The sequence below is a fragment of the Nerophis ophidion genome, linkage group LG20 (assembly GCF_033978795.1).
Source record: "Nerophis ophidion isolate RoL-2023_Sa linkage group LG20, RoL_Noph_v1.0, whole genome shotgun sequence".
Taxonomy (NCBI): domain Eukaryota; kingdom Metazoa; phylum Chordata; class Actinopteri; order Syngnathiformes; family Syngnathidae; genus Nerophis; species Nerophis ophidion.
This window is the reverse complement of record NC_084630.1, coordinates 27,082,556-27,217,523: the sequence shown is the minus strand read 5'-3', so window position 1 is coordinate 27,217,523 and position 134,968 is coordinate 27,082,556. Positions and strand designations below refer to the sequence as shown.

At 39.5% G+C, this 134,968-nt stretch overlaps 4 protein-coding genes across 13 annotated transcripts in view; 2 read left to right on the top strand and 2 right to left on the bottom strand.

The window, feature by feature from the left end:
• Positions 1 to 16,270: 16,270 nt before the first annotated feature.
• On the bottom strand, positions 16,271 to 32,957 carry fbxo8 (F-box protein 8). The gene is made up of 8 exons (XM_061880879.1): positions 32,709 to 32,957; positions 30,093 to 30,195; positions 29,866 to 29,949; positions 23,137 to 23,281; positions 22,865 to 22,991; positions 22,617 to 22,735; positions 21,667 to 21,863; positions 16,271 to 19,559 (listed from the first exon to the last, which is right to left on the bottom strand). The coding sequence occupies exons 2-8, from the start codon at positions 30,193 to 30,195 to the stop codon at positions 19,372 to 19,374; spliced, it is 963 nt and encodes a 320-aa protein (XP_061736863.1). The 5' UTR covers positions 32,709 to 32,957; the 3' UTR covers positions 16,271 to 19,371.
• Positions 32,958 to 32,993: 36 nt separating this feature from the next.
• On the top strand, positions 32,994 to 54,805 carry cep44 (centrosomal protein 44). Of its 5 annotated transcripts, XM_061880876.1 has the most exons (13): positions 32,994 to 33,129; positions 33,240 to 33,344; positions 35,471 to 35,579; positions 42,719 to 42,866; positions 44,167 to 44,304; positions 44,582 to 44,665; positions 46,605 to 46,783; positions 46,826 to 46,838; positions 48,191 to 48,319; positions 48,525 to 48,626; positions 51,686 to 51,742; positions 53,691 to 53,728; positions 53,801 to 54,805. In XM_061880876.1, exons 2-13 carry the CDS (start codon positions 33,329 to 33,331, stop codon positions 53,850 to 53,852), a joined length of 1,065 nt encoding a protein of 354 aa, XP_061736860.1. In that variant the 5' UTR covers positions 32,994 to 33,129; positions 33,240 to 33,328; the 3' UTR covers positions 53,853 to 54,805. The 5 variants fall into 5 exon arrangements, with proteins under 5 accessions (XP_061736860.1, XP_061736861.1, XP_061736857.1 ...); XM_061880877.1 differs by lacking the exon at positions 35,471 to 35,579 and adding an exon at positions 42,226 to 42,274 and having other exon boundaries at positions 46,605 to 46,838; XM_061880873.1 differs by having other exon boundaries at positions 46,605 to 46,838.
• Positions 54,806 to 56,978: 2,173 nt separating this feature from the next.
• On the top strand, positions 56,979 to 86,861 carry dctd (dCMP deaminase). The gene is made up of 7 exons (XM_061880872.1): positions 56,979 to 57,040; positions 57,124 to 57,194; positions 57,324 to 57,429; positions 72,241 to 72,376; positions 72,691 to 72,807; positions 79,597 to 79,693; positions 83,712 to 86,861. Exons 1-7 carry the CDS (start codon positions 57,017 to 57,019, stop codon positions 83,818 to 83,820), a joined length of 660 nt encoding a protein of 219 aa, XP_061736856.1. The 5' UTR covers positions 56,979 to 57,016; the 3' UTR covers positions 83,821 to 86,861.
• Positions 86,862 to 103,582: 16,721 nt separating this feature from the next.
• tenm3 (teneurin transmembrane protein 3) overlaps positions 103,583 to 134,968 on the bottom strand; it is a 779,964-nt gene continuing 748,578 nt past the window's right edge. For all 6 annotated transcript variants that reach the window (XM_061880866.1, XM_061880868.1, XM_061880869.1 and 3 more), the window contains 11 exons: positions 132,734 to 132,931; positions 132,371 to 132,430; positions 124,784 to 125,128; positions 122,624 to 122,868; positions 122,351 to 122,532; positions 120,511 to 120,713; positions 118,467 to 118,577; positions 118,229 to 118,371; positions 117,991 to 118,115; positions 109,191 to 109,321; positions 103,583 to 106,084 (listed from right to left, as the gene is read on the bottom strand). In XM_061880866.1, coding sequence (XP_061736850.1) covers positions 105,329 to 106,084; positions 109,191 to 109,321; positions 117,991 to 118,115; positions 118,229 to 118,371; positions 118,467 to 118,577; positions 120,511 to 120,713; positions 122,351 to 122,532; positions 122,624 to 122,868; positions 124,784 to 125,128; positions 132,371 to 132,430; positions 132,734 to 132,931 — 2,499 coding nt within the window. In that variant the 3' untranslated portion in view covers positions 103,583 to 105,328. The remainder of the gene's footprint in view (positions 106,085 to 109,190; positions 109,322 to 117,990; positions 118,116 to 118,228; positions 118,372 to 118,466; positions 118,578 to 120,510; positions 120,714 to 122,350; positions 122,533 to 122,623; positions 122,869 to 124,783; positions 125,129 to 132,370; positions 132,431 to 132,733; positions 132,932 to 134,968) is intronic.

Sequence of the window (134,968 nt, the reverse complement as noted above, 5' to 3'; positions counted from 1 at the left end):
ATATTCAAACACAGTGTTACTGATCAAACTCTGCGTAATGTTACAGGGGCCAAAAATTGTAAATATACTGTGTGTATGTAATACCTCTGTTACGGTGGGGTTAAAGCTAACTGCCAGATTTGTTCCCCCGGGATGCAAACGGACGACTCCGGACAGGACTTGCAGGTAGGAACATGATTTAATCTTCGTCAATCAAACATGTACCAAAAACAGAAAACAAGCAAAAGGTGCCGATCGCACAGGAAGCTAAAGTAACCACTTAGTGCAGGAATCATAAATTAGGAGTCGAGAAATACAAACCTACCGGTAACCTTTTGCATACAGCAAACAAGGAAGCCAGACTGAGCGTGGCGAGCAAGGTGAAAAAAAAGCTCTCTGATTAGTGGTAGAGTACAGGTGAGTGTGCCGAACACTAACCAGAGGCAGGTGAACCCAATGAATCCCCATAGAAACCAAAACAAACCCAGAGGTGCACAAAACAGGAACTAAGGGAGTCCAGAAATAACATAAAAAAAACATGATCCGGATCATGGACCATTACAACCTCTGTCTTAATTTTAATGAATATTCAGGCCTACTACGCTACTGTAATTAAATATTGGTCATTATGTCGGTACATGGAAAGGCCTAGTGTTTTCCGAGGTGGTACTTGATGAAAACATTTAAGCGCCACTGTCTTACACTATGTTAAATCTTGATTAATGTTCCGTCAATTACAGTAAAAGCGTTGGGATGAGTGAATGCCTACATCCGGCCTGGGTAAATATTGTGACTCGGGGGGCAAATTTAGAAAAAAAAGGGTCTGGGGGCCGGTATATCTATTTTTAGGAACACTAATACAAAACCTCACAATGTCTGAGTGAAAGCTAAAAACGTTACGACAATCTGCCTGAAAAAACAAAACGGAATTCAATTTTTCTTAACTGAATAAGACACCCAGAATTTACATGAAAATAAAGCATGTGGGATTTACAATATTAGCTATGAACAGTAAAACACTGAATATTAACAACATATAAACGTCACAACCCCTCTCCATCCACATATTTTACAATCTAACACAGGAGTCGGCAACCCGCGGCTCTAGAGCCGCATGCGGCTCTTTAGCACTGCCTTAGTGGCTCTCTGGAGCTTTTTCAAAAATATATGAAAAATGGAAAAAGATGAGAGGAAAAAAACATATTTTTTGTTTTAAAATGGTTTTCTATAGGAGGACAAACATGACACAAACCTCCCTACTTGTTATAAAGCACACTGTTTTTATTAAATATGCCTCACTGATTCGAGTATTTGGCGAGCGCCGTTTTGTCCTACTAATTTTGGCGGTCCTTGAACTCACCGCAGTTTGTTTACATGTATAACTTTCTCCGACTTTCTAAGACGTGTTTTATGTCACTTCTTTTTCTGTCTCATTTTGTCTACCAAACTTTTAACGTTGTGCATAAATGCACAAAGGTGAGTTTTGTTGATGTTATCGAGTTGTGTGGAGTGCTAATCAGACATATTTGGTCAATGCATGACTGCAAGCTAATCGATGCTAACATGCTATTTAGGCTAGCTGTATGTACATTTTGCATCATTATGTCCCATTTGGAGGTATATTTGAGCTCATTTGGTTTCCTTTAAGTCCTCTTAATTCAATTTACATCCCTTGACACACTATCTGTATGTAATATGGCTTTTATTTTTTTGCGGCTCCAGACGGAATTGTTTTTGTATTTTTAGTCCAATATGGCTCTTTCAACATTTTGGGTTGTCGACCCATGATCTAGCGAAACGCAACAGAAATGCAACAAACACAGCAAAATATGAATGTGAAGGGTAAAAAAAACCCCACCTACAATCTGATATATGTGATATATCACTAAGCTTTCGAACTTTGTTGTGAAAATTTCCTTCCACGTCTGTCCCCGACAGCCGCATTTCAGGCTGGTCGCTATGGAAACACTCTGTGGAAACACTTCCCACCCAGACTGCTTGGTGACTCGTCTGCGCTTCTGTGACTTAGATTACCATAGTAACTAATTAGATTACCATAGTAACTAATTAGATTACCATAGTAACTAGTATATCATGCAAAAGCGCAGATTCCAACCATTGAAATACTTTGTAGAGTTGAAGACTTACGGTCATTAGAAAACATCACTGCACATCACCATGGCAGTGTGGAGGGAAGTGCGTCAGCACACCTGCAGGAGCAAAGGTCACCGCCTCTGGCAATGTTGTCGAGAGCGGAGCACCATCAGCTAGGTGATTAGATTGCACAGGTACATCATCTGTTCTCTTTAACAGTGAGCGGCCAGCAGAGGAGCATGAGGATGAGACTGGAGAAAAGCGACATGCAAAGGTTGTATTGGAAAAATCTGCATGGAAAAAAATATAACTCGGGTAAAATGGCACGCCTGGCTCTGTGACGTGATGTATGTGAAAGGGTAGGGATCGACTTCCACAGGCAGCTACAGATTCCATCTTAAAGATATATAAAAATGATTCCTGGGCCTTAATTTGCCTAGGCGTACATGGTTCCTGGAGCTTTAATATGCAACTCGTTCACTAGTTTCTCTGACAACAAATGGTAAGTTACCATTTTGTTTTTGGTAATGTGGAGGGGGGGGGCAATGACTGTTTGTCCTAGGCCCCCAAACGACTAAATACCCCTCTGCTGTTTTGCAGACTGTGTTAGGAGAATTGAACTGCCGTTGTGTCCTTGGGCAAGACACTTTACCCACCTGGTCTCCCGTCCAAAGGCAAAACCTAGTAACTCACTTCTAGCTGATTTTGAGAAAACAAAGGAAAACCAATCTATCTTGATGCTGTCTTACAAAGATCTACAAAGTCATCTAACGTATAGATGTTTTCTTGAGCTTTCATTTTCTTGCCGATTGAGCCATGGATTGAATCTGCTCTCATGAACGTGTGCCCTTTCTCCAGATATTTTATCACAATCTCGGGTGGGCCCCATTCTGCGTTTGCACATTGGGCAAGAGCCGTGTACAGCGTCCAGTTTTTATTTTGAGCTCCACAGTTATCTGCCCAAAAGAGTATGCAAGGGGAAGAATCAAGAACAATACATTTAATGAAGGTGCTTGCAACATCCTGGGCCAATCTTCCAAATATCCCCTCGTGCCATAACATCACATAATCAGGTTGACCGTCGGCCCCCATTCGTGCAAATGTCTCATTAAAGACAATAAGGCGACTGACAAAGAAGCTCCGATTGGTCCCTTGAGATACTAGGTTTTTCTGTTGTATCTACACGGATATGTGGTAGTTGCTAGGTCCTGCCGTGCGCGTAACAGCTTACTTACGGAACAAATTACAATATCGCATACACTAATGTAAAGCATATCACCTAGGAACTCCAAAATTATTATCAGCTCAGTTTTGACCAAAATTGAGTTACTGGGTTTTGCCTTTGGACGGGAGTGCTCCCAGTGCTACCCACACTGGTTTAAATGTAACTTAGATATTGGGTTTCACTATGTAAAGCGCTTTGAGTCACTTGAGAAAAAGCGCTTTATACCGGTAAATATAAATTCACTTCACTTCAAAATCACAGTTATCAATCGACAAAACATGTTCAACTTCTTAAACTGGATGACGTTCTTGACGTGACCTTTTTAGGGACTCATGCCCAAAGCCAGGGATCGGCAACCCAAAATGTTGAAAGAGCCATATTGGACCAAAAAAATAAAAAAATTAATCCGTCTGGAGCCGCAAAAAATGAAAAGCCTTATATAAGTGTTATAATGAAGGCAACACATGATGTAAGTGTCTATATTAGTTATCTTAGCCCAGTGGTTCTCAAATGGGGGTACGCGTACCCCTGGGGGTACTTGAAGGTATGCCAAAGGGTACGAGAGATTTTTGTAAAATATTCTAAAAAATAGCAACTATTGAAAATTGCTTTATAAATATATTTATTGAATAATACTTCAACAAAATATGAATGTAAGTTCATAAACTGTGAAAAAAAAATACAATGATGCAATATTCAGCTAGACTTTTTGTAAACATGTTCCGTAAATATTGATGTTAAATATTTCTTTTTTGTGAAGAAATGTTTAGAATTAAGTTGATGAATCCAGATGGATCTCTATTACAATCCCCAAAGAGGGCACTTTAAGTTGATGATTACTTCTATGTGTAGAAATCTTTATTTATATTTGAATCACTTGTTTATTTTTCAACAAGTTTTTAATTATTTTTATATCTTTCTTTCCAAATAGTTCAAGAAAGACCACTACAAATGAGCAATATTTTGCACTGTTATACAATTTAATAAATCAGAAACTCATGACATAGTGCTGTATTTTACTTCTTTATCTCCTTTTTTCAACCAGAAATGCTTTGTTCTGATTAGGAGGTACTTGAATTAAAAAAATGTTCACAGGGGGTACATCACTAAAAAAAGGTTGAGAACCACTGTATTAGCCTATAATCAAAGACTGATGCAAATCGTCGTTGACAGAAATGTTGTACTTTACATTTTATTCTACACATTTCTGCAACCTTGGAAATCATTAGTAAAATGGAGGCTTTTCACAGGATGAGATAAATTCTGGAAATGACTGTCTTTTAAGGCGAAAGGTATAGATGTGTGTGTCCAAGTTTAAGGAAACGGCAGGCTGTCTTCTTCTAATGAATTTATTACAATCTTTGGCAAGCTGGGTAATGTTTGCTGTGGTTTGGAACAACATGGCACACACAGAACTATCAGAAATGCAGCCAATATTACATACAGATAATGTGTCATGAGACATGCAAATATGAATTTAATTACAGAGGACAAATATACCTATAAATGAGGCATAATGATGCAATATGTACATACAGCCAGCCTAAGTAGCAAAATAGCATGTTAGCATCGATTAATTTGCGGTCGTGGATTGGTCAAATATGCCAGATTAGCACTCCAGCATATCAATAAAATCAACAAAGCTCACCTTTGCGCATTCACGCACAGAATAAAATGTTTGGTGGACAAAATGAGACAAAGGCATAAAATACGTCTTTCTATGGCAGCGTCGGAGAAAAAACTACGGTTCAAGGATCGCTGAAATTAGGACAAAACGGTGCTTGCCAAATACTCTCATACAAACAGTGGGATTTCTAACAATTAGGAATGTTTGTGTCATGTTTGTCCTCCTACAGAAAATATAATAATACAAAAAATATATATTTTTCTTCATCTTTTTCCATTTTCACACATCTCTAAAAGAGGTCCAGGGAGCAACTAGGGCGGCACTAAAGAGCCGCGGTCGCTGACCCCCGCCCCATGCCATGAAAAGCAGAAACATGTACTGTTGCATCAGCAGCGATTTGTGAAGTGAGCCCCCCCCCCACCTTATATGCAGAAGGAGAACGTAAACTCTATCGAGAAGGTTCAAGCCGAGACCCAGAGACTTCTACTGCACAATGATTCGGATAAACAACCCACTGTTCCATCGTGCCAGCACCATGACACCGACGCATTAATGATGAGAATTAGGCAACGTACGAATGGCGTAGCAGGAGAAGTATGTGTGGTGTGTCAAGGACTCAAGGTGTGTGTGTGTGTGTGTGTGTGTGTGTGTGTGTGTGTGTGTCAGCAGCATTGACTTCCGTACTGATGAAGTGCAGAGACGGAGCTCGGGAGGCCATCCATCATCTCCTTCAAGCTTAAGTGTGCCTCTCCGTGCAGGGACGCCACCAGACGACGACCCGGGCTCGCCGCTACGGGCCGGACTAAATAAACACCAGGCCTTCATCCTCCTCATCATCATCATCATCATCATCGCCACCCGACCTCGATTGGGTCAGCGTCATTATCATCAGCAGCAGCAGCGGAGAGTGAAGTGAGTAGAATTGACAGTAAACAAACTGGTGTGTTCATTGAATTTCATATTTCGGCATTTTAGTCAATATAGAAAGAAATTAACTTTTTAATATTACATTAACACCTCAACTTACAAGCTTGTGATGGAACTCCTAACTGAAAACACAACGTTGCAAAAAAGCACAATTTAAACATGGAAAACGCCTTTTTAAAATGCAAAAAAACAACTATTAGTTAACAATCCAATCCAATCCACTTTATTTATATAGCAAATTTAAACAACAATAACGTTTCCAAAGTGCTGCACAGCCATGTTAAAAACAATATTAAAGAAAAAAAAACAATATTATGCTCCACCAATGACTGAATAAAAACAAAAAATAAATAAATATAAAACCAATTTGAAAAAAAAAAAACTATATAAAAACAAATATGATTAAAAACTATTTTAAAGGGTAAAATCAATTAAAACAGTAAAATAGAAATCAAAGTGTATAAAAAACACAGAGGACAGCAGAGGACAGAGGACCACACAACTCACGTAGTGTTAAAAGCCAAAGAATAAAAGTGGGTCTTAAGACGAGACTTAAAACACTCCACTGTGGGAGCAGTTTGAACATGGAGGGGCAGAGTGTTCCAGAGCTTAGGGCCGACCACAGAGAAGGCCCTGTCTCCCCTGGTCTTAAGTCTGGTCTTGGGCACTACGAGCTGGAACTGGCTAACAAATATTGGTAACACTTTAATATGGGGAACATAGTGTCACAGTTATTTGGTGTCGAACCCCAAGATGTAGAGAAGGAGGCAGGCATTTGGTAAGTAAACATGATTTAATTAAATACTAAGACAAAAACAAAACCAAAAGGGTACAAACAAAAAGTGCGCACATGGGCGGAATAACAAACTAAGGGTCTTTAGCATAGAAGCTAACAAGAAACAAAAAAGGACCTAGCGTGGAAACTAACGGGTAGCAAACAGGAAAAACTGGAAATGGCTAAATGCTAACAGAAACAGCTTACCGCTACGACGACCAGGACAAAATGTAGCACGACAGGTAGTAGCTGTAACAAAACAACACGACAAGAGCGACATGTGGCAACGACAATACAAATGACAATACGATGATCCAGCAACTGACACAAGACAAAGCAGGTACAAATAGGAGCGGGCTGATCGGCAACTGGTGTGGCCAGGCGCCGATCAGCCGCAGCTGAGGAGGAACACAGCACCAAGGGAACAAGACAGGAAGCTGAAAAAACAAGGGCACTAGACAGGAACTAAGGACAGGAAACACCAAACACAGAAGAAACTGACAAATGCAGAGGAAAAAACTAAAATGTAGACAAACTGTCAGGGGAAAGCCTGACACATAGAGTGTCTGCCCTGAGATCGGTAGGTCGTGAGTTAAAACCAAAGACTACAAAAATAGGAGCCATTACCTCCCTGCTTGGCACTCAGCATCATGGGTTGGAATTGGGGGTTAAATCACCAAAAATATATCCCGGGCGCGGCCAGTGCAGCTGCTCACTGCTCCCCTCACCTCTAAGGGGGGTGATCAAAGGTGATGGGTCAAATGCAGAGAATAATTTCACCACACCTAGTGTGTGTGAGACAATAATTGGTACTTTAACTTAATATTCACTATTAATAGTTGCTTATTAACACGCAAATTAGTAACATATTGGCTCCTAATTAGTGATTATTAAGTATTTATTAATGCCTTATTCTGCATGACCTCATTATACAACCAGTAAGCCATTAACTAAGAGTCTTCCCTCAAAAAAAACTCAGAATTATTGCTTATTAGTAACCCTAACCCTAACCTTTATATGTTCCTCTAGTGTCCAAATATCTCTAAAATAGGTCTTTGTTACTAGAATATGTTCCCCATGCTAAAGTGTTACCCAAATATTGTATAAAAACAATACAATATAATGTACCACAAACAACTACATACGTTTTATGAAGTAATATAGTCATATATCAATCAATCAATCAATGTTTACTTATATAGCCCTAAATCACTAGTGTCTCAAAGTGTATATATATAGTAAAATAACTTTCTGCTGGATCTACTCTCTATTTTATGTTGCGTTTTTCTTTTTGCTGCAGCTATTACATATACTGTAATATTGTACACTATATATTGTATATATTATTAAAAAAAATAATATAATAACATAATATATCAGTATAGAGTATATACTGTAAGTATAATATGTAAATATTACACGTGTTATAATTTATATTGCTACTATGGTACATTTTTAGTCTACTTAATACCTGCATTATCCTTTCCATCCTTACTCTTTCCATCCTTTTTAACTGAGCTACTGTGTGGAGCAATTTCCCCTGTGGATCAATAAAGTTTGTCTAAGTCTAAGTCTCATAAAGTACAGCATTCAACTTGAAGAGCGGACTGGAAACGGTATCTCCTTTTCCTTAAAGCTGTTTCTCTGTCAAACACACCATCAGCAGCTTTCCCACAGATAAAATGTTCAGATACATTCTTGGCTGGGCTTCTCATTCTGCTTCAGTATGGCGCAGACCAGCAATGGTACGCTCACATTTTTTCAGGACAGTTGGAGACACGCTCTGTCAGGTTTTTAACAATTTTTTCTATTTTGAAAATACCCCAAGGGCCAATAAAAAACACAAGCTGTGGGTTCTCCTGAGAGATTATTTCCCCCATGTACATGAGCAGGACAGTTGTTTTTATTCGTCATTATTATCTATTTTAATTTTTTTGGGGGGGGAGTGTAAATTTTCAAATTATTTTTCAAAAAAGGATTGAAATGTATATATTTTAATTTAAATGTGTATATTATTTATTTCAATTAAGACATGCACACACACACACACACACACGCACATACACACACATTCTCTCAGAGGTCAGGTGTCAGAGGTTATATTGTGTCTGGAGAGGATTTACTTTTAGGATTTTTTTTGCTGCTTGATCGAAAACACGCACACACACACACAGGCACGCACACACACACATGCACGCACATGCACACACACACACACATTCTTGTATTTACCTTCTTGAGACCTCCAAAAAATGCCTACTTCTTTGGGACCACCCTCTCTAGATGTATTTACAACAATAATAATATATACATACCATGCAAACATAAAAAAGCTTGTTGTGAAGGATTTGTTCGAATTTCACAAGAAAAACTTGAAATTTTGGCAGTATTATAATAAAAGTCGTAATTCTACGCAACGCAATTCAAAACGTTACAAGAAAAACTGAACAATTTGTGCAATACGATGATAAACGTTTGAATTTTACTCAATAACGGTCGCAGTTTTAGAGGAAAAGCTTAAAAATTTGGCAATTGTTTGAAAAGAGTAGTCATTTTACATGACTAAAGTCGCCATTTTATAAGAAAATGTTGGCTATATTAGAATAATAATCGGATTTTTACTTGGCAAAATGACAAAATTCATAATTTTACTACAAAAATTGCAGCATTATACAAGAACAAAAAAACAAATGGCAATATTGTGATAAAAGTCAGAGTTTTTTATGACGAATGTCACCATTTTACATGAAAAAGTAACAATTTTACGAGAAATTATTGCAGTATTACAAAAGCAGAAAGAATATGAGAAATTGTTCCCAATTTTATAAGAAAGTCGACACATTAATGTTAAATTTTTTTGTAGTTGTTGAATTTTTTCTTTGTAATTGATTTTTAATATTCATTATTTACTTACAGTTATTACAGTATGTCTCTGTATCCATATTTATTTTCATTAGTTTTATTAATTTTGGCCAGAGGCGGCGCATTTCACTTTCTTACACACACACTTGTTATGACATATGTTGGCCAAAGAGGGAGCACTTCTAATTTTTTAAAACTTGTTATTTCATATGTTTACTAGAGGGTGTGCATTTTTAAAACCGACACTTAGTCAATTTGAATAAATCCCTCCTTTTCTGGACCACCCTCATTTTAAAATATTTCACCACCAGTGGTGCAAATGAGACATTTTCTATTAGATGCAATGCTTTTCCGTATTGGGACCTGATTTATGTCCTAACTTGTTCACCGCTCCTCATATGGACGCTACTTTTCCTTTGTTATGTCTCAAGAAGACACACACACACACACACACACACACACACACACACACACATTAATGTACAGTATACTGTATATGCGGTCATACAATGTTTGGATGATAAAGCCCCATTTATTTTATTAAATGTAGAAATAATGAATAACGGGTGCTAGAATAAACATCCAAACCTTCCTTACCTGTCTTACAATCTCTTTTTTGTAATGATTTATATCTTTCACGGTTATTTACAGATATTTTAAGCATACATTTGCACAATTTATTGATGGATGAACAAATACATGTATTTCTGTTAGGGCCCACTTTTACTTTAACTTTAGTATGTTCCCCCCACCTTCAAAAGGGTACTTTTATTCTGATACATTTCCTGCAAGAAGTACTGTGATGCCGCTCGCCAACCAATGCAAAGAAGAAGAAGACAAGGTAGAATGATTGGTTGTTTGTGTGAGGCGCCAATATAAACAGGAAGTCAGGGCCTGGCTTGCATCATTGTCATGTTTTTTACTTTGAAAAAATCTACGATAAGGGACTCACAATAGCTCAAACACTCAAAGTGATACATATATTCTCTATTACTTCTGCACAAGTATACCGTATTTTTCAGACTATAGGGCACACTTAAAATCCTTTTTTTTCACTCAAAACTTGACAATGCACCTAATAACCCGGGGTGGAATAATTCTGGTTTTGCTTACCGAACTCAAAGCAATTTTATGTGGCACATGGCGTAATGACAAGTGTGACCAGTAGATGGCAGTCAAATGTGCAGACTGCACTATGGTGGCGGTGTGACTCAAGTAAACAACACCAACATTTTATATGTTCCTGTGGAGAGGCGGAGCCGACGGGCCGACAGCGGGATAGGACAAATCATGGTCCTACCCAAGATGGCGGCTAGGAGGCGGAGTATTACGCGGAACGGAGAGGTGGGGCGCGCATGGAGTGCTGCTGCAGCGATCAGAGCCAGATGCGTAATTCACACACCTGCTCTCAATCTGTGTATCTTCTCCTGCTGTATAAAAGGGGAGAAGAAGGAGCAATCGGGGCAGAAGTAGAAGGAGACAGACGAACAACCAGACGGCAGACCAGACAAGCGAGAACCACAGAGAGCCACGGAGCGACCGAGACCAGCACAGGAAAGACGCGGACGACTGACAAGGAGGCCGTCGCGAGCAGCGGAGGTGGAGCTGAAAGAGCGACCAACCGACACTGCGAGCGACTTTATTGAAATAATAAAGAGTCAAACCTGTGCAAAGCGATGTCCAGTTCCAATGTTTAGATTTGGAGAGCAGTGCAAAAAAGAGGCAACAAGGAAGTTAAGACAAGACAAAACAAAGAAGCAAGCAGGAGAGATAAGGGAGAGGAAAGGGGAGCGTCCACCCTCGGTGAGTGCCAGAGAGAAAACCTGTACCTGTTAAGTGTGTGTGCATTGAACTAGAAAATCAGACTGGACTGCGAGGACAACTTCAAAGCTGTATACAAGAAGGGCATGAGCAGACTCTTTTTCCTGATAAAGCTTATGTCCTTTAATATGTGCAGCAAGCTGTTGGAGATCTTTTTTTAAAATCTGTTGTGGCCAGTGCCCTGTACTTTGCAGTGGTTTGTTGGGGGAGCAGCACCAGCAAAAGGGACTTAAACCGTATTGAAAAACTGATCCGGAAAGCCGGCCAAACTATTGGCACGCACTTGGAGGCGTTTGTGTCAGTGAGGAACAGGAGGCAACAGGACAACCTGCTCACCATCATGGACAATCCTGCCCACCCACTCCACCAACAGGCTCCTTCAGCTTAATTCCCACAGTGTTCCATTCAAGAACTCCTTCATTCCACACTCCATCCAGCTGTATAATCACTCGCCATACAGCAATAGATGATATCTGTCTATTACCTCACATCTTCTATGTTAGTTACCTCTCTTTGTTTATAATATATATTTTCTGCTGGATCTACTCTCTGTTATGCTGCAGCTGTTACATATACTGTAATATTCCATCCATCCATCCATCCATTTTCTACCGTTTGTCCCTTTTGGGGTCGCAGGGTGTGCTGGAGCCTATCTCAGTTGCATTCGGGCGGAAGGCGGCGTACACCCTGGACAAGTCGCCACCTCATCACAGGGCCAACACAGATAGACAGACAACATTCACACTCACATTCACACACTAGGGACCATTTAGTGTTGCCAATCAACCTATAATATTGTACATGGTAATTGGGTTTTGTCATATATTGTACAGTATTTTAAGGCCTATAAGTCACATTTTTTTTCATAGTTTGGCCGGGGGTGCGACTTATACTCAGCAGCGACTTATGTGTGAAATTATTAACGCATTACCGATAAATATCAAATATTATTTAGCTCATTCACGTAAGAGACAAGACGTATAAGATTTCATGGGATTTAGCAATTAAGAGTGACATATTGTTTGGTAAACGTATAGCATGTTCTATATGTTAAAGTTATTTGAATGACTCTTACCATAATATGTTACGTTAACATACCAGGCACCTTCTCAGTTGGTTATTTATGCCTCATATAAGGTACACTTATTCAGCCTGTTGTTCACTATTCTTTATTTATTTTAAATTGCCTTTCAAATGTCTATTCTTGGTGTTGGGTTTTATCAAATAAATTTCCCCCAAAAATGCGACTTATACTCCAGTGCGACTATGTTTTTTGCCTTCTTTATCATGCATTTTCGGCAGGTGCGGCTTATACTCCGGAGAGACTTATATTCCGAAAAATATGGTACATATTATATAAAAATATAATATAATAATATATTATATCAGTATATATTATATACTCTATATACAATATGTAAATATTACATATATGTTATATTTTATATTGCTAATACAGTACGTTTTTAGTCTATTTTATACCTGCATTATCCTTTCCATCCTCTGTAACTGAGCTACTGTGTGGAACAATTTCCCTTGTGGATCAATAAAGTTTGTCTAAGTCTAATACAGGGCATGGCTCAGTGGGGACGGAGAGTGGCAGTCTTGTAAATGGAGGATTATGGGTTTGATTCCGGCCTGATGAGCTCCGTGATAAGGATACTGAACTTCTAACTGGGTCAAAAACATCCATCTATGTGTTTTTTTTTACTGCATGTCCCTCTCGTGGTTGCGGAGGGAATATTAATATTTGAAAAATTGTCATGCAAAAACTAAAAAGTATTGGCCTCCATTGCCACAAATAAAACAAATTGTAATTCCGTTGTTTGTATTGTATTCTTCTAATGTTTGCCTTAGTTCCTGGTTTGTTCGGTTACCATAGTTTCTAATTTGTTTCACCTGCTTCTTGTTTCCGGACGCACACCTGTTTGTAATTACTGTCCCTTTAAGATGGCCTTTTCCGTTGACTCGTCCTCGCTTACTAGTTTTTATTGCACGCAACAAGTGACGACGCTGATACCCGATTCTGGTAAACCTGCCTTGTACATGCTAGCTTCCGCGCTATACTTTTGTGTTTTTTAGCTCCCATGCTAGCTCTTTGTTTGCCTTTTGTTCCTAGTGCAAGTTTTCTGTTTATAGTCTGTTCTTTAGTTGAAATAAATCTTTATTTCTTACCAAGCCCAAACTGCATCATTAATGTTTGAAACGACCAGAAAAAGGTTCTTTCGCTGCGGGCTTAATGGAGGTCGACGACGATGGAACGTGGGCTGTGTTACGAGCGATGGAGGCTGAGACGCTCTGCTGTGCGCCAGGTGAGGAGATGACCTGGGGACCGGGTGGTTTCCTGGTCCTGCTCGACTCCACCTGGTCTGGTGATGTTCCCTCCCAACCCGCTCGCACTCGTCAGGAAGGCGGAAGTCACAGAAGAAGGCTTCGCCTCGCGACAGACATTCCAACCCCGCTAACCTCCCCTCCGGTACACAGCCAGCTACAACCCGTCCAGGACTCCCCTCACATGTCTGGTAATTCCTTTGTTTATCCTTCTAAAGACTCCTCCGGCCCACCTGTCTATCACGATGACGTCATTCCGTTAACGCCCCCCGGTGACGTCATTCCGTCCACCGTTGATGACATCATCAACGAAATTTTTTTTTAAATCTATCTCTCAGCCATTTTTTGATGACAGTAGTGATGAGGATTTTTTTTTTCAATTCTTTCCCTCACTCATCAGCAAAGGACTTGTATGCTGGAATTAAACTCTACCAAGACAATTTTATTAATTGCAGGTCTAGTCAATCCCAGTCCCCTGCATTACGGACCCCGCCCCTTAGAACTCAAGCCCCGCCCAAGTCAGTGGCCTTTTCCTCCCTTCCTCCCAGTAAACTTCAGGTGGGGGTTGAGAGAGGAATTTTTGGACAATCAAGAGGGGAGGAGTCTATCCCCCTCCTGACCTCCCTCCGCCCACCCTTAGGGACAGTCCCAGACCACAGGGAGCGCGTCTGGAATCCAAATCTTGAGGGGGGGGGGCTAGTGCTGGGAGCTGTGCTGCGGCGGTAGCTGTGCTGCGGCGGTAGCACAGCTGCGCCCAGCCAAGCCGCAACCTCCAGTGAGGCCACCACCTCCGGTCTTTTGGCCCGCCAAGCCGCAATCTCCGGCGCAGCCATCCACCGCAGCCATCACCACCGGTATTTCGGCCCGCCAAGCCGCAACCTCCGGCGCGGCCTTTACCACCGGTATTTTGGCCTGCCAGGCCGCAGTCCCCAGCTAGGCCACCTCAAACTGCACCACGGCTAGCTGCATCACGGGTTACACCTGTAGCTAGTCCAAGTCCAAGCCCTAATCATAGTCCAAGTTCAAGTCATAGCCATAGCCCTAGTCCAAGCCATAGTCATAGTCCTAGCCCCTTGTCCAAGTCATAGTCTTAGTCCGAGTCCTAGCCCGAGCCATAGTCCTAGTCCAAGTCCTATTCAGAGTCATCGTCCAAGTCCTATTCCTAGTCCAAGTCCGGATCCAACTCCAGCACCTGACCCTAAGCTGGAACCCACTCCGGCACCTGACTCTAGGCTGGATCCCACTCCAGCACCAGACCCTAAGCTGGATCACACTCCAGCACCTCACCCTAGGATTGATCCCAATTCAGCACCTGTCTCTGGGCTGGATCCCACTCCAGCACCTGACCCTAGGCTGGATCCCACTCCAGCACCTGATCCTAGGCTGGATCCCACTCCAGCACTTGATCCAAGGCTGGATCACACTCCAGCACCTGACCCAAGGCTGGATCACACTCCAGCACCTGACCCTAGGCTGGATAACACTCCAGCACCTGACACTAGGCTGGCTCACACTCCAGCACCTGTTTCCACGACGACGACAATTCCGCCAGTTCTCACGACGACGACGCCGCTGCCTGTTTTCACGACGACGACGATGCCGCCTGCTTTGTCTGCTGTACCCGCACCTGCCTCGTCTGCACCACCCGAGCCTGCTTCTTCTGCTGCATCAGCGCCTGACTCGTTCGCTGATGCGTCCACGCTTGACTCGTCCGCTGCTACCAAGTGCGCCACAACGACGGCGCCGACGCGCCCACCTCGCCGGCCGTGCCCTGGTCGTCCTACTCGCCAAGCACATCCACATTGCCGTCGGCCACGGATTTGGCCTTTTCGAGGTCGCCCACCTAGACATTTGCGGCAGTGGTGTTCCATTCGCCGATGCCATCTGACTTGTCCCCGGTGGATTCAGGGACACACGACCTGGCGACACTCCGCCATGTCCTCCCTCCGCCCTCCCTTCACTCTCGATCATTCTTATTGTGGGGGGGTGTTCAAGTTGTTTTTGGGACATCTGGAATCTGTCACTTAAGGGGGGGATTATGCTATGATCCGCTGCCCGGATCATACCATATTCTGGTTTTGTTCCGTTTTTGTAATATATTCTGCTAATGTTTGCCTTAGTTCCTGGTTTGTTCTGTTACCATAGTTTCTTATTTGCTTCACCTGCTTTTTGTTTCCTGATGCACACCTGTTTGTAATTACTGTCCTTATTTAAGCCTGCCTTTTCCGTTGACTCGTCCTCGATTCCTAGTTTTTGTTGCACGCAACAAGTGACGACGCTGATTCCCAATTCTGATAAACCTGCTTTGTACTTGCTAGCTTCCGCGCTATGCTTTTGTGTTTTCGTGCTCCCATGCTAGCTCTTTGTTTGCCTTTTGTGCCTAGTGCAAGTTTTTTGTTTAGTTTGTTCTTTAGTTTAAATAAATCATTATTTCTTACCTTCACGCTGTGTCCAAGCCCAAACTGCATCATTGAAAGAACGACCCGCACCACTATACCCAGCAAACGTCACAGATGTAAGGCCTTAACATGGTAGCAATGTCTGAATGAGTCAACGGTTTTACAAGCCAGACATGAGTGACAAAGTGTACTTACAAAGCATTCAAAACACCAAAGAAACTTTCAAAAACTTGTGTTCATAATTTATTCAACCTATCCTTCATCGGTGTGAGAAAGGGACAAAACTAATAGGATTTACATTCCAAAAAAGCAACCTTTAGTGTCATGACAGCAGCTAAATATAAATATATATATATATAACGACATTCAAAGAAAAATGTTAAATAACTTTGGAACAACATTAAGTGTGTTTATTGATAATTCACTAGTAGCCTCATAATAATTGCCCTTTATCAGGGGTGTCCAAAGAGTTGCCTGCTTATTTTTTTACTACCGAAAAATAATCCGCTCAACAATTGGGTGGGGGGGAGGGGGGGAATAAAAAGGTTTAATGTCAAAAGGAAAAGTGGAAATGTTAAACACAAAGCTGACATGCACCTTGTTTGAATAACACAATGGCGAATTTAATGGCATGCTTATAGTTTCATATATGCAAAACTTTGGACACCTTTGATTTACATGAACAGAAGCTACAGTTGACTAATTTGTTCCAACTCTCTTAGTTATTAAGAAGTCCATTTCTAATCTATGGCGTTCCTTAAACAATTAATATATTATGTTAACTAAGTATATTGCTGCTGCTATGCAATGTAGTGTTGCCTTAATAAAGAGGCCATCTCCTTAACAAAAAAATGACACACTGCATTGTAAAAATGGTGAAATATTTAAGTCTCCTTGACTTTGCCAGTTCATGGTGAATGTTTGCAATGAAACTGAACAACATTTGAACCGGATTAAGGAAACAATATTATTCTTCGTTATGGTCAAAAAGTGCATTTATAACCACTGGGAATTGTCAGTATAATTTCTAACAAATGACGTCTTCTCGATGAAGCAGATTAACATCCATCACCAAATTGTACAATTTAGTGTTCACTTTTTCCTCGTGAACTGTGTCACAAAAATGCATCCAAAGTATTCAACTAGCAGCTATAACTAGCTCGTATATGTTATATAAATAGCTTTTCAGTTGATAGTCATTAATATAAATGTGTCTTGTTGGGTTTCATCCGATTGTTACACTCAAGGTTGATTAGAGTAATTAACTATATCACAGTTTAACTTTGAGACAATAGCTATCTTTTATAAACCACTTAGTGGGAAGAGAAGTTCAAGCCATGCTTACTCACAAGAGTGTATTTGTATCACAGTATATCTTCTCTAGGAACTATACTAACAAATTGAACATGAATAATTTTAGAGTAGTCAATGTACAGCTTGTGTACTCGTCTAGTAAGTACAACGATCATTTAGTCTTGCCTACAATCAGATAATTGTGGTGGATAGCTACAGTTCTTTATGGGAAAAAGTACAAAAAAAATATTTCATCAAGTTCTGATATTTTTGTCAGATGTTTCTTGCAGTTGGTCAGCATGCAAACATCTCAGGAGGGATTTTGGCCAAAGAAACATTCCCGAGGCAAATGTATCCACCTCCATGTCACTGGTTCATATTCAGCATTTTTCTGCCTCCAAACATTTTTGAGTGCCCTTGTTTACAAGGAGCTCCATTTTGGTGTCATGTGACCACATCACATTCTCCCGAGCCGAGTCTGTATCATCCAGGTGTCTAACTTCCCAAACCTTCCTCCTGATTGTTTTGCAGTCAATTCCAGTCTTGAGCAGGTTTATAATATATTCCATTCAGTTATTTGACAGTTCTTTAGTCCTGCCCATGGTGGGAGAGAGGTTGAGCGGAACATACTTTTTTTGGACTATTTTTTGTCTATTTGGAGCAGGCGTCGGGAACCTTTTTGGTTGAGGGAGCCATTAAAGCCAAATATTTTAAAATGTATTTCCGTGAGACGTAAAATATTTTATAACAGTAAATACAACTAAATGTGTGCATTTTTAAGTAAGACCAACATTTTTAGAGTAGAACAAGTCATTTATTCTTTTTAATAACATTGTTATTCTGAAGTTAACCAATAATAAATAAAATACTTCTTACCATAAATGAACAGGTGCGGAAAAAAAACGGATTCACGGATTAAGGTGCATTAGAATTGTTTATATTCTTAATGTTATTTTTAACACTGACTACCAGCAGTATTATTCATTACTTATCGTGTTAAGCAATATTGAAGCTAATATTTATCTGAGAGCCAGATGCAGGTATCAAAAAAGCCACATCTGGCTCTAGAGCCATAGGTTCCCTACCCCTAGTATAGAGGGTTGGGATAAGGACTACTTTCCTAATTTGTGTGTTCCATGGACACAATTGGTCTACGGAGGTCAGAATGTTTGGTGGTTGGCATTTAGGATCCAATACTTGTTTACCCACTCTATATAGTACTGCATAAAGTATATTAGTATATTGCCCCCGTGGATAATGATATTAGTAACAACCAGTGGTCATTCTATGCCCAAGAGGTTTAAGGCAGGGATAGGTACCAACTCTAAATAACACTTGTGGCTGTGTGTTGTTATTTCATCCATCCATCCATCCATTTTCTACCGCTTATTCCCTTTCGGGGTCGCGGGGGGTGCTGGCGCCTATCTCAGCTACAATCGGGAGGAAGGCGGGGTACACCCTGGACAAGTCGCCACCTCATCACAGGGCCAACACAGATAGACAGACAACATTCACACTCACATTCACACACTAGGGCCAGAGGATAGTAAATCCGTAACGTGATACAAGCTGTACACGGACTACCCAACGACTTATCCTAGTTCAACAACTTTGAGAAGAGATCCTAAAACGGTCGCTGATACATTGACATTCTGCTTGAACGTAAATGTCCTGTTAGTGATTCTGAACGGTCATTGGGAAAAGGTTGTGAGGATTCATCCTTCCACCACTTTAGTAGTACTTGGGCATCAGTGCAGTGCCAGAGCGTGTCGTAATGGTTTGAATTTAAACCATCCTCCTCTGCCTTAGCTTAGTAGAAACATTTCAAATATTACATAAATCATTTTGGTAGCATCGTCTCTCCCACAGTGCCGCGGTAAATGATCTAATAAAGTCATTTGTTCGTATGCTCCTGGAAGGACTTGAAGGCATGTGTTTTCTTCAAACATTCCAGAGACGTGGAGGAACCCAGTCATTGGTTCATACTCTTGGGTGCAGTGTGAGGATTTTTTTTGTACCAGACAGCTGCTGGGTGGAGCTACGCCGCTACGTGGCCGATCAGGTAAATGTTGTCGTAAAGATGGCCCACAAAGTCATCCGAGACATTATGTGCCGCCCGCCGAGTGTTCCTGATGAACTCCCTCTTTGACATTTTGTTTTTGACGTGAGGACTGGTTAGATCGATGGACAGCAGGATCAGACTGTAGCACAGCACGTACACGGCGTCTGCAAGCACAAAGCGGGACATGTGATCAGAGAACTTGATGGCAGAGATGTCGACAATGATCAGAAATGAAGATCCTTTTTAAATGTGTCAGCTTTGCGCTTGACTTGAGCTCACAAAGTCCCTGAGAAACATAAAGAAAACATTTTGTCATGTGACAATACCTGTGAGCTTACAAGAAAAAAAGTTGTTCTTACTTTGTCTCTGCACCTAATGTCCAACCAACCACCCATTGTCACATAAATATTGCGGTAAAACTCCGGGATACGTTGAAGGAGACACATTTTAAATTTCCCTTCCCAAAAGACATGAAAAAGAGGTTCAGAGGCAGCAGCCATTCATCCGTGGTCTACAAGCCATTACACTAAGTCCACTAATCACACAAGTAAGTATTACAGATGGCTTCAGCATGGCCTGGTGAGGAAGACAGTTTAGTTAGAGATGTTGGGATTTGTTGATAATGCTACCTCCTTTTTGCCGGCATTTCCCTCCCTATTTGCTGAATGACAGTGACACATGTTGGACAACTGAAGAAAAAGGGGCCTTGTGATATGAAAGAGGTTCCAAGCATACAAAAAGAAAACTTAAGGATGCAATGGTCTCAATAACTCATATTGTTCATGCCTTGTTTAGTAAATACGATAAAAGCAATCCAATGTACAGCAAGTTTTTTGTTATGTCCCTTTTAAAAATAGAAATTAAAAACTATTATTTTGTAAATAAACAAAGATTAAGGCTGTCAAACTCATTTTACAATTATGGCTGCCTTCAGAGGGCCATTTGAAAAAGATAATATTATATGGATATATATGTATAAGGATTTGCCTCATCAATTAACAATGCATCTGATTATCATATTTTTTTACTTACACAGTAAATAAAAAATCAGGCAGGTCAATTGCCTGAATTTTACCGTAAAATTTACAATGATTTTATAGCACATTGCTTTAAATGGAAAAATGGTACCACAATTTTTTTTAGTAAACTCTACCAATGTTGTTTTATGGTGTTTTGCTGTAAATTGGGGGAAAAAAACAGTACCACTGTTTTTAGAACAGAAAAACTTTTACCGTATAATTTATTGTCAATTTGATGGGTAACTTACTTTTAAGATCATGTATCAAGCAGATAAGTATTTATTTTTATTCTAACAAAAACTGTCTGCAATGTATGAAAATGAAATATTTGGTGCATTATAAGATCATATTAAAGTATAAAATATATACAATTGCAGGCAGTACATGTATTTTTTTCTCTCAAAATGTAAAGATTGAGAACATATAGTCAGAAAAGTACAACGCTTACTATACGCTTATTGTTTCCAGGGTTTGGTGGGTCATATAAGATGATACGGCTTGTGAACAAGTAGTCCTTTTTTCACACATAATAATCGACTAAGTTCATATTTTATACAGCCTACTTTGGCTTTGACAACATTGATGCTTAGGAATACATCTTACTGAATAAAATTAATAGTGTGTATAAAATTTTTCCAGTTTTAAATTTAAAAAAAAATCAACAACAATAATAGCTGAAGCATTATAACATAATTCTGGTAGAGTAAAAAAGTGATTTTTGATAATAATTGTGGAATAAAACTATGCAATTATTTTTCCCCTGGTAACCTATTCTTTTCAGAGTGACCCTAAACATTTTTAAGATAGCAATTGCAGAGAAATGGGTAAGGGGTAGTATTAAATAAGCTCAAGTTCTTCCTATTCCTTTTTGGAAATGCCTTAATTATTGATCTATTGATTCTATACTTACCGGCAATCCTTTTATCTTTTACCTGGGATATTGTGACAACATTTTTATAAATAAATGAATTCCGGGAGCATAACATTGTTTTCACATTTTTCATTAAAATGTCTATATCGTAACAATTAACTTTAATTCCTGTCTGTCATTTTTTGCAACTATACACTGAGTGAAACAGACTTATTATGTTAAATATAAAATACATATGTATTTGAAAAAACAAAAATAAGAATAATATTACAACTATATGAATTTAATATATTTGGTAACAAATAGTTAAAAAAAATAGAATAAAATAAAATACTGAAGTAGTTTGGTGTTCTGTTTGTGTGGTAGCAGCTGTGCACTAACCAGGGCTCAGACCCAGATCACGAACAAGACCGGGGTTGCAGATACAAAACCGGTGGCTAAATTTGGTGATGAGCGTTTCCAGATACTCTCCCCTCTCCTCAGGCGCATGAATGTGTCTGAAGAAATCCCTCAGAGCGTTGGGAAGGAACTGATTGCTGAAGTTATGAAGGGTCACGAGCTCATCCAAAACGTCACGCCTGCACACACAAGAAGATGCAATGTTAAGTTTTCGGCTTTTCAACCGAGTCGCTAGAAAATATACTGTGTAATTACATACACACACAGTATTTACACATATATATATAAATATATACATACATATATATTTGCATGTGTATAAATATATATACATACACACACATACATATGTGTGTGTTTAAATATATGTGTGTGAGTATATATATATATATATATATATATATAAAATATATATATATATTAATATATATATATATATATATTTACACACATATATACGTACGCACATGTACATATATACACACACACACACGCACGCACGCACGCACGCACGCACACACACACACACACACACACACACACACACACACACACACAATTTAGAGACAACAGATCTGATAAGTTCATTATTTGAAAATCACACAAACAACATTTATTTTTGTTTGAACACTTAATATACATTTTTAATCAATGATCATTGTGTTATTATCATTCATCTTTAACTTGCCTCTCCTCCCTTTTGAAATTACTGTGTATGACTGTATGTAAATAATATTACTTTACAATTTTATGTGCATATATGTCTTTTTCATACATTATTGTCAGAAATTATATAATTCTACTATGTATGATAGAGGGGTTTATTTTTTACATTTAAATATATCCATTAAAAAATTAAGAAATGTCCTAATGTAAACTATGGCGCCAATTAGGTTTTTTTTAAGCATGTGTGTGTGTATCTCTGTGCAAACCTTTCGTCCAGATAAATCCTCAGCATCTTCCAGTTGAGCCGTCGGGTGTAGAAGATGAACTTAGCCAGCTCTGTAGGGTGATCCACGAGTATGCCTTTAGACATGAAGTAACTGATACCCTATAGGGGAAGAGACACAGACAGATCATACATCATGCAGCCTTACAAGGGGCCTCAGTGCATCGGACGATCCAGACACAGGAGCATAGGCTGGGGCACGAGTGATCTTTGATGTTTGGCATGTGTTACCTCCTGTGGGTTTGCGTTGAATGTAAGGCTGCCTTCATCTAGTTGTAGATACAGTCTTCTATATGAGAAACCAGCAGGCAGCCTTCTGTTGTAGATGGAGCAGTGACCCCATGTGGACTTACAGAGCCTGGGAGATCCACACACAAGAGTTGTCAAAAAGACTCATTTAGAAAAGATGGGGGGAACGGACATTTACTACAAACATGTGGTAAAAAGCCAAAGCTGTTTAGTAACACAAATAAGGAACAGAAACCAGACTTAAATCTCCTTACCCCTGCCAGAGATATTCATCATTTCCTAGGTCCTGCCACACACACCCGGCCAGACACAGATCAGTAGCATTCAGGTACGACAATATGGTTATGCCTAATTCTGGTGGAAGCATCTCCAGATCTATAAAACCATGTTGCTCTCTACCTACAAAAACAAAAAATCAAAACCCACAGTGACAAAAAAAAAGTTAGATAAACAGTTGTGGTCAAAAGTTAACATTCGCTTATCACTGGATGTCATAGTCCTTTTGACATTTTAATTAATGCTTTGTATCTTTTTTCAGAGGGAAAACATTTACACAACTTTCACCTCATATAATAATAACACAATGTAATTAATGAATCTGTCCCGATACAGCCTCTACATGTAAATATAAATATATATAACTTAAAAAAATTAACAAATAATAATAAAAAAAAAACATCATATATAAAAATGTAAAAATAGAGATAAAGGCATCATCTAATGACAAAATGTTGACAAGTTTATATCATTAAAGAATGAAAAAAAATAATATTTGTCTTTAGATATATGGATAAAGTTTATCATGAAACTTTTTATTAGACATTACAAAGTACATGATGGTATTACGTTCACACCCCAACACTGCTTTATCTAACAATCAGTAATCATGACTTCAATATTCCATCCATCTATTTTCTACCGCTTGTACCTATTGGGTTGGAAGGGGGTCGCTGGAACCTATCTCAGCTGCATTTGGGCGGAAGGTAATTTACACCCTGGACAAGTCGCCACCTCATCGCAGGGGCAACACAGATAGACAGATAACATTCACCCTCACATGCACACACTAGGGCTAATTTAGTGTTGCCAATCAACCTATCCCCAGGTGCATGTTTTTGGAGGTGGGAGGAAGCCGGAGTACTCGGATGGAACCCACGCAGTCACGGGGAGAACATGCAAACTCCATACAGAAAGATCCCGAGCCCGGGATTGAACCCAGGACTACTAAATCTTTGTATTGTGAGGCAGATGCACTAACTCCTCTTCCACCGTGCTGCCGACTTCAATATTGATAACAATAACCTTAATTATTACTTTGGTCATAATTGCCAGCCCTAGAGCTCATACATGAACTTAATTCTAATATATATGGACAACAAGTGCCGTTACAACAAGAAAGCAGCTCACACTCCAGTACAAAGGAGCAGACTCAAAGAATGCATGAGTTTGCAGCGATTACTTTGTTAAAAGTTTGTTTGACATACTTTTATTGGTTATTATTTCCCATTGAAGTTTTATCTTTGTGTTACTTTTATTTCTTAAACACATGTTTGCTACGTGTTTCAAAAAAGCACCAACTTGGCAAGTCTAAATAAAAGAAAGCAAAAAATTTCAGCAAAACCTAAAAGAGTTTTAAAATTTTAACACAGGCAGCAATAATAATTGAAGCTTCAAGCACATACACAATGTTGACATATATAGTTATATTTTGATAAAGACAGAGGGAAACCATGCTACCCGTAAACGGCACGTGCAACAGCAACAAACATCAGTAGATGCAAAGTTACATCAGGGAATGCAATCTTACCCGATGATGCAGGAGAGTACTGATACCAATTTTTTCTTAAACCCAGCCACACACAAAGACGTTTTAGACCTCCATGCTTTTCCGAGTTTCCATCGGTTTTGTCGTGTAGAGTGGCGGCTGGAGCACACTAGTTTGATATGTCTGAGAACGCGACCAACATATAATACTGGACAAATCCTTTTTTGATAATGTACAGGGATCTATTCCATTGCATAGTTTGCATCTGCTTTTTGGAGTAAGACATACGCCTATTTAGTACTTGAATAGATTGCACGGTGCTTGGTGGTCAACCAAGCCATCTTGGCTTGGGGGTGAGCAGCCTCACCCAGTTTCTGCATCCAGTGGCCCCCAGGTAAATTGAGTTTGAGACCCCTGGTCTAAACTAATGCCCATTTCAAGCTCAACAATTCAAACTAATTAGCTTGAATTTAGGTTTGAATGTCTCAACAGTTTCCAAGGTCTGGAGGTCTGGAAAGAATATAACATTAAATTGTCAGGAAATTGGTTAGGATATTCAGGAACAACACAGGAACCGCCAAAGCCCGAGCCTGCCATGAACTGTAAACTGATGGAACACCTGTGTCACTGTCCACAGTGAACACATCAAGTTTTACATCACCAAGGACTGAGGGTGCCAGCCAAGAAAGAAGTGCCTGTTATAAAATTGACAGCTTCAGGCTTGACTGAAATTTGCAGCTGCCCACAAGGGCTAGCCAAGTGCTTTCTGAATAAAAGTTTTACAGTCAGACATATTTTGGGGCATTTTTTTCTGCAAGTGGCACCGGTGCACTACACAAACTGGATAGAACCACAAAGAAGGACTACTTCCAATTCTAATTCTCCTCAAACGAAGACAGCTGGAACTTGGATACAGTTTGGTGTTCCAACAGGGAAATTAACCCAAAAACACATAATAGCTGTTTTTCGATGAGTTTAATCACAATAATGTTCTGGAAACCCCTTCCCAATGCGCCCACTTCAACCCTATAGAAACATTTTAGGGCTATGCATAAAAGTTGGGGGGGACGGCGTGGCAAAGTTGGGAGAGTGGCTGTGCCAGCAATCTGAGGGTTACTGGTTCAATCCCCACCTTCTACCATCCTAGTCACGTCCGTTGTGTCCCTGAGCAAGACACTTCACCCTTGCTCCTGATGGGTCCTGGTTAGCGCCTTGCATGGCAGCTCCCGCCATCAGTGTGTGAATGTATGTGTGAATGGGTAAATGTGGGGGGGAAAAACAAAAAAAAGGCTTCACGGTGGCAGAGAGGTTAGTGTGTCTGCCTCACAATACGAAGGTCCCGAGTATTCATGGGTTCAATCCCGGGCTCGGGATCTTTCTGTATGGAGTTTGCATGTTCTCCCCGTGAATAGGTGGGTTCCCTCCGGGTACTCCGGCTTCCTCCCACTTCCAAAGACATGCACCTGGGGATAGGTTGATTGGCAACACTAAATTGGCCCTAGTGTGTGAATGTTGTCTATCTGTGTTGAACATGCGATGAGATGGCGACTTTTCCAGGGTGTACGACGCCTTCCGCCCGATTGTAGCTGAGATAGGCAGCAGCGCCCCCTGCTACACCAAAGGGAATAAGCGGTAGTAAATGGATGGATAGATGGATAACGGTTGGGTTTGTGGCAGGAAATCAACACATTTACAAAGCTGGCAGAAAATGGTTTCAACTCAATGAGTTGTTTTTCATCTTTATGCATTCATCAAAACACGTTTTGTTGAAGGATTTTTTTTATAATTTAGAGTCAATAATAACATTTGACTCTATATATACATATATATGTGTGTGTATTTATATATATATATATATATATATATATATATACACACACATATATATATATACACATATATATATACACACACTATAGATATATTATATATACATAAATATATATGTATATATATATATATATACACAAACATATAAAAAATATACATACACTTGCTTGTGTGTGTATATAAATATATATATATATATATATATATATATATACTGTATTACGACCTCTTCGCCGCTGTACTGTCCTTCATCCTCACTTTCTTCAGACCCCGGGTTGGAAAAACTACCGTAAATTATGGACTATACGTTGTATTTGGACATGTGACTTTTGAACAGAAGTGAACAAAGTGGTGGTGCACCAAACAACATAGCTACTGTGCAGCAAACAGACTACGACCTCTGAGTATGCAAAAGGGCCTCGATCTTACCACTGAAAGCAGATACGAGCAAAAATGGCAAACTATGCAATATGATATATCCCTATACGTTATCAAGTTGTGATTTGTCCAGGGTGAACTCTGCCTTCCGCCATAATGCAGCTGGTATAGTAGTGGGCGTTTTTCTTCGAGTAAAGCAAAATGCTGCCTAGAACACTATGACAACAGACGCTCACTGGCCCACCACTTCGAGCCTTGGATAGTAAACGAGCCGGACGTGATGTCAAGTGAATACAACCTATAAAACAGAGTGGCTAATTAATGGATTTTTCTTCGCTGGCAGTTATAATAAAAAACATAAAAAAAACACAGAGGGTGTTTTATTGTTCGTGCTATGGCGCCATTTTTTGGACGAGTTCGCTCACTGCAGGTGCTGCAGTGTCCTTCCATTTACCGGCAGTGATTTTTTTCCCCTCAACCTTAGTGTCAGTCCTCTCACCAACCATAGTGGTTCTACTTGTTTGAATTCTTCATTCATCACTCCAAGCAACATTTGTAAGTTTTACAGTATAACTAAAACTCTTTATACTTACTTGAACCGTCCCATGTATGATGCCAGTAGGACTGTTTTCACGCATATGTATTAACTAACATGGTAACACAACACTAAATTGGCCCTAGTGTGTGAATGTGAGTGTGAATGTTGTCTATCTGTGTTGGCCCTGCGATGAGGTGGCGACTTGTCCAGGGTGTACCCACCTTCCGCCCGATTGTAGCTGAGATAGGCGCCAGCGCCCCCCGCGACCCCCAAAAAGGAATAAGCGGTAGAAAATGGATGGGTAACACGTTTACAAATGTCAGTGTAAGTATTATTAACTTACAACGGCGTGTGTATTGTTTTCAGTTTTCACAAATTCCTCAGTTTTACTGCCGTGTTACTGGCACTGTTTGGAAACACTTTGGAAACACTTAAGGTATGGAAATAAACATCCATCCATCCATTTTCTACCGCTTATTCCCTTTCGGGGTCACGGGGGGCGCTGGCGCCTATCCCAGCTACAATCGGGCGGAAGGCAGGGTACACCCTGGACAAGTCGCCACCTCATCGCAGGGCCAACACAGATAGACAGACAACATTCACACTCACATTCACACATTACATTTATAACTAATTTAAAAACGTATATCTGCGGCTTTCTAGTCTGGTGTGGCTAATCGATGGAAAAACTTTATTTTCAAATTTAGTGGGTGCACCTTATATCCCGGTGCCCTCTATAGCCCGGGAAATATGGCAAGTTTTGTTTGTCAACCTATAAATCTACTATTAGCTAATGCTATCAAGTGAGACTCTGCATGTTGGGTGGATTTTACGAAACTCACTGAGACATTCACGCCAGTGGTTCTCAATTATTTTCCCTTACACCCTGCCAAGTGACAAAAAAGTGGGGGTGGTTGGAGCCTATCCCAGCTAAATTCAGTCGGAAAGTGGGAATGACACTTGGGGAAACTGCTGCACAGTGTATATAGTAAGACACAGTTAACTCACATGTGCTTTTGTCAGTCGAGTGACGAATAATAAATAAAGTATTGTCCAAAGGTGATCAGCATTGAAAGGCATTAATCGGCGGTGGCTTATCACATTATTTTTCTCGAAAACCGGCCGAACCTATTCAGTGTCTGATCAATCGGCAAGTTTCTAGTCATTACCTGTCGTATTTACGTTAAACCAGAGGCTATGTATATTTCGGTATATTCCCTGGTCAGCCTGTGTAATTAATAGCTTGAGTGCTGTATATATTTCAAGCATTTAGAAAGAGAAACACTTTGCTACGCCAACTAGAGGTGCAGATATCTGACACTGGCTAATATCAAATTATTTTGGTTGCCACTGATTGTCAATTATCGCAGTATCGCCACATCGAGAAATCATGATCGTGCTCCATGTATTGCATATACCGTATTTTTCGGACTATAAGACGCAGTTTTTTTCAATAGTTTGGCCAGGGGTGCGACTTATACTCAGGAGCGACTTATGTGTGAAATTATTAACACATTACCGTTAAATATCAAATAATATTATTTAGCTCATTCACGTAAGAGACTATATGTATAAGATTTCATGGGATTTAGCGATTAGGAGTGACAGATTGTTTGGGAAACGTATAGCATGTTCTATATGTTAGTTATTTGATTGACTCTTACCATAATATGTTACGTTAACATACCAGGAACGTTCTCAGTCGGTTATTTATGCGTCATATAACGTACACTTATTCAGCCTGTTGTTCACTATTCTTTATTTATTTTAAATTGCCTTTCAAATGTCTATTCTTGGTGTTGGGTTTTATCAAAAAAAATTCCCCAAAAATTTCGACTTATACCTTTTTTCCCTTCTTTATTATGCATTTTCGGCTGGTGCAACTTATACTCCGGACCGACTTATACTCCGAAAAATACAGTAGTATTGTATCATATCATGAGTTACCCAGAGAGCTCTATTCTATATATTTGATATTCTGTGTATAATTTTTACTCTCTGTGGATTGGAGAACATTTAAAATAAATGTAAACTCATGTGCTCAATTCTTGTTTTTAAAAATCACTGAAGATGTACTGTACATTGGGTAAATATTCCACCCTGAACTAAGAACAGTTTGGATAACTCATTAAGGACCCACAATCAATATAAAATTAATCCCTGAAATAAGGGGTTTTAATACAGGAAATACACAGTATATAATACAGTAAAATACAGTTGTTATTTTTATATAAATCTTGAGATTAACAGTCATTAACTTATTTTTCCACTTGTACTAATGTTAAATGATACTTAATTGCTTGTGGAATTTATTTTCATGTATCTCCCAGTAATACATGAATGCAAACACTATGAAGAAAAAAAGCAACAAATAAATCCATAAAGCAAAGCAAATAATAATAATGAAAAAACAAAAACAAAACAGGAATCAGCAACATAACAAGAAAAAATATAAAAATATTTTGATCTTACCTCCTCTGCGAGTTTTCAGCAGATGGTATATGTCAGGGCCATAACATTGCGGGGGAACTCTTCTAATTGGCTGCCCATCCCTAGCTGTGAAAAAAAAAAAAGAGTATTTTTCTTTGAACTACTAAAATGAATGACATTCATGCACATGATGAACACATGTAAATATCGGTATAACTGTATTTGATGACAACGGTAGTTAAAATAAGAGACACGACAGCTAGGATCACCTTGCTCTCGTCTTACTCCTCCACTGTCAGCAAGTCGGCCGGCAAGTTCTTCCTGAAGCTGCTGCTGTTGTCTGGGTGGCAACCTCCATAGTGCCTGACCCATCTGTGTGACAGGCCAATGGAAATTACAAGCCAGTCGGTTAGAGTTCATGATGCACAATGATCTATACTCATAACGTTTATCTTTTTAACTGAAAAATTAACTAAACTAATCAATGCATGTTCTCATTCATCTAGATCATTGTATTCTTGGGGCATTCAATCGATTGCAAGTATCCATCCATCCAGTTTTTACCAATTGTCCCTTTTTGCGGTCGCAGGGGGTGCTGGAGCCTATCTCAGCTGCATTTGGGCGGAAGGCGGTGTGCACCCTGGACAAGTCGCCCCCTCATTGCAGGGACAACACAGATAGACAGACAACATTCACACACTAGGGCCAATTTAGTGTTGCCAATCAACCTATCTCCAGGTGCATGTCTTTGGAGTTGGGAGGAAGCCGGAGTACCCGGAGGGAACCTACACAGTCACGGGAAGAACATGCAAACCCCACACAGAAAGATCCTAAGCCCGGGATTGAACTCAGGACTACTCAGGACCTTCGTATTGTGAGGCACATGCACTAACCCCTGGTCCACCGTGCATTTTTCTTTACTAAAATAAGGACTTTTGTCGAGATTGGACCCAATTATTCATGTTTACATTGTTTCTTATAAGGAACTATATGCGTCACAATACAAACTTTTCGATTTACAAACTATGTTCAAGAAGCAAATTGAGTTCATAAATCGACATAAATCGACATGTGTGTATACAGTATATACACACATATATAGTCTTGTGATTTTTTCCCACACCTACATATATGTATATATATATATATATATATATATATATATATATATATATATATATATATATATAGATATACACACACACATATATATACATTTATATATATACATAAATATATATATATAATATATATATAGTATATACAGTTCTGATTTATTTATTCCTTTGTATAAGCGAACAAAATATGTATCATGTGTATAATACAAAGAGTAAGCGTCCCATGTTCTGCACAGCCTTCTACTGATTTTTTATACAACAATGTAAATCAATAAAATATGGAAAATATTATAATGAAAATACATGCCTATTTAAAAAGGCAACTGAATGTTAACAAACTGACTGTTAACAGAGTCACAATGCTGTACAAGCCAAGAAAAGTTAAATGTGTATGCATATGTTAATACTGTATACAGTAAGTGTTCACAATAATGTAGTTGGTATTTATTTTTTCATTTACTGAGGAAATATGGTGATGAAAACTTACTGTTTACATAAACTATCACAACTAAAAATCGATTGTTGTCTTATCCTAAGTAGATCCGTTTTCTTCTGCTGATTAGCTGGGGTGGTATTCCGTTTTCTTGTGCTGGTTAGCTGGGGTGGTATAGCTCCTTTTGTAAAGTGGCCGTGCCTGCAACTTTATAGGGGTTCCAGGTTCGATCCCCGCTTCTGCCACCCTAGTCACTGATGTTGTGTACTTGGGCAAAACGCTTTACCCACCTGCTCCCAGTGCCACCCAAACTGGTTTAAAAATGTAACTAAGATATTGGGTTACACAATGTAAAGCGCTTTGAGTAACTAGAGAAAGGTCCATTCATCCATCCATTTTCTACCACTAATTCGAGATAGGGTGAGAAGCTATGTCATCCGCGAGGAAATCAAAGTAAAGCCTCTGCTCCTCCACATTGAGAAGAGCCAGATGAGGTGGTTCAGGCATCTGGTCAGGATGCCACCCGAACGCCTCCCTAGGGAGGTGTTTAGGGCATGTCCCACAGGTAGGAGGCCACGGGGAAGACCAAGGACATGTTGGGAAGACTAGGTCTCGCAGCTGGCCTGGGAACGCCTCAGGATCCCCCTGGAGGAGCTAGACGAAGTGGCTGGGGAGAAGGAAGTCTGGGCTTCCCAGCTTAGGCTGCTGCCTCCGCGACCCGACCTCGGATAAGCGGAAGAAGATGGATGGATGGATGGATATTCCCTTTTGGGATCGCGGGGGGCGCTGGCGCCTATCTCAGCTACAATCGGGCGGAAGGCGGGGTACACCCTGGACAAATCGCCACTAGAGAAAGGTGCTATATAAAAAAAATAATTCACAGTTCTTATTGATTAAAATAACTAAGCACAGTTGTACAAATTGTCGTAATAAAAAAATACAAATAGAGCCATAAATAAAACAACCAGACAAGGTCATTACGACCAAAATGTTGGCACTTTTGTGGGCAGGTCAGTCAGCTGTGTTGTAAACAATCCGTGCCTGTCGTCAACATCAACGCTGGAACTTCCAGACCGATGGGTAGGTTGACGCGTAGTCCCGCCCCTCCGCCAATGAGATTTAACCTTCAGGCCCCAACTAATTTCGATTCGCCACGCAATTGGTCGAAAAGGCTTTCCCTTCGCCACCAACCACCAGTTTGATGACTTAGCACTGCAAGCTATTTTTGTGTTGACAAAGAATGTGTTGACTTCAAATGTGATTTAAGACTGAAAAATAAGTGTGTAAACCGTGTTTGACAAAGTTTTCACATGAATGAAACACGAGCGTCCTACCTGAGTTGAAAGATTCCAGTGACAGCTCAACCTGTACACAAGGACAGCTCCAAATGTAGTTTCCCTGAAGTGAGATGGACTCTGCTGTCATTCCATTTAGCTACGTAGAATGTATAAACAATGTATCTTGGAGTATTAAAACCAAGGTAATTGCTCCTTTGGTTCTGGAGGAGTCGTCCATACTGTCGATAACACAATTATCATATGTTAAGCCCTCCTCTTCTGCCTGTCATATTCGCCCCTCCCCCTCTCACCTACGTCATCTCAGATACTCAACCGACGTCACGTGACGTTGGCTACGTTGGTCACATCCGGATCACGTGACCAGATGAGCCAATCCCGTGTCGATGTGTCGTTAACCCGGTAGAGACAAAAATGTCCGCTCATCCAGTTTAACTTCCTTCGACGGAGTCTTGTCAAGGTAAGCAAATGCGTAATTGACGACATTGTCGTACAGGTTTCTTGTTTTGAAGTTGAAAGACAGAGTTGCAGAAAAGTACATCCTTTTTGTTTGTATTTGTGTGTTCAAAGCGGCAAAATGCTGTCTTCTGGAGACTTGCAACTTCAAGGCTGTCTGCGTAAACTGGAAACTCTTTTGCGGGCAGTAAAGTACCCTGGAAATGTTGACTACTGCGGGTAAGTGGCTAATGTCGTCGGTCGTTTCCGTCACAACATCTAAAAAAGCATGTTACTAATAAAAAAAAATATATATATATGCATATATATCCATCCATTCTCTACCGCTTATTCCCTTTTGGGGTCGCGGGGGGCGCTGGCGCCTAACTCAGCTACATATATACAGTGGGGCAAAAAAGTATTTAGTCAGCCACCGATTGTGCAAGTTCTCCCACTTAAAATAATGACAGAGATTTTTCATCATAGGTACACTTCAACTGTGAGAGACAGAATGTGAAAAAAAAATCCAGGAATTCACATTGTAGGAATTTTAAAGAATTTATTTGTAAATTATGGTGGAAAATAAGCATTCGGTCAACCATTCAAAGCTCTCACTGATGGAAGGAGGTTTTGGCTCAAAATCTCACGATACATGGCCCCATTCATTCTTTCCTTAAAGGCCTGCTGAAACCCACTACTACCCACCACGCAGTCTGATAGTTTATATATCAATGATAAAATATTAACATTGCAACACATAACAATACGGCCTTTTTAGTTTACTAAATTACAATTTTAAATTTCCCGGGAGTTTCGTCTTCAAAACATCGTGTAATGATGACGTGTACGCAAGACGTCACGGGTTTTTAGGAAGTATGAGCGCTGCGCACACACACAGCTAAATGTCGTCTGCTTTAACGGCATAATTATACAGTTTTTTGGACATCTGTGTTGCTGAATCTTTTGCAATTTGTTCAATTGATATTGGAGAAGTCACAGTCGAAAGATGGAGTTGGGAAGCTTTAGCCTTTAATCACACAAACACATGGTAATTCCTTGTTTAAAATTCCTGGTGGTGAAACTTTCCTATGGATCAGAGCGCGGTCAAGAGAACATGGATACCAACCACATGTCAACCAGCAGGTTTTGGTGAGAAAATTGTGGTTAAAAATTCAGTTCTTACCGGAGAAAAGCTGAGCTTGTGCCGTCCATAGCTGCCGTCGACTCCCCTGAGACACTGCGCGTCAAGACACCCGTGGAGACACCCTTCCGACTATCAGGTACTATTTAACTCACTAAAACACTAGCAACACAATAGAAAGATAAGGGATTACCCAGAATTAACCTAGTAAATGTGTCTAAAAACATCGGAATCCGTCCCATTGCAATCGCATTTTTATTTTTTATTTTTATTTTTTTCTAGTCCGTCGCTATCAATATCCTCAAACACGAATATTTCATCCTCGCTCAAATTAATGGGGAAATTGTTGTTTTCTCGGTCCGTATAGCACTTTTTGTTGGAGGCTCCCATTAAAAACAATGTGAATATGTGAGGAGCCATCAAACATGTGACGTCATCGTCTGTTACTTCCGGTAGAGGCAGGGCATTTCTCTTAGCATCGATAGTTGCGAACTTTATCGTGGATGTTCTCTACTAAATCCTTTCAGCAAAACTATGGCAATATCGCGAAATGATCAATTATGACACATAGAATGGACCTGCTATCCCCGTTTAAATAAGAAAATCTCATTTCAGTAGGCCTTTAACACGGATCAATCGTCCTGTCCCCTTAGCAGAAAAACAGCCCCAAAGCATGATGTTTCCACCCCCATGCTTCACAGTAGGTTTGGTGTTCTTGGGATGCAACTCAGTATTCTTCTTTCTCCAAACACGACGAGTTGAGTTTATACCAAAAAGTTCTATTTTGGTTTCATCTAACCCATCCATATATCCATTTTGGTATAAACTCAATTTGTCGTGTTTGGAGGAAGAATACTGAGTTGCATCCCAAGAACACCATACCTACTGTGAAGCATGGGGGAAGAATGAATGGGGCCATGTATCGTGAGATTTTGAGTCAAAACCTCCTTCCATCTGTGAGAGCTTTGAATGGTTGACCAAATACTTGTTTTTTCCACCATAATTTACATATAAATTCTTAAAAATTCCTGCAATGTGAATTCATGGATTTTTTTTTCACATTCTGTCCCTCACAGTTGAAGTGTACCTATGATGTCCTCATTTTAAGTGGGAGAACTTGCACAATAGTTGGCTGACTAAATACTTTTTCGCCCCACTGTATATATAATTATATATATATATATATATATATATATATTACTTCTTGTCCCCTTTGGAATCGCAGTGGTGCTGGAGCCTATCTCAGCTGCATTCGGGCGGAAGGCGGCGTACACCCTGGACAAGTCGCCATCTCATCGCAGGGCCAACATACATACATACAGTCAAGAAAATAGGTATTTGAACACCGTGCTATTTTGCAAGTTCTCCCACTTAGAAATCATGCTGGGGTCTGAAATTTTCACAGTAGGTGCATGTGCACTGTATGAGAGATAACCTAAGAAGAAAAAATCCAGAAATCACGATCTATGATTTTTTTAAACAATTTATTTGTGTGATACAGCTGAAAATAAGTATTTGAACACCTGTCTATCAGCTAGAATTCTGACCCTCAAAGACCTGTTAGTCCGCCTTTAAAAGTCCTCCTCCACTCCACTGTATTATCCTGAATCAGATGCAGGCATGTGATTTTTCCGTCTAAAGTCTGAATTCCGTCGTTTTTAATCTCGGGGGGGAAAAAAGTGTCGACCAATGAACTACGGCGTAATACAATATTACGCCGTAGTCGATTGGTTGATATGTTCCTTGTGACCAATCAGGACATCTGATATGAATGATGACGTTATTACCGCCTTTTTCCAAATGTAAACGATGTCGGTTCTTGAGAGAAAGGACGCTTCACGAGTAAAAAAAAAATGATAAACATTTCAAAAATACGTTTCGATGGGACTGGCTGGAAAGGGAAATCACTGATAGTGTTGGGAAGAAGGAAGTTATGACTTTGTTCCACGATTTTATTTGGAAAATCGATCGTCCCAGAAAAGTTTTGTGCACGTGGTGTCATGATAGTATTGACTATGGATCACAAGGTTTCAAGGCTTTGGAAGTACATGCGAAACGCCAAAAACAAATGAAACAACTTGAAGCAGGGAAAACGAACTTTTCACTAGCTGGTACTTTTGGATGTCAACCAAAAGTGAGCAAACCTTACGGACTTCATCCTTTGTTTACATCGACAACTGCCGTAGACATCGAGAGGAAAGATCCACCCAAACAGCCCACTTCAGTTGCAGACAGGGTAGTTAATAATGAGGTAAGGTTAAAAATATTTGCTTGCGAAATACGCATGTTTTTCTTAAATATTAACCAATTATTGCTTTGTGAAATATAAATGTTTTTTTCTAAAAATAAAAAGCCACGTGAAAATATATTACGAAATTACAGAAATTAAAAGAGTTGCATTATTGATTCCAGTTAACAATTTATTTGAAATAGATTTGCATGTAATACTAGATAATTACTAGATAAACTAGATAAAATACTAATTTTCCTGAAGGAACTCTCCTGACGGAATAAATAAAGTACTATCTAATCTAAACTAATCTAATCTAGAGGGAGAAGTTTGCAGTCAAATCCAAAAAAGAAGCTACAAAAGCAGAGACCAAAAGGAAAATGCAGGCTGCTCAGAAATTTGCAAGCAAAGCTCATGTTGGGGCTCTCCGAGCAAGTAAATGTGTGAAGTGAGCTGAAGTAATGTGGTAATACTGTAAATAAACTGTAGATAATAACACTGATCAATGTGACACCTGTGGATGTCAAATGAACACAATATGTAAATATTAGTGACTAAATACTGTTGGGACTGAACCATATACAGTGATTCGTTAGTATAACTCGGGTATGTATGTTTTATTAATGATGTTTTCGTGTCTTTAAACACTAAAATATTATCTTCAAATGGTGCTGTCTTTGTTCATTTTAGCATGTTAAATTGGTGAAAAACCAGGAGCTTCGGGGGGCGTTGGACCCCTTATCCCCTCACCTGGACCTGGCTGGGGGCCTTCGTCCCCCAGACCCCCGGAAATTTTTTCAGTCTTTTTCATTGTGGTCAAATCACATGCCTGCAAATGCACCTGTGTGAGGTCGTTAGCTGCAGTAAGACACCTGTCCACCCCATACAATCAGTAAGACCCAAACATTCAGCATGGCTAAGAGCAAAGTGCTGTCCAAAGACACCAGAGACAAAATTGTACAACTCCACAAGGATGGAAAGGGCTACGGAGAAATTGCCAAGCAGCTTGGTGAAAAAAGGTCCACTGTTGGAGCAATCATTAGAAAATGGAAGAAGCTAAACATGACGGTCAATCTCAATCGGAGTGGAGCGCCATGCAAGATATCATTTGGTGGGGTTTCAATAATGCTAAGAAAGGCGAGGAATCAGTCCAGGAATACACGGCAGGACTTGGTCAATGACCTGACAAGAGCTGGGACCACTGTTTCCATGGTCACTGTTGGTAATACACTAAGACGTCATGGTTTGAAATTACGCTTGGCACGGAAGGTTCCCCTGCTTAAACCAGCACATGTTAAGGCCTGTCTCCAGAGGAGTCATGGGAGAAAGTTTTGTGGACAGATGAGACCAAAATTGACCTTTTTGGTCATAATTCCACTATGCGTGTTTGGAGGAAGAAGAATGATGCGTACCATCCCAAGAACACCATCCCTACTGTGAAGCATGGGGGTGGTAGCATCATGCTTTGGGGGTGTTTTTCTGCTCATGGGACAGGACGACTGTACTGTATTAAGGAGAGGATGACTGCAGCCATGTATTGTGAGATTTTGGTCAAAAACCTCCTTCCCTCAGTCAGATCATTGAAGATGAGTCGTGGCTGCATCTTCCAACATGACAATGACCCAAAGCACACAGCCAGGAAAACCAAGAAGTATCTTTGTAAGAACCATATCAAGGTTCTGGAGTGGCCTATCCAGTCTCCAGACCTAAATCCAATTGAAAATCTTTGGAGGGAGCTGAAAGTCTGTGTTACTCAGCGACAGCCCAGAAACCTTACTGATCTAGAGAAGATCTGTGTGGAGGAATGGGCCAAAATCCCTCCTGCGGTCTGTGCAAACCTGGTGAAGAACTACAGGAAACGTTTGACCTCTGTAATTGCAAACAAAGGCTACTCTACCAAATATTAATGTTGGTGTTCAAATACTTATTTTCAGTTGTATCACACAAATAAATTGTTAACAAATCATAGATTGTGATTTCTGGATTTTTCTTTTGAGGTTATCTCTCATACACTGGAAATGAAACTACTGTGAAAATTTCAGACCCCTCCATGATTTCTAAGTGGGAGAACTTGGAAAATAGCAGGGTGTTCAAATACTTATTTTCTTGACTGTATATATCAGTGTTGTCCCGACACCAATATTTTGGTAGCGGTACCAAAATTATTTCGATATTTCGGTACTGTTTGGTACTTTTCTAAATAAAGGGGACCACAAAAAAATTAATTATTGGGTTTAGTTTAACAAAAAAATCTTACGGTACATTAAACATGTTTCTTATTACAAGTTTGTCCTTAAACAAAATAGTGAACATACAAGACAACTTGTCTTTTATTAGTAAGTAAGCAAACAAAGGCTCCTAATTTAGCTGCAGACATATGCAGTAACATATTGTGTCATTTATCATTCTATTATTTTGTCAATTATTAAGGACAAGTGGTAGAAAATTAATTATTAATCTACTTGTTCATTTACTGTTAATATCTGTTTACTTTTTCTCTTAATATGTTCTATCTACGCTTCATAATAAGCACTTATTCTTTTGTTGTTGGATACTTTGCGTTAGTTTTGGATTGATATCATGAATTTGGGTATCAATCCAATACCAAGTAGTTACAGGATCATACATTGGTCATATTCAAAGTCCTCATGTGTCCATGGACGTATTTTCTGAGTTTGTAAACAAAATATAAATAAAAATAAAACCAAAAGAAGATGTTGTGATGCTAAAATATATCGACATAATCATAGTAGTATCGACCAGATACTAGATAGTGGCAGACCGGTACTTTTCAGAGGTGGTATAGTACCGAAAATGATTCATTAGTATCGCGGTACTATACTAATACAGGTATACCGTACAACCCTATTATATATATATATATATATATCCATCCATCCATTTTCTACTTTTTGTTCCTTATGGGGTGCTGGAGCCTATCTCAGCTGCATTCGGGCGGAAGGCGGAGTACACCCTGGACAAGTCGCCACCTCATCACAGGGCCAACACAGACAGACATTGTATATATTATATAAAAATATAATATACAAACCACGTTTCCATATGAGTTGGGAAATTGTGTTAGATGTAAATATAAACGGAACACAATGATTTGCAAATCCTTTTCAACCCATATTCAATTGAATGCACTACAAAGACAAGATATTTGATGTTCAAACTCAGAAACTTTATTTTTTTTGCAAATAATAATTAGCTTAGAATTTCATGGCTGCAACACGTGCCAAAGTATCTGGGGAAGGGCATGTTCACCACTGTGTTACATCACTTTTTCTTTTAACAACACTTTGGGAACTGAGGAAACTAATTGTTGAAGCTTTGAAAGTGGAATTCTTTCCCATTCTTGTTCTATGTAGAACTTCAGTTGTTCAACAGTCCGGGGTCTCTGCTGTCATATTTTACGCTTCATAATGCGCCACACATTTTCAATAAGGGACAGGTCTGGACTGCAGGCGGGCCAGGAAAGTACCCGCACTCTTTTACTACAAAACCGCACTGTAGTAACACGTGGCTTGGCATTGTCTTGCTGAAATAAGCAGGGGCGTCCATGATAACGTTGCTTGGCTGACAACATATGTTGCTCCAAAACCTGTATGGACCTTTCAGCATTAATGGTGCCTTCACAGATGTGTAAGTTACCCATGCCTGGGACACTAATACACCCCCATACCATCACAGATGCTGGTTTTTGAACTTTGCACCTTGAACAGTCCTGATGGTTCTTTTCCTCTTTGGTCCGGATGACACAACGTTCATTGTTTCTCCCCAAAAAATTGAAATTTGGACTCATCAGACTACAGAACACTTTTCCATTTTGCATCAGTTCATCTTAGCTGATCTCGGGCCCAGAAAAGCCAGCGGCGTTTCTGGGTGTCGTTGATAAATGGCCTTGGCTTTGTATAGTAGAGTTTTAACTTGCACTAACAGATGTAGCGACAAACTGTACTTACTGACAGTGGTTTTCTGAAGTGTTCCTGAGCCCATGTGGTGATATCCTTTACACACGGATGTCACTTTTTGTTGCACTACCGCATGAGGGAACGAAAGTCGGTTATATCATCGCTTATGTTCAGTGAATTCTCCAGATTCTCTGAACCTTTTAATGGTATTACATACCGAGGATGGTGAAATTCCTAAATACCTTGCAATAGACCGTTGAGAAATGTTGTTCTTAAACTGTTCGACAATTTGCTCACACATTTGTTCACAAAGTGGTGACCTTCGCTCCGTCTTTGTTTGTGAATGACTGTGCATTTCACAGAAGCTGTTTTTATACCCAGTCATGGCACCCACTTGTTCCCAATTAGCCTGCACACCTGTGGGATGTTCCAAAGAAGTGTTTGATGAGAATTCCTCAACTTTATCAGTATTTATTGCCTGCCACCTTTCCCAACTTCTTTGTCATGTGTTGCTGGTATCAAATTCTAAAGTTAATGACTATTTGCAAAAAATAAAATGTTTATCATTTTGAACATCAAATATGTTGTCTTTGTAGCATATTCAACTGGATATGGGTTGAAAATGTACGTCTAAGTCTAAATATCCTCTGAGATGGAGTCTATCCAAGTTGACTTTGAGTAAAAGGTTGGGGTACACTCTGTATTGGTCACCACCAGTTAATCACAGGATACGGTCTGTATACAAGCCTGACTCTAACTGAATACTAATAACCAATCACACTCATAGAGCCAGAGTCTCCAATTAGCCTAACATTCATGCTTTTGGAGTGTAGGAGACTGCATCCTCCCTCTTATTCTTCTCTTCTATTTAATAGTAATTTGCAGCCACCAGACATTTGGATCGCCCAATAAAATACTTTCCAGCATTTACCCCCACTTATCAGTTTTACATTATCATTTTATTATGGTTTGTTACTTTTTTTTCTTTTATTGAATAAAACATGTATAAATGACATGTTTCAATACTTATGAAAGGGGGCCCCCTAAAGAGCACCAGCTAGATCTGCCACTGGTGCACTAACTTAATATATAAAAAATTCCAATTACCATGTAAAATATTACAGTATATGTAACAGCTGCAGCCAAAAAAAAGGGCAGCATAAAATAGAGAGTAGATCCAACAAGAGCTTGTTGGAGTATGAGCTTTGTCGTCCCTCAGTTGTTTGGTGGAGTGGGTGGGCAGGACTGTCCATGATGGTGAGCAGTTTGTTCAGTGTCCTCCTGTCCCTCACTGACACAAACAACTCTTATCGCGTGCCACTAGCCTCACAATACAAAGGTCTTGAGTAGTCCTGGGATCAGTCCCGGGCTCAGGATCTTTCTGTGTGGAGTTTGCATGTCCTCCCCGTGACTGCGTGGGTTCCCTCCGGGTACTCCGGCTTCTTCCCACCTCCAAAGACATGCACCTGGAGATAGGTTGATTGGCAACACTAAATTGGCCCTAGTGTGTGAATGTTGTCTGTCTATCTGTGTTGTCTCTGCAATGAGGTGGCGACTTGTCCAGGGTGTACGACGCCTTCCGCCCGATTGTAGCTGAGATAGGCACCAGCGACCCCAAAAGGGAATAAGCAGTAGACAATGGATGGATGGATAATTTGGCCGGCTTTCCGGATCAGTTTATCAATCCGGTTTAAGTCCCTTTTGCTGGTGCTGCTCCCCCAACAAACCACTGCAAAGTACAGGGCACTGGCCACAACAGACTGTGCTGCACACATTAAAGGACCTAAACTTTCTCAGGGAAAAAGAGTCTGCTCATGTCCTTCTTGTATACAGCTTTGCTGTTGTCCTTCCAGTCCAGTCTGCTGTTCAAGTGGACTCCCAGGTACTTGTACTGCCCCACTACTGCCACCTCCCGGCCCTGGATGTTGATTGGCTCCACAGACTCATTTGTGTTTGAAAATTAATGAATGAAAAGAAAACATTGTGAGGAGAAAAAAGTAATGTTCCAAACCATTACATTAGTACTAATAACTTGTAAGGAAAAGTTAAAATATCCCATATATCGACTAACTGCCAAAGCAATTAACTTCTGAGTTATACCTGATAAAAATCAAAATAATTATAATAATAACTATATTGCATGGTTGACTACTTTTCAGTATTATTCAGATGTAAAAGCAACAAATCTACTTGCCTGTAGAATGTAATTGTTACTCTCTCTCTCTCTCTCTCTCTCTAAATATCTGAACTTTTTATTGTCTGTCATTAACTTGTGCTGCATGTCATATTCCTTGCCTCGTTTTACTCTTCTTTGATTTTGTATCAGCCTGTCCAAAGGAGACCCCTCAGCTTTTCTGCCAATTTTGAGCTTCACGCTCACCATCTTCTCTCCACCTTTTGCTGAGCAACTTCTGACAGCTGGACTGGAGCTGACCGGCAAGACTGACCTGCGGTTCACTGACTCACTCTATAAGGTACACTACTTCACACTGACATGTTGCATATGCAGTACATTTAAGGAGCCTCTCTTCTCCCACATGTTTATGTATGTTGCTTTGAATTTTTGTCTGCAGCAATTTTCCGAACTAATTAGATTTTGTTTTGGTGGTAAATTGTTGGGGGTTAAATCACCCAAAATGATTCCCGGGCGCGTCCACAAGTGTTGCTTACTGCTCCCTTCACCTCCGAGGGGGTGATCAAAGGTGATGGGTCAAATGCAGAGAATATTTTCACCACACCGACTATGTGTGTGACAATCATTGGTACTTTAACTTTAACTTCTTCCACTCCTGTCCTTGCAAGCTACACCGCTACAACAGAGATGACGGGGAGAATACGCCGAACGTGAGCCACAAAAATAAGACCGCCCAACAAACGACGCATCCTGAAGAGACTGTCAGAAAGTGGCTTGACGATTATCTGTAAAACATAATCTATGCAACAGTTTGACCAAATAACCACCATTACATGTAATGTAGACCAAAGGGAAGTGTTTTAAATATAGAAGAAAAAAAATAACATGACTCCTTAATGAGCCTTATAATCCTGTGCGCCTAATATATGAAAACAGATCAAGACTAGACCATTCATCTGCAGTGTGACTTATAGTCCGGTCTGCCCTATGATCCGGAAAATACGGTATGGCGGAGATTTTTATAGAATAATTTTGCCTTCCTTCATACTTCCTCCAAATGAGTCGTTTGGAATTTGCCCCATTGGTGACATCAGAGGATATCTTCTTATACGGTGACATTTTACTCAAGGAGCTTTAGAGTCAATAAGCTCCTTCGGTTTTTCTACCCCTTGTGTTGAGGGGCAGACTGGCTCTTACATGCACATGCATCCTCCGCTGTTGCCATTTCTAATACAAAGTAGTGTATACTGTAGTATAAAACTACACAACATGGCTGGCGGGCAGAATACACAGTCAAAGTGTGTCAAAAACCACCCACACAATTCCTGCATCCTAAAGAGATGGTCAGCAAGTGGCTTGATGACAGTCTATAAAACATAATCAATGCAAAATTTTGACTGAAGAACCATGATTACATGATATGTAGACCACAAGGAAGAGTTTTAAATGTAGAGAAAAAAATCATAATATGACCCCTTTTAAGGTTGAGGGGAGAATACCGCGCAGCCAGAATCCGCAGTTGCGCAACTTTTTTCCACTTAAGCACATGGGAGAATAGGGGCATAGTGCATTGGGCAGTAGACCATTTTTTTCAAAATGATCGTATTCATTCTTTTCAACCTCTTTGTTTACTTTTTAAGATTCTGCGAGACATATTCCACTATAAACCTGTCCTCTCTAAGCAACAATTCCTGCAGAAGGGTTTCTGTCAAAAAAAGATTTCTACAGTTTGTGACATCATTGACTTGGTCCTGAAGAGGCACACCGAGCTGAAAAAGGTACATAAAATTCTAAACGTATATTTTCTTATCAAACTGTTAAAATGATGAATGTTTATATTTGTATTAGCAATGGACTTATATGGTTGCATCAAAGCATACTTGCTTATTACCCAGCTTTGACTGTTTCTCCTGACCACACTCTGAAAAACCCTACAAGAAAATACCCTTCCATTAAAATTCCTCTGCAAGGTGCTGTTTTCTTCATTAGCTTGTGTTCCCTCAATTTTTCATCTGCTTTTTGAGGTAATTTTACTTTTTTGTGTGTATTCTCTAGCCGAGAGTCAGAAATCCTGTGTCACACAAGCACACCAGAGGAGAAGATCATCCATCACTTACCAAGCGGGAGATTGTTAATATAGTAAGTAGGCATGTAACTTATGCCATCATCATCATAAATCAGTTCAGAACTTAGTGTCAGAGCTTAGTCGGGGAACAAAATGTAAAATATTTTGTATAAGTAGCTTTACTCATTAAAAAAAAAAAACATTATACACTGCTAGAAAAAACAATGAAGTTGTCATGTTGTGTAATCCGTAAATAAAAACAGTGCAATGATTTGCAAATCCTTTTCATCTTATATTCAATTGAATTGACTGCAAAGGCAAGATAATTAATGTTCGAACTGAGAAACTTTTTTTTTTGTTGCAAATAATCATTATCTTTTAATTTAATGGCAGCAACACATTGCGGAAAAGTTGTCACAGGGGCATTTTTACCACCGTGTTACATGGCCTTTCCTTTTAACAACACTCAGTAAACGTTTGGGAACTGAGGAGACCGATTTTTGAAGCTTTTCAGGTGGAATTCTTTCCCATTCTTGCTTGATGTACAGCTTAAGTTGTTCAACAGTCTGGGGTCTCCGTTGTGGTTTTTTAAGCTTCATATTGCGCAACAAATTTTCTATGGGAGACAGGTCTGGACTTCAGGCAGGCCAGTCTAGTTCCTGCCCTCTGTTGCTATGAAGCCACAGTGTTGTAACAGGAGGCTTAGCATTGTCTTGCTGAAATAAGCAGGGGCGCCCATGATAATGTTGCTTGGATGTGCCTTCACAGATGTGTAAGTTACCCATACCACGGGCACTAATACACCCCAATACCATCACAGATGCTGGCTTTTGAACTTTGCGTCTATAACACTCCAAATGGGTCTTTTCCTCTTTGTTCCGGAGGACACAGGGTCCACAATTTCCAAAAACAATTTGAAATGTGGACTCGTCAGACCACAGAACACTTTTCCACTTTGCATCAGTCAATCTTAGATGGGCTCAGGCCCAGCGAAACCGGCAGCATTTCTGGGTGTTGTTGATAAATGGCTTTCGCTTTGCATAGTAGAGTTTTAACTTGCACTTACAGATGTAGTGACCAACTATAGTTACTAACAGTGGTTTTCTGAAATTTTCCTGAGCCCCTGTGATGATATCCTTTGCACACTGTCCCTTTTTCATGCAGTGCCGCATGAGGGATCAAAAGTTTGTGATATCATCGCATACGTGCAGTGATTTCTCCAGATTATTTTAACCTTTTGATGATATTACAGATCGTAGATGATGAAATCCCTAAAATCCTTGCAATAGCTCGTTGACAAATGTTGTTCAACAATTGTTTGACAATTTGCTCACGGATTTGTTTACAAAGTGGTGACCCTTGCCCCATCCTTGTTTGACTGAGAATTTCATAGAAGCGGCTTTTATACCCAATCATGGTACCCACCTGTTCCCAATTAGCCTGTTCACCTGTGGGATTTTCCAAATAAGTGTTTGATGAGCATTTCTCAACTTTCTATCTTTTTTTGTCACTCGTGCCAGCTTTTTTGAAACCTGTTGCATCCATGAAATTACAAATGAGCTAATATTTGCAAAAATTAACAAAGTTTTCCAGTTCAGATGTTAAGTATATTGTCTTTGCAGTCTATTCAATTGAATACAGGTTGAAAAGTATTTGCAAATCATTGTATTCAGTTTTTATTTACGATTTACACAACGTGCTAACTTAACTGGTTTTGGAGTTTGTACATTCAATTTGACAATAATGCTTCATATAACTTTCATAAAACAATTTAATTTGTGTTCAGTAATTTAGTTCTAATAACTAATAGACCTAAATACATTTGTAGATCAAAATTATTGTAGATTGTAAAATATACATATAAATACAATAATTGTTTACGTTTGATTAGAGTTTCTATACTCATAAAGCTTCTGGAAGGTGCAGTGTGCACTGGAGGGAAGCAGTTGCTGCAATGCTTTATCTTGGGAATGAATCTGATAAATAATGATTTCACTTCCACTCTTGTCTTAGGTCTCTGTCCGCCCTCATGTTGTTAATCACATGCAAAAAGAGGAATCACCACCACATCACAGTGAAATGCTGCCCTTGAATGATGACGTGTTTTCATCCGATTCTCCTAAAAACGTGAACGCCCAGCTTGATGAACATGAGCAGCAGGAGGAGGAAGAGGAGGAGGAAGAGGAGGAGGAGGAGGAAGAGGAGGAGGAGGAGGAAGAGGAGGAGGAAGAGGAAGAGGCGGTCTTTGTAAGGATTCCCTAAAGCTTTTCATTGCATTGCAAATACAAGTAAAGTTAGAACTCATGCTATATCATATGTTGTCTGACAAATATAATCTGGCACATTTTGGACGAAAAAAAACAACTTACTGTTGTCTTCACTCTTTAGGCCACACTTTACAGTACTTGAAGCTTGTTAGGACAGTGGTTCTCAACCTTTTTTCAGTGATGTACCACCTGTGAACATTTTTTTAATTCAAGTACCCCCTAATCAGAGCAAAGCATTTTTGGTTGAAAAAAAGAGGTAAAGAAGCACTATGTCCTCAGTTTCTTCAGTTTCTGATTTATTAAATTGTATAACAGTGTAAAATATTGAAAAAAAAAAGATATGAAAATAACAAAAAACTTGTTGAAAAATAAACAAGTGATTCAATTATAAATAAAGATTTCTACACATAGAAGTAATCATCAACTTAAAGTGCCCTCTTTGGGGATTGTAATAGAGATCCATCTGGATTCATGAACCTAATTCTAAACATTTCTTTACAAAAAAAGAAATATTTAACAATATTTATGAAACATGTCCACACAAAAAATCTAGCCGTCAATTTTGTAAGCATTTCACCAATCTCGCGCACTTTGCAAATTTGGACGCGATCTAACAGCAAAACAGTCTCCCAACACTGCGTAGATGGCATCAAAGCCTATTTATCCAAGCGTGAGGGTTGGGAAACGAAGGTGTTTGGCGAGGGCAGTGTGGATTCAGGCCGGGTGGCCTAATTCAAGTTCCAGGTAACCCTACATTATTATATTTTATAAATAGTAAACCAAGTTGTGGTAGTAGTTTAGTTGTGGATGAATCCAATAAACATTTGATTTGATTTGACTTGGATTTGACATTAAATTTGTAAAATGCGGTTGCGCGTTTTGCAAATTGCGCCCATTGGTATTGTGCTTACATCTACACTGAATATTGCATTGTTGCATTTCTTTTCAGTTTATGAACTTACATTCATATTTTGTTGAAGTATTATTCAATAAATATATTTATAAAGGATTTTTGAATTGTTGCTATTTTTAGAATGTTTAAAAAAAATCTCACGTACCCCTTGGCATACCTTCAAGTACCCCCAGCGGTACGCGTACCCCCATTTGAGAACCACTGTGTTAGGATGCCTTAAAAAAGCTTTGGTAGAAATATACATGTTTGGTCGTTTGTCTGAGCCAAATTAAACCGATCAAATAAAGCACACAATAATTAGAAACCGAAGGGTTCCTGCATGCATTCTATTTGTCACAGAGCATACAAATGCTGTACATTTTAAAACATTACATTCATGCCCAGTAGTCATTTATGCACAATGTCATTGTGTCTTTCAGTCTTCCAATGTTGAGGAAAGGCTTTCTGCTATGGAAGTTAAAATTGAAAGTCTTCTTTGTGGTCTTCAAAGGCTCAGTGCTCTGGAGGAACATCTGGAGGAGCTAGAGAACCGAAATAACCATGAGAAAGTGATTATGACACATTTTATTATTTTATTCATTTATGATCAAAATTTGTTTGCAGACAAGCTTAAGCTACTTTTTGGGACAATACTATTCTGATGCTAAAATCCAGTTTAGTTTATAGGAAGGCTAATCCAGTTTTACCAAAAATAGAAACATGAGGTCAGAAGTACACATACTGTGTATATTCAGTGCTTTTGTACTGTTACAGAAGGAGGAAGGAGAAGTCATCACAATACCTCGAGAGAGCTGGGAAAATCTTATTCATAGAGTATTTTTGCTGGAAACCAAAATGGAACTGGGCTTTGTAAAGGTAGGAAACATGCAGCCAGACCGCCACTTTTTCTCTAGTTTTTTTTTTTTTTTTTAATACCTGACAAATCAAGTACACAGAAAAAATCCTAATAATTATTGGTTGAAACATTGTAGATGGCAAAAGATTAGAGAGCTATTTTCTAATGTCTGCGGCACAATCTAAACGTACTAATGTTAAAATAAAAATTGTAGAAAATGGAATACATTTGCAAACTTACTGTCTCTAATTTCCTTAAATCTATATGTAGTTTTTTTAGAAAATTAAAAATATCAAAATTGCCCACACTGTACTTTTTATTTTTAGTGTGCGACTCTCAGTGGATATGTTTGGTCATCGATGCTTTATGAAAATGAAGACTTGTTTCCAGCTGTGTTTGTGCTACTGCTCAAAACAAATCAACATGCTTCCATTACCGTGTATATGCAGTGGTCTGTGCAGAAAACAGAAATGCGGATACAGAAGTGAGTACGGAACTCTCATTTCAGCAACAATTATTATGATTGTATGTCAAAGGACAATACCGGAAAAGATAGTAAACGTTATACTTTAAAGTATTCAGTGTACAGCTTATTTAGTAAAAAAAAAAAAAAATGGTACCGTATTTTCCGAACTATAGGGAGCTCCGGATTATAAGGTGCACTGCCGATGAATGGTCTATTTTTTATCTTTTTTCATATCTTAGGCGCACTGGATTATATGGCGCATTAAAGGAGTTATATTATTTATTTATTTGAGTTATTTATTTTCTAAATGGAAAACCCTTCCTTGTGGTCTACATAACATGTAATGGTGGTGCTTTGTTCAACATGGTCAAAATGTAGCATCTATTATGTTTTACAGACCATCTTTAAGCCGCTTTCTGACATTCGCTTCCGGATGCGCCGTTTTGTGGGCGGTCTTATTTACGTGGCTCACCTTTCACAGCGTCTTCTCCCCGTCATCTTTGTTGTAGCGGTGTAGCGTGCAAGGACGGGAGTGGAAGAAGTGTCAAAAGATGGAGTTAACTGTTTTAATGACATTCAGACTGGACTTAAATCAATAACGGAGCAACCACACCGAAAATGTGTCACATGAAAAAACGTCCGACCGGAACTCTTAATAACTAAAGTTCCTTGGGTGAATAATGTAGACTCACTACACCGGTATGTTGTAGCGCTTTCATAGCGAGTTTACTGACAGATATAAGTAAGAACTTTACACTACTTTATATTAGAAATGGCAAGAGCAGAGGATGTGTAAATGTTCTGTTTTTGCATTGTGCATTTTTATGGTACTTACGATTCAGCGACTCTTTTAGTGTATTTAAGGTACCTCCCAGTATGAATTGCTCTATGCGCGGGCTCCGGTTGGGAGTCTGTTAAAGTGAACGGCGGTGGCCAGTTTATTATGGTGTTCCTTGAATTTACACTTAGTAAAATATACTTATACAAAGAAGAAGGTTGTCGTCATTGAATTAACAGATGAATGTCCCATGACAAGAAGATAGAGAAAAAGAAGAAGCTTATCAAATACGGTGTATCACACGGACTACAAAGGCGAATGCGCACAATTTTTCAGGATTTATGCAGATCCAAAATACAGATCAGCAGGTATCAGAAGGTAATAACAGTTGATTTTGCATAATATTGCGAAACAAAACACCAGATAACACCAGTAATAATACTTGTATGCTTAATGCGCCACCAGTCCTTCAAGCGGTGCGGGTTCTTAGCTTACCAAAGTCGTACTAAACATTTTGATAGATGTTTGAGCGCGGTGTGTAATGTTCTATATTTATAATGAAACATTTAAAATGTAAAATGTGGGCTTCACGGTGGCAGAGGGGTTAGTGTGTCTGCCTCACAATACGAAGTTCCTGCAGTCCTGGGTTCAAATCCAGGCTCGGGATCTTTCTGTGTGGAGTTTGCATGTTCTCCCCGTGAATGCGTGGGTTCCCTCCGGGTACTCCGGCTTCCTCCCACTTCCAAAGACATGCACCTGGGGATAGGTTGATTGGCAACACTAAATTGGCCCTAGTGTGTGAATGTTGTCTGTCTTATCTGTTTTGGCCCTGTGATGAGGTGGCGACTTGTCCAGGGTGTACCCTGCCTTCCGCCCGATTGTAGCTGAGATAGGCGCCAGCGCCCCCCGTGACCCCAAAAGGGAATACGCGGTAGAAAATGGATGGATGGATGCATTTAAAATGTTGGTGTTTACTTGAGACCCATCATAGTGCAGCCTACACTTATCTCTTATGTTTGATTGCCATCTAGTGGTCACATTGATCATTACAGTATGTACCATATACGCTATATTCGCGGTGGGCAGGCTTAACCAAACTTGTTGCTTAGAAGAGTCGCACGGGGTTATAAGGCGCACTGTCAAGTTTTGAGAAAAAATGAAAAAATTCAGTGCACCTTTTATTCCTGAAAATACGCTATGCAAATAATTTTTACTCATATTTCTTTTAATGCTGTTTTGTAGTAATTTCGAACTGTATTTTTTGTTTTAGCTACTCTCTAGTTGACATTCAACCATCCTAGTAGACGTTGCTGGCATTACAGTTTTTCTCTCTGGACCATTAGACACAAAGTATTATGCTACACAAAGTCTGAAATAACTAAATACATGTAATTTTATGTGTGTTTTTTTAATAAAACAAAAATGAGTTGTGCTTTGTGGTGTTTGGGACATTGAGTTAGAAGAAAACAAACATTGATACAATATAGTGCAGGTAGTATGATTGCATTACATCCGGAGATGCTTTCTTCTTCATTCACCTTAGGTGTTGTGCAGCATCATGTAAATGCCATGACATGGGGCGGTTTAGCTTGGTTGGTAGAGTGGCCGTGCCAGCAACTTGAGGGTTGCAGGTTCAATTCCCGCTTCTGCCAACCTAGTCACAGCCGTTGTGTCCTTGGGCAAGACACTTTACCCACATGCTTCCAGTGCCACCCACACTGGTTTGAATGTAACTTAGATATTGGGTTTCACTATGTAAAGTGCTTTGAGTCACTAGAGAAAAAGCGCTATATAAATATAATTCACTTCAATTCACATGTGCCACTTTTTTGTAGTCGTGTGTACCTCCAACATGCCAGACCTCTTCTGCACCACCTTCTGATGCTTTAAAGGTGAGACCTTCTTTGTTAGTTGGAATCTATTAGAACATTCTGTGTAGAATTTGTGTGTTCTCCTTGTGTGTCTGTGTTTTCTCCTCCCACATTCCAAAAATGTCCATGTTGTAGACCAAATTGTACATAGGTATTATTGAATGTGAAAGAGGAATTCTTGTCAGTATGTACAAAACCCAAAACCAGTGAAGTTGGCACGTTGTAGATTTTGTAAATAAAAACAGAATACAATGATTTGCAAATCCTTTTCAACTTATGTTCAATTGAATAGACAAGATATTTAATGTTCAAAATGACAAACTTAATTTTTTTTTGCAAATAATCATTAACTTTGAATTTAATGGCAGCAACACAGTGCAAAAAAGTTGTCACAGGCCCATTTTTACCACTGTGTTACATGGCCTTTCCTTTTAACAACACTCTGTAAACGTTTGGGAACTGAGGAGACCATTTTTTTAAGCTTTTCAGGTGGGATTATTTCCCATTCTTGCTTGATGTACAGCTTAAGTTGTTTAACAGTCCAGGGTCTCAGTTGTGGTAATTTGGGCTTCATATTGCACCACACATTTTCAATGGGAGACAGGTCTGATCTACAGGCAGGCCCGTCTAGTACCCGCACTCTTTTACTATGAAGCCACGCTGTGGTAACTCGTGGCTTGGCATTGTCTTGCTGAAATAAGCAGGGGCGTCCATGATAACGTTGCTCGGATGGCAACATATGTTGCTCCAAAACCTGTATGTACCTTTCAGCATTAATGGTGCCTTCACAGATGCTTAAGTTACCCATTCGTTGGGCACTAATACACCCCCATACCATCACAAATGCTGGCCTTTGAACAATGCGCCTATAACAATCCGGATGGTTCTTTTCCTTTTTTTTACGGAGGACACGATGTTCCCAGTTTAAAAAAAAAAAAAAAATTCAATATGGACTCGTCAGACCACAGAACATTTTTCCACTTTGCATCAGTCCATCTTCGATGATCTCGGCCCAAGCAAAGCCGGCAGCGTTTCTGGGTGTTGATAAATGGCTTTGGCTTTGCATAGTACAGTTTTAACTTGTACTTACAGATGTAGCGACAAACTGTAGTTACTGACAGTGGTTTTATGAAGTGTTCCTGACCCCATGTGGTGATATCCTTTACACACTGACGTCGCTTTTTGATGCAGTACCGCCTGAGGGATCGTTTGCGTGCAGAGATTTTTTTTCAGATTCTCTGAACCTTTTGCTGATATTACGGATCGTAGATGGTGAAATCCCTAAATTCCTTGCAATAGCTTGTTGACAAAATGTTGTACTTAAACTGTTGGACAATTTGCTCACGCATTCGTTCACAAAGTGGTGAACCTCGCCCCATCCTTGTTCGTGAACGACTGAGCATTTCATGGAATGCATTTATTTTCAATCATGGCAGCTACCTGTTCCCAATTAGCCTGTTCACCTGTGGGATGTTCCAAATAAGTGTTTGATGAGCATTCCTCAACTTTCTTTTGTCTTTTTTGCCACTTGTGCCAGCTTTTTTGAAACATGTTGCAGGCACCAAATTCCAAATGAGATAATATTTGCAAAAAATAACCAAGTTTTTCAGTTTGAACTTTTAAGTATCTTGTCTTTGCAGTCTATTTAGTTGAATATAGGTTGAAAAGGATTTACAAATCATTGTTTTCTGTTTCTATGTGCGATTTACTCAACGTGCCAACTTCACTGGTTTGGGGTTTTGTAAAGGTGCATCTCAATAACCATTGAGTCGTGCGACTCAGTTTATAAACAACGTGCATGTACAATATGATTATTATTATTATCGTGGGGATAAATTTCAATGGTGTATCAGTGCAAAAAAAACTATCTTCCTAAAATGTGTTAATATACAGTAGATAATATTATCTACTTGCATTAGCATTTCAACATTGTTTCATTAAGTACATTTTTGTCTCGCTCTTTGTCCAGGATGATTTGAAAGACAGACTACATCGGATCAACAGCATGTAAGTCATTTGTTTGCTTAAATACAATTTTAAAAAACATGTAATTGACGGTTCTTGTGTTTTGACATACAGGCTGAAGAGTACCTCCACGTTGATTAATACAGAATCCTCCACAGAAAACTGATCGATGGTTGCAGTCACATTCAAGTATTCACAGAAGCTCATGTTCATTTTCTGGTTGGTCTTGAGCTAGTGTGAAAATGTAGGTATCTTTTTGAGAAAGTTAAAAGGTATAGATACTGTACAAACAAAGCATCTGTGATGGTATGGGGGTGTATTAGTGCCCAAGGCATGGGTAACTTACACATCTGTGAAGGCACCATTAATGCTGAAAGGTACAGACAGGTTTTGGAGCAACTTACAGTATGTTGCCATCCATGCTTATTTCAGCAAGACAATGGTGTTGGGTCATGTTTTTATTTAGCGAAATTCCAAAAAGCCCTGAATTGTCATTTAAAGGTGCTGTGAATGGCAATATTTTCCACAATGATGGGCTGGCAATTGATTCAATTTTGAATAAAATCAATCATTAATGTTGCTATGTTGAGCTCTGCATTGTTGAAGACTCACCAAGCACCCATTCACACTTGCTGCCTGTTAGATATTAGAAGTAAAATAAATGCAGTTTTTCCACCAATTTACAGAGATGAGGTGGCGAGGGCATCAACTATTCGCCTTACCTCCAAACTCTCTCAGTGATCGTTGTCTCTATATACCATAGCTAGATTAAATGTGTCTTGAAACCACAATTTATGTTTCCTGTCAGTGTTTGTTGATATTAGATGTTTATGTTGTAATTCCTTGGCTGTTTCTGCCACATCATGTCATTAGCAGGAGGCGGAAATAGGTTTGTTAATAGGACGCACAATGTCTTTTTAAATGATTTATTTTGACACAGACTAATTAGATACACCATGTAAGAATGTGATTATGCTGTCAGTGTTATAAGTTGTGTAAATGTTACTATGTGAGCGTGATGTGATGAATTTTTGGAGGGTCTTTTAACTTCTGCTTAAGAGACGTATGATGTAATTTGCGTTGTGAAAAAATAAAACATGTCTTTTTTTTACCAAATTATACAGTATGTCACAACACTGTTCTTTAGCAGGGCATTGTATTTTTTTAACATACTACAAAACATTTGTGAAATGCAAAAAATATATTCGACAAACCCCAAAACCAGTGAAGTTGGCAAGATGTGTAAATGGTAAATAAAAACAGAATACAATGATTTGCAAATCCTTTTCAACTTATATTCAATTGAGTAGACTTTACGTTCGAACTGGAAAACTTGATTTTTTTTTCAAATATAAGTTCATTTGGAATTTGATGCCTGCAACATTTTCCAAAAAAGATGGCTCAAGTGACGAAAAAGACTGAGAAAGTTGAGGAATGCTCATCAAACACCTATTTTGAACATCCCACAGGTGAACAGGCTAATTGGGAACAGGTGGGTGCCATGTTTCGGTATAAAAGCAGCGTCGTCATTCACAAACAAGGATGGGGCGAGGGTCACCACTTTGTGGACAAACGCGTGAGCAAATTGTCCAACAGTTTAAAAACAACATTTCTCAATGAGCTATGGCATGGCATTTTGGGGTTTCAATATCCATGGTCCATGATGTCATTAAAAGATTCAGGGAATCTGGAGAAATCACTGCATGTAACGTTGAATGCCCGTGACCTTGGATCTCTCAGGCAGTACTGCATCAGAAAGCGACATCAGTGTGTAAAGGATATCACCACATGGGTTCGGTAACACTTCAGAAAACCACTGTCAGTAATTCCAGTTGATCGCTACATCTGTAAGTGCAAGTTGAAACTTTACTATGCAAACCGAAAGCCATTTATCAATAACACCCAGAAACGCCGCCGGCTTCGCTTGGCTCGAGCTCATCTAAGATGGACTGCTGCAAAGTGGAAAAGTGTTCTATGTTCTGACGAGTCCACATTTGAAATAGTTTTTGAAAACTGTGGATGTTGTGTCCTCCGAAACAAAGAGGAAAAGAACCATCCGGATTCTGCTTGGCGCAACGTTCAAAAGCCAGCTTCTGTGATGGTACAGGGGTGTATTAATGCCCAAGGCATGGGTAACTTACACATCTGTGAAGGCACCATAAATGCTGAAAGGTTTTGGAGCAACAGCATATGTTGCCATTTAAGCAACATTATCATGGACGCCCCTGCTTATTTCAGCAAGACAATGCCAAGCACAATGTTACAACAGCGTGGCGTCATAGTAGAAGAGTGCGGGTACTAGACTGGCCTGCCTGTAGTCCAGACCTGTCTCCCATTCAAAATCTGTGGCACATTATGAAGGGTAAAATACCACAACGGAGACCCTGGACTGTTGAACAACTTAAACTGTACATCATGTAAGAATGGGAAAGAAAGGCCATGTAACACAGTGGTAAAAATTCCCCTGTGCCAACTTTTTAGCAATGTGTTGCTGCCATTCAATTCTAAGTTTGTGGGGCAGTATAGCTCGGTTGATAGAATGGCAGTGCCAGCAACTTGAGGGTTCCAGGTTCGATCCCTGCTTCCGCCAACCTAGTGACTGCCGTTGTGTCCTTGGGCAAGACACTTTACCCACCTGCTTCCAGTGCCACCCATATTGTTTTAAATGTAACTTAGATATTGGGTTTCACTATGTAAAAGTGCTTTGAGTCAGTAGAGAAAAGCGCTCTATAAATTGAAATTCATTTCACCTCACTAAGTCGATGATTATTTGCAAAACAAAAATAAGCTTCTCAGAACATTAAATATCTTGTCTTTACAGTCTATTTAATTGAAAATAAGTTTAAAAAATGTTGCTATTCATTGTATTCTGTTTTTAAGATCTACAGTGTGGCAACTTCACTGGTTTTTGGTTTTGTATAATATAAGTAAATATTTTTAATACAACGTAAAAACATATTATTTATATAAATGTGATTATAACAAAACAGCATTGTAAATATTTTGTTTCTTTAATGTCATTTATAATAATAATAATAGACTTTGGTAGCACAGCAATTCTTCCGATTAACCACTAGATGGCTGTATTAGAACGACAGCGGGTTTAATAAAATGTCCCCATTTTAGACTGTCAGGCACTGTTTTAATGCGCTACGTATCAAATAAATAATAGTCACTCATCTATTTTGCTGTTTTGTAAGTATACAGTGATATAATTTCTATTATACCTCCAAACAACAAGATTTTGTCCAAATAAATGTTATAACGGGATTCAGATTATAGCCTGTAGAATTAAAATCGAGAAAATACAACAGGGGCGGACGTTCGTAAATGAAGGCGGGAGATGTCTTCCGGGTTAGTATAGTTGGACATGTGTGTTTATTCTATACACAATTCTGTAAACTTCTGAATAGTAAGTCTTAGTTGATTTTCCACAGCATTCAAACGTCATATATCAGCAAAAAGCGGTTGTAAACACCATGGAAGACAATACTGGCCGTTGTAATAGGTAAGTTTTATTTTGGTTCACAACAGCCACACTCTTTGGAAAGCATCAAAGGGACAAGCGGTAGGAAAAATGGATGGATGGAATGTTTCACATGCTTCCAATGGCGTCATGATGTTTAAATGTGCGCAGTATTATCACAAGAACTAAGAAGAGGGACGACTATCTGGAGTGGCCTGACTACTTCATGGCTGTGGCCTTCTTGTCCGCACAGAGGAGCAAAGATCCCAGCTCGCAGGTATTTTTATTTCAATGTTACTTTTTCCAACTAGTCTGCATTCCGTACTCTTACTACTCCAGTTTGTTCACTTTATTCGGCTCCCGAGTGGAATGTCAGGTTTCTTCTGAACTTCAATCAATCAATCAATCAATGTTTATTTATATAGCCCCAAATCACAACTTGCATGATGAAGACTTTTCGAGCTGAATGTCCCCAGGTCAGCCAATGGTTTTAATTGTTGTGATACATTTTACTACAAACCCTGTTTCTCTATGAGTTGGGAAATTGTGTTAGAGGTAAATTAAAAACAGAATACAATGATTTGCAAATCCTTTTCAACCCATATTCAGTTGAATGCACTGCAAAGACAAAATATTTGATGTTCAAACTCATAAACTTGATTTATTTTTTGCAAATAATAATAAACTTCGAATTTCATGGCTGCAACACGTGCCAAAGTAGTTGGGAAAGGGCATGTTCACCACTGTGTTACATCACCTTTTCTTTTAACAACACTCAAACGTTTGGCAACTGAGGAAACTAATTGTTGAAGCTTTGAAAGTGGAATTCTTTCCCATTCTTGTTTTATGTAGAGCTTTAGTCGTTCAACTGCTGTCGTATTTTACGCTTTATAATGTACCACACATTTTTGATGGGAGACAGGTCTGGACTGCAGGCGGGCCAGGAAAGTACCCACACTCTTTTACTACGAAGCCACGCTGTTGTAACACGTGGCTTGGCATCGTCTTGCTGAAATAAGCAGGAGCGTCCATGGTAATGTTGCTTGGATGACAACATATGTTGCTCCAAAACCTGTATGGACCTTTCAGTATTAATGGTGCCTTCACAGATGTGTAAGTTACCCATGCCTTGGGCACTAATACACCCCCATACCATCACAGATGCTGGGTTTTGAACTTTGTGCCTATAACAATCCGGGTTTTCTACTTTGCATATGTCCATCTTAGATGAGCTCGGGCCCAGCGAAGCCAGCGGCATTCCTTGGTGTTGTTGATAAATGACTTTGCTTTGCATAGCAGAGTTTTAACTTGCACTTATAGATGTAGAAACCAATTGTAGTTACTGACAGTGGTCTTATGAAGTGTTTCTGAGCCCATGTGGTGATATCCTTTACACACTGATGTCTGTTTTTGATGCAGTACCGCCTGAGGGATCAACTGTCCGTAATATCATCGCTTACGTGCAGTGATTTCTCCAGATTCTCTGAACCTTTTGAGGATTTTACGGACTGTAGATGGTAAAATCCCTAAATTCCTTGCAATAGCTCTTACAGAAATGTTGTTCTAAAACTGTTGGACAATTTGCTTACAAATTGTTGAACCTCACCCCATCCTTGTTTGTGAATTACTTAGCATTTCATGGAAGCTGCTTTTATACCCAATCATGGCACCCACCTGTTCCCAATTAGCCTGCACACCTGTGGGATGTTCCAAATAAGTGTTTGATGAGTATTTCTCAACTTTATTAGTATTTATTACCACCTCTCCCAACTTTTTTGTCACATGTTGCTGGCATCAAATTCTAAAGTTAATGATTATTTGCAAAAAAAAAAGTTTATCAGTTTGAACATCAAATATGTTGTCTTTGTAGCATATTTAATTGATAATGGGTTGAAAATGATTTTCAAATCATTGTATTACGTTTATATTTACATCCAACACAATTTCCCAACTCATATGTAAACGAGGTTTGTAATATCGGAAATTATCGGTATCGGTTTCTAAGTAAAATTAATGACTTTTTAAAATGCTGTTGTCCGGAGCGGTACATATCCGGTAAAACACGGATATGAACCCAGTCAGCAGCCCTTCCCCTCTCCCCTTTCCCCACACACAACACAGGAGTTGACGACTGCAGCATGAGAGGTTTACGGGCGGCGCTTGATGACCTCATCAAACCGCCGCTAGCGCAGCATAACAACAACAAGAGTGTTGTTGCCGGTGCTGTAGCCGTGGCTAACAAACGAGCGCGCTCGATAACTGACTAACGACACCATGTCTATGGTTTGAGATTATTTTAAAGTGTGTCTGACGAATAAAAAACTGGCAATTTGCAATGACTGCAAAAAGTTAGTTATGCGAGGAGGAACCAAGACGTCTTCTTAAAAAAGGAGCAATTTGATCTCTCACCGCTTCAAGAATCATAAGGAGATACACGATGAATACAAGCGGAAAATGGATGAAAACCAAACACCGTAAAAAAGTAGAACCACACAGTTGTCGCTTAAAGACTCCGCCGAGAAAAAACAAAAATACAACAAAAACCACCCCGGGGCGAAAGCTGACGTTGTGGTCAGGGACATCGCACGACGGTGGAGTTTGGTGTGGCTAGTCTGCCCTGCATGGCACACACTTTGCAGCTTGCAGTGAACGGAGATGCCCTGTCTCAACGCAGCATTTCAGAAGCTCTTGCTGACTGCTAGGGCACTTCAAGCACTCACCACTGGCTTGCAGCACATTTGTGTTACTCATACAAATACGTTAGAGCAGGGCAGATTGAGCCCAATTTGGCAATATTGTACTAAATGAGGACTATGTTATAGTGTACTGTATTACTCTAGTATACTCTGGATCGAAGCTGTGTGCCTTTATTGTTTTTTTAGCTGTTGTTTGGAGGCATGTTTAAAAAAAGAAAAAAGAATAATGCACTTTCTTAGACTTAGACTCTGTGAAAGTCAAAGTATAGTATTTCCCATAGTTGTAGTGGGTATCAGGATTATCTCAGAGAGAGCATATCCCAAATTCCAAGATGCTGTTTTGAGGCATGTTAAAACAAATAATGCTCTTTGTGACCTCAATAATAAATATGGCAGTGTCATGTTGGCACTTTTTTCCATAATTTCAGTTGGAGTTGTTCTCTTATTTTGGAAAACATTGTTACATTGTTTAATGCATCCAGCAGGGCATCAGGAAAAAAGTTTGGCTTAATAATGTGTTAATTCCACGACTGTATATATCAGTATCGGTTGATATCGGAATCGGTAATTAAGAGTTGGACAATATCGGACATCTTTAGTTTTAAATGACATTTTCCTCTAAGGTTATATTTCTCCTTTTTTGTTAAGAAGTGTTGTACAATCTTGGGTAGCAGGTTATAGTTTGCTTTGTACATCATTTTAGTTATTTGCAAATGCACCAAATTTTTCAATAATTGTTTTTGATAACCAGTGTTGGCGCTAGGAATTTTCAAAATCGGGTCCCAGGGACCCCATCAAGTCATTAGCATTTTTTGTAACTGTTTTGAAAACTAATGATAAATGTATGCATTATCCTGTTATATCTCACATATTGTGTTATGGAAAAAGTTTGTCTGAAACGTTACTTAATTCATTAAAAAAATAATACAAAAGAAAATAAATTTTTGTGCGTATGTAAATATATTCAGTTATAAGCATTCCTTCACTTTCTTCTTTCCTTCGTGGATCTAAACTTTACCGCTGCCGGTAGTTTTTTCAATATTTTTATGTAATGAGCTGTAGGTGTATTTATTTCAGTATACAAGTGTACAAAGTGCTTCACGGTGGGAGAGGGGTTAGTGCGTCTGCCTCACAATACAAAGGTCCTGCAGTCCTGGGTTCAAATCCAGGCTCGGGATCTTTCTGTGCGGAGTTTGCATGTTCTCCCCGTGAATGCGTGGGTTCCCTTCCTCCCACTTCCAAAGACATGCACCTGGGGATAGGTTGATTGGCAACACTAAATTGGCCCTAGTGTGTGAATGTGAGTGTGAATGTTGTCTGTCTATCTGTGTTGGCCCTGCGATGAGGTGGCGACTTGTCCAGGGTTTACCCCGCTTTCCGCCCGATTGTAGCTGAGATAGGCGCCAGCGCCCCCCGCGACCCCAAAAGGGAATAAGCGGTAGGAAATGGATGGATGGAAGTGTACAAAGTTTTTTGCCTCGGTCATGAAAACACTTCATGGCAAATAATGCCAACAAACTTAGAATTTCGCAAGTTAGTTTCAATGTCATTTAAAAAAGTGGCACTTGTGCATCTAGCATTTCATCTCTGGCTTGGTGATGGCCATTAACTGCCGGTTTGCTGGCACCATTGGAGTTTTGCAGCTCAATCAGGCTTGGGAACTTCGACAAGGGGAGGTTCTCTTTGGCCAAGTAATACACAGTCTGCAACTGGCTAATAACACTGTCTTTACTTGCCTCCTTTGCTCTTTTCAGAGCGCCAAAAAAGCTGGTTGACTGCTTCGCAGCCGTTTTTGCCAACTTGTGAACTGATGTTTCTTGGTGCCTCTGGCTGGATATTTGAAAATCAGTGCACCCGGTCATAAAGGTGTTTTATTTCTTAGCTCGGTTGGTAGAGTAGTTGTGCCAGCAACTTAAGGGTTCCAGGTTCAATCCCAGCTTCTGCCATCCTAGTCACTGATGTTGTGCCTTTGGGCAAGGCACTTTACCCACGTGCTCCCAGTGCCACCCACACTGGTTTAAATGTAACTTAGATATTGGGTTTTGCTATGTAAAGCGCTTTGAGTCACTAGAGAAAAAGCAATATATAAATATAATTCACTTCACTACATGGCGTGCAAAACATTTTTTCCATCTTCATAAGTGAGCCATTTGCTGAAAAGTGGCTCCTGAAGCCACGTTTTACTGAAGCTCTGCTTCTTTGCTTTATTGCTCGCCATGACGAAAACAATAACACGCGGGAGTCCTAATACCGGAAAGGCTGTATTTGTGATTGAAAAAACGTATGTAATTTTACATAAGCATTACATATATCAAAATCAAGTACCTACAGTATTGTTTCCTTTTTCAAATACCCTTTACCCTTTTGCAGCAGTACGCACACGTCCGTGTGCTGTCTATAGGCCCTTTAAACATGCAAAATGGTTTCCTTGGCTTGTTAGTGCGTGTTTATTTTAGAAATAATGTACACTTGTAATACGTCACTGTGTTGCTGAACATGTTATAATTGTATGAGTGTTGGTTTTCAGCAGCACTTAAAACAATGAAAAACATATATGCATCATGTTCCTGGGGCTCTGTGTAAGTGCAGAATGGTTTTAAGTGCGCACTAAATGGCTCCAGCAACCCCCTTTTAAGATCAAAATAATCACAATAGAGGTTTAATGCCACCAAATTAGCTATTGCTGCTTTTTTAAGGCTTCTTATTGGACAAAATGTGAATGACAGCAGGTGTATGCATTTGACATAGACCAGCCCTTGGCAATTATTTTGACTCGGGGGCCAAATTTAGAGAAAAAAATATGTCGGGGGGCCGGTATATCTGATTTTTACGAACACTAATACAAAACCTCACAATAATGTCAGATTGAATGCTAAAAATGTTATGACAAACCACCTTAAAAAACATAATGGAACTTTTAATTTTTCTCTGAAGGATAAAACACTGAATATTGACCACATAAATGTCACACCCCCTTTCAATCGACATATTTTAAAATGAAGTGAAACGCAACAAAAATGCAACAAATAGTGAAACATGAACGCAAAGGGTACAAAAAAACCCCACCTAGAATCTGATACATCTGATATTTGCTGAATTTCTCCCAGGGATCAATAAAGTACTTTCTATTGTATTATATTCTATTGTATATATCACTAAGCTTTAGAACTTTGTTGTGAAAATCCCCTTCCGCCTCTGTGAGAACGCTTCTCGCTCACAGTGCTTGGTGCCTCGTCTGAGCTGCTGTGACGTAGGTGACCATAGTAACTAATTAGATGACCATAGTAACTAATTAGATTACCATAGTAAGTAGTATATCATCAATAAGCGTAAATTCCAAGCATTAAAATACTTTGTATAGTTGAAGACTTACGGTCATTAGAAAACATCACTGCACTTCATAATGGCAGCTACACTTTCCATCGTAAAGATCTAAAAAAATGATTTGGGAATGTCCGGCGGGCCAAATTGAAAAGCTCAACATGTCCAGGTCTGACATAGACAGTTTTGAAACTACGCTTGTGTGGATGGAGGTCGTTTCAACCCCAAATATGCGTTAAGGAAACTCTCTGTGTTCGTGGGGACATGGCCTTAAACAACACAATGAACACAAGACACATTAAAGCCTTTCTCCATTGAAAAATATCATACCCCAATCAATAACCGGAAGTGAACAGCCACTTTGCATTTATTAAAAAAACATCCAAAAACGTTTTCAAATAACACAGAACAAGGGAAACATTGAAACACTCAAATAAAATGTATATGGCCCTTGTGAAGCCAGAACAATATTTAATTTTTTATTCTGCCAAGGATGTATACTATGTGTCTGCCTATTTTAGTTATTTAAAACAAAAATGTATGATTGTGTATGAGTGATCTTTGAGCACATTCAAAAATACTGCGATAATATTGATAATTGTGATCATTTTGGTCACAGTAATTGTACATCAAATGTTCATATCTTTACATCCCTAGTTGAATGTGCTTTTATTAATCAAAATTCAGTACAATAAACAAATAGCCAGAGTATACACTTTGCTGGCAGAAGAAATATGTTATATAAAAACATTGTTCTGGCTACTTAATAACCATATTGTTTTTATGGGAGTGTTTAAAAATGTTTACTCCTTTCATTTTAAGTTGTAAAAATATTAGCGTTTTTTTTTAATATAGAAAAAAAACATTTATTGTGTGTGTCACGTCTTGTTTGTGTGACGTCACGCAAATTCACTTCCAGAAGCCGTATTGCTTCGAGTGTCGATTGATCACTCTATTCTAAGAGAATATAACCTGTAGGTCTAATGTGTACAATTGAATATCTTAGTGGCCCTGCGATGAGGTGGCTACTAGTCCAGGGTGTACCCCGCCTTCCGCCAGAATGTAGCTGAGATAGGCTCCAGCACCCCAGTGAACCCGAAAGGGACAAACGATATGGATGGATGGAATATATTAGTTGCTTAAACAGTAGCGATTGGGGAATGTTGTTTTTTAATGAAAAAATACGTGAATGTCTCTTGTGTTCATGTTAGCATTTAAGCTAGCTCGTGCTTGCTTCTCTAATAAATGAGCACTTAGAGTTTATCGAAGTGTTTTCAATCACGGTTTTACGATCATTTTAATTGAAAACGGTAATATAAACTTTAGGAAGTTTTACCACGTATTACCATCATACCTTTTATCGTTGCATGCCTACACATTATCATCCAATTTGAATAATTGGCCATGACACGTGCATGCAATTTTTTCTCGATGTGGTGGACACAAATTGAGCAAAAACATGCGAGAAAAAGTATTTTAGAAATACAAATTAACTAAATATTCAGTGGCTTTAAAATCACTAAATTAGCAATATTGATCCTGCTAGGTGCGTCTTCTTATTGTTTGGCAGAACTGGAGCAATATCTATAAAGCTTGCATAGGCTACACTCAAAACAGGGCCAAAAAGTTGCATATGTTGTGGGGATGCAACGATAAGACTAGGAATGTAACGATATAACAATTTCATATTCATATGAAATCACACAAGTCTGCAATTAAAGGAAGGCAGCAATTAACTGTGCCAGATTTCTTTGGCATGGCTAACATAGCAACTTCTACTGTCAAATGGCAGCTGCGGTTATGATGGCAGAACAATAAAAAATACATTCTCAGATTAAACAGTGTTTTGAGCCAATTCTAATTCATTAAAGTAAAAGTTAATGTGAACTTTTTAACTATTCAAGATTATCATTGTCAAATGCTTATAATTGTGTCTGTACAGACAATTGTAAGCTTTTGACTAAATAATAATGATCTACTGTTGGACATGGGCATAAAAATGCAGATATAGAAATGTTGATGGATGAATGGGTCACTTTGGTACATTTTGTGTATTCAAGATAAATGTAACGTTTAAAGGTAGGTAGAGGTTATACAAGTAATATGAGATTTAATTTATTGGTCACAGAGCAAATTAGTGTAATGGATAATCCATCCATGTTCTTACCATTTGTGCCTCTTGAGGTTGCGGGGGGTGCTTGAGCCAATCCCAGCCGCATTTGGGCGCACACCCTGGGCAAGTCGCCAGCTCATCAGACGGACAACATTCACACTCACAGTCACACACTAAGGCCAACAGTGGCAGGTCGTGCACTTCCCACCTAGGCCTTCAGTGATGTCCGACTTCAATGATTACCTCTCAAAATACCATCATTTATGTCACCACATGACCATTGCTGGAGAAATATTATACAGAAACACATAGACATCCATCCATCCATCAATTTTCTACCGCTTATTCCCTTTTGGGGGCGCTTGCGCCTATCTCAGCCATAATTGGGCGGAAGGCGGGGTACACCCTGGACAAGTTGCCACCTAATCGCAGGGCACACATAGACACACTACTGCATATTGAACCACCTCAACAGTGTGCAAAACAGATTATTTTGTGGCACATTTAAAAATCAATAAACCTGCATCAGCAATAAAATATATCTTATGTGGTACTGTCAAAATTAAAATTGCAAAAAACATTTAAAGTGAGCCCTGCAATGAGGTGGCGATTTGTCCAGGGTGTACGCCGCCTTCCGCCCGATTTTAGCTGAGATAGGAACCAGCAACCCCAAAGGGGAATAAGCGGTCGAAAATGGATGCATGGTCATTCAAAGTGAAAAAAATAAAGAAATAAAATATTTTGACTCACAATTTGATATACCCCTCATAGTCAGTTGATTAGAGTGGAAATGGCGGGCATTTCCCCATTTCATCGCCGACCTCGTCTCACAGGATGTAGTTTCTCTTTAAATATATTTCTTGAAAATGGCCTTGCAAATATACATCTTCCACCTAATCAACATCATCCAACTACAGCGTAAGGCCAGCGAGAAGGCCTTACTTACAACAACTCGTGATCTGATTGGCTATCGCAACTGTGTGCCCGTTCACTTACAGTGCACAGACATTGTTGATTCTGAAGGCCTCTGGCAGATTCGGTACAGCATGGCAACATAAACTAGCTGAATTCTGATTGGATACAAACTAAAACTAAAAACTACAGCGCTGGAAAGAGCATAACATGACATGAACAGAATATGAATACTTTTAGATATTTAGGGAAATTAAAAAATATTTTTATCTTTAATTATGATCATGATTTCTGGTTATATTAGGCCAGCAGAGAAGGCCTTGCTGGCCCTGACGGCCCACCACTGAGGGCCAATTTAGTGTTTAGTGCCAATCAACCTATCCCCAGGTGCATGTCTTTTGGAGGAAGCCGGAGTACAGTAGGAAACCCATGCAGTTACGGGGAGAGCATGCAAATTCCACACAGAAAGACCCCGAGTTCAGGGATTGAACCCAGGACCTTCTTATTATGAGGCACACGCACTAACCCTTGTACACCGTGCTGCCTGTAATAGATAATAAAAAAACAAGCTTTGGCCCAATAAAAAATGATCTGCGGAAACCCCCAGTTTACACGTTTCTTCTCAGTAAAGTAAATGGATGCAGAGAAAGTGCAACAGTAAGGGTCTGTACAGTGTGAATAATAACCATATCTTTTTATTAAATTAAAGTTACTCACTGGCTGAAGTGCACCATTTAATAGTTCTAACTTGTAGCACTGTTTACCATCTCTCCTCAGGCAATAATGGAGCACTGCTTTTTTCTTCCATTTGTATTTGTCTGTCTAACTACTGAATGTGAGGTGTGCCCAAACAGGAGATTTAACGATGAAAGAGAGTACCAAATTTTTCGTATTATAGAGCGCATAAGGCGCACTGCCGATGAATGGTCTATTTTTGATCTTTTTTCATATATAATGCGCACCAGGTTATCGAGCGCATTAAAGGGGTCGTATTTTTTTTCTCCCTGTCATTTTTGTTGTAGTGTGCAAGGACCGGAGTGGAAGAAGTGTCAAAAGATGGAGCTAACTGTTTTAATGACATTCAGACTATACTTCAATCAATAACGGAGCAGCATCTCCTCATTCGGAAATAACAAAACCAGAAATGTGTCCCGTGAAAAATGTCCGACCGGAACTCTAATTACTAAAGTTCCTTGGGTAAATAATGTAAACTCACTACACTGGTATGTTTTAGCACTTTCATGGCGAGTTTACTGAAAGATATTAGTAAGAACTTTACACTACTTTATATTAGAAAGGGCAACAGCACAGGATGAATGTCCCATACCAAGAAGATAGAGAAAAAGAAGTAGTTTATCAACTACGGCATCGGCAGGGACTACACAGGTGGACTCACGCAATTTTTCAGGATTTATGCAGTTTGCAAAAGTTGCTTTTGCATAATATTGCGAAACAAAACGCCAGATAATGTTTTACCTTATACACACACACCATAATACTACTCGTATGTTGAAGCACATCAAAGGGTACAGCCTACACTTATCTCTTATGTTTGACTGCCATCTACACATCACACCTATCATTACACAATGTACCAAATAAAATTGCTTCGAAGTGGGTAAGCTCAACCAGACTTATTCATATTAGGCGCACCGGGTTATAAGTCCGGAAAATATGTTATACAGCAGAGGTCGGGAACCTTTTTGGCTGAGAGAGCCATGAAAGCCAAATATTTCAAAATGTATTTCCGTGAGAGCCATATAATATTTTTTTAACACTGAATACAACTAAATGTGTGCATTTTTAAGACCCACATTTTTAGAGTGTAGTAAGTCTCTTATTCTTTTTAATAAAATTGTTATTCTAAAGCTAACCAATAATAAATATAATACTTCTTACCAGTAATGCGACATCTTGAACAGGTGCGATAGAAAAGGGATGGTTGGATTAAAATGCATGAAAATGTTTTATAATTTGAACGTTATTTTTAACACTGTGATTACCAGCGTAATTATTAATTACTTATCGTGTTAACAATGTCAGCTTAGATATATCTGAGGAGCCAGATACAGTCATCAAAAGAGCCGCATCTGGCTCTAGAGCCATTGGTTCCCTACCCCTGGTATACAGCTTCCAACCTTCCCTTCGCACTATCTGTAGCCATGCAAGACAAAAGTTTGGGAGTGGTTCCTGTCCCTCCCTTAAAAATCGAGGCTCACACAGTGCAAAAGTGAATTGCAAAACGGATAAACACCGGTTCACATGGGCGAATTGTCCCGTAAAACAGTGGTCCCCAACCACCGGGTAGCAGCCCGGTACCGGGCCGTGGCCCGATTGGTACCGGGCCGTGGCCCAATTGGTACCGGGCCGCAGAAGAATTTTTTATTCATTTTTATTTAAAATAAAAAAAAAATAATAATAATATTTTTTTAATTTTTTTATTTTTATTAAATCAACATAAAAAACACAATATCCCTTACAATTAGTGCACCAACCACAAAAACCTCCCTTTATCATGACTAAAACGTCCCTTTTTCATGACAAAAAAAAAAAAAAAAGGATCCCTCCCCACCTGGGCCGCGGGACAACATATTAAGCGTTGACCGGTCCACGGATACAAAAAGGTTGGGGACCACTGCCGTAAAAGGCAGGTCGAACTGTTTAATATCGTACCACTTACCTTTGCATTAATTGATTTTAAATAGTAATCAAATTCATTATTTTTGATAACGTTAAAAAATTGTTTAATGATTTATTATTCTATCGTGTTTTTTTTATTATGTTTTGGAACAATTCTTTCCCTTGTGGATCAATAAAGTTTGTCTAAATCTAAGTTTTGTGCCTCCAAGTTAACTATAGGTTCCTCCTCTCTGCGAGGCTGCATTCCAGTCTGCGCCATACAAACACACACGCGCACATACTCACAAACCCACACACACAGACATCAGTGTTTTGCATTTATTCATTTACCTGAATTTTGTCCTGTAACAAATTTGAATTTCGCTCATAAATAAATAATGGAAGTGTGGCGGTATGCATAACTCTGTTTCACAATACACCTAATACAGAGAATAAGACGAAGCAGAAGGGCTCTTGTGCAATTTTGAATAATGATTAAAACTGGCTTTCCCTTCGGTATTTTGGTGGAGACAAATGCAATTGATCACAGACCGAGGGATTAAACTGACTACAGATCAGATTCACACATTTGCATGCAAATGTGTGAAAATTGAATAAACAGTATAAGTACCCATTAAACATTTCACTTTTTAAATCCTGATGTATTTTAATTCTCAACTACTGGTATTAATTGAACGTGTACTCTTGAGTGGGTGATGATTTATTTTTGACTGGCTGTTTCCTTTTCATTTGAACACATTTGCAAATCTAATCTTTTGACTTTTTTAAAATATGTACTGTGTCTCAATTTGGAGACATGGTAGGCAATACATTTTAAGTGGTGAAGGGAATGTACACGTTTGTAATTGATTCTGGTCCCGCAAAGCAAAGCAAGCGAATAATTTATCTACAAAAAAAAAACACTGCTGTCTTACATTTATTTACGGTATGTATAATTAGTTTAGTTTTAGACGCTTAATCAATCATTGCATTAACTGTCACATCGTTATTGCTTTGCAAATCTGTCCGTGTCTCTTTGTAAAATGCTGCTTTCATGAGTCACTTTGCTTTGGCCTGCTATGGCGAAATCGGGCGTGGAGAGGGCGTGACATGAGGTGGGTTTAATAGATATGCAAACCTTTTCTCCAAATTGAAGGAACGTGTGCTCCAATTTTTACAAGTCTGAATTTTTTTTGTACGTATGTGAGTGGAGGAGTTTTGTCATAACGAGACTTTTAGGACTAAATAGTCCGAAGTTATTAAGCTTACTTATACAACATATGTCCTTTCTGTTTCTACATGGTGGTGCATTAACAATTGTTTTTTGGTGTCGATACTGCACATGGCAGAGCGATTGCATGAATTATGCAATTAATCTTTAATGTGTGCTTGAATATATTTGTAGGTTAGTGATCATGCTGGGGATTTTTTGAAGTCTTTCTTTAGATGTCTGTTATAAAAATTATATGACAATAATAATAATAAAAAATAATAATAATGGATTAGATTTATATCGCGCTTTTCTATTGTTAGATACTCAAAGCGCTCACAGTGAAGTAGGAACCCATCATTCATTCATACCTGGTGGTGGTAAGCTACATCAGTAGCCACAGCTGCCCTGGGGTAGACTGACGGAAGCGTGGCTGCCAGTTTGCGCCTACGGCCCCTCCGACCACCACCAATCATTCATTCATCATTCATTCACCCGTGTGAGCAGCACCGGGGGCAAGGGTGAAGTGTCCTGCCCAAGGACACAACGGCAGCGATTTGGATGTTTATAGGTGGGAAGCGAAACTGCAACCCTCAGGTTTCTGGCACGGCCGCTCTACCCGCTACGCCATGCCGCCCCATAAACATGACAAGGCTGCGCATGTGCATGTTTGTGTTCGTCCACATTATATTAAAGGGGAACATTATCACCAGACCTATGTAAGTGTCAATATAAAAAAGACCATATGTTTTTTTAACCGATTTACGAACTCTAAAAGGGTGAATTTGGCGATTGAAACGCCTTACAATTGTTCGCCTGTCGGAGCAATGACCTTCCACCCGTGACGTCACAACAGGAAGCAATCTGCCATTTTCTCAAACACATTACACACACCAAGTCAAATCAGCTCTGTTATTTTCCGTTTTTTCGACTGTTTTCCGTACCTTGGAGACATGCCTCGTCGGTGTGTTGTCGGAGGGTGTAACAACACGATCAGGGACAGATTCAAATTGACTTACGTGGAGTGTGCTAATCAGACATATCAATGGTCACGGCATGCTAATCGATGCTAACATGCTATTTAGGCTAGCTGTATGTACGTATTGCATCATTATGCCTCATTTGTAGCTATATTTGCATCCAGTCTTTCCCTCCACCCACATTTAATGCCAAACAAACACATACCAATCGACGGATTCAAGTTGCACCAGTGGTCAAAACATGCGAAAGTCCCTCGATTGTTCCGCACACTTTACCGACGATAGCGATGCTACGACAGAGATGTGTGGATATCCTGCGACACTCAAAGCAGATGCATTTCCAACGATAAAGTCAACGAAATCACAAAGGTGAGTTTTCTTGATGTTATTGACTTATGTGGAGTGCTAATCAGACATATTTGCTCACGGCATGACTGCAAGCTAATCGATGCTAACATGCTATTTAGGCTAGCTGTATGTACATATTGCATCATTATGCCTCATTTGTAGCTATATTTGCATCCAGCCTTTCCCTCCACCCACATTTAATGCCAAACAAACACATACCAATCAACGGATTCAAGTTGCACCAGTGGTCAAAAGATGCAATCGCTGGTTAGAAGGCAATCGCCAAATTCGTCCTCGTTGCCGCTGTCTGTCGTGATATGGCTCAATGGCTTCAGTTTCTTCTTCAATTTCGTTTTTGCTATCTGCCTCCACACTCCAACCATCCGTTTTAATACATGCGTAATCTGTTGAATCGCTTAAGCCACTGAAATCCGAGTCGGAATCCGAGCTAATGTCGCTATATCTTTCTGTTCTATCCGCCATGTTTGTTTGTATTGGCATCACGCAGGAAAATGGACGGGTGGATATAGCGATAGTGAAAATCAGGCACTTTGAAGCAGTTTTTCGAGAAATTGCGTAATGGTTACAATTTTTAAAAAAACTTCGAAAAATAAAATAAGCCACTGGGAACTCATTTTTATTGGTTTTAACCCTTCTGAAATTGTGATAATGTTCCCCTTTAAGATTATGAGGTCCACACCAAAGGTAAAAACAAGATGAATTTAGATGTCACATCCCACGTTGTTCATTTTGTGTGAACAACACGTGAGGAAAAAGGCAAGTGATTTGACAACTTTTGCACTTAAAATAATTATGGCAAACAAAGTGTGGCTGTGATAACATGCTTACATTTGAAATGATAATTATGATGTTTCATCTGTACATACAGGTAGGTGCTTGCATCGTGAACCCAGAGAATAAAATTGTTGGCATAGGCTACAATGGAATGCCCAATGGTTGCGATGATAACCAGTTGCCATGGGCTCGATCGGCTGACAACCGTCTGGACACTAAATATCCTTATGGTGAGAATGTATTTATTTTTTTCATCTTGCACATTAAAAATAATTACCTGGTTCATGTGTTTGAGCTCTAATCAGCGGTCATGTTATTAGCTTGTTAGATTAGTATAACTTTAGGGACACTATGTGCATGACTTTATTGTGCTAAGTGAAGTACTAGCACACATTGATTATAATGTCGGGAAAATTATTTATTATATTTATTTGAATTTTTCTTGACAGAGATTCACTCACATTCTGCGATGAAAATATGTCAGGGTGTATTTGTTATTATACTGATTATCATTAAAAAAAAACCACCTTTGTTTGTCACACAGTGTGCCATGCAGAGCTCAATGCCATAATGAACAAGAACAGTGCAGACGTCAAGGGCTGCACCATGTATGTTGCGCTCTTTCCTTGCAACGAGTGTGCCAAGCTCATCATCCAAGCAGGTTGGTGATGACTAATCGCACATATACACGCACTACTATGTGTTTTAACTTCACTACTAATTGTGTTGATGGATCTCATTGTTTTATCTTATTTTAAATGTTAGACAACAGTTGTTAAATGTATTTTAACTTGACAAGGCGAATCCATATTTTCTTCCAATTAGTTATGATTGACTGCAGCAGGTAGGTTCTCTTCGTTGCATGAACATATTTATATGACAGCTTTTATTGAATAAGTGGCGACTTTGGACTTTGCCCCAATGCAGCTGGGATAGGCTCCAGCACCCCCGCCAACCCGAGAGGGACAAGCGGTAGAAATGGATGTATGGAAATCTATAATCAGAACATTGAAAGTCGAAGGTACTCAGTGAATATCTAAGAAGAATAGTTGTAAATTGGCACAAGTTGAGGAAGTATTGTCAAGGCATTTCTTAAAAACTGTCCATTCCAGAATCATCGGGAAGAAAACCCATACTTTCACTCTCAGATCAAATAAAATTAGCTAGTACATTGAGAAACAACAGCCTGCTCCAAAATCAACACCTTCAAAATAGACTGAAATTTGTAGCTATCTAAATGGATGTGCCAACCTTCTCCTAGACAAAAGTGGAATAGTCTGACATGATAAAGATGGAGCAATTTGTCCATAATGGCACAAATACTAGGTATGACGAGATGCTTGGATCCCTTGATGATAAACCCTGTTGATGGAGATTTCTTATCAGTGGCTGTTAAGATTGAAGTGGAACTGCATTCTTTATAAATTAGGCCTATCGTTCGCAATCATTATGAGCAACAAGAATGCACGTCTTTCTTTCTTTTCTTTTTCTTTTTTTTTTTTTAGAATTCTACAGATGAATAATGATTACAAGATGCAGCTAATGAGTCACCATTGTAGCTTACATTCGCCCAGCACTAATATATATATATATATTTATATATATATATATATATATATATATATATATATATATATATAGTTATACATATATATGTTTGTGTGTGTGTGTCCGCGTGCGTGGGTGCATATATATATATATATATGTGTATATGTGTATATATATATATATATATATATATATATATATATATATATATATATATATATATATATATATATATATATATATATATATATATATATATATATATATATATGTGTGTGTGTGTGTAAATATGTATTGGATTGGATTGTGTGTGTATGTATATATATATATATATATATATATATACGACAGCAGAGACCCCGTACTGTTGAACAACTGAAGCTCTACATAAAACAAGAATGGGAAAGAATTCCACGTTTATTGAGTGTATTTAAAAGAAAATGTGATGTAACACAGTGGTGAACATGCCCTTTCCCAACTACTTTGGCACGTGTTACAGCCATGAAATTTTAAGTTAAGTATTATTTGCAAAAAAAAATAAAATTTATGAGCTTAAACATCAAATATCTTGTCTTTGTAGTGCATTCAACTGAATATGGGTTGAAAATGATTTACAAATCATTGTATTTCGTTTATATTTACATCTAACACAATTTCCCAACTCATATGGAAACGGGGTTTGTATATATATATATATATATATATATATATATATATATATATATAAAGAACCCAACCATTTGTCTTCTTGTCTGTCTTACGGATTGTGAATGATATCCAAATATCCCCACCCCCCCACCCCAGAGAAAAAAAGGAAAGTTTCCCTTCAAGGGATAACTGCCTGGTGTCCCCAATATGACACCCCATCAGTTGAGCACCCTGGCTTCATTGGGTGTTTTGGTTGTAATCACTATATACTCACCCGAGACTGGCTGTGTCGCACCGAAGGTTCCACAAGGTCACTTGGCAACCCACAGCATCTCCTTCCGTTTCAGCCACAGCCATTGAGTGCTTCTTATGTCTGTTGGAGCATGCTCTCTGATGTTGTTCCGCTGTGCTTGTCTTTGGATTTCAACCTTTTTTAGTAGCCTGGTGGTGCTCTTGCAACCCACTTCCACTGGACTTATGTATACCGTCCAGCTCCTGTCATCTGCTTTGCTTGCCAGGTTTGACTATCCCAAGCTTTTTCCTTCAAACACCGCAGCGATGACTTCCTCCCAAAGGACTGTCATCTCCAGATGAAGACAAGCAACATTAGGACCTAAAGACTAGGTCTGATAACAGGTTGTTTGCTGCAATTTCCACTGAGAAAGTTTGCCTCTGATATAGGTCTAGAATAGAAAGTACTTTATTGGTCCCTGGGGGAAATTTAGCACCACTATTCGCTCACAATAGACAATAAACACTTAGGTATTTTTTTACATGTGAATAATACAAATACAGTCTATTATACAGCATTATTCTCATGTGAATAATATAAATACAGTTTATTATACAGCATTATTCACATATGAATAATATAAATACATTATACATTCAAGTAAAGACAAAAACCCACATTTACAAACCCTGTGCTGTGCTGCGCTGCGAGTTCGAGGCACTCGGTTTGTTGGCCGTTCCTCCCCTTTTCGGACAAAAAAGGCATGTTGCTGGACGGTATTCTGGACTTCCAGGGTCGTGACATTGACAGTTACCCCTTAGGTCTCCAGTGCAGCAACCGTGCACTTCAGTACTTGCTGTCATCTCCCTTGGATAAGGCATGTCTTGCAACCCATCAATGTGTGTTTGAGGGTTGCTGGAACAAGACTTTGGAGACAGGCCAGATCCTCTTTTCATTCAAACATGTTCGGACACAATCAGACATATTATTTTGAACCGATCCAAAGCAAGCGTGTCAACTGGCTGCCGCAAGAAACTTATGACAGCTATCGCGTTGTTTACGGCATGTTCATATGTGACACAATCATGAAGTAACAGTGCAGTGAAATGATGAAAGACACATACAAAGAGAAATGGGTGTATTGCCACAGACAGCAGGCCTTGGTGTAAGAAGCAATTCCATTCATTGTCAAACGCGGATGTGCAGCAAAGGGTGTTTGATGGTCTTTATGTAACACACCATACCCACTCACAGCTGGAGCTAATATTGGAAAGACTATGCAACATGATTGGCATTATTTGTCATAAGCACCTGTCATGTTTCCTTCTTCCGCGGTCATAAAAATGTCAGAGTGAGAGAGGCAGGCATGTGGGCTCGGCTTTGCGGCTGAAAGGCCCCAGATTGTTGGAATGTTGAAATTCTATAATTGTTCATCTTTGCACTTGCGAGAGATTTACCGCTCACATTTAGATTTCAATTTAACATTTAGCGCTTGCATTTAGATTGAAGATTTATTTATGACATTCATATTTGAGATTTATATTTAACATTTAGCACTCACATTTAGATTTAAGATTTATATTTTAAATTTAGATTCGAGATTTAGATTGAACATTTAGGTTTAGACTCAAAATTTAAGTTTAGATGTAATATTTATGTTGACATTTAACAAGATTAAACATTTAGATTGTTACGTTTATATTTTGATTTAATATTTTGCGCTTTCATTTTGAGTTTAGATTTAGGTTTACATTTAACATTTAGCGCCCACAGTTAGAGTTTAGATTTAGGTTTACATTTAACTTTTAATTAAGTTTTAATTTAACATTTGGAATTTGACTTACAATGAAGATTTAACATTTATCGCTCACATTTAGATTTAACATTTATATTTTATATTTTGATTTAATATGTATATTTAACATTTATTTTTAAGATTTAGGTTTAGATATACAATTTAGATTAAGATTGGGACGGTGGGGAAGTTGGGAGAGTGGCCGTGCCAGCAACCTGAGGGTTCCTGATTCAATCCCCACCTTCTACCAACCTAGTTACGTCCGTTGTGTTCTTGAGCAAGACACTTCACCAAGGCTCCTGAAGCCCCCGCCATCAGTGTGTGTGTGAATGGGTAAATGTGGAAATAGTGTCATAGCGCTTTGAGTTCCTTGAATGTAGAAAAGCGCTATCCAAGTATAACCCATTACCCATTAAGATTTAGCATTTGGATTCAACATTTGGATATAATATTTAGAGTCAACATTCAATTTTCCCAGGATCGACTAAAATCCTAAGGACTCCCTATGTTCAAACCCATCAACATAAATGGTATTCTGGCAAGTGTGTAAGTAGTGTTATGATCTGTAATGTAAATGCATATAAAGTGCTGTCAGTCATGTTATGTGACTGAAATCACGTGTAGCTTAGTAAATGTGTGTACGGCATGATGTTTGACTTGACTACAAAAAGCTGTGGGACAGGTATGTTTAATTGAGTTGTTGCAATAAGCCTTATGATAGCACTGTGTATATACTGTATGTTTGAGTGCCCATGTGTGTTACTGTGTATGTTGTTTCATTGTTAATACTTTTTTTTAATTATTATTTAGAGCACTTCATATTGCTCTTAATGTTTTTTTGTGCTACTATTTTTTTTCATTTAGTAGCCCTGGTGCTCCTAGTGAAAAAGCTAAGCGAACAGCCCTGTCACAGGCTTTACGTTTCAGATCAGGATATAAAAAAAAAAAAAGGAAATAAACATGAGCCACGCAATTCATGTTTATTTAAGTTAAAGTTAAAGTACCAATGATCGTCACACACAAACACACACACATACACACACTAGGTGTGGCTAAAATTATTCTCTGCATTTGACCCATCACCCTTGATCTCACACTGGAAGGTGAGGGGTGCAGTAAGCAGCAGCGTTGGCCGCGCCGGAGAACTATTTTTGGTGATTTAACCCCCAATTCCAACCTTTGATGCTTAGTGCCTTTGATGCAGTCTTCATAATAAAAATAAAAAAAAACAGTAAGACAGATATTTACTGTAGATTACATTCTGAGTTTTACTTGGTCTTAATAAAGAACACAAATAGTACTTTTCATGGGCACCAATCGAATTTTGTCGGTATTTCCGGGTACCGATTCAGGTAAAATTAAACGTTACCATACTTTACTACTTTTGTTGCAATTGATATCATGTCCGGCTTCAAAGAAAAAGTCAAGACAGCACTTGAAAAATCTACTTTTCAAATTATCTTAGCTCCGCGCTAATTTACAATGCATATGCCATAAACATGGGCTTCACGGTGGAAGAGGGGTTAGTGCGTCTGCCTCACAATACGAAGGTCCTGCAGTCCTGGGTTCAATCCCAGGCTCGGGATCTTTCTGTGTGGAGTTTGCATGTTCTCCCCGTGAATGCGTGGGTTCCCTCCGGGTACTCCGGCTTCCTCCCACTTCCAAAGACATGCACCTGGGGATAGGTTGATTGGCAACACTAAATGGGCCCTAGTGTGTGAGTGTGAATGTTGTCTGTCTATCTGTGTTGGCCCTGCGATGAGGTGGCGACTTGTCCAGGGTGTACCCCGCCTTCCGCCCGATTGTAGCTGAGATAGGCGCCAGCACCCCCTGCGACCCCAAAAGGGAATAAGCTGTAGAAAATGGATGGATGGTTGGATGCCATAAACATGCTGCCAATTAGCAATAGCGATTTTGCATGCCAATTACAACACCTCCAGAGTTGGTAATCCAAACTACTAAAACAGTGGTTCCTAACCTTTTTGGAGGTACCGAACCCCACCAGTTTCATATGCGCATTCATCGAACGCTTCTTTAGTGAAAAATACAATGTTTTTTTGTTTTTTCCCAATTCAAACCAACGTTATATGTTTTCGGTAACACTTTAGTATGGGGAACATATTCTAAGTAACAAAGACTTAAGTTGGAGGTTTTTTTACATTAGGGGAAAATATTCCAAGTAACAAAGACTTCATTTAGAGTTATTTGGTTAGGGTTAGAGGGTTAGGGCCAGGGTTAGAGGGTTAGGGTCATAATAAGTCCATGCCGAATAAGGCATTATTAAGTACTTAATAATGACTAGTTATGAGCCAATGTGTTACTAATTTGCATGGTAATAAGCAACTAATAAATGGTGAATGTTCCCCATACTAAAGTGTTTCCATGTTTTTTACTGGTGCACAAAATGATTGATTGATACTTTTATTAGTAGATTGCCCAGTTTAGTACATATTCCGTACAATTGACCACTAAATGGTAACACCCGAATAAGTTTTTCAACTTGTTTAAGTCGGGGTCCACGTTGATCAATTCATGAACCGTGCATGAACATCACCTTGTTCAAAGAACAAAACCAAAACAGTGCATGAACTCAAAACAAATTACACACCTGCAAATCAGTGTGACTTCTGCTGTTGCCGTATCCGTAATACGTCGATATGGAGGAGTTTTTATTTACACAAGGAGTACGGTGTGTTTTGACCTCCGCCGCACCCCTGAGCCTGACTCACCGAACCCCCAGGGTTCGATCGAACCCAGGTTAAGAACCACTGTAGTAAAATGTATGTTACAGTCAAACAACTAGTCTGTAATAAGCATAATACTTAATGTATAAACACTTTGTAGAGCTCAACAAAAGACAAGACTACATGCTGACTGGACAACACACTGTAGCCTCTAAACTACTGCCCCCCAACGTCTTAGGATTGCAACTGCATGCCAAGTCTAAGAAATATAACTTGCGAATAGGACTTAGAAGTGTACGAAAACAAGATATAACTAATTGATAGCACAGTTATGTTTGGCTCAGTGTTAAATGAAAAATACTGAAATTTTATTTCAAACATTTATTAACAGATACACACACAAATGAGTATCAGTATTGATTATGTGGTATCAGTTCAAATGTAAAAGGTATTCATTCCTAAGCGCAAATGATCAAAATGTGGCTGGTCTGAGTCGAGTATACTGTCTACATATCTTTTCTTTGCTCCTCTACCCCCGGTCAGGAATTAAGGAAGTGATCTATCTTTCTGATAAGTACCACGACGCACCAGAGATGACCGCTTCGAGGATACTACTCAACATGGCAGGAATACAGCAGAAGTGAGTTTCTATTTCATGCACAGGACTCCTTACGAACACTCATGCTCCACATGCGTTGAAAACAGTAAACATTTAACACCGATAATTAAATAGATTAGTTAACGCTGTTAACATATTAGTTTTGACAAGCCTATCTAAAATGTAACATTAAAATTTGGATACACGGTTCAGGGGGACATCTTGGGATTGTCAAGAGGTGGATTGATCGAACACAAACAATTTTCAGTCATATTGTTATGATGGAATATACAACTTCCAAAGCTAATGCGTGTGCATGGGTTATGTAGTTATGTAATTTCGTCGTTTGGTCCTCGAAGCCGTGAGAAGGCGGGATATACTGTGTAAAATACATTGGAAAGTTGGCGCCCTCTAGGCATCTGTTTAAATGTTCCAAACAGCCCCCATAGATACGCCCAGCAAAGGACAAGGCACGGGAGAAGCAGGGGACAGCCAGCCCCCAAGGCAGCGAGAGACCACACCCCGGGCAGAAAGATGGGACACCCCGCTTGGAGGGGCCCAGAGACTCCCCATAGCCAAACGGGAAGACTGCCCCGCCCCACCAGCAACCGGGCCCCCACGAGCCCAACACCAGACCATGCCATCTAAGTCGGCTGCCGCAGGACCACCCAGCATGGGGCCACAGGAGTCACCACCCCACCTGCAGGGACCCCAACATCCAGCAACTGCCGAAGCAGATCCATCCCTTGAGGGAAGAGAGAGAGTGAAAAAAAAAGATCACACACAAGGTCACTAACCCAGCAGCTGGCCGCCTTGCGGCACTTCAGAGTACCCTGCAGGGCACAAAGCTGAAACAACAGATGTGACAAGAACCAACAGGCACCAACCAAGACGGGCATCCGGAAGAGGTGGATGGCAGGACCCAGGAGATTCAGACATGCAGGCTGGCTGAGGAAGAGGAAGCAATCCAACCCACCTGTGCATGTGATGTGGGAGTGTATAAGGCCCCCAGAGTGTCTACAGCAGGGGTCACCAACGCGGTGCCCGCAGGCACCAGGTAGCCCCTAAGGACCAGATGAGTAGCCCGCTGGCCCGTTCTAAAAATAGCTCAAATAGCAGCACTTACCATTGAGCTGCCTCTATTTTTTAAATGTTATTCATTTACTAGCAAGCTGGTCTCGCTTTGCTCGACATTTTTAATTCTAAGAGACAAAAGTCAAATAGAATTTGAAAATCAAAGAAAATATTTGAAAGACTTGGTCTTCACTTGTTTAAATAAATTCATGTATTTTTTTACTTTGCTTCTTATAACTTTCAGAAATACAATTTTAGAGAAAAAATACAACCTTAAAAATGATTTTAGGAATTTTAAACACATATACCTTTTTACCTTTTAAATTCCTTCCTCTTCTTTCCTGACAATTTAAATCAATGTTCAAGTTAATTTATTTTTTTTATTGTAAAGAATAATAAATACATTTGAACTTAATCCTTCATTTTAGCTTCTGTTTTTTCGACGAAAGAATATTTTTGAAATATGTCTTCAAACTTATGATTAAAATTAAAAAAAACAATTCTGGCAAATCTAGAAAATCTTTAGAATCAAATTTAAATCTTATTTCAAAGTCTTTTGAATTTCTTTTAAAATTTTTGTTCTGGAAAATCTAGAAGAAATAATGATTTGTCTTTGTTAGAAATATAGCTTGGTCCAATTTGTTATATATTCTAACAAAGTGCAGATTGGATTTTAACCTATTTAAAACATGTCATCAACATTTTTAAATTAATCTTAACTAGAAAAAATTACTAATGATGGTCCATAAATTCTTTTTAAAATTTTTTCAAAAAGATTTGAATTAGCTAGTTTTTCTCTTTATTTTTTCGGTTGAATTTTAAAGAGTCGAAATTGAAGATAAACTATGTTTCAAAATTTAATTTTCTCCTCTTTTAAACCGTTCAATGAAGTGTTTTTTTCAGCATTTATTCTCCACAAAAACCTTCCGTAAACGGAAAAAAAATGTACGACGGCATGACAGACAGAAATACCCATTTTTATATATATATATATATATATATATATATATATATATATATATATATATTTATTAAAGGTAAATTGAGCAAATTGGCTAGTTATGGCAATTTATTTAAGTGTGTATCAAACTGGTAGCCTTTCGTATTAATCAGTATCCAAGAAGTAGCTCTTGGTTTCAAAAAGGTTGGTGACCCCTGGTCTACAGTGTAGTTAAAATTTGGAGGTCACGCATTACAGCCGAAGTCCAGTCCCTATTGATGTGTGTACTGTCGCGTGAGGGAGATGTTTATGCAAGTGAGGACTAATAATGCCATTAAAATTGGGGCACATCAAGGCGGTAGTCCCTACCATGCCGAGCCCCCCAAAACTTAAGTGTCTAACATGCAGTTAAAATTGAAGGATGGACGAACAGGGGACAAGTCAGGAGGACTGGAGCCCCATAGAGGCATCCTCATCCCCCCCGTCATGCCTCCCCGCAGGACAATCCCTCAGGATCCTATGTGTGTGCACTGTAAGTTGGAGGAGCATGCTGGAGGCAATCAATAACTATGTCTAAATTATGGAATGGATTAAGCAAAGAAATCAATTAATGTACTTAAATGATTCTGTAGAGGTCGCTTCCTAGCCACCACTGACATACACTTCACAAGAGCCAGGCGTGCAAAGTTGAACAAAGTTTAAATGTACATAGATATTATCAAAGTCTTTTCTCCAGCAAAACGTGACTTTTCAGTCACGTCCGTATCCTCTCTCTCCTCCTGCTCCCGGCCGCTTACTGTTAAAGACAACAGATGATTAGATTAACACGTACCACCTGTGAAATTGAACCACCTGCCAGCTGTGTCTCGCCATTAGCACTGCCACGCCCCCGTCTGATGGGGTTCTGTCCTCAGCACCATGGACAGAGGCAGTGACCTTTGCTCCTGCAGGCAGCGCTGGCCATATCTCCCTCCATAGATCAACTTTAAGAAACCGTTCAAACTCAAAATGATTGCGAAGTACAGCGAAGAAGAATCCTGATGAACATTTTGAACCTTATTAAAAAAGGATAACATTTTATTCATTTTATAAAGAATGAATAGACATCAATAGCTGTGGAATGGCCAAAACCTGAATATCGCAATAACAAGCTGGTAATGGAAAACCTCTCGAATATTGCAAAATCATTTTTGCGCTCTCATGAGGTGTTTTTTGAGACATTTTGATATTGAAGTGTTTTGTAAAAGCATAATAGAATCACTTTTTTCGCATTCGGAGATCATTTAAACACCGAACCGGCGGGTCGCCAATGCAGGACAACTAGGGTAGACTTGTCTTGGTCTCACTTCAGATCAGTCGGTCATTCTCGCGGATCCCTTCCCGGGAACAGAGGCCGACCTGCAGTCATAAGAGATCCACATGCCCGAACAACAATCATCTGCTGCCTTCGTCTTCCATTGACATCACGGAGTGGTGGCTGCCATATCTTTCTCAAAGTAGAGTCTTGCGGATTGAGATTTTACGAGAATTAGTCATGACGCAAAACAACCTTTAAAGAAAACGCATACAAATCGAAAATGTACTTTTTCACAATTTTTTTAAATATCCCTTTTTTTTTTTCTGAAAAAAAGACCATTGAAACACAGGTAACGGATTTTCTGTTTTGTTTGATCAGCTGTTTTACTGCCCTGTCACAGGCAGCGTTTGGAAACAATTAACGTATGTGAATAAAATAAAAAAATTTTGTTTAAATATCTAATTCCACAACTATCGCTATATATCTGTGAATTATAGTCCGCTGCAAATAATATCTGATTTATTTATTTATTTTTTTCAAAAAAGTAGTGGGTGTGACTAATATACCGGTGCGGCTTATAGTCCGAAAATAGGTTCAATTCCCTTGTCTCATTCCTGAGGACAATAGTGTCATCAGACTTTGCCACCATTGTACTCTAACCCTAACCCTCTACCCCTAGACACTTAAGTAGGACATGTGCATTTTTATTTAACATTTTGCTTTCTTTTTTTTATGTCTTCCTGCAACAGGCAATTCAAGCCCAAGAGGACTTCGATTGTCATTGACTTTAACTCCATTGACCCTCCTGCAGTTGAACAGCTTGACGCAGTGATGATGTCTGATAACAGGAAATCCTAAATGTGAGACAAGACATAAAATGAGACACTTTTGGACTTTTTGTTTGTTTGTTTCGGGCTGCCATACTGTTTTAACGCAAATGTCTTAGAAGAATGTCACTTATAATACTCAATTGTAGGAACTTTTTAATGTGGTTCTATGGAATTAACATCAGTATAAGAAGTCTGGTCTGTCAGGGGGACCAGACATGCGTTTTCAAGTATTTTCCTTAAATATATGAATATTTTTATCCAAGTCTTTACCTCTTTTACTTAGTTGAAAGTGTTTTTCAGTTCCTCTGACCTCTTAAAAGCTAATATTAATTCTTAGTGTTAGCATTTAAAAATAAAAGCAGCTTATTTCTGCTCCCTATTCATGAGCGGTTCTGTTCTGTGAAGACAATTTGTCCTCCTAAGGGTGAGCTGGAATGTGTCCCAGCTGACTTTGAGTGAGAATTGGGGGTAGACTCTGGATGACCACCATTCAATCGCTTAGAAAAAAACATACATATTCACACTTATAAACACTTGACAGTCTACAATTAGACTGAGTTTTGTAGAATGGGAAAAATAAAATCTGGCGTATTTTGAGAGTTCCTGACTGCGGCTGACATGCCAAGTTTTTCATAACTTACATGCTAAAACTATCAAATTCATATTTTTTTCTCTGGAATTTGGATTCCACTGAAATGACATGACTTGTACTGCTGCTGGACTGCGGTTGCATGCTGTTTAAGGTCAAGGTTCTAGAATGACCTATTGATTTTTAAAAAGTATACTTGAAAATATTCTCATATCAATGCATGCGTTTTTAGCTACAGTGCCTTAAAATGTGTTTCTAATTAAATGTTGTAACGGGTGTTAACCATGGTGACTTCATTCACAGAAAAATGCCCAAATCCACCAAATATGTTCCTTCCTATTATGCACTGTATGTGCCGCATGCATCTCTGTGAAACAAATATTTTCGAGCATTTTGTGGAGCCATAGTGATGTAATTTCTAAAAATTGACCACAAGTTGGAATTATTGGTAATAATAATAATGTGAAACCTTAAAGGCCTACTGAAACCCACTACTACCCACCACGCAGTCTGATAGTTTATATATCAATGATGAAATATTAACATTGCAACACATGCCAATACGGCCTTTTTAGTTTACTAAATTACAATTTTAAATTTCCCGGGAGTTTCGTCTTTGAAACGTCGTGTACGTAAGACGTCTCAGGTGTTTAGGGAGTATGAGCGCTGCGCACACACATAGCTAAATGTCGTCTGCTTTAACGGCATAATTACACAATATTTTGGACATCTGTGTTGCTGAATCTTTTGCAATTTGTTCAATTAATATTGGAGAAGTCACAGTAGAAAGATGGAGTTCGGAAGCTTTAGCCTTCAGCCACACAAACACACGGTGATTCCTTGTTTAAAATTCCTGGAGGTGAAACTTTCCTATGGATCAGAGCGCGGTCAAGCCAACATGGATCCCTACCAAATGTCAACCAGCAGGTTTTAGGTGAGAAAATTGTGGTTAAAAAGTCAGTTCTTACCGGAGAAAAGCTGAGCTTGTGCCGTCCATAGCTGCCGTCGACTCCCCTGAGACACTGCGCGTCAACACACCCGTGGAGACACCCTTCCGACTATCAGGTACTATTTAACTCACAAAAACACTAGCAACACAATAGAAAGATAAGGGATTTCCCAGAATTGACCTAGTAAATGTGTCTAAAAACATCGGAATCCGTCCCAATGCAATGGCGTTTTTTTTATTTTTACTTTTTTTTTTTTTTTTAGTCCGTCGCTATCAATATTCTCAAACACAAATCTTTCATCCTCGCTCAAATTAATGGGGAAATTTTCGTTTTCTCGGTCCGAATAGCACTTTTTGTTGGAGGCTCCGATTAAAAAAAATTTGAATATGTGAGGAGCCATCAAACATGTGACTTCATCGTCTGCGACTTCTGGTAGAGGCAGGGCTTTTCTCTTAGGACTGAAAGTTGCGAACTTTATCGTGGATGTTCTCTACTAAATCCTTTCAGCAAAAATATGGCAATATCGCGAAATGATCAAGTATGACACATAGAATGGACCTGCTATCCCCGTTTAAATAAGAAAATCTCATTTCAGTCGGCCTTTCATGTTGGACCTACCTCCTTTTTCCAGACACTTTATCTCACACACGTCCTTTCTGGATTAAAAGTATTTTCATGTAAAAGTCCCACTCCTATTTTTTACCGCAGTTGTCCCTCGTTTATCACTGTTCCGAACACGACTGCAATAAACGTTATTTATAAAATAAACATGTTCTTAGCTAGAGCATAAAAGCACACTTGAAGACCTTCTGACATTTATGGGAGCCCTTTAGACATGATTAAGAACATCCTTTAGTCACCTTTACACACTTTTAATCCAAAATAATAAAGCTGGTGAGGCTGAGCCAATCAATGGCCATGATGCTGAACTGTTAGGTCTGATTGGTTTGGTCTCATCTCCTGGCCACTCCTACTGTAGTAACGATATTTTTATTTCATGTAGCCATTTTTAGGCTTGGAAATGCTTAATTTATGAGCGAATCTTTTGTACAATATGCTTTAAAAAACAAAATTTGTGGTGATATAAACATTGAAATATACATATCTATGTAACAGCTACAAATAAACATTAGTCATTTATTGTTTTCATCAGAATTTTGTATTTGCATGGGTCTTTATTGAAGGTTTGGAGGTTTATTTTTGGTTTGTCTTTACTTTTAAGGATTTTGAGTTATTTTGAAGGTGTGTGGCTGTGACATCCAGTAGTTGTCAGTCTTCAGTCTGTCAGGTGCTTCCCTTTCTGACGATTAGACATTGGGAATGTTTTTCAGGGTTTAAACATTAATTGGAGTGTAGTTGTTGTTTTTTTGGAGTGAAGAACAGCTGACAGGCAAGCATGACTATGTGAGCACCACATTTTCTTTGTATATATGCTTTTTTTGTGTGTGAGATGTGTTCAGGCCATAGGAGGAATCCAAGTAAGTTTTTTTTTCCACCACACTGCAGGAATAAACTTTTTTTTTTATCCAATTATGTGTCCCTCCTTTTATCCTGCATTAGAACACAACACAGTAAAGTCGGTACATGCAAACTCTGCCTGCTACATATAGTACCTCACATTTCTGCAAATATTTGATTACAGCATATCTTTTCATTAGACAACAGTGAAAAAGTAACCTTTTGATACAATGTAAAGTAGACAGTGCACAGCTTGTATAACTTTAAATTTGTTGGCCCCTCAAAATAACAGTTGTCTAAACAAAAGTATCACTTTGTGTTTCACGTAGTGGACTTTTAATCCATCCATCCGCTTGCTGGAACCTAGTGTTGTCCCGATACCGATATTTTGATACTGGTACCAAATGTATTTTTGTACTTTTTGGTACTTTTGAAAATAGAGGGGACCACAAAAAATTTAATTATTGGCTTTATTTTAACAAAAAAATCTTAGGGTACATTAAATATATGTTTCTTATTGCAAGTTTGTACTTAAATAAAATAGTGAACATACAAGACAACTTGTCTTTTAGTTGTCGGTAAACAAACAAAGGCTCTGAATTTAGCTGATGACATATGCAGTACCACATTGTGTCATTTATCATTCTATTATTTTGCCAACATTATTAAGGACAAGTGGTAGAAAATGAATCATTAAAGGCCTACTGAAACCCACTACTACCCACCACGCAGTCTGATAGTTTATATATCAATGATGAAATATTAAATTGCAACACATGCCAATACGGCCTTTTTAGTTTACTAAATTGCAATTTTAAATTTCCGGCGAAGTGTCGTCTTGAAAATTTTGCGGTATGATGACGCGTGCGTTTGACGTCTCGGGTTGTAATGGACATTATTTTCCAGCCCGATCCAAGCTATAAGTAGTCTGCTTTAATCGCATGATTAAACAGTATTCTGGACATCTGTGTTGCTGAATCTTTTGCAATTTGTTCAATAATAATGGAGACGTCAAAGCAGAAAGATGGAGTTGGGAAGCTTTAGCCTTTAGCCACACAAACACACGGTGTTTCCCTGTTTAAAATTCCCGGAGGTGGAGTTTTACTATGGATCAGAGCGCTCAAGCGAACATGGATCCCAACTACATGTCAACCGGCAGTTTACGGTGAGAAATTTGTGGTAATAAGTCGGCTCTTACCGGAGATCTACGGAGCTTCTGTCCTGCTGCAGCTGCCGTGACTTCCCTCATGGACTCTGGCGTCAACACACCCGTGGACACACCCCTCCGACTTTCAGGTACTATTTAACTCACTAAAACACTAGCAACACAATAGGCAGTTAAGGGGTTTCCCAGAATTATCCTAGTAAATGTGTCTAAAAACATCTGAATCGCTCCCACTGCAATCACCTTTTTTTTGTTTTTACTTTTTTTTTTTCCTTAACTCTAAATTTCCTCATCCACAAATCTTTCATTCTCGCTCAAATTAATAAGGAAATTGTCGCTTTCTCGGTCCGAATAGCTCTAGCTGCTGCTGGCTATGATTATAAACAATGTGAGGAGCTCTACAGCCGGTGACGTCAGGCGCACATCGTCTCCTACTTCCGGTAAAGGCAAGGCTTTTTTATTTGCGACCAAAAGTTGCAAACTTTATCGTGGATGTTCTCTACTAAATCCTTTCAGCAAAATTATGGCAATATCACGAAACGATCAAGTATGGCACATAGAATGGACCTGCTTTCCCCGTTTAAATATGAAAATCTCATTTCAGTAGGCTTGTAATCTACTTTACTTTTTTTTTACTTTTAATATCTGCTAACTTCCTCTTCCAACATGTTCTATCTAAAATGTAATAATCATTCATTCTTCTGTTTGATACTTTACATCAGTTTTGGATGATACCACAAATTAAGGTAAAAATCCGATACCAAGTAGTTACAGGATCATACATTGGTCATATTCAAAGTCCTCGTGTGTCCAGGGACAGTTTATAAACATAATATACATTTAAAAAAAAAAAAATAAGAAAAGATTTTGTGATGCTAAAAATATCAATGGAATCATTGTTGGACTTGGTATCATTACAGTGGATGTTAGGTCTAGATCAGGGGTCTCAAACTCAATTTACCTGGGAGCCACTGGATGCAGAAACGGAGTGAGACTGGGCCGCAAGAAAAGATTGCTTAAAAAATCTAACATGCACTTTTTAAAGAATTCTCCTTATGTGAATGGCTTTCCCGCCCTAGCAACATACTTGCCAATCCTCACGATTTTTCCGGGAGACTCCTGAATTTCAGTGCACCTCCCGACAATCTACCGGTGCAACCAATCTCCCGAATTTTTCCCAATATTCACCCGGCCGAAATTATTAAGGGCTGCTGTGACTGCACTGCCTTTAATGTCCTCTACAACAGTGGTTCTCAACCTTTTTTCAGTGATGTACCCCCTGTGAACATTTATTTAATTCAAGTACCCCCTAATCGGAGCAAAGCATTTTTGGTTGAAAAAAAAGAGATAAAGAAGTAAAATACAGCACAGTGTCTGATTTATTAAATTGTATAACAGTGCAAAATATTGCTCATTTGTAGTGGTCTTTCTTGAACTATTTGGTAAAAAAGATATACAAATAACTAAAAGCTTGTTGAAAAATAAAAAAGTGATTCAGTTATAAATAAAGATTTCTACACATAGCGGGGCCACCGCAGACAACATCATCATAGATATAAAAATGGTGTATATACAAAAGTTTGGACACACCTTCTCAGTTAATGTGTTTTCTTTTTTGTTGTGACTATTTACATTGTAGATTGTGACTGAAGGCATCAAAACTATGAATGAACACCATCCATCCATCCATTTTTCTACCGCTTATCGCGGGGGCGCTGGCGCCTATCTCAGCTACAATCGGGCGGAAGCCGGTTTATACCCTGGACAAGTCGCCACCTCATCACAGGGCCAACACAGATAGACAACATTCAGACTCACATTCACACACTAGGGCCAATTTAGTGTTGCCAATCAACCTATCCCCAGGTGCATATTTTTGGAAGTGGGAGGAAGCCGGAGTACCCGAAGGGAACCCACGCATTCACGGGGAGAACATGCAAACTCCACACAGAAAGATCCCGAGCCTGGAATTGAACCCAGGACTGCAGGGCCTTCGTATTGTGAGGCAGATGTAATGTGTAATGTAATGTAATACTGTAAAAAAAAAAAGGTGAAATAATTGAAAACATGTTTTTATATTCTAGTTTCTTCAAAATAGCCACATTTTGCTCTGGTTACTGCTTTGCACACTCTTGGCATTCTCTGGATGAGCTTCAACAGGTAGTCGCTTGAAATGGTTTTCACTTCACAGGTGTCATAGTTTGGATGCCTTCAGTGACAATCTACAATGTAAATAGTCATGAAAATAAAGAAAACACGTTGAAATGAGGTGTGTCCAAACTTTTGGTCTGTACTGTATATGTTTATATAAATGTATTTTAATAATTATGTGAGCGTTTAGCCTGGAAACTGCAATAACTACTGTAGTTGTCAGCTAGCAGCCCTAAGAATGGGTGAGTCATGAACGAAGCATTTTAAACCCAGTAACCCACAGTAACTACATTTGTATGAATATATTTGCGCCATGGAAACAGCAACTGATGGTTTTTTTTCCTGTAATCAACTCTCCTTCACACTTCCTGTCAGAGCCGAATCAGTGATAGACGGAGACGACTAAATCACAAAAACCGAACGCACTAAATCTTGGTCCCGGAATGATGACTCGACTATGATTGATTCACAGATATACGACTGGGATTCGTGAACCAATCATTGACAAGTAAATGACACCCTGCTGAGCAAAGGGAGTGAATTTGGTGTCTGATAATCTGGTATTGAATGCTTGGGTCTCAAAATTTTGGTGCCGACATTGTTTCTGTAAACCAGACCAAAAATGCAACAAAAAAAAAAATCTCTCAAAAAGTTAAAAGCCTTATATACGTGTTATAACGAAGGCAACACATGATAATATGTTAGTTATATTAACCTACTATCAAAGGCTGACGCAAATCTTCGTTGACAGAATTGTTGCATTTTAATTTTTATTCTACACGTTTTTGCAACATTGGAAATCATTATTCAAATGGATGCTTTTCACAGGGTGAGATAACTTCTGGAAATTACTGACTCAGATTGGCCAAAAATATGGATGTGTGTGTCCAAGTTAAAGACAACGGCAGGCTGTCTTCTTCTAATGGATTTATTACAATCTTTGCAATCTTTGATTTATTACAATCTTTGCTGTGGTCTGGAACAACATGACACACAAACAACTATGAGAAATGCAGCCAATATTACATACAGATAATGTGTCATGAGACATGCACATATGAATTAAACACACAGAGGACATGAGTAAAGGAAATTAAATGAGCTCAACAGTACCTGCAAATGAGGCATAATGATGCAATATGTACATACAACTAAACTAAATAGCATGTTAGCATCGATTAGCTTGCAGTCATGCACTGACCAAATATGTCTGATTAGCACTCCAGCAAATCAATAAAATCAACAAATCTCACCTTTGTGCATTTCCACACAGCATAAACTGTTTGGTGGACAAAATGAGACGGACGAGTGGCATAAAACACGTTTTTCTGTGGCAGCATCGGAGAAAGTTGTACACGTAAACAAACTACGATGAGTTAAAGGATTGCTGAAATTAGTAGGACAAAACGGTGCTATAAACTGTTTACTATAAACAGTGGGATGTCTAACAATTAGGAGGGTTTGTGCCAGGTTTGTTTTGCTACAGAAAATATGTTATGATAAAAAATAAATGTTTTTCTTCATCTTTTTCTTCATCTTTTTCCATTTTCACACATCTCTGAAAGTGGTCCACGGAGCCACTAGGGCGGGGCGCTAAAGAGCCGCATGTGGCTCTAGAGCCGTGGATTGCTGACCCTGCTGTAGCCTCAAGTTAACTGGGTTTCCTTTTGGCCATGGAGACCAGCTGCTGGGTGTCTGCCACATCAGAGTCAATTTGGAGAGACTGGAGGAGAAGCGGATGAAGAGACAAGGCTTCAGAGCTGGTGCTGAGCATCGGGACGGACAAGGTTCACAGTGTTTTAACTGCATGAGCAGGTATCGATCGCATCAGTCTCCTTGGACCTGTCCTCGCTCATCCATGCGGACTGGACACTGGCCGAGAGTTGGCGGGCGGTCGAGAGTGGAGTTGGGCTCTCTTGGTAGCTTTGTTGGGTCTGCTCCTGTCTCTGGCCATGCTCCCCCCCACCCCAGCAGACGATGGATGGTGTGGAACACCACAGAGGCCAACACAGTGTATATGCCATCCATCCATCCATTTCTACCGCTTATTCCCTTGGGGGATGCGGGGGGCGCTGGCGCCTATCTCAGCCACAATCGGGCGGAAGGCGGCGTACACCCTGGACAAGTCGCGGCCTCATCACAGGGCCAACACAGATATACAGACAACACTCACACTCACATTCACACACTAGGGCCAATTTAGTGTTGCCAATCAACCTATCCCCAGGTGCATGTCTTTGGAAGTGGGAGGAAGCCGGAGTACACGGAGGGAACCCACGCAGTCAAGGGGAGAACATCCAACCTCCACACAGAAAGATCCTGAGCCCGGGGTTGAACTCAGGACCTTCGTATTGTGAGGCACATGCACTAATCTCTGTGCCACCGTGTATATATATTCTATTATATTATATTTTATATTATATTCATATACTACATAGTTCATTGTTTCACCATTATAGACAATGCCTAGTGGTTAGAGTGTCCGCCCTGAGATGGGTATGTTGTGAGTTCAAACCCCAGCTGAGTCATACCAAAGACTATAAAAATGGGACCCATTACCTCCCTGCTTCGCACTCAGAATCAAAGGTTGGAATTGGGGGTTGAATCACCATAAATGATTCCCGGGCGCGGCACCGCTGCTGCCCACTGCTCCCCTCACTTCTCAGGGGGTGATCAAGGGGATTGGTCAAATGCAGAGGACCAATTTCACCACACCTAGTGTGTGTGTTTGTGTGTGTCAATCATTGGTACTTTAACTTTAACTTCACTTAATAATACTTGTACATGTACCTATCAACTCTATCAAGACAACACACCCGCTGCCATTCCTCTTTAAACAAGAATAGGGTGGTATTGCACAATAAGTAAGTAACACTCAAGGAACCCCACTTAAAGGCCTACTGAAACCCACTACTACCCACCACGCAGTCTGATAGTTTATATATCAATGATGAAATATTAACATTGCAACACATGCCAATACGGCCTTTTTAGTTTACTAAATTACAATTTTAAATTTCCCGGGAGTTTCGTTTTGAAAACGACGTTTAATGATGACGCGTACGCAAGACGTCGCGGGTTTTTAGGAAGTATGAGCGCTGCACACACACACAGCTAAAAGTCGTCCGCTTTAACGGCATAATTACACAGTATTTCGGACATCTGTGTTGCTGAATCTTTTGCAATTTGTTCAATTAATATTGGAGAAGTCACAGTAGAAAGAGGGAGTTGGGAAGCTTTAGCCTTTAGCCACACAAACACACGGTGATTCCTTGTTTAAAATTCCTGGAGGTGAAACTTTCCTATGGATCAGAGCGCAGTCAAGAGAACATGGATCCCGACCACATGTCAACCAGCAGGTTTCGGTGAGAAAATTGTGGTTAAAAAGTCAGTTCTTACCGGAGAAAAGCTGAGCGTGTGCAGTCCATAGCTGCCGTCGACTCCCCTGAGACACTCCGCGTCAAGATATCCGTGGAGACACCCTTCCGACTATCAGGTACTGTTTAACTCACTAAAACACTAACAACACAATAGAAAGATAAGGGATTTCCTAAAATTATCCTAGTAAATGTCTCTAAAAACATCAGAATCCGTCCCAATGCAATCGCGTTTTTTTTTTATTTTTAACTTTTTTTTTTCTAGTCCGTCGCTATCAATATCCTCAAACACGAATCTTTCATCCTCACTCAAAATAACGGGGAAATTGTCGTTTTCTCGGTCCGAATAGTACTTTTTGTTGGAGGCTCCCATTAAAAACAATGTGAATATGTGAGGAGCCATCAAACATGTGATGTCATCGTCTGCGACTTCCGGTACAGGCAGGGCATTTCTCTTAGCACCGAAAGTTGCGAACTTTATCGTGAATGTTCTCTACTAAATCCTTTTCAACAAAAATATGGCAATATCTTGAAATGATCAAGTATGACACATAGAATGGACCTGCTATCCCCGTTTAAATAAGAACATCTCATTTCAGTAGGCCTTTAAATAACACGTTCAAGAGGCCTACAGTTTAAGTATTTGTATTTACTAGTCACAATAGACTAGAGACGATTGTAAGAATTGTAATTATTAGCCGTAATAAACTATTGTGACTAATAATTTAGATGTAAACAATAACTGCTCCCATCAGTGGCTACATTTGCATGCTAGCCATTAGCATTGTTAGCTTTCAGTTTTGTTGACATTCTGCCAAGGTGAAAATAGTCAAATAGTAAAACCAACCGCTAGGTGACATCATACGCAAATACGGTGTTAGCTTTCATTGTTATGCTGATGACACCCAACTCTACATGCCCCTAAAGCTGACCAACACGCCGGATTGCAGTCAGCTGGAGGCGTGTCTTAATGAAATTAAACAATGGATGTCCGCTAACTTTTTGCAACTTAACGCCAAAAAAACGGAAATGCTGATTATTGGTCCTGCTAGACACCGAACTCTATTTAATAATACAACTCTAACATTTGACAACCAAACAATTAAACAAGGCGACACGGTAAAGAATCTGGGTATTATCTTCGACCCAACTCTCTCCTTTGAGGCACACATTAAAAGCGTTACTAAAACGGCCTTCTTTCATCTCCGTAATATCGCAAAAATTCGCTCCATTCTGTCCACTAAAGACGCTGAGATCATTATCCATGCGTTTGTTACGTCTCGCCTCGACTACTGTAACGTATTATTTTCGGGTTTCCCCATGTCTAGCATTAATCTCAGTTGGTACAAAATGCGGCTGCTAGACTTTTGACAAGAACAAGAAAGTTTGATCACATTACGCCTGTACTGGCTCACCTGCACTGGCTTCCTGTGCACTTAAGATGTGACTTTAAGGTTTGACTACTTATGTATAAAATACTACACGGTCTAGCTCCATCCTATCTTGCCGATTGTATTGTACCATATGTCCCGGCAAGAAATCTGCGTTCAAAGGACTCCGGCTTATTAGTGATTCCCAAAGCCCAAAAAAAGTCTGCGGGCTATAGAGCATTTTCATTTCGGGCTCCAGTACTCTGGAATGCCCTCCCAGTAACAGTTCGAGATGCCACCACAGTAGAAGCATTTAAGTCTCACCTTAAAACTCATTTGTATACTCTAGCCTTTAAATAGACTCCCTTTTTAGACCAGGTGATCTGCCGTTTCTTTTCTTTTTCTCCTATGTCCCACTCTCCCTTGTGGAGGGGGTCCGGTCCGATCCGGTGGCCATGTACTGCTTGCCTGTGTATCGGCTGGGGACATCTCTGCGCTGCTGATCCGCCTCCGCTTGGGATGGTTTCATGCTGGCTCCGCTGTGAACGGGACTCTCGCTGCTGTTTTGGATCCGCTTTGGACTGGACTCTCGCGACTGTGTTGGATCCATTATGGATTGAACTTTCACAGTATCATGTTAGACCCGCTCAACATCCATTGCTTTCCTCCTCTCCAAGGTTCTCATAGTCATCATTGTCACCGATGTCCCACTGGGTGTGAGTTTTCCTTGCCCTTATGTGGGCCTACCGAGGATGTCGTAGTGGTTTGTGCAGCCCTTTGAGACACTAGTGATTTAGGGCTATATAAGTAAACATTGATTGATTGAGAAAACAAACTCGTTGTACTTAATTATTCATACTGAAGGAACAACGCAGGTGAGTAACCTTAAATTCGGACACATTGTTGTGTAAAATAGTTCAGTTATTTATGCTCATATATTTACTATTAAAATCTTTTCATAATGTCTCTCCTTTCTGCTCCATGCAGGCTTCAACTGTGTCAATACAGCAAAGCATTTAATACACAGTAAGGCCTTCTTGCTGGCCTGAACCATATATATTTATTGTGATGCTATGAGCTAGGTAACTTAAGAACTCCATTACCCAGCATGCCACCGTAGGGAAGAGCATGCTCAGTAGCATCGTTTAAGTTGATTGTACACATGCTGGCAGCTGGATGTCATTGACGAGCACACTGTGGCGTAAACGTTAAGAACTCAGCCAACACGCCTCGTCTGCATCTTTTATGATTAGACAAGACAACACATTTATTTGCAAGGCCATTTTCAAGAAGGATATTTAAAGAGAAACAGCATCTTGTGAGATGATGCCGGACAACCCCGGAAGCTCGAATGGGTTCTACAAATTGTGAGTTCAGTTCTATTTATTTATTTTTTCACGTTTAATATGTTTTTTCCAGTTTTAATTTTGACAGTACCACATACGATATATTTTAATTGCTGCTGCGGGTTCATTGATTTTTAATTGGGCCAGACTAACCTGTTTTGTATGATGGTGTTTTGAGAGGTAATCAATGAAGTCGCACACCACTGAAGGCCTAGGTGGGAAACGCACGGCCCGCCACTGTCTTGATGGACTAGAAAAAAAAAAAAAAGTTTACAAAAAAACAAACACGATTGGGTCCGCGCACTAGAGATGCGCGGTTTGCGGTCTCATCCGCGTAGTCCGCGGGTAAACCGCGGGTCGGGCGGGTGACATGACGAAAAAATAGATTTTAATTAGATTCGGGCGGGTGGTGGTTGAAGCATCCGGAGACATTTGATATACATGGTTCTGGGATCGGTATTCTTTGCCATTCAAAGAGTCATTTAAGACCCTTGTTATAGAGCAAAGAAGTCAATAGGAGACGCTATTATTCTCTTATATCAACCAGATATGAAATATTAATGCATGCTATGGAGCCATTGGCTTTGTCACTTTCTACATCATACACAATCTGCTTGTCAGTCCAGCATCATGTCGTGTGTGGCTTCCGCAGCAACACGCACACGACTGCAAGGCATACTGGGTGACACAGACTACACTAATAGTTGTGATATAAACAATTTTAACACTCTTAGTAATATGCGCCACGCTGTGAAGCCACACCAATTAAGAACGACAAACCCCCCCCCCCCCCCGTGCGTCGGTAGGGTGGGCGGGGTTGGGGACGCGGGGGTGTAAAATATATCCATGAATACAAAGGATTATGGGTATTAGTTGTGTTGCGTTTATGTTGTGTTACTGTGAGGATGTTCTCCCGAAATGTGTTTGTCAATCTTCTATTGTGTGGCTTCATAGCGTGGCGCATATTAGTAAGTGTTAAATTTGTTTATATCACAACCATCAGTGTACTCTGTATCACCCAGTATGCCTTTCAATCTTGAACGTGTGCTTGCAGAAGCTGCACAGAACATGTTGCCAGACCAACATTTGGTTCGTACATGTTGTTGAAGGTCTCTAAGTCAATGGCTTCACAGCACGCCCACATTCTTGTCATCAGGATGAACGTTATTGAATAGTCGCGAGAACGTTAGTGGCTTCAATTGACTACGTTACTCTGTGGAACAGTTTTAAATAGCTCTGTGAGTGGTAAAGGTGGTCCCGATAAAAAGTTGGTTCGGGTGGGAGGCGGGTGGATGACGATTATGATGACGCGGATGCGGATCATTTTCATTGCCTATCCGCGCATCTCTACCGCGCACCCTCAAAAGAAGATTACTGCTCCACTACATGTCATCTCTCACGCTTTTATGTCACACAACCAATGTGCTGGCTCTGCGTACTTGTTCAACAGCCATACAGGTCACACTGTATAAACAACTTTAACACTGTTACAAATATGCGCCACACAGTGAACCCACACCAAACAAGGATGACAAACCCTTTTTGGGAGAATTTCTACACCCTAACACAACTTAATCACAAGAGAAAAAATACCCAGAACACCTTTCAGGGCTACAATATACAACACCTCAACCGACGCAAGTAGGGAGGGTGAGGGCGTGGGGGGTTGGTGGTAGCAGGGGTGTGTATATTGTAGCCCGGAAGAGTTAGGTCTGCATGGGATTCTGGGTAATTGTTCTGGTGTGTTTATGTTGTATTACGCTGAGGATGTTCTTCCGAAATGTGTTTGTCATTCTTGTATGGTGTGGGTTCACAGTGTGGCACATATTTGTAACAGTGTTAAAAGTTTTTTTTTACGGCCACCCTTAGTGTGAAGTGTGTAGCTGTTGATCAAATATATCTTGCAATAACACACGTGCGTCTCACATGGCCAGATGCAACACACAACTGGGCTTGCACGCTGTCAGTTCAGGATGTAGGGGGCACTAAAGGCAGTGCCTTAATGGCACTCCCTGAATATTGTTGATCTGGTAAAAATTGTCAGGGGCTTCGAGAGATTTGATGCCCTGAAATTCAAGGATCTCCAGGGAAAATTGGGGACATTGGCAAGTATGACCTATCAAGTGCTGTTCACATTAAACTCGCGGGCCGCACCAACATTAAATTGTCATATCAAAGCGCGGGCTGCATAACGTCTCGGCGGCCACAATTGGCCCGTGGGCTGCATGTTTGAGACCCCTGATCTAAGCCATACATCTAAGCGTCGGATGCAGTGGTGTAAAGCACGTCGCCACTGGACTGTAGAGCAGTGGAGGTGCCTTCTCTGGAGTGATGAATCAAGCTTTTTCATCTGGCAATCTAAAGGATGAGTCTGTATTTGGAGGTTGCCAGGAGAACGATACTTTGGGACTGCATTGTGCCGAGTGTGAAATTTGGTGAAGGAGGAATTATGGTATGGGGTGGTTTTTCAGGAGTTGGGCTTGGCCCCTTAGTTCCAGTGAGATGATATTTGAATCATCCAGAATACCAGAACATTTTGGACAATACCATGCTCCCAACCTTGTGGGAACAGTTTGGAGTGGGCCCCTTCCTCTTCCAACATGACTGTGCACCAGTGCAACAAAGCAAGGTCCATAAAGACATGGATGACAGAGTCTGGTGGGGATGAACTGGACTGGCCTGCACAGAGTCCTGACCTGAACCCGATAGAACACTTTTGGGATGAATTAGAACGGAGACTGAGAGCCAGGCCTTCCCGACCAACATCAGTGTGTGACCTTACCAATACGCTTTTAGAAGAATGGTAGAAAAGTCCTATAAATACACTCCACAGCCTTGTGGACAGCCTTCAAAAAAGAGTTGATTATATTGAACCCTATGGGTTAGGAATGGGATGGCACTTCAAGTTCATATGTGAGTCAAGGCAGGTGGCCAAATGCTTTTGGCAATATAGCTTATATTTATTGAACAATTTCCAATGAATTATGTTGAAATAGGAGATACGGAGACGTTTTCTGGTGGTGGAAAACTGGATCGATTCTTTGTGGTCTTAAAAAAAAGCATCTGAACGTGTCCGTCTGGGTGTCTGGTGGAGTGCAGGGTTCCTCGCGTGAAGGAAAGCATTAAAATGTAAATTATTGAATGACAAGGCGCTTCATATAAAACTTTACCTCAAACGAATCCCTGTCCACGTCACGCTCTGTTACTGATGGGGGCGGTATAGTTTGGTTGGTATAGCGGCCGTGCCCGCAACTTGAGGGTTCCAGGTTCAATCCCCTCTTCAGCCATCCTAGTCACTGCCGTTGTGTCCTTGGGCAAGACACTTTACCCACCTGCTCCCAATCCCACCCACACTGGTTTAAATGTAAATTAGATATTGGGTTTCACTATGTAAAGCGCTTTGAGTCACTAGAGGAAAGCGCTATATAAATATAATTCACTTCACTTGATTACAATATCAAATAAAATTTTTCGTCCTCACTTCAGGATGCGTCGTTTTGTTGGCGGTCTGATTTACGTGGCTCACCTCCGACAGCGTCTTCTCCCCGTCATCTTTGTTGTAGCGGTGTAGCGTGCAAGGACGGGAGTGGAAGAAGTGTCAAAAGATGGAGCTAACTGTTTTAATGACATTCAGACTTTACTTCAATCAATAACGGAGCAGCATCTCTTCATCCGTGGCTCCGTAGTGCAACAACATGGCCAGAAATGTGTCCCGTGAAAACTCCTTCCGACCGGAACTCTCTAATAACTAAAGTTCCTTGGGTGAATAATATAAAGTCACTAAACTGGTAGTTTTTAGCGCTTTCATAGCGAGTCCACTGACAGATATAAGTAAGAACTTTATACTACTTTATATTAGAAATGGTAACAGTGGAGGATGAATATCCCATAACAAGAAGATAGAGAAAATGAAGAAACTTATCGATTACGGTGTCGGCACGGACTATAATGGCTGACTTGTGCAAATTTTCAGGACTTATGCAGATCCCAAATATACATCAGCAGGTACTAGAAGGTAAGTTGATTTTGCATAATATTGTGAAACAAAATGCCAGATAATGTCTGCTAATAGGTGCCTTATACACACACACCATGATAATACTTTATGTTGAAGCAGAGTACGTTTGCCTACGGTTGCCATAATGCGCCGACAATCCTTCAAGCCGTGCGACTTCATAGTTTACCAAAGTCGTACTAAAACATTTTGACGGGTTTTTGAGCGCTGTGTGTAATGTTCTGTATTCTCAATGGAACATTTAAAGTCTTGCTGGTGTCTTATCTTTTGTGTTACTGCCATCTACTGGTCACACTTATCATTACACCATGTACCACATGAAATAGCTTTGAGGTCGGTAGGCACAATCAGAATTATTTCATACATTAGGCGTACTTGGATTTAAAAAAAAATTGATTTTAAGTGCGCTTTATAGTCTAAGAAATTACGATAATTGCTTTACAAAGCAGAAAGTCGTAGGTTTCGAATTCCGGTCGCGGTAGAAGTTTTGGTATGTTTTTTTTAATTTATGTTTTATTGATTTAAAAATTGTGTAATAAACTAAACTAAACTGCTGCATATAAATTAAAAAAGTCGAGTGCAGCTGGGATATGCTCAAGCACCCCCACAACCGTGAGAGGGACAAGCAGTAGAAAATGGATGGCTGGATGGACTTACAAAATCATAATGATTGTCAAAGATGTTAAGTTAAAGTACCAATGATTGTCACACACACACTAGGTGTGGTGAAATCTGTCCTCCGCATGAAACTCATCACCTTTCATCACCCCCTGGGATGTGAGGGGAGCAGTGGGCAACAGCAGTGGCCGCGCCCCGGAATCATTTTTGTGATTTAACCCCCGTTTCCATCCCTCAATGCTGAATGCCAAGCAGGGAGGTAATGGGTCCCATTTTTATAGTCTTTGGTATGACTCGGCCGGGGTTTGAACTCACAACCTATCCATCTCAGGGCGAACACTCTAACCACTAGGCCACTGAGTAGGTAATTATATAATAATATACACTATTCTGTATATTTACAGGATTGCTTATTGTTTTTATTAGTATGTTTATTTCAGGTCTCATTTTTTTATTTTTATTACTATTTGTGTGATTTATTTTTTATTCCATATTTGTTTCCATATTTGGAGTCTTTAATCTCGTTATATGCATATATAATGACAAAGTCTGTTCTATTCTATGTGATAATTCTACCTCAATGAAAGCTTTTATTTTGTATATGGTGCTGGTTGGGATAGCCATGATTTCAGCTTTTCAAAGCTTCTTTTGGACAGCCAATTTTTGACTTCGGTATTTGTCAAATCCTACTTAGGGCCCTGGTCACAACAGGTGAGGGGACCGAAGAATAATACTCGCCCCCTATTTTAAAAGAAAGTTGCTGCAGTTACATGTAAAACTGTGTTGGTAGGAGGTCTCTACATGGCAGATGTGATTGAGGCCCATGGGGACGCGCTGCTGTCAGACACCAAGGTCCCCGTGCCATCAAACACCTCTGGCCGGCCTGGCTCCTGCACCTGGACCCAGTGGGACTTGTGTGAAATTGAGCACGGCATGCTCCTGGAAGAGGTAATGATCCTTCAGCAGGTTCACAGACAGAATCTCTGTTCCGACTCCCTTATTTAGTCAAGTTTGATGTCTTCTTGGTGCTGAGAGCTGGAACTGAGAACAACATTTTGGGGTCGAAAAAGTCACAGCTATGATCTATTTGTTCACTTTACTGAAAGACTGAATTCCTTTCATAAAATACCTTTTTTAATTAAAAAAAAAAAAGGAAATGTTCACTAATAAGTGTTAGGGCATTTCTATGTGACGTTACTGACACCTAGTGACCAGTCAGTATACTCTACCACAGACCTGGGCAAATTAGGGCTTTTCAATCTGGCCCGCCGGACATTCCCAAATAAATTTTTTAGATCTTTAAAGGGGAACATTATCACAATTTCAAAAGGGTTAAAAACAATAAAAAACAGTTCCCAGTGGCTTGTTTTATTTTTCGAAGTTTTTTTCAAAATTTTACACCTCCCGCAATATCCCTAAAAAAAGCTTTAAAGTTCTTGATTTTCGCAATTTGCGATGCGACCGTCCATTTCCCTGTGACGTCATACAGTGCTGCCAATACAAACAACATGGTGGTTACCACAACAAGATATAGCGACATTAGCTCGGATTCAGACTCGGATTTCAGCAGCTTAAGTGATTCAAAAGATTACGCATGTATTGAAACAGATGGTTGGTGTATGGAGGCAGATAGCGAAAACGAAATTGAAGAAGAAATTGAAGCTATTGAGCGAATAGCTATTGACGCTATTTGGCCATAGCATGGGTGTACCTAATGAAGTGGCCCATAGCATGGCTGCCTTATTAGCATCGCCGGTAAAATGTGCGGACCAAACGATCAGGACTTTCGCATCTTGTGACACTGGAGCAACTTAAATCCGTCGATTGGTAAGTGTTTGTTTCGCATTAAATGTGGGTATATAGTTTCAAATGTACATACAGCTAGCGTAAATAGCATGTTAGCATCGATTAGCGTAGCATGTTAGCATCGATTAGCTGGCAGTCACGCTGCGACCAAACATGTCTGATTAGCACATAAGTCAACAACATCAACAAAACTCACCTTTGTGATTTCGTTGACTTAATCGTTGCAAATGCATCTGCAGGTTATCCATACATATCTGTGCCATGTCTGTCTTACCATCGCCGGTCAAATGTGAAGACACTCTGGCACATTCAGTGGGGGTCTGGTGGCAGATTTCTTGCCAGTGGTGCAACTTGAATTCCTCCCTGTTAGTGTTGTTACACCCTCCGACGAGGCATGATGTCTCCAAGGTTCCAAAAAGTAGTCAAAAAAATGGAAAATAACAGAGCTGAGACCCGGTGTTTGTAATATGCAAATGAAAATGGCGGGTGTATTACCTTGGTGATGTCACGTTCTGACGTCATCGCTACAAGACCGATAAACAGAAAGGCGTTTAATTCGCCAAAATTCCCCCATTTAGAGTTCGGAAATCGGTTAAAAAAATACATGGTCTTTTTTCTGCAACATCAAGGTATATATTGACGTTTGCATAGGTTTGGTGATAATGTTCCCCTTTAAGATGGAAAGTGTATCTGCCTCATGTTTTCTAATGACCGTAAGTCTTCAACAATACAAAGTATTTCAATGGTTGAAATCTGCACTTTTGTATGATGTACTATAGTTACAATGGCAATCTAATTAGTTACTATGGTAATCTACGTCACATTAGCTCAGACGAAGCCCCAAGCAGTGTGGGTGGGGAGCGTTTCCACAGTGTTTCCAGAGCGAGCCTGAAATGTTGGTGTCCGAAAATTGCGGTAAATTGAACTAAAACTTAAAAACCAGGAGACATTTAAATGAATTTATTGTTTACTGTAGAAACACTAGCAGTCTAGTATTGTTGTACAGATACGTGGAATTTGTCAACCTTTGAAATAAAGACGATAAAACCCATAACACACCATCAATTGATCTTGTTTCTGGAAAAAAAAAATAGTGGCTTATGATTTTACAGTAACACTCTCTGATAAGTTTCTTTAAAAAAACAACAAAAAAAACATTCCGATTGCATTCCCTTCTTGGAAACATACACACATGTCAAACTCTCTAAGAGTACAAAGACTCACAGTCGATTCTTCATTGATTATTGTTACTCACTAAAGTCACTGATGGCGTTGCTCTCCTCTTAAAGAGAAACGAAAAATGCAGAGAGAAGCAACGACTGTTTTTTACCCACAGCGCCCCCCCCGCATACCCTCCCCCCAGAAAAGCCAAGACAACATGTTTCTATTGCAAGCAATACTACCAACTTTGACCGATTAAAAGCACACGTTCTATGCATCATGAGACGGGGTCCCACTTGGCAGAATTGGTGGTGGGACCACAGGAGTCCACGAACGCCATGGCGCTATGCTACCTTCTTACATGGAGATGTTGATGAGGAGCGAATAGAAAATGCATCAACAACAAAACTAAAATACAAAGACTGCTTTAGTTTCTTTGAAAGGACGTATGGCCGTACTGTTGTCTCTGTTGCCATGTTGGTTGATCAGTACCCCATGACAAGAACGTCCGCTCAAATAAACCATACCTTAGGAACGCAGAGGACAATTCGAACGTTGATTATTTAAATGGAAATGTGGAAAACAAGCGATCATTTCATGAAACAAAAAAAATGTGACAAACTGAGCACCGTTTTGAAAGCTAACACTTAGCCTATCCAACGGTACGTTCGTCCACCGACTTGGTTTACTCTTATCCAGTGGTAAAATATGTACATTTTCACATCTACAGTCACCGTCAAAGTCTCCTCTTTTCTTTCAACATCGTCCATGTAGAACTTGCACATGCACAGAATAATCGTATTTGTATCGGATATGTCTTTCCTTGCAAAACGGTCGAAGAGGTGAAGCTCCATAGTCCATTCCAGTAGTGGTGGATGTGATTCGAGTAGTAATAGTGGTATCTGTAATAGCACGTAAACACTTTTTTCCTTCGTTTTTATATCCCCCCTTTTTTTCCCAAAGCAAACGCAACACAATGTTTTCATATAAAACAAAAATATTCAAACAGAATTCCCTACGAACCATTGTTCTTTTTTTTTGTGCTTGTCTCTCTCGAGAGTCCCACAACAGTTCCCTCGGACGGCTTAAGCCATGAAAAGAAAAGGCCGTGAAACTTTTAATGTCCGGAGAAAAAAACGCCGTCGAACAACGCAGACAACTTCCGTCTGCGATCCTCGGACGCGTTTTTTTGTTCGCCAGGCGGGACAGTTCAGAACCGCCGGAAATGCTCTGCGACTCATGGGGTCTGCCGAAATGCTAGATTTACGTCCGGCTTGTGTGGCAGCTGGACAGCATGACATACCGCACAGGACTCAGGGGAAAAGTGGAGTATGCATGCTGATTAAAGGCAGGTAGAAAGATTGTAAGAAAGAGAGAAAGAGAAGGCATCGGTCAACTTATGTTTTTGTGGATTTCTCGTATTTGTTCTCCTGATTGTTTCCTCCGTGGTTCGAAAATACATTTGTTTTGACTCTGAAAACAGTTCAGTCATCAACGTCCATTTGGCGCCTACGACCTCTCCTGATGCCGTTACCTCTTGCCGATCTCGCTCTGCCGTAAGAACTGAAGGTTGTTGGCGCTGTCGGCCAGCTGCGGGTACTGTTCGATGGACAGGACGTAGTAACCGTCGTACCCCGCGACCTTGCCGCTACTCAGCAGCTGCCTTTTCTCCCCCTCAGTCCACAGCCGCACGCCCTCCTCGCCGTCTCTCACCCGCTGCTGCTCGCGGGTCCAGGCGCTCGCCAGCGCCCTCTGCCTGGCGTGCTCCAGGACCCGCGCCTTCTCCTCGTCCAGCGTGGTGCCGTAGCGCACGTGGAGCGCCAACGTGCCGTACTGCAGCTCCACGTCGGCGAAGCGCCGCGTCCGGCCGTTCATCACCGTCGTCGACTGCGACACGGTGACGTTGACGCCGTTTTCCAGCGATTTCCGCCCCGAGGTCAGACGCAGCGCGCTGAGATCGTTCTCGGGCAGACTGGTCTTGATGAAGTAGTGCGTGTCTCGCCCTTCCACGGTGAAGTGCAGGTCCTCCAGGTAGAAGGCGTTGTTCAAAACCGCCGCCACTTTGATGCAGTCCTCGTTGGCGATGTTGAGAGCGTTGGTCACCACGCGGCCTTCGATCACGGCGAGCATCACCCCTTTCCCGATGAGAGACTTGATGGTGGCGAACCACAGCCAAGGTTTGGCGTGGTCCGAGTGCCGGCGGCTCAGCTGGATTTCAGGCATTCGCTCGAAGGACAGGAAGGCCCGACACTGACGAGTCACTTCCTGCTGCACACCTGAGATAGACTGATGAAGATAAGACAGGAGATTAGAGCCTGGCTACGTCCGACACACCAAACACTTTGGAAACTAACACAGGACTACTACGTCAGACTCTGGCAAGGTACTCTCAATCTTCTTCATGCAGACCGCTCTTTTGATTCAAAATGACTGCATAAGGTGTGCAAGAGGGTATTACAAGTGTAACCATACTTGGCACATGGTACTTGGCACATGGTACATGGCACAGGGTACTTGGCACATGGAACATGGCACAATGGCACACTGGCACATGGTACTTATTATATGGTAGATGGCACATGATAGATGGCACATGGTACATGGCATAGGGTACTTGGAACATGGCACATGGAACATGGCACACTGGCACATGGTACTTATTATATGGTAGATGGCACATGATAGATGGCACATGGTACATGGCATAGGTTACTTGGAACATGGCACATGGAACATGGCACACTGGCACATGGTACTTATTATATGGTAGATGGCACATTATAGATGGCACATGGTACTTGGCACATGGTACATGGTACTTGGCACATGGGACTTAGTACATGGTACTTGGCACATGGTACTTGGCACACGGGACATGGCACAGGGTACTTATCTTATGGTAGATGGCACATGGTACTTGGCACATGGCACATGGTACTTATTATATGGTAGATGGCACATGGCACATGGTACTTATTATATGGTAGATGGCACATGGGACATGGCACATTGTACTTATCATATGGGACATGGCACATTGTACTTATCATATGGGACATGGCACATTGTACTTATCATATGGTAGATGGCACATGATAGATGGCACATGGTACATGGCACATGGTAATTAGCACATGGTAGATGGCACATGGTACTTGGTACATGGTAGGTGACACATGGTAGATGGCACATGGTACTTGGCACATGGTAGATGACACATGGTAATTGGCTCATGGTAGATGGCACATGGTACTTGGCACATAGTACATAATACTTGGCTCATGGCACGTATCATATGGTACATGACACATGGTACTTGGCACCTGGCACAGGGTGCTTGGCACATGGTACATAGGACATGGTACTTGGCACATGGTACTTGGCACAAAGTACTTGGCACATGGTACATAGGACATGGTACTTGGCACATGGTACTTGGCACAAAGTACTTGGCACATGGTACATGGTACTTGACACATGGTACTTGGCACATGGGACAAGGCACATGGTACTTATAATATGGTAGATGGCACATGGTACTTGGCACTTGGCACATGGTACCGGGCACATGGTACATGGTACTTGGCACATGGTAAAAATGGTACACAGCACATGGCACATTTTATACGGCACTTTGCATGTGGTACTTGGCACATTGTATATGGCACATGATACTTAGCTATTATATATGAGACATTGTACTTGGCCCATGGTAACAATGGTACACAGCACATTGTACATAGTACTTGGCACATTGTATAAATACAATGGTACATGGGACATTGTATATGGCACAGTGTATATGGTACATGGTACTCTGCACATGGCACATTGTATATGGCACATGGTACTTGGCACGGTAAGTTATGTAAAGTCAGTATTATCTTATATTAACTTTTTTTTTTCCATTTGATATTTTAATTTATTGGACAATTTGTTAGGTTTGCAGTTCTTTGTTGATTGAATAAAAATAAATAACAACTGAGCAATTAGTTTTACTACACTTGGTACATTTAAAAAAAAAAAATCGCAAAAATTTCAACCTGGTTTTGTAAGGCGTTTTGGTCTAGCCAAATATAACGCGCTAAAAATGTCCGTTTGCTCCAGTATCCCAAACAAACAATTTTTAAACAGAGTACGACCGTGGGGCCAAAAAAAGTTGTGATTCGCAGCACCTTGATAAAGAAAGTGTAGAAAATAAATAAATTGGTAACAAAGTACAAATATTCCGTCATTGTTTTCCTTCCCCATCAATAGGATTGTTCACTAAAGGTGAGCATTTATCCATTCTATTCATCGTTTTTATGTATTTAGCACTGAGTGAAAAACTAATCATTCATTATAAAATGTGTTTTATATGGATTTACACCGTTTCTTAGGGGAATAATACATTTTGGAAAGGATTACAGTACCTTCCAAGGGCACAAATAAACCTTCTCCGCCTTTTAGGTAACCATCCGCGGTCACGGTGAAAGAGCGTGTGCGCTCAAAATAAACTGCGTGATTAATCTGCGTGTAGACTGTAAATGATTAATGATCATATATGGTGAATAATCACATAAATTATAAGATTAACTTTGACAGCCCTTATTAATTACACAATATTGTATTCACTTTGGATCGCTCCGTTTTTGCTAATTGTCTTCTTTCAACAACAACTCCGAAAGTGAGCGAGAGGAAGGCGAAGCCAAAACACAGACGACCGCTTAATGTTGCATCAGGAAGAATGATCGCTTTCACGGGAGGAATTTTGATTGGCTTTCCTCACAATTTCTTCTCTCTTTATTCTCACTGCACATCAAATTCAATCGTCTCTTCATTTCTTGAAAGGCATTTAGGTCTCAATTAATCCGTATTTTCTAAAACTTCTCTACCGTGTGTGTGTGTGTGTGTGTGTGTGTGTTAAACAGTCAACTGCTTTGAGTTATAGTTTCCAATACAATTTGTTAAAATTCAATCAATTTTGCAATGAAAAAAAAAACATTCCTTAATATGTTTTTCAGTCCCATCTGCTCATTAAATAACAATTTGTTATGACCATGGTCTTACAGTAGGGACAGGATTCTTATGGCCCCGTTCCTGGGTGGATCTCCCGAGAGAGGAAGAATGCAATCTGCTGGAAATGATGGAAAGCACCACTCTACATAGCTGTGTGTGTGACAATCATTGGTATTTTAACTTTAATTTGAACTGACGCTGCGGTCAAAGCTGGTAGTGCCACGAAACACATTTCAAGATATTTACCGATCTACTGTCAAATGGTGGGTAAAGTGGATAGTGCACCCCATCAATTTGTCACGTTTATATGTGTCAGGTAAACTGCGAGAAATGGGGCCGTTTTAATTCTCCTGACCTACTGTAAGTTGTGGTAAGGAAACATGAAGTCACTCACAGGCAGGTCGTCCCACAGCTGACTTTTCGTCATCTCCAGCGACGGCTGTGTCAAGTCAAATTTGGGAATTGGGAATCCTGGGATGGCGTTGTGCAGATGGAATCCAAATGTCACCAACCAGATGTTCACGTCTCAAGACACAGAGCAGAAGTACATTGAAATACTTTACAGCGAGAGTACCAAGATGACGACACCATACAAAACACAGATAATACAGTAGTAATACAGTCATAATACAGTCATAATACAGTTAGAATACAGTAACAATACGGTAGTCATGCAGGAGCAATACAGTAGGAATAGAGTAAGAATACAGTAGTAATAGTCGTAATGCAGTAGTAATACAGTTGTAATGCAGTCATAATACAGTAGTAATACAATTGTAATGCAGTAGTAATACAGTAGTAATATAGTCATAATACAGTAGCAATACAGTAGCAATACAGCCGTAATACAGTATCAATACAGTAATATAGTCATAATACAGTAGTAATCCAGTCATAATACAGCAGTAACATAGTAGCAATACAGTAGAAATACAGTAGCAATACTGTAGTAATGGTCGTAATACAGTAGCAATAAAGTAGTAATAGAGTTGAAATGCAGTAGCAATACAGTAAAAATAGTCATGATGCAGTCGTAGAACAGTAGTACTACAGTCGCAATAAGGTAGTAATAGAGTTGTAATGCAGTAGAAATGCAGAAGTAATGCAGTAGCAATACAGTAATAATACAGTCATTTTGCAGTCGTTATACAGTAGCAATACAGCCGTAATAGACTATCAATACAGTAATAATATAGTCGTAATACAGTAGTAATACAGTCATAATACAGCAGTAATATAGTAGAAATACAGTAGAAATACAGTAGTAATAGTTGTAAAACAGTTGCAATAAAGTAGTAATAGAGTTGAAATGCAGTAGGAATACAGTAGTAAAACAGTCGTAATACAGCATCAACACAGTAGTAATATAGTCATAATACAGTAGTAATACAGTCGTAATGCAGTAGTAATACAGCAGTAATATAGTCTTAATACAGTAGTAATAGTCGTAATACAGTAGTAATAGAGTAGTATTACAGTAGTAATATGGTCGTTATACAGTAGCAATACAGCCGTAATACACTATCAATACAGTAATAATATAGACGTAATACAGTAGTAATACAGTCATAATACAGCAGTAATATGGTAGCAAAACAGTAGAAATACAGTAGTAATAGTTGTAAAACAGTAGCAATAAAGTAGTAATAGAGTTGAAATGCAGTAGCAATGCAGTAGTAAAACAGTCGTAATACAGCATCAACACAGTAGTAATATAGTCATAATACAGTAGTAATACAGTTGTGATGCAGTAGCAATGCAGTAGTAATACAGTAGTAATAGTTGTAATACAGTAGTAGTAGCGTTGTGATGCAGTAGCAATACAGTAGTAATAGTTGTAATACAGTAGTAATAGAGTTGTAATGCAGTAGCAATGAAGAAGTAACAGTCGTAATACAGTAGCATTACAGTAGTAATGCAGTCATAATACAGTATCAATACAGTAGCAATACAGTAGTAATGCAGTAGCAATACAGTAGTAATAGTCGTAATACTGTAGCAATAAAGTAGTAATACAGTTGTAATGCAGTAGTAATACAATAGTAATACAGTAGTAATACAGTCGCAATACAGTTATAATAAAGTAGTAATACAGTCGTAATACAGTACTACTACAGTTGTAATACATTAGTAATCCAGTCGTAATACAATAGCAATACAGTCATAATGTAATACAGTAGTAATACAGCAGTATTAGTCGTAATACAGTAGTAATACAGTTGTAATACAGGAGCAATACAGTTGTAATACAGTAGTAATAGTCATAATATAGTAGTAATAGAGTTGTAATGCAGTAGCAATGCAGAAGTAACAGTTGTAATACAGTCGCATTACAGTAGTAATACAGTCATAATACAGTATCAATACAGTAGTAATACAGTCGTAATGCAGTAGTAATACAGAAGTAATATAGTAGCAATACAGTAGTAATAGTCATAATACAGTAGCAATAAAGTAGTAATACAGTTGTAATGCAGTAGTTATACAATTGTAATACAGTGTTAATAGTCATAATACAGTAGTAATACAGTCGCAATACAGTTGTAATAAAGTAGTAATACAGTTGTTATAGAGTACTACTACAGTTTTAATACATTAGTAATCCAGCCGTAATACAATACCAATACAGTCATAATGTAATACAGTAGTAATACAGTAGTATTAGTCGTAATACAGTAGTAATACAGTTGTAATATAGTTGTAATATGGTTGTAATACAGTAGACATACAGTAGTAATACAGTCGTAATGCAGTAGACATACAGTAGTAATACAGTATACATACAGTCGTAATACAGGAGCAATACAGTTGTAATACAGTAGTAATACCGTAGAAATCCAGTCGTAATACAATAGCAATACAGAATACTTTTGTAAACTCACTCCATTATTGAATGCTTTATAGAGTCTACAATTAAGAGACTGTGCATGTTTTGCAATGTGGGAGGAAGCTTGAGTACCCAGAGAACACCCAGTCCAGCATGTGGAGGTAAAGTCCACAGAAAGGATGGAGATTTCCATTGAATGCGAGTCTGACATGCTAACTGTATATTTGATGGGTGGAATAAGTATTTGATCCCTGTGCTGTGACTTAGTACTTAGGGAAAGGGGGAAAAAACCCTTGTTGTGAAGCAGAGGTCAGATGTTTCTTGTAGTTGGTCCTCAATGCAGACTGTTTGCACCTCCATGTTTGATAGTAGGCATTTTGTTGATGGATCATATTCCTCATTTCTCTACCTCCGAACACTAAGTCCACTTGGTGTCAACAAGCTCAATGCTGGTGTCATGTGACCACATCACATCTCCCACATCCCCCGATTCACGTTAATTATCACACTTTCCTCATTCTTCTTCTCCTAACCAAGTTTCTTGTTGATGGTTTTTCAGTCCAGTCCAGTCTTGTGTAGGTCTACAATGGTCCTTTAACAACTGGCGGTAGGGAGCTTTGAATAGATTAGACTTTTCTTCTTTCTTTTTCTTTTGTGTATTTTTTTTTATTTTATTGACTTCATTTAACTTTTTTTTATTTTTCTGAAAAATGTATGTATTGCTTTATACCATACATGTTGCCAATGCCTGCGATGAGGTGGCGACTTGTCCAGGGTGTACGCCGCCTTCCGCCCGATTGTAGCTAAGATAGCCACTAGCCCCCCCCCCTCCCCAAAGGGAATAAGCGGTAGAAAATGGATGGATGGATGTTGCCAATGCAATTTTAAAATATCCTCCACTGCAAGAACTTACTTTTTGTTACTTCTCTTTCCATTATATTTATCATACAGTATTAATACATGCTTCATGTATTAATTTCACATCCCACTGGGCTGTGAGTTTTTCCTTGCCCTTATGTGAGATCTGAACCGAGGATGTCGTTGTGGCTCGTACAGCCCTTTGAGACACTTGTGATTTAGGGCTATATAATTAAACATTGATTGATTGATGCTCTATATTTTTTTCTTTAATGACAATAATCACACAGCCCTGTGTTATGTTTAGCTATTGATTTCATTAAAGTACTAGGATAAATGTATGTCCTGCCGTCATTCTAGGAACTTTTCACCTTCAACTTGCACTACCTCCCCTTATTACTCCTACACTCTTCTGGACTTTGTAGTATTTTCTACCTTTTGTTTCTTTGTTCCAAGTCTGTAGCCAATTTTTATTGAGTTCTATCTCAACTATACTTCTGCTCTACGTACATTTTTATTGCTGCTTTAGTTGTTGCTTGCTTTGCATATAAAGCTGATAATTCATTACCCAAATGCAGTTCACCACAATTCCACACTCTTATTTATTCTGAAGTCTGAACTACTTCATATATTAAATCATGTCTTGTTTGTGATCATATCTTATTTATGCTGAATAATGCACAGCTGGAGTCCGTGCATACAACTGCCTTACTTGGATTACTTCCTGCAAACCAACTAACTGCCATGTCAATCACTAATAATTCCCCTCTATAAAAACGACAGACTGTCACTATTTGTGGTATAACAGGAATTGTGACTATGTTATTAACCCTAATATTATCAATTTTAACGTGTTTGCATATATCTTCCATTATCCATCCAAAACTATTAAATGTATTTTATTTCTTTAAAAATTCATCAGCACGTGTTGAGTTGGATGTCCTTGCCTGCACCCTTTTAAAATTTGCCCAATAAACTGGTGACAGATTCTTCTGATTTTCACTCATTTGACCTTGTAACGTTGCCACTGGGCTTGTGGCTCCACAACATAACCGAATGCCTATGATTGGATTCTATCACATTTTTAAAGTATTATTTTTGAAGTAGATTGATACATTACACAGCCATAATTAGGAGTGTATATTGTTATCATTATATATATATATCATGTATAATATAACCTGCGAAACAGGCTTTTTGGGATGAAATAGCCTTTTTCCTGACCTAACGTATATACACTGTGTGTATATATATATATTATATATATTGTGTGTGTGTGTGTATATATCCATCCATTCATTTTCTACCGCTTATTCCCTTTCGGGGTCGCGGGGGGTGTTGGCGCCTATTTCAGCTACAATCGGGCGGAAGGCGGGGTACACCCTGGACAAGTCGCCACCTCATCGCAGGGCCAACACAGATAGACAGACAACATTCACACTCACATTCACACACTAGAGCCAATTTAGTGTTGCCAATCAACCTATCCCCAGGTGCATGTCTTTGGAGGTGGGAGGAAGCCGGAGTACCCGGAGGGAACCCACGCATTCACGGGAAGGACATGCAAACTCCACACAGAAAGATCCCGAGCCTGGATTTGAACCCAGGACTGCAGGACCTTCGTATTGTGAGGCAGACGCACTAACCCCTCTTCCACCGTGAAGCCTATTTTCTAACATCATGTGGTTTATATATATATAGGGCCAATTTAGTGTTGCCAAACATTTGGCCTGTAATTATATATATATATATATATATGTATGTATATACACACACACACACACACTCAGTGGCCTAGTGGTTAGAGTGTCCGCCCTGAGATCGGTAATATACGGTATATATATATATGTATATATATATATATATATATATATATATACTGTATATATATATATATACAGTATATAAATATATGTATACATATATACTGTGTATGTGTATATATGTATACATACATACTGTGTGTGTGTGTGTGTGTGTATATATATATATATATATACACATACATATATATACTGTATATATAGTCAAGGTTACTGTTGTTTATCCGTTATACAGTGCTCAATACTGGAGTAGAGCGGAATATACGTTAGGTCAGGAAAAAACACATAGGCCCTACCCAGAGGGTACCCTATATATATATATATATATATATATATATATATATATATATATATATATATATATATATATATATATACATATACATATATATGTGTATGTAACAACCACAGACACTTCAATAAAATCCCCTGACGAGCAGAGAAATCTGCGAAACAGGCTTTTGAGGATGATATAGCCTCCGTGCTTTTTACTGACTTAACGTGTATATATTTTATATATATATATATATATATATATATATATATATATATATATATGTATGGGCTTCACGGTGGTAGAGGAGTTAGTGCGTCTGCCTCACAATACGAAGGTCCTGCTGTCCTGAGTTCAATATATATATATATATATATATATATATATATATATATATATATATATATATATATATAGGTCCTGCAGTCCTGGGTTCAATCCCAGGCTCGGGATCTTTCTGTGTGGAGTTTGCATGTTCTCCCCGTGAATGCGTGGGTTCCCTCCGGGTACTCCGGCTTCCTCCCACTTCCAAAGACATGCACCTGGGGATAGGTAGATTGGCAACACTAAATTGGCCCTAGTGTGTGAATGTGAGTGTGAATGTTGTCTGTCTGTCTGTGTTAGCCCTGCGATGAGATAGTGACTTGTCCAGGGTGTACCCCGCCTTCTGCCCGATTGTAGCAGCGCCCCCTGCGACCCCAACAGGGAATAAGCAGTAGAAAATGGATGGATATATATATATATATATATATATATATATATATATATACATATATATATATATATATATATATATATATATATATATATATATATATATATATATATATATTGCTTTTACTGCTAATCAGCCCTGAAACTTTGCCCTCGTAAAATTCAACACCTTTTTTCCTGCAGTTTTACTAGTATAACTTGACTATTTCATTTGTTTATTAATCCATACTCCTAAATACTTCAAAGCGTCTACCTCTTCTTTAGTTTCTCCATAAAACATATTTCAAATATTGCTTTTTGTGAAGTTTATTACTTGAGTTTCTACTTAAGACTGTTTCTGTGCAAGATGTCTTCAATCCACATTGCGAGTTAAGGTTTAGACTACTTTCTTAAAGGGACAGGACTGTTTCATGCACACATGACTGGTCTGTGGTGACCAGCACTCAATCACACACAAATTAATTCATAACTTTATTTTATCTTTTATTTCATTACATTTCTCACACTTTTTCTCTTTGTGTAACAATAAACGCACCATTAACACCCTGTAATATAAAAATATGTATTTTCTCTTAATTTACCGGGGGTTTGGAGTGGTGCATCCAGTCTCACCTGCAGCTGCTTTCCAATCAGAAGTGTACTTAGCCAGAGAGTCTGTGGCATGAAGACACCGGATTGTTCCTCTTCACGTTTTTCGTACTGAAAGTGCTGTCTTCCTTCCTCGTATTTTTTTCACTCACGGTTTTGTTGTTGTGATCTCATATGGCAGCTTTTCCTTTGTTTGCTATTTTCCTGTGTTTTGTATACATGCATTTTCTTAGCACTCCTATTTTCTTCTTCTTACTGTTTAAATTCCTTGCTTTGCTGCAACCTTACTTTATGTTCTGCTTCCTGCCGCCACACGTTTTCCATTTGTTAGTCTAGCCTGTTTAATTTCACCTGTTGCTCCTTGTCGGTGCTGGATCATTGTACTTCAGTGCTCATTGGCTGCCTGCTGTGTACTCCCATGCTGCACTCTATTTCTCTTGCAATACCTGTTTCCCTATATATCTTGCTGCAATTTGCCTTCCTTGCGCTGCATCCTGGGCTCCAGACCAGAGAACATAGCATTTGTATTACCATTCGTCCTTTTCATACCATTCATAGTCCATCCTCTTTTTCCTCATCCTCCAGTTAGCTCCATTGCTTCTCCAGCCCATTTGGTGTGTACAGTGGGGCAAAAAGTATTTAGTCACCCACCGATAGTGCAAGTTCTCCCACTTAAAATGATGACAGAGGTCTGTAATTTTCATCACAGGTACACTTCAACTGTGAGAGACAGAATGTGAAAAAAAAAATCCAGGAATTCACATTGTAGGAATTTTAAAGAATTAATTTGTAAATTATAGTGGAAAATAAGTATTTGGTCAACCATTCAAAGCTCTCACTGATGGAAGGAGGTTTTGGCTCAAAATCTCACGATACATGGCCCCATTCATTCTTTCCTTAACACGGATCAATCGTCCTTTCCCCTTAGCAGAAAAACAGCCCCAAAGCATGAGGTTTCCACCCCCATGCTTCACAGTAGGTATGGTGTTCTTGGGATGTAACTCAGTATTCTTCTTCCTCCAAACACGACGAGTTGAGTTTATACCAAAAAGTTCTATTTTGGTTTCATCTGACCACATGCCATTCTCTCAATCCTCTGCTGTATCATCCATGTTTTCTCTGGCAAACTTCAGATGAGCCTGGACATGCACTGGCTTAAGCAGGGGGACACGTCTGGCACGGCAGGATTTGATTTCCTGTCGGCGTAGTCTGTTACTGATGGTAATCTTTGTTACTTTGGTCCCAGCTCTCTGCAGGTCATTCACCAGGTCCCCCCGTGTGGTTCTGGGATTTTTGCTCACCGTTTTCATGATCATTTTAACCCCACGGGATGAGATCTTGCGTGGAGCCCCAGGTCGAGGGAGATTTTTAGTGGTCTTGTATGTCTTCCATTTTCTGATAATTGCTCCCACAGTTGATTTTTTTTCCCACCAAGCTGCTTGCCTATTGTAGATTCAGTCTTCCCAGTCTGGTGCAGGTCTGCAATTCTTTTCCTGCTGTCCTTCGACAGCTCTTTGGTCTTGGCCATAGTGGAGTTTGGAGTCTGACTGTTTGAGGCTGTGGACAGGTGTCTTTTATACAGTTAACGAGTTCAAAAAAGTGCCATTAATACAGGTAACGAGTGGAGGACAGAAGGGCTTCTTAAAGAACAAGTTACAGATCTGTGAGAGCCAGAGATCTTCCTTGTTTGAAGTGACCGAGTACTTATTTTCCACCATAATTTACAAATAAATTCTTTAAAATTCCTACAATGTGAATTCCTGGATTTTTTTTCACATTCTGTCTCTCACAGTTGAAGTGTACCTATGATGAAAATTACAGACCTCTGTCATCATTTTAAGTGGGAGAACTTGCACAATCCGTGGCTGACTAAATACTTTTTTGCCCCACTGTATATATTTTCAAAGTACCTTTTTGTTTTTCCTTGCAACTTTTGTATTTAGTTGTCCTGTAAAAAAATTATAACATTTTTGCGTTCATAGGCTATTGCGCTCTTTTTGACCAAACCATTAAATACATACAATGTATTGCAAACTCCGTGTCTGCGCCCGCGGTCCAATCCTAAGCCCAAACATTACAATTTAACAGTACAGCAAGTTTTTCGTGTTACCTGTCACATATTCTTTGACTTGATGGATTTTGCTGATGGGGTTGTTGCCCCTGAACATGTAGAGGTTGAAGGGCTGAGGGTCTTTTCCAACCCTCGTCCACATGCTGATGTCAGGAGTCGTCCATCTTGGTGACAAACACGTCAGGGTTAGATGAAATGCTGACAAAGTGGTTATGTAAAACAGAATCACAGCGCTCATGCTCAGAATAGAAAAAGGAGTGGATTAGGGACAGCCTACCTTCCGGCGGGGATGTCGTAGTCTCTGTCTCCGAAATGCAGCAGTCGTGTCAAAGGATCATACAATCCACCGTGGAAACCAATTACCAGCACAAAGTCGGGGTTGGAATCAAAATAAATCTCGCCGTATGCGGTGTACTGCACCTTTACAAATGGAAAGAATCCTTCTGTCAATTCTGGAATTGCAATAGATATACTGCACGCAAACTCTCTCCGATGTTTAATGTTTGTGGACGTACCTGTTTCAGTAAGAGTCCATTGTTGCTAAAGACAGCCAGCGGGGTTCCAGTGTTATCACAGGCAATGTAAAACTCCTCTCCACTGCTGATTTCCATTGCAAAAACATGGCCCTGAGTGGTAAACATGGATGATATTCATGTAAATTTGTCATTGTTATTGTACAACTTAGAGTAGTAATGTAGAGTTATGTCAACATAAATTAGTGTCTCATTGCTACAATAATTACACTTAACTACAATTATATACATACATATATATATATATATATATATGTGTGTGTGTGTGTGTGTGTGTTAGTGTGTGTGTGTGAATGGTAAATGGGTTGTGCTTGTATAGCGCTTTTCTACCCATTTTTAAGGAGCCCAAAGCACTTTGACACTATTTCCACATTCACCCATTCACACAAAGACGGCTAAGATATATATATATATATATATATATATATATATATATATACTGAATATATATATATATATATATATATATATTTATACATATATATATATATACATGTATATATACTTACACATATATACATACATACATATATGTGTATATGTATATGTATGTATATGCGTGTGTATATATGTGTGTATATATATGTGTGTGTGTATGTATATATGTTAAAGTTAAAGTTAAAGTACCAATGATTGTCACACACACCCGTGGTGTGGCGAATTTATTCCCTGCATATATATATATATATATATATATATATATATATATATATATATATATATATATATATACATATATATATCCATCCATCCATTTTCTACCGCTTATTCCCTTTCGGGGTCGCATATATATATATACCGTATATTACCGATCTCAGGGCGGACACTCTAACCACTAGGCCACTGAGTGTGTGTGTGTGTGTGTGTGTGTGTGTGTGTGTGTATATACATACATGTATATATATATATATATATATATATATATATATATATATATATATATATATATATATGTATATATATATATATATATATATATATATATATATATATATATATGCCTTCTGCCCGATTGTAGCTGAGATAGGCGCCAGCGCCCCCCGCGACCCCGAAAGGGAATAAGCGGTAGAAAATGGATGGATGGATGGATATATATATATATATATATATATAATTACAGGCCAAATGTTTGGCAACACTAAATTGGCCCTAGTGTGTGAATGTGAGTGTGAACGTTGTCTGTCTATCTGTGTTGGCCCTGCGATGAGGTGGCGACTTGTCCAGGGTGTACCCTGCCTTCCGCCCGATTGTAGCTGAGATAGGCGCCAGCGCCCCCCGCGACCCCGAAAGGGAATAAGCGGTAGAAAATGGATGGATGGATGGATGTTTGGACACACCTTCTTATATAATGGGTTTTTTCTTTCCATAGGAAGTCCAAAGTTTAAAAAAAACAATAATAATATTAAAAATTTTAAAAACTTTTTAAAATTAATATTATTTTCAAATATATTTTTTGTAATCCATTTTCTACTGCTTGTTACTCTCTGTGTCTCCTAGCTGCTCAGGCAAATCATATTGTCATATTGGTAAAATATAACAACTGTTGAACAACTGAAGCTGCACATCAAGCAAGAATGGGAAAGAATTCCACTTTTTAATCTTCAAAAATTGGTCTCCCCAGTTCCCAAACGTTTACTGAGTGTTGTTAAAAGGAAAGGCCATGTAACACAGTGGTAAAAATGCCCCTGTGTGCTTTTGTGCAATGCTGCCATTAAATTCTAAGTTAATGATTGTTTGCAAAAATGATTTAAGTTTCTTAGTTCGAACATTATACATCTTGTCTTTGCAGTCCATTCAATTGAATATAAGTCGAAAATGATTTGCAAATCATTGTATTCTGTTTTTATTTATGATATACATAGTGCCGAATTCACTAGTTTTGGGTTTTGTACATGGTACTAGTTTAAAGAATTGATATGTAAACAATATTAAAGTGCAACATTGGTGTTGTCCATATTTATTTTATTCCCTCTTAAACACACATAACCATCTATTTGTGCAAATAAAGAATAAAAAAATGTGTTACCTGCAAGTCGTAGTAAAATGATGTGATTTCAGAACTCGAGTGGTTGTAAACATGGGTGATCCTGGTGGGGTAGTTCAGGTCAGCATAGAAGAACTGTAGATGCTGGCCCAGACTGTTCCTTGCTGCCACTCGCCTACCCAGACCGTCGTAACGATACTGGATGGTCCAGCTGGCAGATTTACTGTAAACTCGAACGAGAAGACCTGTAGTATTCCATAGGCAAAACATCAGTGTTAGAATAAATATTAAATACATCATGGTCGTGTGCAAAGTACAGAGCTTCTTTCTATAGTCTCATCACAATGTGGCAGTATTTATATATGATTTAACAAACATTAAAAAAATGTTTACCACAAAATAATTGTCATTTTACTGAGCATAAGCACACATACAGTCGCAATAAAACGTTTACATACACTTGTCAATTTTTATTTCATTTGACCACAGAACTTTCCTCCAGAAGGTCTTATCTTTGTCCATGTGATGTCAGATGGAACAAAAATGTTGCTGAGAAAAGGTGAGGCCTTTAATCCCAGGAACACCATCCCTACAAGTCAAGCATGGTGGTGGTAGTATTATGCTCTGGGCCTGTTTTGATGCCAATGGAATTGGTGCTTCACAGAGAGTAAATGGGACAATGTAAAAGTATGATTACCTCCAAATTCTTCAGGACAACCTAAAATGATCAGCCCAGAGGTTGGGTCTTGACCTCAAACACACCTCAAAAGTGGTAAAGAAATGGCTAAATCAGACTAGATTCAAGGTTTTAGAATGGCCTTTCAAAAGTCCTGGCTTAAACATGGGGACAATGTTGAAGAAACAAGTCCATGTCGGAAAACTAACAAATTTAGCTGAACTACACCAATTTTGTCAAGAGGAGTGGTCAACGATTCAAGCAGAAGCTTGTGGATGGCTACCAAAAGCACCTTATTGCAGTGAAACTTGCCAAGGGACATGTAACCAAATATCAACATTGCTGTATGTATACTTTTGACCCAGCAGATTTGCTCACATTTTCAGTTGACTCATAATAAATTCATAAAAGAAGCAAACTTCATGCATGATTTTTGTGACCAACAAGTATGTGCTCCAATCACTCTATCACAAAAAAAAAAGGAATTGTAGAAAATATTGGAAACTCAAAGACAACCATAACAACATGTTATTTACAAGTGTATGTAAACTTTTGATCGCGACTGTATATATTTTTTGACAAACATTTAAAAAATGTATACACCCAGTAAAAATTGTCATTACCCTCACCTCCACGGAAACATATTAACTGCACATCATTATTGACAAACTAATTAATTCAATAAAAGTTTTTGTTGATTTCCAATACCAGCACAAAATCATCTTGTCTTGTTAAACCATGCCAAAGCGTCAAATGCAATCATATTTTTTTTAGGGGAGCCGTATTAGAATCTTTTTTTCTGTGTGGTGTTCGGGTCTGTGGGACCCGTTTTAATTTTTTATTAGAAGAAAAATGATACAATTCATTAATGAAGAACATATATCACAATACATAATCAATGACCACACACCATACATCCCCCCTACACATTTCTATTACATATAAGATGTAATAGATGTAATAGAGACAGACAGACACACACACACACACACACACACACACACACACACACACACACACACACACACACACACACACACACACACAGGAGGAGGTCAAAGTGTAGGCACACAGAACATCAGAGGGTCAAATGTGCGAGAAAATGAGAGCAGACAGTGTTGACAAACAATGTTGCAACCCTGTGTGGTGTTCGGGTTTGTGTGAACCGCTATGATTTTTTACTAAATGAAAAATGTTTGCTCCTACCTTTGGAGTTGTATTCAAATATGTCCGCCCCTCTCTGTCTCAGAAAACCATCTTCATCCAGTTTGTACTGGACGTCTCCCAAACGGGTGATTCTGTCTCTGAGGTCGTAACGAAGAGGCGTCAACCGACCGCTGTTTCCGGGATTCAGCAAATGTAAGTTCCCATTCAGATCATAATTGTACCTGCAAGGCCAGTTCATGAGGTTTTTAGCAATTGCGATAACGCAAGTACTTTAGTACTTTCTTAAATCCTAATGTGGTGATGGTGCTGTACCTCCACATCATCTTCTCATTGAGGGACACCGTCTGCAACTGTCCATCAACGTCATAGTCGTAGCCATATTTAGTGGTGTTGGCAAAGGGTCCGATCTTAATCTCCCGCTTGGTGACTCTGCCCATGTTGTCGTACTGGATAGTAATCCAGTACATCAGAGACCTAAAGATCTCATACTGGATCTCTTTAATGCGGCCGTGCTGGTCAAAGTGTTTGGTGTAGGTCATGACTGCAGTGGAAATTATCTAAAAACAAATAATAAAATAAAATAAAAAGTGTAGAAAGAAGTAGTTAGGACAATTACTACTCCTGACATAAGGGTGTACCGGGGGCTGGGCGATATGGACGAAAACAATTCATTTTCACTTATATTCGATAGACGGATTAGTTTTTTGTATTTTGGTCCATTATGGCTCTTTCAACGTTTAGGGTTGACGACCCCTGGACTAGCTATTAACTTTCTGTGTGTAGTAGTAGTTGTAGTAAACCAGGGGTCACCAACCTTTTTGAAATCAAGAGCTACTTCTTGGGTACTGATTAATGCGAAGGGCTACCAGTTTGATACACACTTAAATAAATTGCCAGAAATAGCCAATTTGCTCATTTTACCTTTAATAATGGCGACTTGTCCAGGGTGTACCCTGCCTTCCGCCCGATTGTAGCTGAGATAGGCGCCAGCGCCCCCCGCGACCCCGAAAGGGAATAAGCGGTAGAAAATGGATGGATGGATTGAAATAAATATATTATATATATATATATATATATATATATATATATATATATATATATATATATATATACATACATATATATATAAATGGGTATTTTCTGTCTGTCATTCAGTCGTACATTTCTTTTCCTTTTACAGAAGGTTTTTTGTAGAGAATAAATGACAAAATAAACACTTAATTGAACGGTTTAAAAGAGGAGAAAACACAAAAAAAATGAAAATTTAATTTTGAAACATAGTTTATCTTCAATTTTGACTCTTTAAAATTCAAAATTCAACCGAAAAAAATGAAGAGAAAAACTAGCTAATTTTAATCTTTTTGAAAAAATTATAAAAATAATTTATGGAACATCATTAGTAATTTTTCCAGATTAAGATTAATTTTAGAATTTTTATAACATGTTTTAAATAGGTTAAAATCCACTCTGCACTTTGTAATAATATATAACAAATTGGACCAAGTTATATTTATAACAAAGACAAATCATTATTTCTTCTAGATTTTCCAGACTTTTTTTTTTTAAAAGAAATTCAAACGACTTTGAAATAAGATTTAAATTTAATTCTACAGATTTTCTAGATTAGCCAGAATATTTTTATTTTATTTTAATCATAGTAAGTTTGAAGAAATATTTCACAACTATTATTCGTCGAAAAAACAGAAGCTAAAATGAAGACTTAAATTAAAATGTATTTATTATTCCTTACAATAAAAAAAAAAAGTACTTGAACATTGATATACATTTTCAGGAAAGAAGAGAAAGGAATTCAAAAGGTAAAAAGTTATATATGTGTTTAAAAATCCTAAAATCATTTTTAAAGTTGTATTTTTTCTCTGAAATTGTCTTTCTGAAAGTTATAAGAAGCAAAGTAAAAAAATTAAATAATTTATTTAAACAAGTGAAGACCAAGTCTTTAAAATATTATTCTTGGATTTTCAAATTCTATTCAAGTTTTGTCTCTCTTAGAAATAAAAATGTGGAGCAAAGCGAGACCAGCTTGCTAGTAAATAAATAAAACGTAAAAAAAATAGAGGCAGCTCCCTGTTAAGTGCTGCTATTTGAGCTCTTTTTAGAACAGGCCAGCGGGCGACTCATCTGGTCCTTACGGGCTACCTGGTGCCCGCGGGCACCGCGTTGGTGACCCCTGTAGTAAACAATGGCAACTGAGGCGGCATCGTCATGGTTGTTGGTGCTGGACCGAATAATTTTGAAAAAACACTCATTTTTATTGTCCTTATTACTCCGAAACCTTCGCGAGTGTGGGCTAAGGTAGATTTCATCGAAGGTGCACATAAAGGTCCGCAAAAGGCTTCGGAAGGGGGAGGAGCTAGCCAGCTATGTGACACGAGCGTGTATTTCCGCTTTTAATATACAGATGCACAAACATGTTTCAGTTTCTTTAAATAAAAACAAACAATGTTGTCTCACCTGGTTGATGTCATAATAAATAACTCCAAACTTTCCAAACTGCTCCACTTTCCCCGAGATGTCGTCAAACTGGTAGAGATCGATAGGCAGCGGCGTCTCGTTGATTACTGCCTGCATGCTGGTGACTCTGAAGCTGTTGTCGTAGGTGTAGTCGAAACGTGCGTTCACCATCCCGTCCTCGCTGAAGCGGAATATCTGCCGGTCGACCAGAGGGCCAATTTGCCGGTATCGGATGGAGCAGATGAAGCCTTCACTCTGCAAGTTGACAGTCTTCAGCACGCCAGCAGTCTCGTCATATGTGAAGCTGACTCGTGTTGAATCATACAGGATCTCTGCCAGCTTGTTCTGAGGCCAAAGATAAAAAATAAAAAAAGATGTAGTATGTGTTTACAACGTCAGATACTGCCCACACATCAGCTTTATACAAGCTGTCAAACATCTGCTGCAGCATCCAAGAAGGCGTATCACACCTCAGCACCCAAAGGACCACCCCGCATTGTTAGTGTGCAGCCGCATTTCTTTTGCTCTGTGAAAAATGTATCTTTCTCTCTCTCAGCTGTCAAAAAAACAAACAAAACCGAACCACGGAATCCCATTCTCTATACAATACCCTTCCATTGAAAATGTATGACAAGAACTCATTATATTATATATAAAAGACACCTGTCATGAAAACAGTCTTTCATTCAAACCTCTACGCCAAAGAGCTGTCAAAGGAGCCCAGGGACAAGATTGTAGACCCGCACGAGGACTACAAGACTGTCAACAAGTAACTTGGTGAGAAAGAGACTACCATCGGTGCAATAATTCATCAAGAAAAAAGAGAAATGAGTATGATTGTCCTCTTGTTGGTGGGACTGCCTATAGAAGAACGCCTGTTCGTGGAATCTTTAAAAGTGGGGAGACAGCCACTACACTGTCCTTGGCAAAGAGAAGGCCAGGGTCCAATGGCATGGAGACCAAGACAATTGGGGGTCAATCTTTGCTGCAGCCTTCTACCGCCTTTGTGACCGTTGGGGAACTTCCATGCAACCATCATCTGCCCACTCCGCCGTTGAGGTCTTTTACAACGAGGAAGATAGATAGATAGATAGATAGATAGATAGATAGATAGATAGATAGATAGATAGATAGATAGATAGATAGATAGATAGATAGACAGATAGATAGATAGATAAATAGATAGATAGTACTTTATTGATTCCTTCAGGAGAGTTCCCTCAGGAAAATTAAAATTCCAGCAGCAGTGTACAGAGTTGAGATCAATTTACATAAAAGTAAAAAGTAAATAATGGGGGTTTAAATGGAAACAAAATAGAGCATATTACAATAAGAATAAAAAATAAAAAGCAACAATGGGAATAAAAATATAACAGTAAAATAAGAATATAACAAGACAATGTAGGCAGTAGTGACCATGTTATGAAAACGTATTGCACTGTTATTGTTTTGCATCCCCTGTCATCCTAGTACCGCCCGCCCCCCGCCCCAGAGAGGAGTTGTACAGTCTAATGGCGTGTGGGACAAAGGAGTTTTTGAGTCTATTAGTCCTGCACTTGGGAGGAAGCAGTCTAGCACTGAACAGGCTCCTCTGGCTACTGATAACGCTATGCAGAGGGTGACTGGCATCATCCAGGATGCTCACTAGTTTTGTCAACAATCCTCTTCTCTGCCACCGTCACCAGTGAGTCCAGTTTCATTCCCATTGTAGAACCGGCCCGCGCAGAGTCCGACGTCACTTCTTCGCTGTGGGGAGCTGTACCCGGTGGCAGGGGAAACCCAGGACGACCGGCACCTCCTCACAGCGGCAGGGGGCTGCCGGAGCTCCAGTCTGTCGGGGAAACAGCCAAAGGTGTGCCTACAGTGTGGGCTCCCCAAGCCTTTTGTCTTCCCAGACTAACCCACAAGGCAGCAGGGCAAAACAAATATACATGTAAATACAAACAATCATTGCAGCGCCATGCAAGATTTTAGCCGGTGGGGTAGGAATGATTGTGAAAAAGGTGAGGGACCACTGCAGAAATACAAGGGAGAATCTGGTTGTACGGTGAAGGGAGTTGGGACCACAGTTACCAGGAAAAGCTAAGTTTGGGTATCGTTTACATTATAACCAAGATTCAAGATCCTTTGTCGTCATATGCAAAGTTAAACAGACAGTTTTGCCATACAATGAAAATCTTACTTTGCTAGTCCGACCTTAGAATACACATCATGCCATCCATCTTCTTCCGCTTAGCCGAGGTGGGGTCGCTTCCCTCTCCCCAGCCACTTTGTCCAGCTCTTCCCGGGGATCCCGAGGGATTTTCAGGCCAGCGGGGAGACATAGTCTTCCCAACGTGTCCAGGGTCTTCCCTGTGGCCTCCTACCGGTCGGACGTGCCGGAAACACCTCCCAATGGAGACGTTCGGTTGCCATCCTGACCAGATGCCCGAACCACCTCATCTGGCTCCTCTCGATGTGGAGGAGCAGCGGCTTTACTAGGATGACAGAGCTTCTCACCCTATCTCTCAGGGAGAGGCGAAGGAAACTCCTTTTGGCTGCTTGTACCCGTGACCTTGTCCTTTCGGTCATAACCAAAAGCTCATGACCATAGGTGAGGATGAGGATGTAAATCGACCAGTAAATTGAGAGCTTTGCCTTCCGGCTCAGCTCCTTCTTCACCACAGCGGATCGATACAGTGTCCGCATTACTGAAGACGCCGCACCGATCCGCCTGTCACTCTCATGATCCACTCTTACCTCACTTGTCAACAAGACTCCTAGGCACTTGAACTCCTCCACTTGGAGCAGGTTCTCCTCCCCAACTCGTAGATGTCACGCCACCCTTTTCCGGGCGAGAACCATGGACTCGGACTTGGAGGTGCTGATTCTCATCCCAGTCGCTTCACATTCGGCTGCGAACTGATGCAGTGAGAGCTGAAGATCGTGGTCAGATGAAGCCATCAGGACCACATCAGCTGCAAAAAGCAGAGACCTAATCCTGCAGCCACCAAACCGCAACCCCTCAAAGCCTTGACTCTGCCTAGAAATTCTGTCCATAAAAGTTATGAACAAAATTGTTGACAAAGAGCAGCCTTGGCGGAGTCCAAACCTCACTGGAAACGTGTCCGATTTACTGCCGGCAATGCGGACCAAGCTCTGACACTGATCGTACAGGGAGCGGACCGCCACAATTAGACAGTCCAATACCCCATACTCTCCGAGCACTCCCCACAGGACTACCCTTGCCTTCTCCCAGTCCACAAAGCACATGTAGACTGGCTGGGCAAACTCCCATGCACCCTCAAGAACCCTGCCGAGAGTAGAGCTGGTCCACAGTTCCACGACCAGGATGAAAACCACACTGTTCCTCCTTAATCCGAAGTTCGACTATCCAGCGTAGCCTCCTCTCCAGTACACCTGAATAAACCTTACCGGGAAAGCTGAGGAGTTTGATCCCACAATAGTTGGAACACAGGTGGTTCCTTCTTAAAGAGAGGAACCACCACCCCGGTCTGCCAATCCAGGGGAAGCGCATACACATCATGCAGTTTTAAGTAAAAAAACAACTTAAATACAAACTGATGCTGGAATAGTGGACTTTAAGGACAAAAAGTGTTGAGACAACATGTATACGCATCTATCTAATCTATGTGTGTTAGTCTGTTTCAAAAAAGCCAAACATGATGAGATGAAGGTGTTTCCTAGGGTTGTAAGATGCTTCTTTGGAGCCGAACTATTCAAAAGTTAAAGTACCGATGATTGCCACACACACACTAGGTGTGGCGAAATTATTCTCTGCATTTGACCCATCACCCTTGATCATTCCCTGGGAGGTGAGGGGAGCAGTGGGCAGCAGTGATTTAACCCTCAATTCCAACCCTTGATGCTGAGTGCCATAAAAAAATCTGACTAATTTAGTGCATGGAAACATAGTCACTCAGAAAAACTTATGAACATTGATCTTTGTATGGATTCATTGTATATTTACTGTAATATTAATTTACTCCTGATATTATAACTATATAGACTCATTGCATTTTATTGTATTATTGATTGATAATTTAAAGGCAGAAATTATTGAGATTTTAGCTATCCAACATATTATGTATATGCATATTATTTATATTTATTATTTTATGAAATCGGTGCCATGTTGCCTAATGTTTGTGTGTGTAATTGATTGTGCCTTTTTTCTACGCTCTGCAAACTGACGCTGCTTCACACCAAAAGTTCCTGATAGATATATCAAGTATTTGAATTGAATTGAATTGTATTGCACAGGCCCGTCTGATGTTGGTTGAGGCGAATATGAAGTGGTCACATAGGACCAAATTGGAGCTCTTTGATATCGAGTGGTCTGGACTAGTTTAGAGGCAGAGGAATAATAACAATAATTATGTCATTTCCCCATTATAGTATAAATAAACATCTATCCTATAATAATAATAATAATGATAATGAATTACATTTATAAAGAGCTTTTCGAGACACTCAGTGAGAACTGAGAACACATCATCATTGTTCATTATGGTGGTGGTAAAATACATTTGTAGCGACAGCTGAATATCAACATGAATCATTCAATGATCAGTACATTACTGACAGCAATCTGTAACATTTTTCACTACACAATAAACACACCAAATTTGGGACCATGGAATTATCCAAAATGTTTTGGTATCCTGGGGCATTCAAAGTTCCTTTCACTGGAACTAAGGGGCCAAACCCAACTCCTGAAAAACAACCCCACACCATAATTTCTCTTCCATCAAATTTCACACTCGGCACAATGCAGTCCGAAATGTACCATTCTCCTGGCAACCTCCAAACTCAGACTAGTCCATCAGATTGCTAGATGGAAAAGCATGATTCATCACTCCAGAGAAAGCGTCTCCACTGCTCTAGAGTCCAGTGGCGATATTCTTTACACCACTGCATTCAACGCATTGCATTGGACTTGGTGATGTATGGCTTTGATGCAGCTGCTCGGCCATGGAAACCCGTTCCATGAAGCTCTCTGCGTACTGTACGTGGGCTAATTGGAAGGTTACATGACGTTCGGAGCTCCGTAGGAACTGACTGTGCAGAAAGTATTTGCACTATGCACTTCAGCATCCGCTGACCCCTCTCTGTCAGTTTATGTGGCCTACCACTTCGTGGCTGAGTTATTGTTGTTCCCAAACGTTTCCATTTTCTTATAATAAAGCCGACAGTTGACTTTGGAATATTTAGGAGCAAGGACTTTCCATGGCTAGATTTGTTGCACAGGTGGCATTCTATGACAGTTCCACGCTGGAAATCACTGAGCTCCTGGGAGCGGCCCATTCTTTCACAAATGTTTGCAGAAACAGTCTCTATGCCTAAGTGCTTGATTTTATACACCTGTGGTCGGGCCAAGTGATTAGTACACCTGATTCTGACCATTTGGATGGGTGGCCAAATGCTTTTGGCAATATAGTGCACCGTATTTCCTTGGATAGCCGCCGGGCATGTAATAAGCGCCTGCCGGGTCGAACTTGCTCCCCAAATTTATTAGCGCAGGCGTACTTTAACCACCGGGTCAAAGTCGTGACATCACAAGTGACGCCTCCCCTGTCATCATTTCCAAAATGGCGGAGGAGTTATTTTTTGCTTTTACTATGTGTAAACCAGGAGTCTTGTTCCACAGCCATACAGATCACAATGATGGTTGTGATATAAAACAACTTAACACTCTTACTAATATGCGCCACACTCTGTGAACCCACACCAAACACATTTCTGGAGAACATTGGCTCAGTAACACATTATAAACGCAACATAAGAATTACCCAGAATTCCAATGCATCCATGACTCTTGGCTATATTATGCCCCCCCCCCCCCACAACCCCCACCCCCTCTCCGTGCATCGATTGAGGTGGGCGGGGTTGGTGGCGCTTGTATAATATAGCCAAGAGTCATGGATGCATTGGAATTCTGGGTAATGTAAAGCCAATGTTCTCCAGAAATGTGTTTGGTGTGGGTTCACAGAGTGTGGCGCATATTAGTAAGAGTGTTAAAGTTGTTTATATCACAACCATCAGTGTAAAAGGCTGTTGATCAAGTATGCATTGCAATCTCGTACAAAAAGCAGCGATATGCATGCGTCCAAACGGGATGCAGATAGCATGGTGTAAAGGTGGGCGCGATGACATTTGTAGAGCAGTGGTCTCCAACCACCGGGCCGCAGCCGCAAAATAATTATATAATATTTAATTATTTTTTTTACATCACACTCCATTTTTTACGGCATGCTTTTGGTAAGCACAGGGGTGAGAAGAGGTTATAAAATTATTAGCGCCTGCTTACTTTTACCGCATACCTTGAATAAGCGCAGGAGTGAGAAGAGGTTTTAAATTAATTAGCGCCCCGGCGGCTATTCAAAGAAATACGGTACACTGAAAAAAGTGACTTTTTGGTGTTGTAAACTCTATTAGAGTAACTGTCATAATGTATACCTTATATTTTTAACATTCAGTAAGAACTAGAGTTTCTTAAGTAAAATTAAACCTTTTATTAACGTAATATATGAATTATGGGGGAAGAGTAAGTTTTACTTATGTTTCCTCATACTATTTAAATGTTTAATAGTTGTACGTACATAAACCTAAAAATATTACATAAACTTTACTCTGAAAATCTAGTGTTTTGAAACGCGTGCACGACGACGCATGCGCACAGCACAACAGGCTCTGGCCGACTGGCTCTGCTTCGGCCGTTAGGATCACTTCACAGAGCACTGCAAGGTGGTATTCTGGGTAATTCTTATCTTGCGTTTATAATGTGTTACAGAGCCAATGTTCTCCAGAAATGTATTTGGTGTGGGTTCACAGAGTGTGGCACATATTAATAAGAATGTTAAAGTTGTTTATATCACAACCGTCAGTGTAAAAGATATGGCTGTTGAGCAAGTATGCATTGCAATCTCATATAAATAGGAGCGAAGTGCTTGCGTCCTCCTGGCATGTAGACGGCATGATGTTAAGTGGGCGCAATGGCATGCTGAAGAGCAAAGGTTCCCAACCACAGTACCGTGGCTGCAGAATAATTTACATTAAAGTTTTATCATCACACTCAATTTTTACTGCACACCGTTGATAAGCGCAGGAGTGAGAAGAGGATTTAAAATAATTAGCGCTCCAACGGCTATTTAAGGAAATACGGTAAATTTACTTAAATTTTGAGTAAAATGATGTTCCTGCCGATGAAAACAAGTAAACTTTACTTTATTTGTTTAAATAAATACAACCTAATAATAACTTGGATGTAATTAAGTAACATTTGCTTAATATCTTCACAACTGTTATGTTATATGGTAAGTAGAATTTTACTTGATACTGGCAAGTGAGTCTTACTTGATATTGCAGCATTAAATTTTACTTAAATCATTCGCGTGCAAATACTTTCAATAATTTTTTTCAAGTAAATCTTACGAGTTATTTTTTTCAGTGTATGTCTACAAAATATGTTGTGCATCCCTAGTTTCAAACGTCAACATTTCAACTCATCCCCATTACTTTTTACCATTAGAACATGAATGCCTTTTTCGAGCAAAATGGCCTCTTTAAACCCAAAAATGCACATACCTGTTTGCGATAATTGTACAATATTCGGCGTCCAGTCCCAAGATGTGCAAGTCTAAGCAGCTGGAGAGAGAGAGAGAGAGAGAGAGAGAGAGAGAGAGAGAGAGAGAAAACTGTGAATTTTTAATTCCATCATCATATATCTGGACATTACCCATAAGACAGTGGCTGCTCTCAAATATTCAGATTTTAATGACCTAAACTGTGGGACCAAAACGAGCAAATTAAAAAGAGTGGACAATCTTCTTTAACATTAAAATAGAAACATTTCACTTTTAGAGACAAGCACCTCTGCTGGGAAAAGTGTGAAAACTACTGTCAAATGAGGTATGGAATGCCTGTCGTCAGTGGGACTGATGCACTCACCTGTCCGTCTTCAGAGTAGTCCACAGTAACTGAGGCGTTGCTCTCAGGGGGGGTGTAGATATTTCTGTAGTAGCCGATGGATCTGATGGTCTGCATGGTGTGTCGGGCCACGCTCGGCATAGTAACGGCTGACAGGCGGTCCCCTGAGTCGTAATCGAAAATGTACTGGTGCTGGCTGTGTAGTAGCAAGACCATGGACTGTGGAGAGAACACAAGACAGGAAGACTATGTAACATACTTTCGGTAGAGAAAGGGAGAGAAAAGTGGGCATGTGTATAGACATTTGGCTTAACTTCAATCCTAAAATTATTCCAGGGTTTGCAATTTGACATCCTTACAAATGTTTTATTTGTCCAATATATCTACCAATATGTCTACCAGGCATTTGGCTCGTCCATGTGGACACATTTAATTCCGGCTTGAACTGGGCCTCCTTTATTGGCCGTACATGCCAGAATAAACGCCAATCATTTCTACCGGTACCAAAAGTATTTCGGTACTTTTTTGGTACTTTTCTAATAAAGGGGACCACAAAACAATTAATTATTGGCTTAACTGTAACAAAAAAAATATCTCAGGGTACATTAAACACATGTTTCTTATTGCAAGTTTGTCCTTAAATAAAATAGTGAACATACAAGACAACTTGTCTTTTAGTAGTAAGTAAACAAAGACTCCTGTCCTAAAGCCAAGTTTGGCATTTATTCTTCATGTTTTAGCTTATCTTAACCCTTTAAAACAGGGGTCGGGAACCTTTTTGGCTGAGAGAGCCATCCATGAAAGCCAAATAATGAAGAGCCGTAAAATATTTTTTAAACGCTAAATCCAACTAAATAAGTGCATTTTTAAGTAGGACCGACATTTGTTAGAATATAATAAGTCTCTTATTCTTTTTAATACCATTGTTTTTCTTGAAGCTAACCCATAATAAATAAAAAACATCTTACCATTAATGCGACTTATTGAACAGATGCGGTAGAAAACGGATGGAAGGATTAAAATGCATGAGAATGATTTATATTTTGAAGGTTAATTTTAAGACTATGATTACCAGTGGGATTATTCATTACCTATCGTGCTAAGATTTATCTGAGAGCCAGATGCAGTCATCAAAAGAGCCACATCTGGCTCGAGAGCCATAGGTTCCCTACCCCTGCTTTAAAAAGTTTGGATCCCACTGCAGGTGGCAGTGTGGTTGCATCTGTGTTCCTATGGTAACCGTTTAAAGACACTGGTTTTATTATACACATGCTATACATCCAACCAGAAGGACATCAGCTAAAAGATCCACTAAACCAATTTCAAACCACAAGCAAAATGTTGGAATAAAAAGTTTCATAAAAATAAAACATGCAATAAACTTTGCACCAGTGTTTTCCCAGATACTAAAGATTTGGTACCGGTACTGGTACCAAAATGTATTTTGATACTTTTCAGTACTTTTCTAAATAAAGGGAACCACAAAAACTGGCATTATTGGCTTTATTTTAACAAAAAATCTTAGGGTACATTAAACATATGTTTCTTATTGCAAGTTTGTAATTAAATGAAATAGTGAACATACAAGACAACTTGTCTGTTACAAACCCTGTTTCCATATGAGTTGGGAAAATGTGTTAGATGTAAATAAAAACGGAATACAATGATTTGCAAATCATTTTCAACCCATATTCAGTTGAATTTGATTGATTGATTGATACTTTTATTAGTAGATTGCACAGTACAGTACATATTCCGTACAATTGACCACTAAATGGTAACACCCGAATAAGTTTTTCAACTTGTTTAAGTCGCTACAAGGACAACATATTTGATGTTCAAACTCATAAACGTTTATTTTTGTGCAAATAATCATTAACTTTACAATTTGATGCCAACAACACGTGACAGAGAAGTTGGAAAATGTGGCAATAAATACTGATAAAGTTTAAGAATGCTCATCAAACACTTACATGGAACATCCCACAGGTGTGCAGACTAATCGGGAACAGGTGGGTGCCATGATTGGGTATAAAAGCAGCTTCCATAAAATGCTAAGTAAATTACAATAAAGGATGGGGTGAGGGTCACCACTTTGAAAGCAAATTGTCGAAAAATTTTAGAACAACATTTCTCGACGAGCTATTGCAAAGAATTAGGGATTTTACCATCCACGGTCCGTAAAATCATCATAAAGTTCAGAGAATCTGGAGAAATCACTGCACGTAAGCGATGATATTACGGACTTTTGATCCC

What these genes read in the sequence shown, in the direction of transcription:
- cep44 (XM_061880873.1), top strand. An exon ending in ACCGAAATAACCATGAGAAA is followed by an intron (nt 48,320 to 48,524) that starts GTGATTATGACA and finishes GTACTGTTACAG; the next exon opens with AAGGAGGAAGGAGAAGTCAT. An exon ending in CACCTTCTGATGCTTTAAAG is followed by an intron (nt 51,743 to 53,690) that starts GTGAGACCTTCT and finishes CTCTTTGTCCAG; the next exon opens with GATGATTTGAAAGACAGACT.
- dctd (XM_061880872.1), top strand. Translation starts at nt 57,017, where the DNA reads ATGAAGGCGGGAGATGTCTTCCGG. An exon ending in CAAGCTCATCATCCAAGCAG is followed by an intron (nt 72,808 to 79,596) that starts GTTGGTGATGAC and finishes ACCCCCGGTCAG; the next exon opens with GAATTAAGGAAGTGATCTAT. An exon ending in ATGGCAGGAATACAGCAGAA is followed by an intron (nt 79,694 to 83,711) that starts GTGAGTTTCTAT and finishes TTCCTGCAACAG; the next exon opens with GCAATTCAAGCCCAAGAGGA.
- fbxo8 (XM_061880879.1), bottom strand. Translation starts at nt 30,195, where the DNA reads ATGGGTCAGGCACTATGGAGGTTGCCACCCAGACAACAGCAGCAGCTT. An exon ending in AGGATTTATCTGGACGAAAG is followed by an intron (nt 21,864 to 22,616) that starts GTTTGCACAGAG and finishes TTGTGTGTGCAG; the next exon opens with GCGTGACGTTTTGGATGAGC. An exon ending in TGATCTGGGTCTGAGCCCTG is followed by an intron (nt 19,560 to 21,666) that starts GTTAGTGCACAG and finishes TTGTGCTTGCAG; the next exon opens with ACGCCGTGTACGTGCTGTGC.